At 44.0% G+C, this 139342-nt stretch overlaps 2 protein-coding genes and 1 pseudogene across 2 annotated transcripts; 1 reads left to right on the top strand and 2 right to left on the bottom strand.

Moving 5' to 3' along the window:
- Window positions 1-63028: 63028 nt before the first annotated feature.
- LOC122106831 lies at window positions 63029-63913 on the top strand (annotated as a pseudogene).
- An 894-nt stretch (window positions 63914-64807) lies between these two features.
- Window positions 64808-70178, bottom strand: Spink2 (serine peptidase inhibitor Kazal type 2). The gene is made up of 4 exons (XM_042678367.1): window positions 70025-70178; window positions 67931-67980; window positions 67262-67371; window positions 64808-65084 (listed from the first exon to the last, which is right to left on the bottom strand). Exons 1-3 carry the CDS (start codon window positions 70073-70075, stop codon window positions 67269-67271), a joined length of 204 nt encoding a protein of 67 aa, XP_042534301.1. The 5' UTR covers window positions 70076-70178; the 3' UTR covers window positions 64808-65084; window positions 67262-67268.
- A 30186-nt stretch (window positions 70179-100364) lies between these two features.
- Window positions 100365-137719, bottom strand: Thegl (theg spermatid protein like). The gene is made up of 9 exons (XM_042678366.1): window positions 137077-137719; window positions 129418-129463; window positions 120979-121044; window positions 116374-116502; window positions 113230-113367; window positions 108258-108372; window positions 103750-103881; window positions 102248-102423; window positions 100365-100479 (listed from the first exon to the last, which is right to left on the bottom strand). The coding sequence occupies exons 1-9, from the start codon at window positions 137717-137719 to the stop codon at window positions 100365-100367; spliced, it is 1560 nt and encodes a 519-aa protein (XP_042534300.1).
- Window positions 137720-139342: the final 1623 nt, after the last annotated feature.

The following is a 139342-nucleotide window of genomic DNA, read 5'->3' as shown; positions in this document are numbered from 1 at the left end:
ATTAGCTAGATAGGGCAGTTTCCTAGTCCTCTGCTCATAGTGAGTATGATCTGGAAGGGGGGTCGGGAATGAAAGGGAGGCAGGGTTTGGTGAGATCATTTATGGCAGTATCTGTGTACATTTGTCTTTATGTAGCACCAACTGGTAAGGACCACTCCAACATCATCCACACCTTACAGTGTTTGCTTCACGGGAGAAAGGCAGAAGCCTAATCTCTTGGGAACAGGAGTGGTAAGGGACAGAAAAGTCATAACCACTCAGAGGATTTTTTTGAAGGTAGGCGTGGTGAGCAATAAAACATATACATAAGCTATTGCACCTGATGACAGGGATTCCTTTGGTGTCCACCTAGTCATGGTCTCACTTCCAGCTGTCCCATTGCCACATCTGGATTCATTGACATTAGGATCTATGTCATAGTCTCCCCGCCCCCACCCCCCACGTTGGTACCAGTATACAGATTTGAACTCAGGGCCTTGTGCTCTTGCTCTGCTTTTTCCCTCCAGGTTGAGCCATGCCTCCAGTTCTCACCTTTTGCTGATTAATTAGAAATAAGAGTCTCTCAGATTTATTTACCTGAACTGGCTTTGAACTATGATTCTCAGCCACCTGTGGCTAGGGTTACAGGCATGAGCCACCAGCACCCAGGTCATGTTCACCTTTTGATACATGCCTGGGGAGAGTTGTGATGATGATGATGAAGATGATGCTCTCGTTTGTAGGGGGACTTTGTGGCAAGCTTTGTGCGGAGCACTTCACTCGCGTGTTAAGACTTCATAGCAACACCATAAATTAAATTCCTTTAAAACATTTCAAAGAGAGACCCAGAGGAAGTAGAGATCGAGTGGTAGAAGGCCATCCTTAAGCAAAAGAGCCAAGCAAGAGTGTGAGGTCGTGAGTTCAACACCCAGTGCCAACACACACACACACACACACACACACACACACACACACACACACACACACACACACGAGATAATCAGAAAGAGGAATAACTGTCTGAAGGCCACTGTGAGTAATGAAGGCAGAATTTGAATCCAGAGCTGTTTGAGTTCAGAGTCTTGATTTACCCTTAGGACTAACAAACGACTACTTTAGAAAGTTGCCTTCAGATGATCTCTTTATCCTTGTTTGCCATTTGCCTTCCAGAATGTGATTTCCCTTATCGCAGTGACTGGGTCTCTTTCATCCGCTCTTTGTGACCCCAGCATAGTAGGTGCTCAATAAGAAAAAAAAAAAAGTGCTATTTGTTTAGTTTCTAAATTCCTCTGGAAACCATGCAATCCAGAGAATTTGACAACAATGGAGTCTCCTGGCGGTTCAGGCACATTTGTTTTTGCCCTGGTATAATGTATCAGCTTCAAACTATTTCTCTTTAATCAGGAAGTGAAACTAAAAGTGGGTGGAACAAGAGGATGCATCACTTAAGAACTCTGCAGGTAGGGGTTCTGGTCCTTCAGGGTACAGTGCTGTCACCAAGACCCTGAATGTTTCCCTTTTACTTTGTAGCTTTCACAGGCTGGTGGCCTCCCCTCCCCTCACAGCTCCGTACAATGTGTCCTTAGACAAAAGTAACCAAACACAGGCAAGGAGCGGAATGTGCTTCTGCTTAACGCTCAAGTATCTCTCTTTATGAAAATCTTTCCAGAAGCCACCTGCAGCCTCTCACTTTGTCTCCTCTCTGAGAGCTCGGACAAATAGCCACACACGGGCTAAATCTGTTACTTGCGAAGAGGACAGGGATCAGCTCCATCACTGCTCACCTCCAGGAAACCAACGGAGGGAGTCACATTTTCCAGATAAATGAGGGTTTAGTTAACGTGGAAGATGAAGGAAGTACCAAACAGTTGTCAGTCTAGGAAATTGTTGAAGTGCCAGCTTCAATTACTGTAGCACAGCACTTGGACACTAGTTCAGGCCATGACTGTCTGGATTTCATTTCACCAGTTTCTCCCTCCTTCCCTCCTTCCCCTCCCCTTCCCTTTGTTTCCCCTTACTTTCTTTATCTTCCCCTTCCTTCCTCCATCTGTCCCTCCCTCTTTCCCTCCGAAATCCTTGCTTTGCCTGTAAGCAAAATTAAAACACTGCCACCCACGTTCAAACGAGACTCCACTGCAGCAGATTCTTCTCTGTGGCTTAGAGCTAGATCTGCACACCACCCTGGCTTCTGGAAACTAGTCAATGTGCAAGCCTGGCTTGCGTCTTCTAGATCAGATGGAAGTAGTCATTCTTTTCTTCCTGGTGTTAAAAAGCTTCCATTGAACACCTGCCAATAGGTCATTAGGGTCCTCCTGTTTGCTCTTATAGACTTCTTTTTTTCTTGCTGTGGATATTTGGAACTCTTTTCTTTGTGTTCACAGATTAAGAGAAGTCAGGTGTGGGGTTGTTCGTCTGTAATCCCAGCACTTAGGAGGCTGAGTCAGGAGGATCAAGACATTGAGGCCAGCCTAGCCTACATTGTGACATCCTGTCCAAAAAAAAAAAAAAGAAAAAGAAAAAGAAAAAAGCTAAAGCCAACAAAACAAAACTACATCAAGAGAAGTGAGAGTAAGGACAGGGTAGACTTCATGTTAGGCTCCACACAAGGGAAGGGTGCCTGGGAAATGGTAGACTTACTACCTCTTTGCTGTGAAGTGGTAGAAAGGAGGGAATGTGGAACTGGCCTTTTGGATCATGATATGGGTTCAAGTCCCACCACTTCTGTTTATCAACAATCTTAAATGTAATATTGGTCTCATAGTTTGTTGTAAGGACTAAAGAGAATATATATACATTCTACTGATTATATATTTTTTCTTTTTTCTTCTTTTTCTGAACAAGGTCTTGCTATGTAGCTCAGGCTACCTAAAGATGATCCTGACTCAGCCTCTTGAGTGCTGGGTTTACAGGTGTGTACCTCCATGCCTAATATTTAAAGCACTTACCAATAAACAGTAGCTATTGTTGTTACAACCAAAATCAACCTTAGTCATCTTTTTAGCAGCTGAGGCAGAAACCTTTAGGAACAAACTCCTGCGCAATGCACTTTCAAGATGTCCTTTCCTCGATTTTCAGATAAAATTCCACTGCAGAAGCTGAGACATTCCAGTTCACCATTTTAAACGTCTGAACGTGGCCCTGAGCTAACATAGAAAAGCGTCTTTTCTATCAAAGTAGTTTGCTTCCTTTCTGTTAATCTTGAGAGAATTGTTTTCTGAAGGGTTCCTGCTATGGCCCAGTGGCTTGGCCCTTGTTAATTTTCGTTACATACAGCCATTTTAGTTATATACATCCTTTTCCTGAGCACTTTAATTAAGACATCCTGTTAGAAGCTCCTTGAACTTTAATTACACCCTGTTAATTAAGCCACATCTTTTGCAATTCTGTTAATGTGAGCAGAGGGGCGGGACCTGCTGGCTTAGGGATACAAAAGGGAGCAGCCTGCCTGCTTGTGTGCTTGTGTGCTTGCTTGCCAGATTTTGGGCTGATGGCACACCCTTCTGCAGAAGTAAACTTTGCCTTGCTGCGTTCCTTTTGAGTTGGTGTCTTTATTCCTACACAACACGCCAACATCATAATCTTTTTCTAACAGCTAAATATGCCTCAGCACATGTCTGCTGTCTTTCCTCCTTCAGTCATGACTTTAAACTTGAGCATGTACTCCTTCACTGAGCATGCCCAGGAATGTGCCCTCCCCTAAAGCCTTTTCCTAGATGAATATGCATAGGGTCCCTGAGTAAAATCCCAGTGCCGCCTTTATTTGGGAAGGGGATTGGCTTGGACATAAGTCCTATGCTCCTCTAACCTGCTGCAGATACCAAATCATTCTCTGCTGCCTTATTCCTTGGCCCTGCTTGTCTTGACTTGGTGTTCACCAAGATGTGAAACCATTGTGTTTATGTTCTCTGTGGAGCCCATGCAACAAAATTTAATTACAAAGCCCTCATTCTGCAGTAGACAGGGGCACTGGGGAAGCCACAGGGAAGGCAGTTATGACTGAGTATGGGTGCAGCTATTCTCCTTCTACCCAAAGCGACAGGTCATTCAAGCTCAGAAAGCTAATCTAGAGTAGGGAATGTGTGGAACGGAACAGTGGGGCAGAGGAAGAGAGAAGACATCCCTGAGGGACATAAAAACAAATCTCCATTGAAGGACACAGCCCTCCCAAGGGTCCCAGTGTGACTGGCATTGAAGCAAACAAGGAAGAGACAGGACAGAAGCATCCTCCCAGTGAGCTTGCCCCCAGGTGAGGAACTTGCAGGCAGAGAGGCGGGAGCTGTGAGTCGTTGTGGAGACTTTTACTCACAAGGGCCCTTCCTGACCTAAACTGGATGGGATTGGAAAAATCAAGAGAGAAGGAGATGCCAGAAGGAGGATGCCAGCTGGCTGAGGATGAAGATGTATTCCTTGGTTCCTTCTGGAAGGGAAGTTCTCAGTTCCCTGGTGAGATGGAAGCGGAAGTTCTCACAGAACGGCACTTTGTGTTCTGGGAGATTGTTGTAGACAAAGCACTGACCCCATCAAGCTTCACTCCGGGAGTGGATGCAATCCTATTATTGTCCCCTCTTGTAACTGCTGGTTGTCTTGTAGAGTCCTAAGTCGGTTGAGGGCATGAATTAAAGAATTCATTGCAGAAGGTACTGGGTAAGAGGTGAAGGCTGTTCTACCTGGGCTGGTCCATAGTGAGTTCACTCTTAAAAATAAGGTAATCCGTGGCTGGACACTGGTGGCTCACATCTGTAATCTAATCCACACAGGAGGCTGAGACCAGAGGATCACAGTGGAGGTAGACAAATTAATGAGACATTACAATTAACCAGAAGTGGAGGCCCGGCTCAAGTGGTAGAGGATCAGCCTTGTGCAAAAAGCTAAGCAAGAGCATGAGGCCCTGAAATCAAACCCCAATACTGATACACACACACACACACACACACACACACACACACACACACACACACTTGCTTTCCTTGATCATCTCATCCATGTGTTTTGATTGGAGGAGGGGAATTCTTGGTAAGGCAGCAATCATCCTAGGTAAGGAAGAGAAGAGGGAAGTCCTCTTTCTTTACCAGGAGTGTCTTGCTCCCCTCCTCAGTGCCAAGACCTCCTGGCTGCTGGTAGGAACTGCCTGAGAAGTAGCATGGTGACATTCTCCAGAGGGGTGGGGTTTGTGCCTCATGAGTGATTGTGGAAGGATGCTGCAGGTGGGGACCGCCAAGCTCGACCGCAATCCCCTAACACACCTGCCATTGAAGTTTCTGGGCTGGGTCCTGCGCTGTCAGGAGGAAACAAATAGGGAGTTGGGGAGAAGGAAAGCAAAACCGTGTGGAGAAACGCTTGCTGGGCAGACAACCTGAGCACTCTGCTTCCAATCTGCACCCCTAGTCACTGCTTGACACAGCCTAGCTAGCCATTTCTCGCAGTATCTCAGGGAGCCCAGCAGGAGAGGTGCCACCCTCCTCACAAGGGGTACCCCAGGCTCCGGGTTCATCTGCTTATGACATTTGATGTAGGCAACTGGAATTTCATTTTACTGGTCAACAGAGAGGAAAAAGAAAGGAGGATCAAGTTAACTAAAACAGGAAGTTGAAAGACCAAACCAAACAAACAAACAAAACTGTATATGTAATAGAATGGAGAAAAGAAAAGATTAAATTGATTAAATTAAATTAATTAAAAATTATTGGAGCCAAGCCCCAGTGGCTCATGCCTTTAATCCTAGCTACTCAGGACGATGCAGATCTGAGGATCAAGGATTGAGGTTCAAAGCTACTCTGGCGGCCAGGAAAGTCTGCAAAAATGTTATCTCCAATCAACCCCTAATAAGCCAGACATGGAATTGTGGCTCAACTCTTGAGCAAAAAGGTAGGTACTGGCAAACAGAGACAGCGAGGAGAAAGAAAAAAAAAGTATTTGAGCTAAAATTGTGAAGCAGCTGAAAGGAAAGGGGAATTCCGATTAGAAGACACACATTGCTTTTTTTTCTTTCTCCTTCTCTACACACTAGATAAACTGAGGTGGATGCTCAGTATGTTATGAGAAACTCGTATCTGTTCTCTATGTCTCAGCCCGACTCTATATAAGGAGGAAGTCATACTAGATGATCTCTGAGTCCTTTGTTTTGATTTGCTGTCCTCCATTGGGCAGGTGAATGAGAAGAAGGCCCTAAGCACCATAGTGGAACAACAGCTCCCTCACTCAGAGAGGAGGGAAAGGAGCCTCAATGCACAGGTGCAGCCTCACCACCTACCTACCCTCTTCTTCCAGAGCCCTGGGAAGGAGCCATTCTCCAGCCTTCCAGTTTCCTCCCCATAGCCTAGCCTTCCCCCCGCCCCCCCACTACCCATAGCTACCAGCATCCAGAAACAGAAAGTAACACCCAGCCCGGTGTGTGTGCATGTGTGTGTTGGAATAGTCAACACACTTTCTCCAGCTACATCCTGAAACCTCCTCAATCCTGGATTTGCTCAGTGCCTGGCTTTCTAGGCACTGGAAGATACCCAGGGAGATACCCTGAAAAAGAAAACCCTGGAGGTGAGCAAGAGGTGAAGGAAGAAAGGAAGGAAAAAAAGGGAGAGAGGGAAGGAGTAAGGGAGGGAGGGAGAAAGGGAGGAAGGAAGAAAGAAAGGAAGGGAAGGAAGGGAGACAGGGAGGGAGGAAGGGAGGGAGGGAGAAAGGGACAAAGGAAGAAGGAAAGAGGAAAGGAAGGGAAGGAAGGAAGGAAGGAAGGAAGGAAGGAAGGAAGGAAGGAAGGAAGGAAGGAAGGAAGGAAGGAAGGAAGGAAGGAAGGAAGGAAAGGATTATTCTTGGAAAGTTTCTAAATGTTATGAGACGTGCTATGGTTAGATCGTTAACTATTTCGGGGCAGTTCTGTGTGCATTCAGGTAAAAACCTGCTCCCAATGTCATCTCTGAAGTTTCTGCAACCAAGTCCCGGCAGTGCTATGTGTAAAGATTTCTGGTTTCTTCTAGAATGCGCATGCTTGTGCATTAAGTGTTCACATCTTTGGAGAGTCAGCTCCCGGACTTGTCTTTCCAGTGGGTTCTACAAGGCCTGGTATCCTGGGTTGATTTTGCAAAGCTGACACACCTGGTCCTGTCCTCTGACTCAAGGGTGGGCAGTGCATCCTTTGTGGTTCTGCCAGAAGATGGCCCATCTGTCCCCAAGCTAAATCTTAGGAACAAGTTAGGGTGATATCAGGTACTAAAAAGCTTAAGAGTCAATGAAAATGTGGTTCAATTCTAGGGTGACCCACCTTCCCCATTTTCCCTAGCATACAAATCCTACGTGGCAGAAAGCTCCTCACCCTGGTAAAACTGGGGTGATCGGTCATTGTCTTTTAGCTGTTTCCTTCTTGGTGAATAATGTGGTCACTTAGTCCAACTATTTATGAAATGAGGGCAAGCATGACAACCTTAGTGTTTGAGGAAGAAGGAAGCTATATGCCTCCCAAGATTGTTCAGAAAGAAAGTAGAGGATTAGGTCCCCAAAATCAAGTCTTTCTGTTTCTACGCAAAAATGCAGATGTCTCCTCAATGTATTTTGACTTTCCAAATTCCTTGAGACTTCTGGGACACTCTTCCAAAAGGCCAGCAAGGGACTCTCCCAGACCAACGATTATCTGGTTAAGTATAAATGGCAGAAGGGGCTGCCAATGGCAGAAGTCACTTTTAGCAGCTACCACTTGAGAGTCATAAATAAGGGATTATGAAGCCTTTCCTTTTCAGTATCTTTGTTCCAAATAACTATTTTCCAGTAACTACTGTTTCATGACTGAAAAAAGGAAGAGAAGTCAATGTTTTCTAAGGACTCCTTTGCAAGGCTTCAGGAGCACAAGGGCAGATTTCATAGGCGTCTTCATTCTTCACTATAAAACTGAAGGCTGTCTAGGAGACCAGAAGCAGCAGGCAAGAACTCCACTAACAAAAAAGAGGCCAGGGGATTATTTATTCAAATGTCCTGAGAGAAGGAAGCCTAATCAAAGACAGCATAGAAAACAAGCAGCAGGCAGACAGGGAGAATCGGGAACAAGAGCTTGTCAAAGCAATCCAGGACTTTTTGTTTTTGCACAGAAAGAAAGAACTGGGGAACGAGTCTTTGATAATTAAGCAAAGCTAAGTCAGAGTTGTATGCCAGAGGTTGGGGAGATTATTCAAAATGCAAACACCTTTACCTTTCTGGTTCTCTCACCTCATCACAAATGAAATTAGAATTATTAGAATTAGGGCCAGATTCTGATAGAAAACAGGAGCCTTGAAAGTGGGAAATTTTAATATGTAAGACTCTGGCACCGGTGATCATGAATGTGTGCATATCCACAGCAGTTGATGACACATTCTGCCCCAAATATCCTTGGAAATGGTGGGGGAAAAGGGACTCTCTAGTCTATGTAAATATACTGATTTGCATAAACATTAACGTGATTAGAGTTTCCACCCTGAAAGTCCCCCCTTGACATTTACATTCCAAATGAACTGCTGGAGCAGAAAGCCAAGGGGGCAAGAGTGGTGGGGGGAGGGGGGGAGCAGCGTGGAGGCAACACTGACTGCTTTTAGTGGCTCACAAAATTGTCTATCACACTGGGGAAATCAATCTACCCAGTAGATGTGTCTAGGTTACCAAATTGCCTTTTCTCCTTTGTTTCTTTTCACCCTTTCCCAAAGAAAATACAATTCTGGAGCCATTTATTTAAAAGTCAAGACATTTAATTATCAGAGCAATGCACTTAGCATGTCCATTGATAATGCATAATGAATCATCCCAGAACTTAGTGACTTAGCTTAGAAATTCAGAGAGAGCTCAGTGAGAAGACTTTTGATTGGGGTCCCTCAGGCAGTTGTGGGAAGACAGTGGCTGGAGCCAGAGCAGCAGAAGGACCTGTGCAGCTGTTCTCTTGCTGGACATCTCTGTCTTCATGTAGACTCAGGTCTTTCCATGGGGCTACTCCAGAACAGATAGTTGAGCTTCCTTTTAGTATGGTGACCTCAAGGCAGTTAAGTGTTCCCAGGCAAGTATTGAATTCCCAAGACAGCAGCTACTGTAACTTTTAACCTTAGAAAACATGTAGCATCATTGCAGTCCTCAGTACAGCAATGTGAGATGAGATCTATTGTGGCCATATGCCAGCAAAGCATAAATAACTGATGATCATAACCTTTTAAGGAAATGTTCGTATTTTAAGAAAATAATGTATTAATTGAAATAAATCTCTCAGTGAGAATGAGTATTGAAGAACTGCCCTCAGTCTCTTCTCTGATTCTTTAGTGTGGAGTGATTGCAACATGCTGTTTTAGTTTCCCGGCTACTATGACAAAGCACTCCATGCTGGGTGACGTAAGCAGTTGAAATCTGTCTTACAGTTCTGGAGGCTGGAAGTCAGGTTGAAGGTTTTGGCAAGTTTGTTTCTTTTGGAGGGCCATGAGAGAGAATCTGTTCCATACCTCTCTCTGGCTAACAAGAATTTGCTGCCCTGTTTGCTTGTGGACACATTGTCCAACCTCTGCCTTTGCATGCATGCTCTCTGTACATATGTGTCTGTGTTCAAATTCCCCCTTTTGATTAAGTGGGTGGTGACTCACTTGTTGTAGAAATGGTACTCCCTGATTGCTAAGGTCAGGTCAGAGAAGTTGACACAGCTTCTTGGGAACACAGTACTTGCCTGGGAACTTTATTTTTTATGCCAGTCCTGGAGCTTGAACTCAGGGTCTGGGTGCCATCCCTGAGCTTTCTTTGTTCAAGACTAGTTCACTATCACTTGAGCCACAGTTCCTCTTCCAGCTTTTAGGTGGTTAACTGGAGGTAAGAGTCTCACTCACAGACTTTTTTTTGCTCAGGCTGATTTTGAACCATGATCCTCAGATCTCAGCCTCCTGAGTAGCTGGGAGTACAGGCATGAGCTACTAGCACCTGGCTTTACCTAGTAATATTTGCCTTCCTTGAGGTCACCAAACTGTGAGAAAGCTCCTGAATCTGTACTAGTGTGACCTCATTTTAAGCAATTGTATGAGCAACAATCCTATTTCCAAGTTCTGACATTCTTAGAGTCAGGAGCTTAACATATGAATTTTAGAAGGAAAGTTTAACCCATGTTGCATCTCTACTTTGTGAGGATCTGAGTGGAGGGGCACATTTTCTATTTTCTACATTCTCCTTCCCATGCCTCTCATAGTTTCTCTAGTCTTGTAAATGCCTTCTATAAAGTTTAAATAAAGGCGTTCACTAAGGCCATTAATTCCATTCAAGTACTTAGGATTAAATGTCCTTTTATTTTTAATTATTCAAATATAATTATCAGACATTGGTTACAAATCTTCTATAGTTCTAAGGTCTCTAGTTTAATAGCTTCAAGTTGCACAAGATTTTCTAAGACTATCTGGTAACATGGGACTCGCCTATACAACAAATCTGCAGTTTATTGGCTTTGAGGATCCAGATCACGCTTTCTCTCTCAATAACATGGAGGCATTTAAAAATTTATTTCCTTCTGTGTTTCAAGTAAAAGGAAAGAAGAGAGGTACATCTAGCCGCCTCCTGAGGAGAAGCCACAGCTCTTTGATTTTCTACCTTGGCTCTTAGCTTACACTAGATGTTTTCAAAATACCACCAGATCAGTAAATAGCGAGCAATTCCCATTACATTTTTTTTTTTACTTGTGAGATGTGAGAATTCTTGCCATTTTTAGTAAAGGAAATCAAAGCAAGAAGCACCAAGGTGACCTGTGCACCAAGCACAGAAGCACCAACGTGACACTTCACGACCTAAACCTGCCTTGTACGAGCCCGGGGACAGGCTTTTCTGGCCTGTCATTTAATATTTAATATTTTGGGACTTTTTCTCATTTGATATTTTGAGTCTGTGGTTCATAGCAGGTGATCCACTCTCAGAACAAGATTGTGGATAACTTTTCTCACGTTCTCAGATACCACACTTCTGAGTGCCCTTTTCCCCTACACTTGGAAACATGGGTGGGCAAGGGGTCCTCTCTGGATTGCTTTCTCCGTGGACTTCGGGGGTATGCCTACAATGAGACCTTTACCCCAAATATGTGTCATGTCCACACAGCCCTGGTGAACAGAATAAGCCCACAGAACCTTGGACATCACTACTGTGTTTTGCTTTATTCTTCTCTTTTTCTCTGGGAGACCCTTTCCCATCACCCCATGCACTTGCCTTGTTCACCGCTCCCCCCTCCCCCCCCCCCCACCACTCTCATTCCTCTAGGACTGAGAGGCTCTTGCTGCTGCTACTGGGATTTTTGTTGGGGTGGGGGAGGGGCAGTACTTGGCATGGAACTCAGTGCCTTGTAATTGCTAGTCTGCTGCTCTATCATTTGAACCATATCTCTAGCCCTGTTTTTTGGTGATTTTCTTTGAGATAAGGTCTTACCTCCTGCCCAGACATGCAGGAGGTAAGCTGCAGTCTGCTTACTTTTGTCTTCCTACTGTTGCTTCCCAGGCATGAACAACTCTTTCTGTGGAGATGGAGTCTCATGGACTTTTCCCATTCTCAGCCTATAGCCTAAGATGACAAATGTGCACCACTGCACCCAGCTACGTGTTAACAAGCAGTTTCCTGAATTTTTTTTCTCAAACTGGCCTTGAATCGCAAGCCTCCCTATCTCAGCCTTTCAAGTAACTAGGATTACAGGCATGAGCCACTGTCCTGGGTATATTGCTTTTTTTTTTTCCAGTCATAGGACTTGAACTCTGGGCCTGGGCACTATCTCTGAGCTCTTCAGCTCAAGGCTAGGACTCTATCACTTGAGCCACGGTGCCACTTCCGGTTTTCTGGTGGTTAACTGTGGATAAGAGACTCATGGACTTTCCTGCCTGGGCTGGTTTTGAACCACGATCCTCAGATCTCAGCCTCCTAAGTAGCTAGGATTACAGGCATGAGCCACCAGTGCCTGGCATATGTTGCTTCTTATACCAGCCACACATTTGTCAATTGAAGCTGGATTTCTGCCATGTTCTCTACCTCTGAGCTATAGAAATTTCTGGTTTCCAAACTACTTGGGTCTGAAGTAGGGATGTCAGGTCTGGTCAGCACCATATTGGCCACATGGTGGATGGTAGGGTCTGGCATTTTGTCTTCATGCTGGGTGAAGGTGATGCCCCTGACTCCCAGGTGATGGGCGTGCCTGGATCCCTGGAGGCAGAAATGGGCACTTGGCTGATAGGCTACTGAACCTGTCAGTAGTGCCAGGACTAGCAATGTCCTGTGACCCTGCCCCCTGCCTGGACCCTATTTAGGTCTGGAGGAGCACAGGCACCATTACACAGGCCGCATGTCTCCCTATTCACATCCTGTGTCCTGTCTTCTGGCTTGTCTCTCGTCACCATGGCGTCTCCAATTCAGCTGAATTCGTTTGTTGGTATTGTTTTTGTTCTTTCTTCCCTTTCTAAGCTGTGTGCAGTGTATTTGTGGGCTGCAGGCCTTTGTAACCATCAGCTGCCTGCAAACTGCTAACTGTGTAATAAAGATTCCAAGATTTCATACTTCAAAATGTGGCTTCTTTGATACTTTACCTTACAACAGGCCCAAGTTATTTAACACACACACACACACACACACACACACACACACACACTCATCCTGTGCTTTAATATTTTTATTCCAAACTAGACTCCTTGGGATTTTTTTCCCTTTCCTTTAGAGGTCAAAAGCAGGTGTGGGGAGGAAGGGAGGGGGACCCAGAGTCTCAAGGTTGCCTAAAAGCCAAGAACTTGACTTGTGCAAGAAAAACAGCCATTGAATTCTTTTCTAGATAGAAAGCCTGGTTCTGGCTGCTAATTGCTGGTCCAGTGTGGATGAAGGAGGAGGTAGAAGGCTGTTGAAGACTGCTGGGGATGGCATCTTTAGCCATTTGTGGGAGCGCGCAGAAGCACAGCTCTGCTTTCCTCTGGACACTGGAAGGGCTGAGGCAGGAAACTTGGGCCTGGCTGTGTTCGGTGTGGCCTGCAGCAGGCGCTTCCTGAAACAGAACCACAGGCTGAGGCCTCTGCTTGCTGGAGCTGGAAGGTAGGAGTGGGGGCTGGTGCCAGGCAGCCCTCTGTCAGAGAGAGTGTGCCAGGGCTGCTGGACGGGTGGAAAATTCCTTCCATTTCTTCAGCTGTGTTCAATACCAATTTGGAAGGCCTGGCAGGGGTCAGGGTCCCAGCTTCAGCCCTAACCAGAGCGGTACACGTGACACTCTTCTTGCTTTTTCTCCCCTCCCTTTCAGGAAGATTTAAGCAAGAAAACCAACCAACCAAATCCCTCACTTGCCACTTCGGGGCACCTCCTGCTCTGCCCACAAAGCAATACGGAGTCAAAATGTCTCTCTTCAGCTGGACTTGCTCCTTCTTGGCTCAGAGTCCAGCTGATTCCCACAGAGTACAGACCAGCAGGAGACCAGAGGCTTACAGCACAGAGAAACTCAGCTCTGGCTTCCTTGTGGATTCCAGAACACAAGGGAAACCACAGTACTTCTAGATGAGTGCACGGAGAACAGCAGTGATATTACCCACACTTTCCCCTTGGGTTGAGCTTGGCTGGGCCAGGCTGGCCAGGCCGCCCTTGCCTGTGAGTGGTCTCCCTCAGAAAAAGGGGTGCAGGCAGGAGGGTGGAAGGGAGCCCTCTCCATCATCATTCCACAGGCTCTTTCAGATGCCCTTCGCCTAACAATCATTTTTAGCCCCCAAAGGGGATATCCACACTATCCTACTATGGGCTGCTCGGGGCAGAAACATTGGGATAATTCAAAAGACCCTTTTCTTACATCGCTGCCTTCAGTCTGCTAGATTATTCCATCCACTCCACATTCAAGACATTCAAGATGTACATTACTACCAAGGGTTCAACTAGAGAGGTAGAACTGGTAGGTGATACGTATTAAATGATTTATTATCTGGACACAGTGGCTCAGGTCTAAAGTCCCAACTGTTCAGGACTCAGAAATCTGAAGGATGTTGGTTTGTGGCCCAGCCCAGGCAAAAAGTTAGAAAGACCCCATGTCAACCAAAAAGCTGGATGTGGTCATTCATGATTCCAACCACTCAGGAGGCATAGGCTGGAGAATCATTGAGACTGGCTTAAGATCTCCCCTCTCCCCCACCAATAAAAAGGCTAGGGCAGTGGCTCAAGTGGTAGAACACCTTGCTTAGCAAGTCAGTGTGAAGCCCTGAATTCAAGCCCTAGTTCTACCAAAACTAACAAACAAATACAAAATAATATATTGCTAGGAATCGGCTCATGGAATAGTGCTGGCTGGTTTGGTGAGCTAGCAGTCTGTCTCGGGCGTGGAGAAGTCGGGCTCTGTCCAGACTGACTCTGACCTCCAAGCCACTTCCCTCCCTTGGTCCCGGGCTCTGTCACTGGCCCCTGGATTTTTGCCTTAGCCTCTTCACTGACCCTCACTTCTCTAGTCCAGTCTGTACTACCTGCCCCCAGCTGTTCTCCAGGCAACAGAGCAAGCAAGCTAACAGCAGCGTGTGAACAGGCATTCCATCAGCCAAGGCCCCTGTGGAGGGCAAAATAATGTTCCACCACCCCCCAAAAGTCATCTCTGAATCCTTCACCTTACCCCAGTGACCTGATTTCATCTCAGGAGTCCTTACAGGCAGATCAGAGACAGTGGAGGTGAGGACTTGGCCCTTCACACTGGCTTTGGAAATGTAGGAATTGGGGTCACGAGGCAGCAGCAAGGAGACCCCTCCTGCAATCGCAGGATATCACGTTCCGTTAGCAAGCAGTGAGCAGAAACCAGATCTTTGCAGTTTGTCTAAAGTCCTTTGAGACCAAGTCCCTGCTACTTGGTATTTCCTACTGCTTTGAAAATCTGTTCTCTTCAAATTCCTTTTCAATAATCAAAAATTCAATTTTCATGATACCCTTTCTCTTTAGTTTGTTGTTGTTGTTGATGATGTTTTCTTTTTGCCTGGATAGGAGTTTGAACTCAGTGCCTTAATCCTCTCACTTGACTTGCTTAGTTACAGCTGGCACTCTACCACTTAAGACACACCTCCAGTCCAGCTTTTTCCTGGTGACTAGACACGAAGTTTCAAAGGTTTTTCTGTCCAGGCTGGCTTTGAACCTCAAAGGGCTCAGGAAGCATATGTGGAAAGGAGAAGAAAGGGAAGGAAGGAAGTAGGGAATTGTAAAAGAGGGGAGGAGAGGGGGAAGGAGACCTCTATGGAGGAGGCCATAGGATGTGCTCATGCATGTGAGAAAGGATTTTCCCACTGATGTATTGAAGCCCAAAATCCCTTAAGAACAGCAGCAATTTTTGTCACTCATTTCTGAGCAGTTATTTTTTCCCATATTCCCAAGGGGGGAAAGCCACCAATCACCAGTGAGCTCTAGTTGATGAACTTGCAGATTTGGGCCAGCCGTGTGCTTTCTTTTCTAGGAAACTCGCTAAATGTGACTCCAGTGAAACTCTGGGAAAAGTTGGAAACCCTTGCAGTTTGTCCCAAATCCTTTGAGACAGTGTCATATCGACCCTGTATTTAAAAGTGCCGAGAGACTGTTCCTCTCTCTGCTTTCCACCTCACCAACCAACAATTCTGTTTTAATGCTCTTTCTTTCTTTTTTGGAGGAAATTCTAATAAAGCTACTGAAAAAAGCCAGAGCTATTTTCTATGATAGAAAAATAGATTCTTGACCCAATAGCAAAACAATAATCTATCTCATTTGCAAGGAGGATTTAAGACTGTTTTACAACTACCCTTTGGATGATGGCATCTTGTCACCTGGAATGGGTGTGGCTCTAGGGATGGCAAGGAAATGATGTTACATGCAGAATCAAGGGCACTCCAGGCCAGGGTGGTGCCAGGCAGGATCACTGAGCAGGAGTCTTACTACATAGGACACACACACACACACACACAGAGCTCCAACAGTTTGGAAAAAGCAGACAGTATACTCGTTTATTATCAAATTTCTTCCTGTCCCTCTCCCCCTGAATCTGCTCAGAGTCCAGAAATGTCTAGGCCCAATCAGATGCACTTGTAATCTGAATGACCTTTGAGGTATGATCTGCACAGTTAGGTGGTTCCTGTGTAAATTAAACTTCTTATACAGCAACCAGCCTCAGCTGGGATTAAGGATAAAATCAAAACTAGAAAGTACACCAGGTACAGGTGGCTCAGGCCTGCCATCTGAACTATTCGGGAGGCTGAGCCTGGGAAGCCAGATAGAGCAGGGAAGTCTGTGAGTCTTTCCACAATAAACCACTGAAAAGACAGAAGTAGAGCTGTGGCTCAAGTAGTAGAGCACTAGCCTTGAGCCAAAAAGCTCAGGGCAGCACCCAGGCTGAGTTTAATCCCTATTACCCACCCCCAAACACACACACACACTCGCACAAGCACGCATGTGAATGCACCTATACTCACAATGACTTGCAAAAAAAAAAAAAAAAAGCAATACTAACAGAATTACAACTCAAATTGCTTTTTTGCACAAAGGAACTAAGCTTAGGGCTGCCGCCTTGGCAAAAACCAGCTCTCAAGAAAGCCAACAAAGTAACAAGTAGAAGTCAGAAATGGCCATGGATCTATTCCTGGGAAAGAGAGGCAGAGATGGGGTCTGTGACTACATTTCCCAGGAGCTCTGCAGCTCCCAGAATGGAGAGTTGCCAAAGAGGAATCCTAAATGTTTACACGCCTCGGCACATTCACCATTGCTCCAATGCCGGCAGGATGTCATAGGGGGAAATTCTCCATCATGAAATTTGGTTTCATGCACAAAGTTACTAGAAATGTTCTATAAAATTACTTTCAGGCCATGGTTATGGTGTCCATGAAGCATAAAGGGATTCTCTTGTGTGTAACTCAATCCATCCCTGAGATACCTCTTTGAATATGCAATCCACAAAAATCAGAAATTCCGAACACTTCTGGTCTCAGTCATTTCTAATAAATGAGAGAGGTGACATAGATTGAGATATATTATATTCCATAAACTGCTTTGTTAAATGGCAATTCCTTTGTACAACTACTTGAAGATAATTAAAAATTTTAATTAAAAAAGTACTCCACATGTTCACAGCAAAGTCTCCAAATTTGGGCTAGAGGTTTGGCTCAAGTGGTCAAGTGCCTTCCTAGTAAGTCCAAAGCCCTGAGTTCAAATCCCAGTACAGCCAAAAAAAAAAAAAAAAGTCCAGCTCATTGCTGTTGCAGGAGTGAAGAAACGCTGGATGAAGCTGGTAGCACAGAGATAAGCAGGTCCTTCCAGAAGGTTCAAGTGCTGTCAGGAGGCCAAGGATGTAGCATGAGAAGCAAATGTTCCCAGGCTACTCTGCACTTGGGACAGGAACACTGGGTAGTTCTCTGCCCCATCCTGAAGGGTTCAGCCTCCTGAGTTGCTCTCCACCCCAGTCAGACCCAGCTAGGGTTTCTCCAGTGCCCACCACAGGGTATACTTCAACAGTGCTCCTCTCCCATGAGCAGTGGGCCCTGGTCCAGGACAGTTGTCCTTTGTTCAGTTTCTAGGTTCCTACTTGGGTGCATGGGTGTATTGATTATCTCTCAGTGTATAACAAAGTTACTTTGAAGTGCAGTGGGTTAAAACAATGTGCATTCATTATCGCAGTGTCTGAGGTCAGTGAATAGGGATGTGGTCAGCTGGGAATTCTGTTTCTGGGTCTCTCACAGGGCTACAATCCAGTTTCAAGATTTAGTCTCAGCTCTCTCAGTGGTTGTTAGCTGAGTGTCTCAGTTATGCTAAGATGCCCTGGGTCCCTTGCTCGGTTAATAAAAGCTAAGAAGCCGGGTGCCAGTGACTCATGCCTATAATCCTAACTACTCAGAAGGCTGTGATCTGAGGATCATGGTTTGAAGCCAGCGCAGGCAGGAAAGTCCATGAAACTCTTACCTTCAATTAGCCACCAGAAAACTGGAAGTGGTGGTGTAGCTCAAAATGATAGAGAGCTAGCCTTGAGCACAAAAGCTCAGGGATAGTACCCAGGCCCTGAGTTCAAGCTCCATAACTGACACAAAAATAAAATAAGAATAAATAATAAGTAAAATTAAAGCTAAAAAGACAGAGAATCTGCAAGCAAGAGTAACAGCCTTTTGTGAGCTAATCATGAAAATGACATTCTGTCACCATTGCAATATTCTCTGAGTTACAGACAAGACACCATACCAGCTTATAACTCAAGGAGAATAGATCACACGAGGGTGTCCATACCCAGAAGTAGGACCCCTAGGGACTGTGCCAGCTGCCTGGAACTTTCATTCCTTCTCAAAACTTAGTATCTGCTTTGTTGAACATCATTCTTCTCTCAGTTGTTTTTACTGTTAGTAGAACCAAAGTTCAACTATCTCAGACATTTTTCCTGTACTATTAACAGCTAACTAATTTTCCTGTATCAATAATGCTAATTTCATGCTAGTCTTTCTATAAGCTCTAGATGAGTCTTGAAAAATAACAACTAGTCACACTGGTGCACTCAAGAGGCTGAAGCAGAAGATTAAGAGTTTGAGACCAGAACCACATAGGAAAATCCTATTAAAAAATTAATTCACTCACAACAGGGTTTTTCTTTGTTGTTGTTGTTTATTTTTTTAATTTTTTTTTGGGTCTGGTCGTGGGGCCTGCACTCTGGGCCTGGGTGCTGTCCCTCAGCAATTCAGCTCAAGGCTAGCACTCTACCACTTGAGCTACGGCGCCACTTCCGGCTTTTTTCTTATGTGGTGCTGAGGAATCGAACCCAGGGCCTCATGCATGCAAGGCAAGTGCTCTACCACTGAGCCACCTTCCCAGCCCTGTTGTTGTTGTTTTTAATGTACTATGTGTTTTTTTTTATTCTTTTATATGTTATTCACCCTATGGCATATCCCCCGTTGTCACTGTATTTGAATTTTGGTGCCCTGAATCTTGTATATACATTTATCTAATTTGGGGAGGGGAAGGGGAATAACAAAACGCTGAAACAGGGGACACAAGATGACTCATTCAATAATGATACTCACAAGACACAATGTTGAAAATGAACTTTACAACTTCAGGGGTGGGGAGGAGTGAGGGAGGTGGGGGAAGGAAGGGATAGTGGGAAAGAAAACAAAGGAAGGGGTAACAATGAGTACAAATGTACTCATTACCTTACTCATGTAACTGTAGCCCCTCTGTACAGCATCTTTACAATAAAATTAAATTAAAAAAAATTAATTCACGTAATTATCACAAAACCACTCTGAAGTAGCCATTGTTGTGAACCCATTTTGCAGACAAGGAAACTAAATCACAGAGAAGCAAGAATCCTGCCAAAAGTATTATGACTAGTATATGGTAGCATGGGATTTGGGATCCATGAGTTTGCTTCTAGAATTTCTGCTGTTAACCATTATAGTTTTATATATTGCAAGTATGAGCTGGGATCTAATGTTGTCCCATCTAGCCCAGTGTGACATTCAAACAAACACACTGAACCGAGGCTGGGCATGTTGGTGTATGCTTGTAGTCTTATCCATCTCAGGAGGCTAAGATAGGAGAAGCTACTAGAAGCTGGGAAGGTGGTTCAGTGGTAGAGGACTTGCCTTGCAAGCATAAGGCCCTGGGTTCAATTCCTCAGCACCATATAAGGAGAAAAAGTTGGAAGAAACTGCTGAGACTCCTGTTTCAAACCAAAGCAAAACAAAACAACAATCAAAACAAAACAAAACAAAAACCCACCTAATTTAGCACCAGAAAAAAAATTCCTGTTTGTAATTAGCTTTTTTTTTTTGTCGGTCGTAGGGCTTGAACTCTGGGCCTGGGCGCTGTCCCTCAGCTCTTCAGCTCAAGGCTAGCACTCTACCACTTAAGCCACAGCACACTTCCAGCTTTTTCTGTTTATGTGGTGCTGAGGAATCAAACCCAGAGCCTCATGCATGTGAAGCAAGCACTCTACCACTGAGCCACCTTCCCAACCCCTGTAATTAGATTTTAGAGATTCAATCCATACCCTACAGAACACGTTTTGGATTTCAAAGCCTGATCATTTTTTCTTTTTCTTTTTCCTACTTCTTTCTTTCTTTTTTAGGTTGAGCACATGATATTTCTCCTTATTAGAAATGCTGACAAAAAAAGTACACAAACGGAGTGATTTACATAACAGAAATTTTGTTTAATATCCATGGGAGCTAGAAATCTGATCTGAGCCTACCAGATTTTTTTTTCTTTTTTTTATTGTATTTTACTTTGCTGTACAAAGTGGTTACAGTTACATAGGTAAGGTAATTTACCTTACATCAGTAAGGTAAATAAGTAAGGTACATTTTAGGGGGAACATTGTTACCCACTCCTTTGTTTTTCTTCCAGGACCTCTCTCCCCACTTCTTTCTTAGCTTTCAGCTATATAGATTGACTTTGGGCTTCATTCCTTAGTGTCCTGTTTGGCTCATTGTGTGAATTTTATACACAAAAACTAAAATTGGAATTGACCCAAACATTCAAGAATTTTAGGCTTTTTTCTCCTTATTCTCCAGTCTGGCTTCTTTGTGTGTTTTTGTAACACAAGAAAATCATAGAACCAGAATCCCCATACCCTCTCTCTTTAGATGAGGGGAAGAGAGGCTGAGCAAATAGAGATCCTCTTTGGTTAGCAGTAGGAGGGTTGTGGAAGGGAGAAAGGAGAATTGTCTGGAGACACATAGGTAGTAGCCCTTGTCTCAGTCACATTTCAGAAGATGCCTGATGGTGCTACTCTGGTCTTGTTATTTCAGACAAAGCTGAGGCACTAGTGGGGTAGGACAACTGTCTTCTCTCATCTTGCTCATCTGGAGCAATGAATGAGGGTCAAGCCCAAAAGAAGCAGAGAGAATGAGACGCACCCCACTGCCCACCCACAGCCTCCGGACCCACCTTCCCGCCTCTCATAGAGTATGTTCCCAGAATGACCTGGAAACCAATTTGGGAGAGAATAGGTAGCCACATTTTATCTTTCTCTTAGATCCTATAGTAGCTACCAGGCAAAGCCACGCTTGGGTCTCTCAACCATTCCTGCTGCCAAGGCACTTCCTATTTAATTCTGCCCCAATGCCTGGTGCAGGTGGCTCACGCCTGTAATCCTAGCTACTCAGGAGGCTGAGATCTAAGGATAGCTATTCAGGAGGCTGAGAACTGAGGATTGAGGTTCAAAGCCAGCTCGGGGAAAGAAAGTCCGAGAGACTCTTATCTCCAATGAACCACCAGAAAACCACAAGTGGCTGTTGTGGTTTAAGTGGTAGAAAGCTCGCCTTGAGCTGAAGAGCTGAGGGATAGCTCCCAGGCCTGGAGTTCAAGCCCCATGATTCACACACACACACACACACACACACACACACACACACACACACACACACACACACACTAACAATAATAAATAAACAAATTCTGCCCCAACCACTTCTCTTAAACCAATCCCCCCTTCCTGTCCCAAACACCAGTCTAATCACCCCACTCAAAATGTCTCCATGGTTCCCCTTTCCCTATAAATTCCTCATTAGTCCTCCCAGTGCCCTCTCTGCGGGCATTGTGTGATAATCCCCCATGAGCAAGCACGCTCCACTTTTCTGCTTCCACAACCCCTGCTTCACACAGCTCCAGAAACTGCATCCTGGTGTGATCGCATCCTTCTTCCATTTCCGGCAGTATCCTAACTCGATCATCTCGGAATAGCATTCTCATTACAGTTTGGTGCCTGTACAGCATCCACTTATTAGGGTCTATTCTTTGAGAGAAAAAAATGCCACGTTCCTCAACTTTGAATTGTCCCACATTGCTCAGCAAGGAGCCTTGAACTTGGGCATACCGAACATTCAACAAACAGTAGTTACTTTGAAACCAAGTTTGTAGGGCTAATATCTCTGTTGTCCTAACTTTCCATCTACTTTATCTTTTTAAATATTTTCCCTTATTTTATCGCTATGACACAATCATTGATTTACTGCTTTTTTTCTTTATTAAATTGTGTGTGTGTGTGTGTGTGTGTGTGTGTGTGTGTGTAGTGGTACTGGAGCTTGAACTCAAGGCCCAGGCACTGTCCTATAGCTTTTGTACTCAAGGCTAGAGCTCTATCACTTGAGCCACAATTCTACTCAGTTTTTGGCTGATGAATGGGAGCTAAGTGTCTTACGGACTTTCCTGCCTAGGCTGGTTTGAACAATAATACTGTGTATCTCCTGAGTATCGAGGATTACAGGTGTGAGCCACCAGAGCCTGGATGTTTCATTAAATTTCTATCTCTATATGCAAATGAGGTACTATGTCATGTTTGGTACACATCAATGCATTATATTGTGTAATGTTTAAATCAGGTGGAGCATATTTATTTTCTCAAACAATGATCAATTCTTGGTAATCAAATCTTTCAAAATCTTTTCTTCTAGTTTTGTCTTGATTTGTTTTTGTTTTTAGGATTCTCTAGAACATGATCATTCTGGACAATAGAACCTGGATCCCCTTGATCCTATCTAGCCCTTTCTTAGAACCATTGATAAGCCTCTTCCCACCCTCTTCCCTCATTTCACATCTTTCACTGGAATAGGTGGTGATGGTATGAGACACATTCCTTTGAAGAGAGAAGGCATGAGAAAAGCCTCAGAGAGGCCCTTGACTTGGGCGGTCATGGTCACGTACATTCCACAGCTTGAAGTTCATCAAGCCCAAGAGCATGTAGTCTCTGGGTGTGACCTGGTGAGCCATGCCTCTAACCATCCTGACCTCATGCTTCTCAACCTTGTCACCCACTACCGTCAGGAGTGTGGCACAGGGCATGTCAAACAGGAAAGATCTCAGAACGTCTGCATTCTTTATTAATCACATCGGCATGCAGAAATAGGCTTTCTCAAATTTGGCCAGAGATCTGAACTGGAAAAAATTAAAAAAAAACAAGAAAGACAATGACAACAACTCAAGTTAGAGATCCATTCTGCACCTAGATGAGCCAGACACTCTGCTGAGGGGGTGGGATGGAGGGATAGACAGGTGGTACTAACGTGGCATAGGCACCTCTGGAATACCATTTCAGGAAGGGTAATTACTGCTACTAAGGATGTCCTCTACTGAGCCTGGACTAAGCATCTCAGATGCAACATCTCACTCCTGGCTCCTCCTCCTCCTCCTCTTCCTCCTTTTTCTCCTTCCTTCTTCTTTTTCTTTTCTTCTCCTTTTTCTTTTCTCCTCCTCCTTCTCCTCCCCTTCTTCTTTTTTCTTTCTTCTTTCTCTTTCTTCTTCTTTCTCTTCTTCCTCTTTCTTCTTTCTTCTTCTGTACTGAAGTTTGACCCACACTCCTAGTACCCCCTTTTTTTTTTGGCAGTCATGGGGCTTTAACTCTGGGCCTGGGCACTGTCCCTCAGCTCTTCAGCTCAAGGCATGCGCTCTACCACTTGAGCCACAGACCTACTTCCAGTTTTCTGATGGTTAATTAGAGATAAGTGTCTCACTTTCCTACCCGAGCTGGTTTTGAACCACGATCCTCAAATCTGAGCCTCCTGAGTAGCTAGGGTTACAGGCATGCGCCCCTGGCACCCGGCTTCCCTTCTAACCCTTTTTAACTTTAGTTATCTTTCGGGTAGGCTTCACTTTTCTTGTCCAACCAGCTTGGACTGAAATCTTAATTTAGGGTTCAATCATGTCATTGGAATGAAGATGTGCCCCATCATGTCCCATTGTTTTATTTACATGGGGTCTTTTTTTTTTCTGCCCAGGTTGGCTTTGAACTGTGAGCCTCACAATCTCAACTCCCAAGCAGCTGAGTGTAAGCTACTGCTCCCAGCCCTGCTTCTCACTGCAATCCTCAGTTCCACCTTCTGCTTGTAAACAGGAAGCCAGAGGTTTAAGAAGTACATTCCCCTGGTGGTCCAAGAGTTTACACTAGGGTTGTATGACTCGTCTATCCTTAAGCACTAACTCTGCCTCCTGAACATGCTTCTGGTTTTTACTTTAATTTTGTTTATTCTTTGGGCTTTTCTTGTGGGTGAAGGTGTATCTGCCATCAACAGTTTTTCTCTATTGCCTCTGGAGATTTTACCCTGCAAGGAAGGACCTCTCTCTGCACTTGGTAGACATTCTTTCACCTGCGACATGCACTGACCAGAGGCTGTGTCTGTTTGCTCCTGTATCTTAAAATCATCCCTCCCCATTCCTCAGCCTGATACTCTGACATTGTGCTTTATCCGCTCCTGTTGTGTGAGGCTTTGAAACCTCCTAAACTCTTCTGCTTATCAAGTTGTGCAGGAGTACATAGAACATGGCTTGAATCTAGTGCAGGCTCAAAGTCATACTTGAATGTAGACAACAGGTGCTCAATATGTGAAGGTTTGCAGCTCTTTGCCCTATTCTGCTGCTTGAGGAAACTTCTACTCTGATGGCTTTCCCTAATTCTGCTTTCTGGAATATTCCTTCAAAGAACAGATTCTCTGGCTAACAGGAGCCATTTCTTGTTGGAATCCTTGTGCATTATGGGTAGAATGTATATTAGCATAGATTCTGGTGGAAAAGATATGGTGGTTTCTCAGGATATTAAACACAGAGTTACCATGGGATCAAGCAATCCTGGTTCTGGGTATACTGAAAGCAAGAACTAACAATTTCTTAGAGACACTAGGCAGAATGGTGGTTGCTGAGGAGCAGAGAGGTATGAGGAGTTAATATTTCATGGGAATGGAATTTCAAGTCAGGAAGATGATGAAAGTTCTGGAAGGCTAGGGATGTAGATCAGAGATCAGGGGTAGAAGCACCTGCATAACATTGCACAAGGCCCTGGGTTCAATTCCAATGCCAAAGGAAGAGGAGGAAAAGGAGGAGAAAGAGAAGGAAGAGGAAGCTTCATAGAATCTAGCGATGGTTGTGACTGTGCTTAATGCCACTAAACGTATTTAAATGACTAAAATGGTAACTTTTATGTTACAAATATTTACCATGTTAAAACATATTTAAATTGCCCATTCCATGAGAGAATCATGGTAAATGGCTTGTCCAAGGTCACTCAGCAAAGTGAGTAATATACTTGAGACAAGGTTTGAGGGCTCTTAGACCTCTGGCTGTGCCTGTCTCTCTGAGAGGAGGGTTCAAAGGAGACCCAGAGACACCTCTCAGATTGTCACCCTCTGGTCAGGGGCCACTCCATGGTGGCCTTTGCTCCTTCTTTGAGGCCTGGCTATCTGGCTATCTTCATTCCACCTTCCTTCCTTTTTTCCTCTCTAACCCAATGTTCTTTTGTGTACTTCATTTTGTTTTCTTTCACATTTGGTTTTACTACGCAGCCCAAGCTAGCCTTGGAGCTCAAGGATTCTCCTGCTTCAGCCTCCCGAATGCTGGGATTACAGTTGGTTTATCACTACACCACCCCTGGCTACCAGAATGTTCCGATGGTAAGAGGCCCTGGGGAAGCAAACACTGGTGTAATGAACTCCAGGGGAAAATGCATTCCAACCCATGTGGCTGAGCACCCTTCTGTGTGTTCCAGAGTTAATAACTATTGTTATTAAGAGCTAATAGTTCCAGCTCTTAATGACGACTGGGATTTCACTCCAAGTGGTATTTCCATCGCTATGTAAGCTCCTTAAACAAAATATTACTGTTCACCTGCGTCTCCTAGGAACCCTTCCCCCACCCTGTCCTGTCTGAACAGAGCCTCCATTATTGGAGAGGTATGCCCTGGCAAGCTGAGGGCAGGCACACCCTTGAGAAATGAGTTGTTTCACCAGCTGCAGAAACATCTGCTCCCTGCTCATGCCTCAGTGCTCTAGAGGAGTGACCTCAGAGAGACCCAAGCTCTGCCACTCTTCCTGTGGTCTTCCCTGCCTGATGGACAGAGAGAGGGCTAATGCTGGGTAGGAAAGCAAAGACCGGAGTCTGAAAACCATGCAGGCTGCTGGGATGAACCTTCCATAGCTCCATCAGGCAGTGCGTACAGGGAAATGATTTTGTTTTCCAATTTATTGAGCACTTGTCATGGGGAAGACACTACTAGGAGTTGGAACTATACTAGGGGATAAGAGAAAGAAGTTCTCCAGCTTTCTTGGAGCTTACAATCTAATAAATTAAAAACCTGGTGCTGGTGGCTCACACCTGTAAGGTCTGCACAGGGACACCTCCCTCCCTTTTGGCTAAGTTTCCACCCAGTATCTGTTACCTAGGTAACTGGCAGACCTGGAAGCAGTCACCTTCCCCTCCTGCTAGATCACATCCTGGGCCACCTCTGGTCACATGCCTCCCATCTGACCTTAGGAGGGTCCCAGACCCTGAAGTCACATCCAGATCCAGTATGGCCACACCTTTCCCCCACCTGGCCACACCTCTTCCTGTCCCTGGCCTATATAAGTCCTGGCCCAGAGGTGGGTCGCCCCTGTCTTCCCCTTCCCCACCCCCCCTTTCCTTTTCAGCCATGCTTCTCCACCATGCATGGCGGGGACAGCAGTTCAGTAAATAAACTTCTTTTCCTGCCTGAATAGCGCATGGTATTCTCTTCACCGGCTACCTAATGAAACCTACCTATTTAATATACCTTACAACACCTATAACCCTAGCTACTCAGGAAGTTGAGATCTGAGAATCTCAGTTCAAAGCCAGCCAAGGCAGAAAAGTTTTTAGTAGTCGTGGGGCTTGGACTCTAGCCTAGGTGCTGTCCCTCAGCATTTCAGCTCAAGGCTAGTGCTCTACCACTTGAGCCACAGTGCCACTTCTGGTTTTCTGGTGGTTAACTGGAGATAAGAGTCTCACAAACTTTCCTGCAGGGACTGGCTTTAAACTGAAACCCTCAGATTGGAGCCTCCTGAGTGGCTAGGATTACAGGTGTGAGCCACCGGTGCGCAGCCATAAGACTTTTTCTCCAATTAACCACCAGAAAATGGGAAGTGGTGCTATGGCTCAAAGTGGTAGAGTGCTAGCCTTGAGCAAAAGAGCTCAGAAACAGTGCCCAGGCCCTGAGTTCAAGCCTCACAAAAGAAAGGAAGAGAGAAAGAAAGAAAGAAAGAGAGAGAGGGAGAGAGAGAGGGAAAGAAAGAGAAACAAAGAGAAAGAAAGAGAGGGAAGGAAGAGAGAAAGAGGAAGAAAGAGAGCAAGAAAGAAAAAGAAAAAGGAAGAAAGAAAGAAAGAAGGCTGGGAAGGTAGCTCAGTGGTAGAGCGCTTGCCTTGCATGCCTGAGGCCTTGGGTTCAATTCCTCAGCACCACATAAGCAAAAACAAAAAAGCCGGAAGTGGTGCTGTGGCTCAAGTGGTAGAGTGCTAGCCTTGAGCTGAGGACAGCCCCCAGGCCCAGAGTTCAGGCCCCATGACCAGACCCTGCCCCCCAAAAAAAAGAAAAAGAAAGAAGGAAGGAGAGAAAGAAAGAAAGAAAGAGGGAGGGAAGGAAAGAAGAAAGGAAGGAAGGAAGGAGAGAGAGAGAGAGAATAAGGAACAAACAGAAGGATGCACAACTCACTAAACAAGCGCATTCCAGGCTGAAGTACTGAGGAAGAAACCTTGAGGAGACAGGTAAGGACAGCTAGGAGTGGGAGGCTGCTCCTTCAGGTAAGGTAGTAATTGAAGGCCAGGGCTGACACCTGCAAGGTGATAAGAAGACACATATATGAAAGGTCAAGAGTGCATTTCATGTGCAAAGGCTACAGTGAGATTGCAAGGAATTGACTGTGTGAGCCTCAGGTGTGGCCTGAGCACAGGAAGTGGAGGAGAGAAAGAGAGAGGGGATGGGGCAAACATACAGGAACTTATGAGCCTCAACAGGGGTCAGGCTTTTAGTCTAAGGGTAGGCAGGAAGGAGGAGCAGAAGTGAAAATGACTCTAAGCAGATTTCACTTCTGTAACTGAGACCTCTTTAAGCCTTTTGCAACCACTACTGGGCCTGCTTGCTTGCTTGCTTGCTTGTTTGCTTGCTTGCTTTCCCTTCCTTCCTTCCTTCCTTCCTTCCTTCCTTCCTTCCTTCCTTCCTTCCTTCCTTCCTTCCTTCCTTCTTTCCTTCCTTCCTTCTTTCCTTCCTTCCTTCCTTCCTTCCTTCCTTCCTTCCTTCCTTCCTTCCTTCCTTCCTTCCTTCCTTCTTTCCTTCTCTCCTTCTTTTACTTTGGTCTGAGGCCTGAACTTGAACTCAGTACCTGCTGCTTTGGCTCTTTGGCAAGCACTCTACCAACTGTAAGGTATATTCATAGGTTTCATTAGGTAGCGGATGAGGAGAACACCACACACTATTCAGGCAGGAAAAGAAGTTTATTTACTGAACTGCTGCCCCCGCCATGCATGGTGGAGAAGCATGGCTGAAAAGGAAATGGGGGAAGGGGCAACCTACCTCTGGACCAGGACTTATGTAGGCCAGGGACAGGAAGGTGTGGCCAGGTGGGGAAAGGTGTGGCCACACTGGATCTGGATGTGACCTCAGGGTCTGGGACCCTCCTAAGGTCAGATAGGAGGCATGTGACCAGAGGTGGCCCAGGATGTGATCTAGCAGGAGGGGAAGGTGACTGCTTCCAGGTCTGCCAGTTACCTAGGTAACAGACACTGGGTGGAAACTTAGCCAATAGGGAGGGAGGTATCCCTGTGCAGACCTTACACCAACACCAAGGACCTTGTTTTAAATAATCCTTTTTCTGCCCTCCTGCAACAGGGTAGACATTGGACTGTCAGAGACCTCTGATTTCTTGACTTTCCAGCTCCTCATCTGCTCTCAAGGTTTGGAATGCAACATGAAAAGCCCCCTGTCTGAGGCCTCACAAGGCAGAAGAAAAGCCTGAGTGTGTGTTGCTGATCTCACTGCATCTGTAATAAGCATCAGACCAAGGAGTCTTTAAGTCATAATCCAGATTTCCTGCCTCCTCCAGACAAAGCTAAGCAGCAGCCATTGCACTAGTGAATGGCACATTTATCAGAAATCTACTGAGGTTCATCTTCTTAATTGTACGAAAGCCACAATTAACTGCCATTAAGGTCCATCTATCCACTCTCCACCCACAGACAGAACCCCAACGTACTCCCTGATGATAACCTAGAAAAATAGAAATAGTTTCTTCAGCACCAAGCCAGAGATCTTTTGTGGGATGTGTCTTCTGTTTCCTTTTTCACTGGATTAGGCTTCTGAGCAAGAAAAACAGATTGACATCTGGAAGAGATGAAGGGACAATGTCTGCCTTAGCAGGAAGGGCACGATTCTGGCCCCTTTCCCTTCTCTGGGAAGTATTCTTGAGGAACCTAAGCAACTCCATTTCACTTAAGACCCCCATCTCAGTTCTGCAACGTAACCCTTGACCCACTTCAGCCCCAATGCCTGGAATTACGATATCTGAAATTCCAGAACAGCCCCTCCTAGGGTCTAGTGACCATTATCTAAACCAGACACCCTGTAGTTTAGCACCTGTCCTCTTGAGACTCCCCTGTGGTTCAATCCAACCAGTAAGCAACACCTTGTTTCTGGTCCTTTCCTGCTTTGTAGTACGCCAATCATACAGAGTTGTTTTATGATTTTCCCATGGCTTGTTGTCATTTGTTACAAGAAGTTATGATGTATGCAAAGCTCTGCCGTCCCTAAAAAAATATATAAAAGGTGCTGTAACCCTGGGCTCGGGGCCTCTCAGTGACATGGGCTGCTGCCATGTTAGGGGGAGGGGGGGGCGGGCGGCGGGGGGGGGGGGGGGGGGGGCGGGGGGAGACCAAGCTCGAGCTTGCAATAAAGACTCCTTTGCTTTTACATTGGTGACGGTCTCTGGTGGTCTTTTGGGTAAGGATTTCCGAATTCGGCTTTACATTCTCTTCCTTGGTCACTTAAAGGATTTCTGGCTCCTGCTCCATGTCTTTGCTTTCATGCATATTGATTAAAAAGTTAATACATTATACAAGAAACTAATCCCTCCCAAACCCAACAAACCAATTGCTAAATGGGCAAGGAACTAAAGAGAGACTTCTCAGAAGAAGATATAAAAATGGCAAAGAAATCTGGGAGCCTGTGGCTCATGCCTGTAATCCTAGCTACTCAGGAGGCTGAGATCTGAGGATCATGGTTCAAAGCCAGCCCAGGCAGAAAAGCCCGTGAGTCTCTGATCTCCAATAAACCACTAGAAAACCGGAGGTGGCGCTGTGGCTGAAGAGGTAGAGTGTTCGTCGCCTTGAGCTGAAGAGTGCTGGGACAGTGCTCAAGCCACATGACCGACAAAAAAAAAAAAGCAAAGAAACACGTGAGGAAATGTTCACCATCCCTGATTGTGAAGGAAATGCAAATAAAGACAACCCTGAGATCCCACCTTACCCCAGTCAGAATGGCCCACATCCTAAAGTCAGCCAATGACAAATGCTGGAGGGGATGCGGAGAAAGAGGAACCCTATTACACTGCTGGTGGGAATGTACACTTATACAACCACTTTGGAAAGCAGTCTGGAGGGTCCTCAGAAAGCTAAATATTGACCTCCCTTATGACCCAGTCATACCACTTCTAGGCATCTATGCTGAACAACAGGAACCAGTATACAAGGACACATGCACCTCCGTGTTTTTGCAGCACTGTTCACAATAGCCAGGATATGGAAACAACCCAGATGCCCCACCACAGATGAATGGATAAAAAAAAATTGTGATATTATTATCCAGAATATTATGTAGCCATTAGAAAGGACAAAATAATGGCATTTGCAGGGAAATGGATGGAACTAGAAGAAATCATGTTAAGTGAGTTAAGGAAAGAGCAAAGAGACAAATGGCACATGGTCTTCCTGATTAGTGGATGTTAAATCCAAAACGTAAGGTGATACAACAAAGTTAACAAAGGACCTCCATCATCTGGTTGAATCACTACTAAATAACCCCAGGCTGCTGATCACACATATGGTCTATATGTGCACGCTGAAGGGATACTAGGAGGAGGACATAGAACTAGAGGGAATCAGGGAAAAACATACAACAGTGGGACCCATCAGCTGCAATGGACATTGATCAAAACAAACCAAGCAACTCAATGGCAGCGATGGGAGGGAGGGAATGTGTGGAAGAAATAGCTGTAGTATCAAAGCTCATAGAACTCATAAACTTTATAGACAATTTGCCCCATGAAAGTTAGAATGTGTTTGTGACTTCTAAGCATCACCATCCCACAATACTGTAAAATTTGTGAAATTATGTAATCAATCACAATAAAGAATTTGCAAAAAAAATTAAAAAATAAAAAAAGTTAATATATGTGATGCAAAGATTCCTTTTATGATTCTTTTCAGGCATGGGAGAGTGGAGACAGTGTAAGTTATACAGTCAGAAAGCCTCTGTTTTAAGTCCAAGAATTCTCACTTGCCTGGAACAAATTATTTTACTTGCCCAAACTTTGGTATCTGCTTTGACAACCTACTGGTTGCTCTGAGGATCAAATATGATCATAATGATGATATTTCTGAGAGCTATAAAGAACTCTGAAGTGGTGGCTTGTTTGAAAGGATATTGCGTCAGTTTTTAGGAAGATCTGTGGGGGTCAGTCACAAATTATGGCAGGAGAAGCTAATGGATGTCAGCATTGTCTGCAGCCCACCCTGCCATACCTCTCAGAGCCTTAACAATGTTTCTATAGTCATATGTTTTCATTTGGAAAATGAAGATACTTTAACAATAACTGGTGGAGATCATTGTCTTTCCTTTCTGACTTACCACTGAGTAGTGATGAATTGATGGTAGGCATTTTTTTAATATTAGCAAAAGAAAAGTGAATGGGGACCCATTTGGGTTGGATTAGAGCAAGATGCACATGACCCAGGCCTGTGATCCTACCTAACAACTCAGGAGGCTGAGATCTGAGGATTGCAGTTAGAAGCAGGAATGTCCATCTGATTTTTATTTTCAATTGACCAACAGAAAGGTCAAAGCTGAGCTATGGCTTAAGCAGCAGAATGAGCAAAAAAAAAAAAAAAAAAGCTAAGGTACAGCTCCCAGGGCCTGAGTTAAAGCCCTAGTACCAGTATACACACACACACACACACACACACACACACACAGAGTGAGAGAGAGAGAGAGAGAGAGAGAGAGAGAGAGAGAGAGAGAGAGCGATAACACTGAGCTAAGTGAGAAGTTCCCATACTTCTTCATGCATTGATCCTACACAAAAAGGAGTGCCTGATAGTTCTGTTTACTAAGTAGCTTTGTCCCAATAAAAAAGAATTTAAGTCTTGACTACTTAGTGATGAGTACCACGAAGGGTCTGAGAATTCTGCATATTTGTAAGCGGATGTTAGCCTGCCTCAGACTCATAGATGCTAGCAGAAGATGCAAAACTCCACGGCAGAGATGAAGGAACTTACTACTCATGGCAGAAACAGTCACCATGAACTGATTCTCTGAGACCTGGTTCCTACAGGGCTATGGGAAAAAGGCTAAACAATAGCTGTTCATGCAGTAAGTTGTGTTATGAGCGTGTGACTTCTATTATACTGGACAGGAAGCTGATCTGCTTTCTTCCACAGGGAGTCAATGTCTCTGCCAGCCGAGGCTGTTATCAAACAAGCATCCTGGAAAGATGATCTGGACCATGTGCTTTCCGGACCTCTGCTTATAATGTGTGAAAAATCATGCCAGATCCTCTGGGAATTACTTCCTAACACTAGCCATTATCTTTGCAAAGATAGTTAAAAGAAACTATTTTTATTCACTTCGAAACAAAGGCAATCAATTGGTAATAGGATGTGCTTTTTTATTTTTTTATTTTTTGCTGGTCCTGGGGCTTGATCTCAGGGCCTGGGTGCTATCCCTGAGCTACTTTGTGCTCAAGGCTAGCACTCTACTATTTTGTGCTGTAGCCACAGCACTGTTTCCCACTTTTTCTGAGTAGTTTATTGGAGATAAGAGTCTCCTGGGCTTTTCTGCCCTGGCTGGCTTCGAACCACTATCCTCACATCTCAGCCTCTGAATAGCTAAGATTACAGGCCCAAGCCACTGATACCCAGCTTTGGGACGTATTTTAACTGTTGGATATTGTTTAATCCCTCAGATTTGATACTATCCCCTCCCTTCATTCCCTGTTTTATGTTTTGCTTAAAAAAAAAAAAAGGTACTGAGAACCTAGATTCACAGCAATTGATATCATCAAAAAAGTAGTACAGGGCTGGGCGCTGGTGGCTCACGCCTGTAATCCTAGCTACTCAGGAGGCTGAGATCTGAGGATCGCGGTTCAAAGCCAGCCCGGGCAGGAAAGACCGTGAGACTCCTATCTCCAATAAACCACCAGAAAACTGGAAGTGGCACTGTAGCTCAAGTGGTAGAGCGCTCGCCTTGAGCTGAAGAGCTGAGGGACAGCGCCCAGGCCCAGAGTTCAAGCCACATGACCGACAAAAAAAAAAAAAGTAGTACAGGGGGAAACTGGAGGAAAGAGAAGGGTAGAGTGGCATTGTCCAAAAAAAGCAATGTACTCATTACCTCATTTATGAAATAGTAATCCCTCTGTGCAGCACCATAATAAAATTATATTTTAAAAAAGAAAGTAGTGCAATCTGACATTGAAACTGTGAAGTGCCTCAAGCTAAGATTCGTATGGTATCAGAAAATAAGCATATAACGATGTCTTTCTCAAAAACTCTGAAATGATCTCTGTGTCCCTGAGTTCACGATCACTCCAGGGAACAACTTGGTGCACGGTTTGGGAACCTTCACCCTAAGCTGTGATCCTGAGTGTCTTTATGGGGGTGGAGCTGCCTTTATAATCTCGATTTAATTAGACTTTGTATGTCAGAGAGAAATAATATGCATACTTTTTTTTTTTTTTTTGGTCATGGTGCTTGAACTCTGGGCCTGGGAACTGTCCCTCAGCTCTTCAGCTCAAGGCTAGTGCTCTACCACTTGAGCCACAGCACCACTTCCGGTTTTCTTGTGGTTTATTGGAGATAAGAGTCTCTTGAACTTTCCTGCTCAGGCTGGCTTTGAACTGCGAACTTCAGATCTCAGCCTCCAGAGTAGCTAGGATTACAGGCAGGAGCTGTCTGTGCCTGGCTTTCTGAGTGGTTTTTATTGGGGATAAGAGACTCACTGACTTTCCCGAACCATCTGGCTTTGATCCTTTGATCCTCAGATCTCAGCCTTGGGAGTAGCTAGGATTACGGGCACTTGGTAAATGTTCACCTTTTGAGTGTGAGTCTGTGAACTTCCCTGTCCTTGATGATTTCACTTAGTTTTCTTAGCAATATTTGTGAACAATTCCTTGTTTTCCTCTGATTTGAAATGTCATCTTTGTCACATTTGAAACCTGATTTATGGAATTGAAATATTTTTGTACAACTACTTGATAACAGCAACAATACTAGTAATAAATCACATAGTAAATCAAGAGATCAAGAGACACTTAATAAGTCAAGAGACACTTTTATCATTTCAGTTATGTTTATACACGACCTCAAGAAAAAATTTGTGCATGCATGCATTCATGTGTGTGTGTGTGAGAGAAAGACAGAGAGAGACAGAGACAGAGAGACAGAGAGAGAGGGAGGGAGAGAGAGAGGCAGAGAGAGAGAGAGAGAAGGAGAGAATACTGAGGCTTGAACCCAGGACCTGGTAATGTTCCTTGGCTTTTGTGTGTAAGGCTCACACTCTACCATTTGAGTCATACCTTTACTTCTGGCATTTTGGTGGTTAATTGGAGATAATAGTCTCAGGAACTTTCCTGCCTGGACTGGCTTTGAACCTCTATCTTCAGATCTCAGCCTCTAGAGTAGATAGATTAGATGTGAGAGAGCAGTGTCCCTTTCTTTCAAGAAAAAAAATTGAAGCATAATTGTGAATGAATGAATTTGAAGAAAAGTACTATGTAACTTGAGAGTAGGGATGAGAAAAGGGAATGGAGAACAGAAGGAAGGGGTAACATTGACCAAGAAGCATTGTACTCATAGCCTGACTTATGGAGTTATCATCTTTTTTTTACATGTGCCTTTTTTTCCCTCCAAATTTTTTTTTATTGAGATTAAGTGATTACATAAATTTCACAGTACTGTGCATGGTTGTACTTAGCTAGAATCACAAACACCTTTTAATCTTCACAATGATAAATCATTATTATCTTAATCTACAAAGTTGATACAAACTTTAACGGTAGAACTATTTCTACTAAATCAGATGATATGTACACTTCTTTCCTTTGGCTTAGTGTCAACTGTTCCCTCTTTCTCTGTCATTCCCTCCCTCCCACCCATCACGGCCCTTGAGTTGCTTAGTTCACTTTCGTCAATGTCTAGTGGAATTGTCACCTTTTTATATAACTACATCATCATCATCATCATCATCACCATCATCACCATCATGTATGAAAGCAACTGGCTTCAGAAGTTAACATACTAATTCTTTGTGTTTGTAGCATAAACTTGCTATCAATTACTGTTTCCTTCACAGATATCAAAAAATTAGAATATTCTGTCACTGTTACCTGATTCCATTACACCTGTTCTTGTTGAAATGTTTACAAGCCAACTACAGAAGTAAAATATCAACTTTTCCTCATTAGCTTAGTAAGTCACTTGAATAAATTCCTCTGTCCTAGATGGTCAGGGACAGGAACTGGAAAGACATTAGGTTTCACAGGACATGGACCTGGTCCAGGATAGTGGTTCAGTCGTGGAATCAGAAGGACAAACCTGTTTTTCAAGTTCCATCCAACCTCTCCCTCCTCTTCCCCCAGGTCATGTGGGTGGCTGGCCAGTTTTCCAGTCCTCTAGTTGCCCTATCCCAGGACCAAACCAACTGGAGGCTTACTAATTTGAGTGTCCCGAAAAATTAAACACATTTTTTACAAGTGAACACATATGTCTTTTGAGATAAAGGAGTGGGGGAGGTAGAGGAGGGAAGGGATAGTGGGAGAAAAACAAAGGAAGGAATAAAAATGCCCCACAAGAACTGTACTCATTATCTTACTGATGTAACTGTAACCTCTCTATACCGCATCTTTATAAGAAAATAAAATTTAAAAAAAAATTTAAAGCTGTTTTTCATGGGAAAATGCCAATGTACTGAGAGCCCTATGAAATTAGTTTTATTAGAAGCAAATCTTAGTTTTAAATATAAGTTGTTGCTGAATTCCCATCAGATGGGATAAAGTAAGAAAAAAATGGATTTATATCTACATAATAGAATACTAACAAAAAGAAAACACAACAGCTGGGAATTTCTTTTTGAGACCCTGCCTCAAAAGGAATTCTCAATCCTCTGTCCCAATCTTCCAAATGCTAGGATGACAGGCATGTACCACCATGCCCAGTTGAGGATACTCTTTTTTTTATTAGCTAAATATATTTTTAATTGTTATTATGAAGGTGATGTACAGAGAGGTTACTGTCACATAAGTCAGGTCATGAGTACATTTCTTTTTAGACAATGTCACTGCTTCCTTCGTTCTCTTCCAGATTTTCCCTCCCATCTCCATTCACAAGATGTACAGTTCATTTTCAGTACCTTCTAGTGAGTATCATTGCTACATTTGTTCACCTTTAGTTACTCTATTTCTATGCCTCCCCCTGTCCTCCCAAGACAGATAAACAAACAAGACAAAAAGAAAAGAAAAAAACTCCTACTTTCATTTCCTCCAGTTTATTTTGATACATTAAAATTTTTGTTGTTGTTGTTGGGCTAGGGTACTGTCCCTGACCTTTTTCTCTCAAGGATAACACTCTATCACTTTGAGCCACAGTGCCACTTCTAGTTTGCAGGTAGTTAACTGGTGATAAGAGTCTCACAGAGGGCTGGGAAGGTGGCTCAGTGGTAGAGTGCTTGCCTTGCATGCACGAGGCCCTGGGTTCGATTCCTCAGCACCACATAAGCAGGAAAAAAAAGCCGGAAGTGGCGCTGTGGCTCAAGTGGTAGAGCACTAGCCTTGAGCTGAAGAGCTGAGGGACAGCGCCCAGGCCCAGAGTTCAGGCCTCATGACCAGACCCAAAAAATAAAATAAAATAAAAATAAAATAGTCTCACAGACTTTCCTGCCTGTCCTGGCTTCAAACTACGATTCTCAGATCTCAGCCTCCTTAGTAGCTGTGATGACAGGAGTGAACTACTGGCACTCAATGCCCATAAATATTATTTTATATGATCAGAGACATACAGACATTGTGCCTTTGTGTGAGAATATCTTAATGTATAGATTTTAAACAAACTCTCTGAGATATATTGGAAAAAGAAAAAAGGGCAAGTTACAAAGATAGCACATAAAACAATGGACTATTATTCACCAATGAGAAAACAAACTAGAGCTACTATCATTTGAGTTTTTTCTTTTTCTTCTTGGAAGTTCAGCAAAGATTTCCTCTTACTAAAATAGAGAAACCCAGGGAGAAAGGAGCGCCCTCTGCTATGCAATGGGTGGGAGCGGAGAGGCTCTTAGCACTGCTATATTTCAATATGGAAAAATCTCACGCACATGATGCTGAGTGAAAGAATCCAAACAATCTTACTATATAATTCCATTTACATATGTTTATGCTATGAAAAAAATCTATGCTATGAAAGAAATCAAGATTAAGCCCCACACAGTGGCACATACATGTAATCCCAACCTTCAGGAGGCTAAGGTGGGAGGATCACTTGAATTTGAGAGATGGAGCCCAGACTAGGCAACCCAGTGAGGTTCAATCTCAAAAAAAAAAAAAAGAGGGAAGGAAAGAAGGGAGAGAAGAAGGGAGGGAGGGAGGGAGGGAGGGAGGGAGGGAGGGAGGAAGGAAGGAAGGAAGGAAGGAAGGAAGGAAGGAAGGAAGGAAGGAAGGAAGGAAGGAAGGAAGGAAGAATCAAGATCACCTTATGCTCTGATCTGAATGTGAATGTGTCCTCCAAAGACTGTATGTTTGAAACTTAGTCCCCAGTGTGACAGTGTTCACAGGTGAGACCCTTTAGTGGTTTATGAGGGCTCTGCTTCCAAGAATCCATTCATGCTGTTAGCACAGGACTGCAGGTGTGGTTTCCTGATGAAAGGATTAGTTTGGCTCTCTTCCCTCTTGCACTACACATGTTCTCAGCCTTTCCCCTTCAGCCATAGGATAATGCAGCAAACAGCTTTCGCCAGAGGTAGGCCCTGCTACTATGGGCTTCCCATAATTGCACTTCAAAGTCAGATGGGGCAGAAAACTCTGTGAGACTCTCTTATCGCCAATTAACCACAGAGAATCCAGAAGTGGAGGTGTAGCTCAAGTGGTAGAGTGCCAATTTTGAACACAAAAACTCAGGGACAAAACCCAGACCCTGAGTTCAATTCCTAGGATGGAAAAAAACCCAAGTGTGTGTGTGTGTGTGTGTGTGTGTGTGTGCATGTATACATGCATGTGCACACACATGCGTGCACGTAAGACTTTAAGTTTATACTGGGCTTGCGTCCCAGTACAATCATGTTGTTATAAGTCTAATCTTTTGTTTAGGAATTTTCTACAACACCTAACCAGTTGCTTGAGATATCTTTATTTAAAATTGCTGGACTATAAGATAACCGACTCCCCAGGTGAAGAATGTGCTATGGTTCACATTAGCAACATTTAAAAAAATATCTATTTCCAGGGCTGCGTGTGTGGCTGGATGGTAGAGTACTTTTCTACCACATGTGTGGTAGACAAAGTGGAGATGTGAACTCAAGGAGAGTTTGGTGGCTGCCACTTACCTTGAAGGGATCTCCATATGCTTTTGTGTGACTCTTGATGGGGCAATACCCTAATGAGCTATTTTGATTCAAGAGCAGACTACCCAAGGCTGGGTGATTTATAAAGGATAAGGGTTTATGAAAACTGGTGAAGTCCAAAATTGTGTAGCTAGCTGCAAGGTAAGGACTTATGTTGCCTCCACTCACAGTGGAAAGTGGTTAAAGGGAAGCCAGACCTTAGGAATGGACTTGGTTTATAACAACCAATGTTCTGCATAACGAATCCAAAAACTCAGGGTCCGGAGAAAGCACTAATCCATCATAAGACTCCTACTACCCCACTTCCTGACACCACTACACTGGAGAATTAAGGCTCACTGGGAGTTTTGGTGGGGATGTGCCAGGTTCAAGCCATAGCATGAACACTCACCCAGATAAAGCAAATACACACACACACATACACACACACACACACACACACACACACACACACACACACACAATTTACGTGGGATATGAGGAGAATATGAATAATACTTGATTTCCAAGGCTGACATAACATGACTAGGTCCACGGAAACTTCTTGTCTCTTGGTGGCGGCCCCTAGCCCAGAGTCAAGGTATCAGCAACACCATGCTTCAGAGGGGCCTAGAATGCAATCTATCCTCTGACTCTTCATCTTGGCATGGCTGTCTGGGCATTTCTGGTCTGGTCACCACATCGTTCTACATCTGTCTGTCGTCAGAGCCTGCTCCTCCACGTGCCAGGGTCTTCCCTTCTTTGTCTTTAGGACACATGTGCTTGCATGCAGGACCCACCTGGAGAACGCACACCAACCATCTCCAGATACTTCAGCTCATCCTGTATGCTAAGACTGTTTTTCCTAATAAGGTGATATTCATAGTTTCTGGGATTTGATGTGGGTATCTTTGGCAAGACTGTTTTTGGACCAACACTACTCTTAGGGGTTTTTTGTTGTTGTTGTTGCTTGTTTGCTCTTGTCAGTCATGGGGCTTGAACTCAGGGCCGGGGCACTGTTCCTAAGCGAGGCTAACCCTCTGCCACTTTGAGCCACAGCTCTCCACTTCTGGTTTTCTGGTAGTTAATTGGAAATAAAAGTCTCACGGGCTTTCCTGCGTGGGCTAGCTTTGAACCAGGATCTTCAGATCTCAGGCTCTGAGTAGCTAAGATTACAGGTGTGAGCCACAAGCACCTTGATCTTAAGGTCTTAATAACAGAGTAAAACAAAAAAAATAGGGATGAAGTGCTTCTCTATTTTTTTTTCTCTGAACTTCCATAGACAGGGAGACAGTGCAGACCACTGGCAGCACAGCCCAGAGACATAGCATTGTAATTAAGCTGACTTAATAATCATAGGACTCAAGAGATACTCCCTGTGTAATCCAGAAAGATCTAAGATGAGGAGCATGAACAGTTACACAGAGGGCTGGGATCTTGCATCGGTAATTGGGGACAAGAATCCCTATGACCTGACTTTGTATTCAAGTCTTGCAGTTGCCTTGGAAGAGTTATGAAGAGCCTCCCTGTATCCTCTGGTTGGGGCTGTAAGGCTAACAGTTCAACTATTCAGCCCAGTTCCTAGAGTCTAGGGGTACAGTGTATTCTGCCTCGTGGCAACAAGCTAGCTTCGTGTTTACTAAGGCTTCACAGCCCAACTCCAGGCACCTGATCCTTTTATCTCATTCAGAATTGGGAACACATGCTCTATCACCTGCCTGGCACCATTGCCCACCTGAACCAATGTCAAAGGTATCTCAAATCAACTTCAGCTCTGGTAGCTACAAGATGGAAGTGACCAAAATCCTCCAGCTAACCACAGGCTAGAGGCAGAACATTTGCAGTTCAGGGGGCACAAGCAGCAGACTTCCTGTTCCAAGGTCTTGCCTGCAGGAGAGATGTGGACAGGTGAAGAGAAGCGCTGTTGTGGAGAGGTTACGTATCCTTGGGCAAATATGAATGTCTCTAAGAAGGGTCTAAGCTTTGTTTCCCTCGCTTTGGATAGGGCAGGGGTTAAAAGAAAGTACAAGTACAAAGCCCAGCACTGGTAGCTCACACCTCTAATCCTAGCTATTCAAGAGGCTACTCAGATCCAATTTTAATCTGAGTAGCAGTTTGAAGCCAGCTGAAGCAGAAAATTTCATGAGACTCTTATCTCCAATTAACCAGCCAAAAGCCAGAAATGGACCTGTGGCTCAAGTGGTGGAGCACTTAGCCTTGAGCAAAAAAAAGCCAAACGAGAGCATGAGGCACAGAGTTCAAGCCCCAGTACTGGCTTGTGCATGTGCGTGTGCACGTGCACGCGCAACCCCCCCCATACACAATCACAAGTACTCACACACAGTACAAATTATTTTATTGCCTTTTTATTTCCCAGCTGGCCTTACTAACCTACTGCTTAGTTAAATCCATCTTTACCTTCCCCTAAACTCTTCCAGGAGTCAGAACCTCCTGCCATCCAAATACTCTGCCAAGGATGCTCTTTTCCTCAGCTATGTGACCTGTTGTACCATCAGGAGGGGGAGGAAAAGTATATGTAACCTCAGGAGCTTGGCCTTGAAGGAGAGAAACTCAGGTAGGAGCTAGAACAGGTGGTTTCCTACAGAGGCCTGGCTTTGGGGCTGTGTACTCTTTAAGGGCTGCACCCAAGTGCTCTTTCTTTTTTCTTTCTTTCTTTTTTTTTAACCAACTTGATTGTTTTTCTTGGGCCCTAGCTTCCTGAAGTTTCTGTCAGACCAGTTTATTTAAAAAAAAAAACTTTGAATAAATACCAAGGGAACGTGCAGAAAGTCAATTGTGGTACTTCAAAAAAGTGTTTTTACATAACTTAAATTTTAGTTTCTACTCAGGGTAAAACAAAGTGCTCTTCAGAATAAAAAAAAAAATGTTGGTTTGTGAACAGGAGAAGGTTTTGAGTCCTTGAGTTGGGGTTGACCCTGGGACATTGCATGCATTTGGTCACATCCAGAGCTTTAAAATACCAAGGGGAAAATTACAAGGGTATTGAGACATTTGTTATATACCAGCCATGTTTTAAAAAAATAGGCAAAAATGTTTGCCTTTGGTAAAGATGAGAGAGAGTGATGAAAGAGGTGACACTGACCAAGATGCATTGTACTAGCCCACTCCAAGAGAGCTGAGGATTGAGTTGGAAGCCAGCCTGGGCAGGAAAGTCTGTGAAGTTCTTACCTCCAATGAACTACCCCCCAAAAAAGCCAGAAGTGAAACTGTAGTCCAAGCAGTAGAGTGCTAGCTTTGAGCAAAAGAAGCTCAGGGCATTCAGACCCTGAGTTCAAGTCCCAGGACTGGCACAAAACAAACAAACATGCACTGTGTTCATAACCTGACCTATTGAATTGAAACCCCTTTGTTCAATAAAAATAATAATAAGACCCACTGTACCCATGAACGGATATGTTGAATTCAAACCCCTTTGTACAGCTAAAGATAATAGAAGAAGAAAGAAACAGAAATAAAGGAAGGAAGGAAGGAAAGGGAAAAAGGAAGGAAAGAAGGAAAGAAGGAAGGAAGGAAGGAAGGAAGGGAGGGAGGGAGGGAAGAAGGAAGGAAGAAGGGAGGGAGGGAGGGAGAGAGGGAGGGAAGAAGGAAGGAAGGAAGGAAGGAAGGAAGGAAGGAAGGAAGGAAGGAAGGAAGGAAGGAAGGAAGGAAGGGAGGAAGGAAGGAAGGAAGGGAGGGAGGGAGGGAGGAAGGAAGGGAGGGAGGGAGGGAGGGAGGGAGGAAAGGAGTGCTAGAAACTCACAACTGTAATCCTAGCTACTCAGGAGGCTGAGATCTATGGATCATGATTTGAAGCCAGCATGGTCGAAAACGTGTGACTCTTATCTCCAGTTAACCACCAAAAAGCCTAAAGGGGTACTATGATTCAAGTAAGTGGTAGAACACCAGCCTTGAGCAAAAGAACTAAGCAAGAACATGATACCCTGAGTTCAAGCCCTAGTACCGGCACCAAAAACAAAAGGCACAATAGATGAACTCACTGAAGGACTGACTGACCCTTAGCAGACAGTTTTAAGAACTCAGATCCTTACAGGGCTAGGATTAAGTTAAAATGAGTAAGAGGATATCACAACATTGTAGTAGGACAAATAGTATTTTAATGTGGTATTATAACAACTGAAATTAAATTTAAAAACCTATCATGAACAAATTATCAAAATTCTAAATTAGCACAAAATCTACCTTGCCCATTTTCTTTTCTTTTTTTGTCAGTCATGGGGCTTGAACTCTGGGCCTGAGCACTGTCCCTCAGCTCTTGAGTTCAAGGCTAGTGCTCTACCACTTGAGCTACAGCACCACTTCTGGTTGCCTGGTGGTTTATTGGAGATAAGAGTTTCACGGACTTTCCTGCCCAGGTTGGCTTTGAACTGGGATCCTCAGATCTCAGCCTCCTGAGTAGCTAGGATTACAGGCATGAGCCACCAGCACCTGGTGCCTTGGCCCATTTTCTACAAGAACTTGCAGTTGCTCTGAGGTGAGATGAGCCCCTTTCTCTGAGTAGAGAGAAATGTGGGTACCAATTCCTAAGCTTTCCCTTTGATCACCACCTTGTTATCTATAAACTCTTCCTTCTAGTGCCCTTCAGGTTAAACACTTTAATGACTGTGGTATTAAGACTATGTATGAATATTTATGGCATGTGTGCGTGTGCCCATACTAGGGCTTGAACTCAGGGCCAGAGTGCTCTGCCTTAGCTTTTTTACTCCAGACTCACTCTTTACTACTTGAGCCACAAACCCCACATTTCTAGCTTTTTGTTGGTTAAATGGAGATAAGAATTTTGCAAACTGTCTTGCCCAGGCTGGCTTTGAACTGTGATCCCCAAATCTCAGCCACCTGAGTAGCTAAGATTACAGGCATCAGCCTAGGGATATTAAGACCATGCCAACCAGGCATGGTCTTAATAAGCCCCCCCCCCCCCCCGGTATTGTCTCATTTAATTACAAAGCCTCTAGACAGTTTGTAGTGGCCCTTGCTAGCTGTAGGATGGTGACACTGGTCCCCAGAAATACAGCAGAATTATTCTCATCAAACCTGATCACAGGGCTGTTGTGTGTCGAGGCAGTGAGAAGCCCAAGGGGCAGACAAGAAAATGGGAGATCCATTTATCTGGGCCATAACTGACGTTCCCAAGAATACCACTGACATCCTTGTTTCCAATTTTGTTTCCTTATGCTAAGAATGGGCAGGAAGGATGTCTCCTCCCCTCCCCTGATCCTCCTTTGGAGGACCAGCCAGGCCAGGAATTGTCTCCACAGATTCATTTCTGCCCTGTGCTATGCTTCATGAACTTGATCAACAAGCATTCCCACAGCCCCATCTTCAAGTTGGGTTGGGAAAATGGGAGCTAGCACAGGAGATGAGAAGAGGAAAAGAGAGACTGGGGGTATTTAGTGTCCAAACTACCTTCCCGCTGGGCTTCAGGTTGGCTGCAGATGTCTGCTGACCAGTCTATCTCAATTGCTTTCTCTGAACTTTGGGACCAGCCCTTCCCATCCCTTCAGACCTTCAGGGTGCTAGCTGAGCTCTGGCGGGGGGTGCCACTGAATCCTCATTGGCTTCCCTCAACCCCCATCCCAAAGCAAATGACTTTTGTTTGTTGTTTATGTGGACAGGGCCATCCTGAAAGTCACCATCCTCCTAGGTCAGCTTCCTGAGTGCTGCAGTTGCAGATGTGCGCTACCATGCCCTGCTATCCAGCTTTAAAGATGCTTTCATTAAACCCTTCCCCATTGTTCTCTCTACCTGTGTCATCTATCTGTTGACAGAGCTTTGAGTGAGATGATTTATAAGTTCATATTACCCAGCAAGGGTAGGCACAGTCCAGGCTGCTGACTGTTGGCTTTCCACTCAGAGAATAACACATCTGGCCCTGCTTCTCCTGGCTTTGATGCTGTGCTGTGGGAGGTTTGAATAAACGGTTCTCATTTGTGCCATCTCTGCCTCTTCGTATTTCAAATAGTTATTCAAGAAAGTGTAGTTTGATTTCATCCCAGAAAACATCCAGTCACCTGCTGCTGAGAGATGACCTAATGTCAGCGTAAGCAGAGGCAGCCTGAGCAAACTTCTGCCCTGTTCTAAAACTCTGAAAAGAACAGTCAGTCCCTTCGGCCTCAGGCTCTGTGCCTGAGAGTATCTGTGCTGCTGAGAGTATCAGGTGAAGATGCAAGTCCAGAGGCCTCTGCCAGGCACGCTGTGGTGCATCCCAGCCTGCCACCATGTGTGCCACCATGCCCAGATTCTTTCTAACCAAAACACTCCCAAAGCAGCAGGATGAATTGACTCATTTCCTTGTTCTCTTTCAGGCTGGCATTTTTATGCTAACAAAATGGAAATGCCTTGAAGAATGATGGATAAATTTGGGGGAGGAGGGTCCTGAGCTCAAATTCACCAAGCTCCACATTTGATTTTTTTTAAATCAGCAGCATGAGCTGAGCTACCTGTTAATAATACTATGGCAAAAGAAGTCTTTCCTTCTGCTCCCACTTCTACCATGAATCTCCCATCCACGTTGCTCATGACTGCCTGAAACCTTGATTTGGAATACCCATGGTAGAATAGTAACAGTAACAATATGAGATATGGCACTGGGGTTTGAACTCAAAGCCTACACACTGGCTATCATATAAGCGGGACTTTAGCCCTACTTTCTACTGATTATTTTGGAGATGGAGTCTAGTAAACTTTTTTGTTTATGCCCAAGCTAGTTTCAAACAGGGATGCTCTAGATCCTAGCCTCCTGAGTAGCTAGATTACAAGCATGAGCCACCAGTGCCCAGCTAACTTGCTCAAAATAATTGTAAGTCAGAGGAAGCTCTAGACAACAATTAAGGAAGCCTCACGTACCTTTCCCCTTCCTCAGTGTTAGCATCTTTCATAATTATAGTACAATATGAAAGCAAGACACTGTCATTAGTGTAAGCCAGAGACTTTATTAACCTCATCAGTTATAAATGCAGTCAGGGTGAGTGTGAGTGGATAAGTGTCATGTATCAGTACATGTACCCACCTTCATTATCACTTAATAGAATTCTAACAGAAGAGAGGTAGCATTCTCCCTTGCTTCCTCTGATGACCCATTGGTGGGTAGGTGACCTGACCCAACATTTAGCCCACTGAGACCCAACAGAGATGATGAGTCCATGATTCATGGGAGGTATTTCTGCCCTCTCTCCTCTGTCTTCCCCTCACGCCATTCTCCTTCTGCACTTAAACTGCCATAAGGCAAACACTATAGTGTCTGGTGACTTAGATAGCTTACAGACCATGGAGAGACCCAGTGTAGGATAAACAGGACAGGTGAATGGAGGATGAGACCCAGCCTGCATGCTTGATATGGTTGAGTTGGGATGCAAACACAAGGAAAAGCTTTCATCAACCCCACAGGAAAATCTAGAATTGAAATAGTCCTGCAGAGTTGCTTTTATTGGACTGAGGGGGATGGGGGCAGCAGTACAAGATTGGGCCTTTATGGCCTGCCTTGATAAGTCATTGAATTTCAAGCTATGTATGGAAGAGGTGGTTCTATCATTGGAAGCAATCCTCAAAGAGTGCTGACAGTTGGAAGATGGCCACACTGTCAGCAGCTAATAACAGCCCTTCTTTCAGGAGTGACGTAGGTAGTACCTGGCACTAATTACCAGGTACGTTTCCTGACTGGAAGTGTTACTCATTGAGTGTGGACAGGTGAATCACTGCAGGGAGTGAGGTCTCTCCTTGAAGGTAGAGTCTGCTTTTTACCAAGTGCAGATAGAATTTTCATAGCTTTTGGGCAGAAAGTTTTGAAGAAGGTGCATCCTCATTAATGCTAGTCCATCTTCCAGATAGTGATCACCCTAGTGGATATTTGTATGTACTGTTTTTTTTGGTTGTGGGGCTAGAACTCAGGGCCTAGGTGCTGTCCCTGAGCTCCTTTTGCTCAAGGCTAGTGTTCTATCACTTTGAATCACAACTCCACTTCTGTTTTTCTGGTGGTTCTAAGACTCTCACAGACTTTCCCACCCAGGCTGGCTTTGAACTGCAGCCCTCAGATCTTAGCCTCCTGAGTGGCTAGGATTACAGGCATGAGCCACCAGCGCCCAGCTTGATTGTGGTTTTTGACTGCACTTGCCTATTTTCATGTACTTAGTGGCCATTGTGTATTATTTTTGGAAAAATATCTATTCAAATTGTTGTGTTATTAGCTTGCTCTTTCTTGTTCCAGTACTGGCCAAGCCACATACTCTCGCACTTCTTGGCTCCTGGTATTAGACCCTGTGGAGTCTAATTCCCTCTCACAGGGAATCTGGGCTAACTTCATGACTCACTACCTAATAGGTGGCAGAAATGGCACTGGACTCGTTCTAGACCTAACCTAAAGAAAGCTTCTACTTTGGAACTTGAGGAATAGTTGACGTGGAAGAAAGAGGGCAGACTCTTCTACTAAAGAGACAACATCAGTTGACACATCCATAGAGAGAGGTCCTAGCTCTGCAGTGGTCTCTGCCAGGGCTCCAGACATGAGATGATGCTACCTTGAAGCTTCCAGCCAGGCCACCATCTGATGGCAGACACCAGAGAGGACCCAGCACACTGTTTGGAGTGTGTTGTTCTATAAGTACAGAATAGTCCCACATGAAATTCACAGAGAAAAATGACAGTCTTCCCCAAAAGGTGAACTTTCTACCTTGCATCTCTTATCTGCTTATGACTGTAAAATTATATTTGTTTGCCTTTTTGGTATTTCAAGTATTTGAAGACCAGTTTGTAATGAAGGTTCAGATCAAACCACCACAATGAATCCCCTTAGGGTCAGTGAGTTCAAAGTCTTTACATGAGAGCTTAAGCCCCCAAATTAGGGCAATGAGAGTTCTCTTTCTTCCTTCCATTACTAACTGTAAGGGTCTTGGCCTTCCTCCAATATAGGGAACAATTCAGAAAAATTAACCTTGTTGTAACATATTGTATTAAGGTTCTGCAAGTATAGAGGAGAAGAAAGAAAAGGAAAAATGTAAATATAAAACTTGAAAATATTAAGCTAAAGATATAGGTATGGAATAAAATATAAATGTGGTATAATGGAGTGTAACCTACAGCTAGCTTTTCTACCCTGACCTTCTATCCAGGCATTTGGAATAAGGAGACTTCATCTTGATCACTGCCTAAGGGAAATAATTTCTGCCACAAGGGTTACCTTATGTGGCTGTGAAATCGACAATAGGTTCTTGCAACACAAGCAAAAGTGTAGTATTTTGTCTCCACTGACCCACATATACATGGCTCAGGTGGTAGAGTGCCTACCTAGCAAGGACAAGACCCTGCAAACCCCAGCACTGGCCAGAACAAAACAAAGCAACTGACTTTAAATATGTAAAAAACGGATATAGCCAATTCCCAGTTACTCAATAGCAGTAACAAAGGTATATCGTAAGGCTGCCAAGTTATCTTCAGCCCTTAGATCCTTCCCTTCATTTTCAATTCCATTGTCTTGGTCTTCATAATAACTTTCTACTTCCTGCCCCCATCCCCTCAGATAAGGTCTATAGGAAGAATATTTATGTCTATTCATTCCATCATCTATTTATTCAATGGACACTCAATAAGTGCCTATTGTAAGAGAGAGACTCTTCAGAACACTAGAAACAGGATAAGAAATTAATTCTGTCTGTGTGTGTGTGTGTGTGTGTGTGTGTGTGTGTGAATACTGGAGTTTGAACTCAGGGCTCAGTCACTGTCCCTTAGCTTTTTCACTCAAGACTGACACTCTACTTGAGTCACAGTTCTATTCCTGGCTTTTTGGTAGTTAATTTCAGATAAGAGTCTCACAAACTTTCCAGCCAAGGCTGGCTTCAATCTGGGATCCTCAGATCTCAGCCTCCTGCGTAGCTAGGATTATAGACATGAGCCACCCACACCCGGAGAGAACTCCATTTTTTGCAGCTCTATCATGGCTGCAAAGAGAATGGATGACCCAGCCATCCCAGTTCTGGTCATTTACCCAAATAATTACAAACAAGGCCATAGAAAAGCTACCAGCACAACTATGTTTATCACAGCATTATTCACCATAGCTAAGATATGGAACCAACCCAGATGCCCCTCAGTAGATGAATGGATCAAGAAAATCTGATATGTATATATATATATATATATATATATATATATATATATATACACACACACATATATATATACATATATACATATACATATATATGTATGTATATATCAGATTTTCTTGATCCATATATATATATACATATATGAATTCTATGCTCCCATCAGAAAGAATGACACCACCCCATTTGTTAGGAAATGTAAAGACTTGGAAAAAATCATATTAAGTGAAGTAAGCCACACCCAAAGAAACATAGATCTCATGGTTTCCCTTGTTTGCAATAATTAGTATAGGTCTAGGATAATTTTATCAGATGAGCAGAAAAACTCAAAATCTATGCACATATGGCCATATAAGATGATGCTAAGCGAAATGAACCCCAAGATAGGGACACAAGAGGCCTTTCTTTGTTGTTGTTGTTTTTAATGTACTATGTGATTTTTTTTGTTTCCTTTATATGTTCTTCTCCCTATCGTATATCCCTTGTTGTCACTGTACTTGACTATGGTGCCCTGCATCTTGTATATACATTTATCTAATTTGAGGAGGGGAAGGGGAATAACAAAATGCTGAAACAAGGACACAGGATGACCCATTGCAACAATGACACTCACAAGACACTATGTTGGAAATGAACTTTACAATTTCAGGGTGGGGTGGGGAGAGGAGTTAGGGAAGGGATAGTGGGAGAACAACAAAGGAGGAGATAACAATGATTGACAAAAAATGTACTCATTACCTATTCATGTAAATATAATCTTCTGTACAGCATCTTTACAGTAAAAAAAAATTTTTTTTGGTCAGTTGTGGGGCTTGAGCTCTGAGCCTAGGCACTGTCCCTGAGCTCTTCAGCTCAAGGTGAGCGCTCTACCACTTGAGCCACAGCGCCACTTTTGGTTTTCTCATGGTTAATTGGAGATGAGAGTCTCACAGACTTTCCTGCCCGGGCTGGCTTTGAATTGTGTTCCTCAGATCTCAGCCTCCTGAGTAGCTAGGATTACAGATGTGAGCCACCAGTGCCCAGCTAAAATAAATTTTTTTTAAAAAGACAATGGAGGGCTGGGAAGGTGGCTCAGTGATAGAGTGCTTGCCTTGCATGCATGAAGCCCTGGGTTCTATTTCTCAGCACCACATAAACAGAAAAAGCCGGAAGTGGCCCTGTGGCTCAAATCCTAGACTGCTAACCTTGAGCTGAAGAGCTGACGGACAGCGTTCAGGCCAGAGTTCAGGCCCCACCACTGACATAAAAAAAAAAAAAAAGACAATGGAACATTTTGTAGGCTATAAACTATATTCATATACACTCCATCTGTTGATGTGTTAAATTGTTCACTAAACACTTAATGATACCAAAGAAGATAAAGCTATCTTCACATTCCCCATTGGTTTCACCTGAATATTAGTAGAACTTACTTTCACAACATCAGCAGTATTTTTGGCTTTATTTTTTATTAGCATGCATTAGTACGAAGGGGTTTCACTGTGATTCTCTATATACATATAATATGCTTTTATCATATTTACCCCATTTCTCAGCCCCTCACATAACATCAGCATCACTTAATGATGACTGTGGTCACCATGGGTTAATTCAAACATAAAGCATGGTACAACCTCTCTACCAGAAGTTCCTTATTGATATATGGTTAGAAATGTAGGTGATGATGCCGTTGCCAAATACAAGTTATTAATAATTTAGGGCACTTAAAAAGCAAGTGTACCTCTCAGACAGAGATGATACATATCAGCACAGGCAAATAACGAGTGTGCCTTAATAACCAGAACTTTATAAATACCTGTGTACATAATATTCAACTTGGGTGGGATAGGTGGAGTTGTACTCATACGTGTCTCCCTCTTTCCTGACAGCTTCTCAGAATTTTTTTCACAAGTTGGCCAGACAGTTGGAAGTTCAATGCTTTTGGAAAACGTTCTAAATTTCCTTAGATTAGCTTGCTAAATTATTGAATAAGTCGAGGCAAATAATAATGCTAAATAGTTTAGTACCAAGAAAAGCATTGTGAATACATGGCCACATTTTCCAAAAATAAATGACGTCTAGAAGTTGCCGAACTGAAAGAAAAAAAGAATTCAAAGAGTAGTGTTAAATTTCTACATTTAAAATAGGAACATTAGCATTGTATTTGCTAAAATGTGGTTATCTGTTTCCCTATGTATGAAGTAATGTGAATGCATTTGATAGGGGTGACTGTATCAGAGTGGTCATTTGAAACTTGCTCCACAAAGGCTACATCTAGAGGTCAAGAAATTTAAGATCTAGCTTTGTTTTTCAGTCCAATGTGAAAGCCACAAATGTTGAAATCTATTAATTGTAGAGATGATGGAAAAATGTTGAGAAAGAAAAATGAGAGTGTTGTTTATATGACTTCAAAGGATACTAATGACATCACTTCATTCATCTACTAAAGTAACCTTGGTAATTATATTCTACAGAGTATATATAATTATATATCATAAACAAATTTCTTAGTTGCTTGTTTTATGGAAAGGAAATTCAAGCCTTGGGAGAATTATGAAAACAAACAGGAAAAAATTGCTATATCTTCTAACTCTTATACCTTCGTTGGAAATTGAGATATGTTTTCCTCCTGGTCTATTTGGTTCAGTGAATTGTGAATGTGTCTTTTTCTTTTGATTCTATGATATTTATTGTAGTTGTCATTTAGACAGGGTCTCAGTGGCTTAAAGAAAAAATACTTTGATTCTCAAAATTCCTTCTTTTGCACATTAAGATCTGGCCTTTGAATATCAGAGGCTGAAAAACCACAAAGAAGTTAGGATACTTAGATATTTCTATCAATAGTAAATTTGGAAGAACTTGTGCTCATAAAAAGATGGATTTCCCCTACTCTACAGTGGTAAAGATCATCCAGACAAGGGCGAGACACAAGAACAGTCCTGACAAGTACTTTGTTCCAGACCAAGTCTGGAGGTAGAGTAGAGGGAAAATAACAAACTCCAGCCTGGGCATGGTGCCACATTCCTATAACCCCAGCACTCAGCAGGATCTTGAGTTCAAATTGGTCTGTATTACATAGTGATTTAAGGCCTAAATATCTAGTCTTAACTAACCTTAACTGGAATTAAAGAAGGACCCTATTGCAAACAAACAAACAAATGCATAAATAAACAAGGGCTAGGGATATAGCTTAATGGTACAAGTACTTGTACCATATTCAAGGGCCTGAGTTGTATCCTCAGCATTGTAAAAAGAGAAGAGAAGGGGAGAGGAGAAAAAGGGAGGAAAGGGAAAAGGGGACAGGAAAGGAGAGAGAGGGAAGGGGAACGATGGAGAAGAGAGGAAAGGAGAGGAGAAGAGAGGAGAGGAGAATTAGTTTCTAAATATCAACTTCAGGCCAGGGTCTGGTGGCTCACACCTATAATCCTACCTATTCAAGAGGCTGAGATCTGAAGATTATGGTTCAAAGCCAGCCTGGGCAGGAAAGTCCATGAGACTCTCTTATCTTCAATCGTTTACCAGAAAACCAGAAGTGCCTCAAAGAGCTACTAGCCACTAGGTAGAGCGCTGGGCTTGAGCGAAAATGCTCAGCAACAGTGCCCAGGCCCTCACTTCAAGCCCCACAACTGACTTTTTAAAAAAATTTCTTTACTGAGATTAAGTGATTACATAAATTTCACATTATTGTGGGACAGTAATACTTAGCTAAAGTCACAAACACATTTTAGGAAGTGGCGGTGTGGCTCAAGTGGTAAAGCGCTAGCCGTGAGCTGAAGAGCTGAGGGACAGTGCCCAGGCCCAGAGTTCAGGCCCCATGACCGACAAGCAAACAAACAAACAAATAAATAAAATAGTATTTAAAAAACACATTTTAACCTTCACAAGGTGAATTGTCATTATCATCTATAAAGCCTTATACACTCTATAAACTTTGACAATACAACTATTTCTTCCAAACCAAGTGATACGAGCATTTCTTTCCTTTTACTTAGTGTATGCTGTTCCTTCTTTCCCTCTCATTCCCTTCCTCCCATCACTGCCCTTGAGTTGCTTTGTTCACTTTCATCAATGTCTAGTATAGCTGATGGGCGCCTCGGCTCTACTTTTTCATCTGATTCTGTGCCCTCCTCCTAGCTTCCCTCAGCTGTGCATACCTACTGACTTCTAACACACACACACACACACACACAATCCAGAAGCTGGGCGCCAGTGGTTCACATCTGTAATCCTAGCTACTCAGGAGGCTAAGATCTGAGGACAGCAGTTCAAAGTCAGCCCAGGCAAGAAAGTCAGTGAGACTCTTATCTCCAATAAACCACTCAGAAAACCAGAAGTGGCACTGTGGCTCAAGTGGTAGAATGCTCACCTTGAGCTGAAGAGTGCAGGGACAGCGCCCAGGCCGAGTTCAAGCCCCACGACCAAAACAAAACAAAACAAACAAACAAACAAACAAAAACCCTTCATAATGTCCCTGCATTCAGCATGGAAGGGACATAGTATATAACTGATTAGAGGTGCGTTGAAATCAAGAGCACTGAAGACCCCCCACTTCAGGGTCAGGTGAACAAGCAGCTAAATATTTCTTGTGCCCTGGGAAAAGAGTGAAGGCAACTTCCAGTGGAGGACCCTGAGGTAAGGAAGACAGGATTAGCAAGAAGGGTGATATGGTAGCAGGTAATCCCTTGGAGACTCCAGTGGGCAAGATAAAGGACTACCAAGGACCAGACAGAATCTAACCATCAAGACCTTGTACCAGCTAGCCTTCTCCCTCCTAACACACACCACCACCAGCCCTCAGAAAAGAGATGCCAAACTAGGGGTAAAGGAGACAAACAAGAGTTTGATTGGCTGAGAAGACCCTGTTGGCTAGGATTACTTCTCTGCCATTAGGTAGGCGTGTGTGTGTGTGTGTGTGTGTGTGTGTGTGTGTGTGTGTGTGTGTGTGTGTGTGTGTGTGTGTGAATGATATACTCAGGTTAAAAATCAGGTTACAGAGTTTAGGGAGGTAGCTCAGTGATACAATGTATGTCTAGTATGTGTGTGCAATTCCCAGTGGAACTCTTTCCAAAAAAAAATCCAATTTACAGCCAGGCACCGGTGGCTCACGCCTGTAATCCTAGCTACTCAGGAGGCTGAGATCTGAGGATCATGGTTCAAAGCCAGCCCGGGCAGGAAAGTCTGTGCGACTCTCGTCTCCAATTAACCATGAGAAAACCGAAAGTGGCCCTGTGGTTCAAGTGGTAGAGCACTCACCTTGAGCTGAATAGCTCAGAGACAGCGCCCAGGCTCAGAGCTCAAGCCCCATGACCGACCAAAAAAAAAAAATCATATTTACTTACAATAAAAATTAAATTAAGTGCTGTTTCCTGATCATCAAGAATGTATCTTACAATGTCTCAAAAGAAATGTACTCATCATCTGACCCATGACGCTGTAATTCCTCTGTACATCACCTTCAAATAGCAATTTTTTTAAAAAAAGAATACATCTTAGATTTTGCTCAGGGCACAATAATTCTTTGTTCACATGACAGCCTCTCATTGGACCATCAGCTTCTCATGGGGACCACCATGTCTTTTCATGCCTGATTCCTCAGCACTGACAATGGGCTCTGACATACAGAGAGCCGTGTTAGATGTTCAGTGGACTCAGCCCCTGATGCCTCTCTAGGCAGGACCATCCAGGTCTGCCAAGCACCTCAGGTGTGGGGTGATTATTTATGGTTACAGTCCATCTACCAGATCTTCCGATGTGTTTTGGACAGAAGAGAAGTAATGGGAGTAGTGAGAAGGCAGTCTGTGGAAAAGTCCAGGTTACAAGGTTAGAAGATCACAGAGAATTCTGCTGAAGGCTAAGCAATCAGTATAGGATTGAACCCAAAAGAAATCAGGCATTTTTTTTTCCATGAAGCCTGTGGACATGCCTAGTTTTAGTGAAGGTAGATATGACCTTTGCCTCCAAAATATAAGACCCAACTACAAGCTGTCCATCTGCCCCCACATGCTACTGGGGTCATATTTGATAGTCTGCTGTCCATCCATGCTCTCACGTTTTAATTCCTTGCTAAATGGAAATACATTTGGGGAAAGAAATACTTGGAGTTGCTATTCCCCTTTTATCATCCCTTTGAATGCCAAAAAAAGGAAAAAAAAAAAACTTCAGAAGCTTTTTTTGTGTTTTAAGTAAGAAATACATGGATGGTAGCCAGGCACCAGTGACTTATGCCTGTAATCATAGTTACTGAGAAGGCTGAGATCTGAGGATCTCAGTTCAAAGCCAGCCCAGACAGGAAAACCCATGAGATTCTTATCTATAATTAACCACCAAAAAGCCAGAAGTGGAGCTGTGGCTCAGTGGTAGAGTGCTAAACTTGAGCAAATAGCTCATGGACAGCACCCAGGCCCCGAGTTGAAACCCCAGTACTGAAAAAAGAAGTAGATGGCGGGGGGGAGGGGGGTGGTGACTGGCAAGGTGGCTCAGTGGTAGAGCGCTTGCCTTGCATGCATGAGGCCCTGGGTTCAATTCCTCAGCACCACATAAGCAAAAAAGAAAAAAAACGGAAGTGGCGCTGTGGCTCAAGTGTTAGAGCACTAGCCTTGAGCTGAAGAGCTGCGGGACAGCGCCCAGGCCCAGAGTTCAGGCTCCATGACCAGACCCCCCCCCCCCAAAAAAAAAAAGAAGTAGATGGTACAGGGAGAGAGACTGGTAAGGGGACTTCTGAAGTGAAGAAATAGAGTGGAGGGCCTGGGATGCAGGCTCATGGACTTTACTGTTCTCTCAGGGCCTCCTGTGTCTATACAAGGCAAGATGTGAATCTGGATGTGGGAGGAATTTGAGAAAGATCAGAGGTGCTTTCCCCCCACCCCACCCCATGCCTCCTTCACATTAGTCAGTGGTGCTGTGGGAATTGTCCTGGCCTGCTTGCCAGCAGCCTTCTATCTCCAGGGAAGGAAGAAGAAAGCTGGGATGGACTGCAGCAGAAGCAAACCCTAGGGCATGCACCGGCTTGCCAAATCACGTCCTACTCTTGTGATACAGAGAAACTGTGTAATTAGGAGACCATAATGCATAGAAGTTGGCTTGAAGAATTAGATGCTTAAACTCGATTGCCAGGAGCAATGAGATAAGACAGATTTGCCAGAGCCAACCCGATTGCGTGAAAGCAAGTAACTTGGAGGCTTGAGTTTTCCGATGAGAAGACACTGCTGAACTGTTCATTACTGTGCAGGAACTCTCTCTCTCTGTCTCTGTCTCTGTCTCTCTCTCTCCCCCTCCCTCCTCCTTCCTCCCCAATGGCTCTGCAAAACTGCCACAGGCAGGATCCAAGAGTGTTCTGGAATTTTCTGTAAAGATGCTTGAGCAGCCCATTGTTCTCATTTAATCAGTATCTTATCAAGCAAGGGGAAGAGAATCTCAGGAAAGTCCAAGAGACTCTTATCTCTAATAAACCACAGAAAAATGGAAGTGGCGGTGTGGCTTAAGTAGTAGAGCTCTAGCTTTGAGCTGAAGAGCTCAGGGACAGCGTCCAGGCCCAGAGTTCAAGCCCCACAGCCAAAAAAAAAAAAAGAATAACGGCACAGTTATCCCTTACTTAATGATAAGGATTTGCTCCAAGCAATACATTGCGGTTCAAGCACCATAGTGTGTGCTTATGTCAATCGAAACACCACATCCAACACATAAGGGGCCCCACCCCAGTCTCAAACGGCACGACTGGTGCCCAACCTTATTTTCCCATAAATGATTACCTGTGCCTCATAAAGTTCAAACAGGTGGTCCCTGAACAAGTTTCACTATTGCTTACAATGATAGAAAGGTGTAGAAGGCCATTTGTGGTAATTATATGTTATTGTAATGGTGTTTGTTTGCTCAGCAGCAGTTATAAGAAGGAAGAGTAGAAACGGCTAGCTTTCTCCCTCACCCAGTCCTGGAGGGCAGCTAGATGGTAAGCTATCATGCACCTTCCTGCAGCCAAGGCCAGCTCCTCTCTCAGACCTTCCTCAGAGCACTTCTTGCTGTGTACAAAATACACAGCTTTGTGCATGGTATATTCGTAAGATACACACAATGTACCTGATAACTACAGCTCTGCTGGTCATCAATGTGAACTCTCCTGGGGTCTTTATCAGTTAGGAGCAATTATTCATACCTTTATAGTTGAGTAAACTGAGGCCCAAAGTGGTCCAGCAACTTGTCAAGCTAGTAAGAAGTGTGTTGGAATTTGAAACCAAACTCCCTGGCTCCAGAACGGGTTTTAATCAGTAAATCATCCTTTCTAGTAGTTTTGTTTTGTTTTGTTTTTTGTTGTTTTTTTCTTCTTGTGCCAGTCATGAGGTTTAAACTCAGGGCCTGGGCACTGTCCCTGAGCTTCTTTTGCTCAAGGCTAGCACTCTGCCAGTTGAACCATAGCTCCACTTCCGGCTTTTTTAAAAAAATAAGTTTTTTATTGTGAGAATACTGTACAGAGGAGGGGTTGCAATTACACGAGCAAGGTAATGAGTACATTTCTTATTAAGCATTGTTGCCTCCTCCTTTGTTTTTCACCTACTATCCCTTCCTTTCCATCTCCACAACCACATTTCTCTCCCCCACCCCCTCTACTTCTGACTTTTTTGGTTGTTAACTGTAGCTATGAATCTCAACCAGGCTGGCTTTGAACCTCAGTACTCAGATCTCAAACTCCTGAGTATTTAGGATTACAGGCGTGCGCCTCCAGCACTCTGCATAGTTTTTAATAATTTCCACAATACCTCTCTGACATAGAGGTAGATGCTCAATCAATAAATTAGTCTATTTGTACAATAATTGGATTCCAGGGAATCCATTAGAAGCTCTGATTTAAAATATTCTGTTAAGTCAGGCACCGATGGCTCATATCTATCATCTTAAATTCTCAGCAGGCTGAGATCCCAGGATTGTGATACAAAGCCAGCTTGGGCAGGAAAGTCCCAATTAACCACCCAAAAGTCAGAAGTAGAGCTATGGCTCTAGTGATAGAGCACCAGCTGAGTGTGAAAAAAACTAAGAAATTGTCCAGTTTAAGCCTTAGTACTAGAAAAAAATGTTAATTTAATTAAAATTGAATAAAAACTATATTATTGAGCCCACTCAAAATCTACTGAGTCAGAAACAGCATTTGCCTTAATGGGACCTGAGTGAACCACTAGTTGCAACAAAAGCTGAATTATTAAACTCAAATGTGTGTGTGTATGTGTGTTTGAAGTCAGAGTTTGAGCTCTTGCTCTGCTTTATTGTGCCACACTCCCACAGAAGCTACATCCCTACTTCACAAAGGTCATATAGGCCAACTTGTAGGGAGGAAACAAATTCTAGGTAATTCTTAATTTTGCCATGCCCCCAGCTCCACTTTTTGCTGATTATTTTATAGGTGGATAATCTCTCCAGACTTTTTTGATCTGGCTGGCTCTGTACTTTAGTCCTCCAGATCTCAGCCTCACAGGTAGCTAGGATTTCAGGCATGAGACACCAGCACCTGACTCCTTGTTGTTTTCTTGTTGTGACAGGGTCTATATCACCTAGTCTCAAATTTTGGCCTCGAACTCAAGATTCTCCTGCAGCCATGTTCAAGTGTCAAGCTTTATTGAGGAAGTTTTATCATATTAGTATTAGCCACTATGGTAGCGTTCTTATTGTCAAAGATAGAGATAATTAGAGTCAAAAGTCAAACCATTCAAATGACACATAAAAGTGCCTTACAAAGAGAAAACCAAGACTACTCAGCCTGAAGCGATGCCTGGGGCATTATATTTCAGGATGAAAAACCATGGACTGAAGGATGGGTAGAGACAAATGAAATTTTATCCTAGGTTAAGAGATGGCTCAGGCCACAAGCACTTGGTTCCTAGGGAGCCACTGCCCCCTGGCGTTTGCCCTGTCAATTATTCCAAGAGGGGACCTGTATTAGGCCACCAACCTTGTGTAGATGATTAGTATTGGTGGGTTATTTCTGGCTCTTAGATTTGTTAGATTAATAAAATTTCTCTCATCTCATGACTATTTTTTTGCCAGTCCTGGGGCTTGAACTCAGGGCCTGAACACTGTCCCTGAGCTTCTTTTGCTCAAGGCTAGCATTTTCCCACAGTGCCACAGTGCCACTTCCAGCCTTTTCTGTTTATGTGGTGCTGAGGAATCGAACCCAGGGCTTCATGCATGCTAGGCAAGCACTCTACCGCCAAGCCACATTGCCAGCTCTCATGACTTTTTAAATTACAATCTTTCTTCTTTTCCTTTTACCCCAATTTTTAAAAAGGCATATTATATGATAATTAATAATACATTAGCCTGGGGGGGGGAAATGGAGCACATTTATTAAATATCATTAATGTTATTTCTTCCCCAAACTTGTTTTTACTTGGAAATGGAAAAATGTCACAAGAACCATGTGATCCAAATTTATCATGTCATATAAGCATGATTGTCTTTACAATAAGAAGATCAACTGCTAAAATACTATCAAGCAATTTTGCATTTTTCCCTTAAAAATATACAACATAGCCAGGTACTGATGGCTCATGCCTGTAATCCTAACTACTCAGGGGGCTGAGATCTAAGGATCATGGTTCCAAGCCAGCCCAGGCAGAAAAGGCTGAGAGACTCTTATCTCCAATAAACTATTCAGAAAAAGCCAGAATTTGTGCCAGGGCTCAAGTGGTAGAGCCTTAGTCTTGAGCACAAAAAGGCTCAGGGACAGTGCTTAGACCCTGAGCTCAAGCCTCAGAACTGGCCAACAACTATATGTAGTTGAACTTGTGATTTTCCTGCCTCAGCCTCTTGAGTGCTAGGATTATAGGTGTACATGCCATACCTGGCTGGGGATGCACAGTTTTCCTGATTGTTCATTTGTATATTAAACATTTGTGATGTGGATTGTAGGATGAGCCATGGGAATACAATGGTGATTGAAACAGCCCACAACTTCCAGGACCATTCCTCTATATTCTCCAAAGAGGATAGATAGATAGATAGACAGACAGACATATATGTATATATATATATATATACACACTCACTCACACACACACACACACACACACACACACACATATACATATAATAGAGGGTAGTATTTTAGCCACATGTGGTGATGCATACCTGTAATTCCAGTTTTTAGGAGGGTGAGGCAAGAGGTTCATGAGTTTGAGGCCAGCTGAAAGTATATAGTGAGACCTTGTCAAGAAAAAAAGTGATTTCTTTATAATGATGGATGCTCCCATATAGCAAAATATAGGCTCCTTTCTTTGAGGCTCATGATCTAGGAGACTTCACCTTCAGCATCTGCTGGAGTATGTACCTGGTGACTGATGATTTATATCTAAGCATGCTGCCTGTTTTGTTGCCTGAAGTTCAGACTCCTGTGCAAAATGTCCTTACCTTCCTAAACCTGGCCAGAGTACAGAAGCCAGTAGAACAGAATTGATTTCAGCTCAACCCTCCACAAATGCTGACTGCCACAAGGTGGCCCTACAACAAAAATGGATTCTAACCTTGCAGAATTGATGGTTGATAGCAAGTGTCAGATTCTTGGTCTTCAGAAATGAGAATTTCTCTGTTCTTTGGAGAATACAAAGGAATGGTCTTGGAAGTTCTGCTTGGATATGGGCTATGTTTCTATCACCATTGTATTCCCATGGCTCATCCTATAGTCCATATCACAAATGTTTAATACACAAATGATCAGGAAAACTGTGCATCAGCTAGTTATGGCATACACACCTGTAATCCCAGCACTCAGGAGACTGAGTCAGGAAGATCACAAGTTCAACAATAGTATAAACTAGGGAAAGCCTTATCTCAAACAACAACAAAACATATCTCCTTTAGCAAAGACGTAAACAAAAAGATAGAAATCAGTTATTAAGTAGTTATAGTATTAAGTAGTTGTGAGATTATGAGTATATTGCATCTTAATTTGACCCCTTCCATTTTTCCCCCTATTCTTCTCCAAGTTAGTTTGTTTTTTGTTCAAGACCAGGACTGAAACTTGCTGACACTTGCATTTGTGCATTGGCTGGTGCTCTACTACCTGAGCCATGCCTCTAGTCCCCCAACTCAGTTTTTAAGTTTTCCCCTGGTACTGTCCAAGAACATCAAGGCAGAGCAACAAAGAGAGAAAATAAAATTTAATGGCAAAGCCATTGTTTCCCCTGGTGATATGTGGTATCTTGTGGCATGTTGAGGTATTTTGCATGCTCTCTGAGAAGGCATCGGGTTAGTGGTTTTCTTGTCATTATTTCATGAGCTTCCATGGCTATTTTTCCCATATCTTCATTTGACAAATGTGTACTGCACCAGACCCTGTCCAAGGCCTTGAAGACACCATGATCAGCAGATGGATGGGATCTCTGTACAGGGAACGTTCTTATAGAACTCCCCTGGACTGTTGGACTACAGGCCCCACCATTTACTTAAGGTAAATCCCCCCATGGTTCTTTCATGAGAATACTTCTAAAAGGAAAGATGATAGGTATAAGCCAGGCACTGTGGCTCCCACATGTAATCTAGCTACTCAAGAGGCTATGATCTGAGGATTGAGATTCAAAGACAGCCTGGGATATGAGATTTGTGTCTCCAGTTAACCATCAAAAAGCCAGAAGTAGAGTTGTGACTTAACTGGTAGCGCGACAGCCTTTAGTGATAAAGCTAGCAGACATTGCCCAGGCCCTGAGTACCTGCACCAAAACATTAAAAAATGATGAGTACAAATCTAAGTTGCAGTATATCTGATGACTGGTGATTTATATCTAAACATGCTGCCTGTTTTGTTGCCTGAAGTTCAGACTCCTGTGCAAAATGTCCTTACCTTCCTAAACCTGGCCACAGAGTACAGAAGCCAGTAGAACAGAATTGATTTCAGCTCAACCTTCCACAAATGTTGACTGACACAAGTGTGGCCCCACAACAAAAATGGATTCTAACCTTGCAGAATTGATGGTTGGGTGCTTTTGCTCTTATCAACTAGTAGTGGTGCAGCAAAGAGATGAGTGCTCTTTTCCTGGAGAGCAAGTGAATGTGTATATTACTATCAGGAAGAAAGCTAGCAATCTTCCAGTGTTCTAACTCTGCCCATGATGTACTTCTATAGAATGCTTACACAAATAAAAAGGATGGGTGTGCTGAGATGACACTGCAGCATTATTTAATGAATACAAAATGATCAGCATTAGCATAGGATACTATGCCATTCTTTTAAAAAATTAAGAATTGCCAGGTGCCAGTGGTTCACGCCTGTAATCCTAGCTACTCAGGAGGCTGAGATGTGAGGATCATGGTTCAAAGCCAGCCTGGGCAGAAAAGTCCATGAGACTCTTATCTCCAATAAACCACTAGAAAACCAAAAGTGGTGTTGTGGCTCAAGTGGTAGAGCGCTTGCCTTAAGCTGAAGAGCTCAGAGACAGCACGCAGGTCCAGGGTTCAAGTCCCATGACTGACCAAAAAAAACCAAAAAAAACATAAATAGTAACTTCTTGCTCTATTGCCTCTGAGGATTGAGAATTTGGACATGAAGGCTTCTAGGTTTGGGGTTTTGTTTTGTTTGTACAGGTACTGAAGATTAAACTTACTAACTTGCACTCAGCATTTTTACGCAAGGATGGTGCTCTATGGCTTGAACCTCATCTCCACTTGCAGCTTCTTGCAGGTGAATTAGAAGTGTAAGAGTTTCTTGGACTTTTCTGCTCAGCTGGCTTTGACCAATAATGCTTGGCTTTCTCACAAGTAGCTAGGGTTACAGGCATGAACATCAGTTTTAAAAGTATGCCATAACCTTAGACAAATCTGTTTTTGCCTTTGTGAACCTGTTATGTCTTCTCTCAGAGGAGTTCTTAGAAAAATCCTGGAGCATTATATAATGGTAACCCCTATGTACATTACCTTTCTTATATAGATTTTAAAAGGGATTTTTAAAAATTTATTTATTTTTGTCAGTCGTGGTACTTGAACTCTGGGCCTGGACGCTGTCCCTCAACGCTTCAGCTCAAGGTGAGCACTCTACCACTTGAGCCACACTGCCACTTCTGGTTTTCTGGTGGTTAATTGGAGATAAGAGTCCCATGGACTTTCCTGCCTGGGCTGGCTTTGAACTGCGATCCTCAGATCTCAGCCTCCTGAGGAGCTAGGATTACAGGAATGAGCCATCTGCACCAAGCAAAGGAAAATTTTTTGAAAAGACAAAAAAGCCGGTGGCCAGGTGCCAGTGGCTCATGCCTATAATCCTAGCTACTGAGGAGGCTGAGATCTGAGGATCACAGTTCAAAGCCAGCCCGGGCAGAAAAGTCCATGAGACTCTGATCTCCAACAAACCACTAGAAAACTGGAAGTGGTGCTGTGCTCAAGAGGTAGAGCACTCGCCTTGAGCTGAAGAGCACAGGGACAGCGCCTAGACCCAGAATGCAAGCTCCAAGACTGACAAAAAGAAAAAAGAAAAAAAAGCATGTGCTACAGGCCTATCATACTTGCAGCAGGTAGCGTCGGTCCAGATGAGTTGGCTGTGAAGATCACCAGGCAGAAACACGCCAAGAAGCATCTTGGCTTCTTTCGCAACAATTTTGGAGTCCACGAGCTGTACCAGATTCTGCTGGATGGCACTTTCTGTCAGGCGGCGCTGAGGGGCCGTGTCCAGCTGTGGGAGCAGCTGCCCCACTACCTTATGGGGTAGACGCAGCTGTGTACCACCAGATGTGTGTTGAAGGAGTTAGAAGCATTGGGAAAGGACTTATACGGGGCAAAACTCATTGCACAGAAATGCCAGGTTTGAAATTGTCCCCATTTCAAGAACTCAGTGACTGGATCAGAATGTCTGCTTTCCATGGTGGAGGAAGGGAATCCTCACCATTATTTTGTAGCAACCCAGGATCAGAATTTATCTGTGAAGATAAAGAAGCAGCCTGGAGTGCCTCTCATGTTTATTATTCAGAATATTATAGTCTTGGACAAACCTTCTCCCAAAACAATTGCCTTTGTAAAATCTGTCCAGTCAGGTCAGCTTGTCTCCATGCATGATAAACAAAATATCAAGCTGCTCAAAGAGGAGCAAGGTTTAGTGAAAAATCCTGAACAGAGAAGAAGAAAAAAGCGCAGGAAAATAAGTGGCCCCAATCCTCTTAGCTGTTTGAAGAAAAAGAAAAAGGTCCTAGACTCAAAATCACCTGCTTCTGACAAGAAAAGGAAAAGGAAAATGATCGGCAACAGATCTACCTTAAAAGTACTTTCTGAGAAGCAGAATGCAGAAGGACAATGAGTGGTTTAGATACATTTAAGACATTCAGATGTGAAAATGAATTTACTTTTGGGACTGCAGAGAAGTATTTATGATGAAAGACTATAAAGTTATTTTATAAACAATTATAGTCCATATGCTTTTGGTTAAAATTACTTCTAAAATAAAAATCATTTGCTTTAGATGTGAAAAAAAAATAGTTGCAGCAGGAGGCTGAGATATGAGGATCATAGCTAGAAGCCAGCCCTGGTAGGAAAGTCCTTGAGAGTCTTATCTCCTTTTAACCATCAAAAAACTGGAAGTAGAACTGTGGCTCAAGTAGTAGAGCACCAGCCTTGGGCAAAAATGCTAAGGAACTGTTCCAAGCCCTGCATTCAAACTGCAGTAATGGAGAAAAAGCAAGCAGAAACTAGTGCTGGAGTTGTAGTTCAGTGTAGAGTTCTTATCATAGCACTACTCTAGTTCCTTTCCCTAGTGGCTTATCATTGAGACCTCTGGCAAGTTCAGTTCTTAAGAGTTCCTCTCTAAATTCGTCTTTGGGTCACTTCCTTATTGAAGGCAGCTAGATCACATAAAATTTGCATTACATGAATTCATTTTCTTTCCTCCTGTTGACCTGTACAATGTCCATTTAATTTTGAGGCTCCGTGGAAATTTCTAAAATGGCATGGAGGTCAGTTCTGCTCCCCTATATGGGAATGGCATTTTCAACAGAAAACAACTACAACTGGATTTAATTTTGGTTTGTGTATGCACATGTGTGTATGTGTGTCAGTATTGGGAGCTTGAACTCAGTGCTTGGGCATTGTCCCTTACATTTTTTGTTCAAGGATGGTGTTCTACCACTTGAGCCTCAGTTCCACTTCTGGATCTTAGTAGTTCACTGGAGATGGGAGTCTCATGGACTTTCCTTCCCGAGCTGGCTTCTACCTGCAATCTGCAGATTTCGGCCATCCTAGCTAGGATGATAGGCAGTGCCTGGCTTAATTTGAGTTTTATTCTAAGTAAATAAAGCAATGAGCTAAAGGGCAGAAGCCAAAAAGCAGGATTGGTTTTAATTATCCATCACTACACCTGTCTGTCTTTCATACCTCCTCCCAGAAAAGGTGGGTTAACAATCTTATACAAAGAAATATAGAAAAAAAAAAGAGTTAATGCAGGGAATAGATTTGTGGGGTATGGGAAAAGATGGTCTCTCCACCCTGTCTTCTGAAACTGCCTCAGTCAGCACGGTTCATTGCGGATGATTTTAATATCATGACCATCCTCCCTATGAATTGAACAAGCAGAAAAATGATATTACCTACCAGACAGATACCTTCTCATTATCTGCATTAGATTACTTCCAGGCTACAGTTACTTAATCGTGTATTTAAGAAATATCTAGCCAGGTGCTGGTGGCTCATGCTTATAATCTTAGTTACTCAGGAGGCTGAGGTCTGAGGATTGTGGTTCAAAGCCAGCCCCAGGAAGAAAGTCTGTGAGATTCTTATTTCCAATGAACTATTTAGAAAAAGCCAGAAGTGGTGCTGTGGCTCAAGTGGTAGAGCGCTAACCTTGAGTACAAAGAGGCTTAGGGACAGCGCTCAGGCCCTGAGTTCAAGCCACAAGACTGGCAAAAAAGAAAAGTGAAAAGAAAAAAAGAAGTATCTAAGAACACCACCAATATCTAAGAATATCTAAATATCTGAAGAATATCACTGCCCCATGCATCATGTTTTTCCTAATCCTAAGGAACCAGGCCTAGTCTCCTAAGAAGCTCAAAGAGAAGATTTGAGTGAGAGAATGGACCTTGCAATGCCAAGCAGCATACCTGTTCAGGTATGCTATATGAACAGCACAGTAGACACAGTACTGAGCACCCTATTGTGTGCACTTTAATAAGTGCTGGTTCCTCATTGCTGTTACCATAGAACTATAACTCCACTTCTGGGTTTTGGGTGATTAAAGAAAGAATCTCGGGGCTGGGAAGGTGGCTCAGTGTAGAGTGCTTGCCTTGCAAGAATCTCATGAACTTTCCAGCCCAGGATGGTTTTTGAACCAAGACCCTCAGACCTCAGCCTCCTAAGTAGTTAGGATTACAGGCATGAGCCTGTAATAATGCCCAGTTTCCACATCCTCTTAACTTAAAAGAAAATGAAACAACCCACAGAATTTAACTCTCCAATATTGTTTTTTGTTCGTTGGTTGGTTGGTTGGTTGGTCATGGAGCCTGAGCTCTGGGCCTGGGCACTGTCCCTGAGCTCTTCAGCTCAAGGCTAGCACTCTACCACTTGAGCCACAGCACTACTTCTGCCTTTTTCTGCTAATGTGATGCTGAGGAATCAAACCCAAGGCCTCATGCATGCAAGGCAAGCATTCTACCCTGAGCCACTGTCCCAGCCCCTTCAATATTGTTTTAATTTGTGTGAGTGTACGTGACCTACTGCTGTGGATTGAACCCCGGGCCTCACGCATGCTGCCAAGACAAATGTTCTACCACTGTGCTACACTTCCCTAGCCTCTATTCTCTCTTTCTTCTCCTTCCTTTCCTCTTCCTCTTCTTTCTTTTCTTATCTCCCTAATTCTCTTTCTCTCTTATATTGATATAGTATCTTATTACATTACCCAGACTAGCTCAAACTCAGTGTGTAGCTCAGGCTGGCTTTAAACTAAGATCCTTCTCCCTCAGCCTTCAGAGTGCTATACTGGGATTACATGAATGTGCCACCAGCTCTCAATACACTCTTAACAACTTTTGGCTTTTGGCAGCCCTAGGATTTGAACTCAACTCTTTGTGCTTACTAAGAAGTTTCTCTACCACTTGAACCATTCCTCAACTTTAAATATGTTCTCAATGGAAGAAAATCATGCTTTCATAGATAACAAGTTGCCTTGATTATGTGGTCTACAGTTGGTGAATCACACATTTCACTATCTTGGACCTGGAAAACAGATCTTCTTAAATGTCAGTCTGAAGACTGAGAAAGAACTACTTGTGTGACATGTGAATCTAATATATGAGGAGTCCCCTTTTTGGAAAGTGACTCTTTCCAAGAAAGAAAAGAAGAAAACTGTGGCTCAAGTGACAGAACACTTGGCTAGTGAGCAAGAAGTCTCATGTCCAAATCCCAAGGCCACCAATAATACAAAAAAGTGCAAAGAAACAAAACTTAGTCTGTAGCTTTAAAATAATGTTACACAGCTGGGTGCTGGTGACTCATATCTGTAATCCTAGCTATTCGGGTGGCTAAGATCTGAAGATCTCAGTTAAAAGTCAGCTTGGGCAGACAAATCTAAAAGACTCTAATTTCCAATTAGAAAAGCCATAAGTGGAGGTGTGACTCAAGTGCTAGAGCACCAGCTTTGAACAAAAAAAAAAGTCAAGTGAAAGCATGAGGTCCTGAATTCAAGCCCCATTACTGCCACAGATAAATACCTAGATAGATAGATAAAAAATCATGTTACCAGATTTTCAAGCACAGAGTACATTCATTGGCATAAGTGGCCATGTCACTTCCACAGACTGGGTTAAGGTCCCTGGGGCATCCTGGCAGCCTATACTGAGCACAATTTGGCTAGAAAAGAGAAAAGGATAATGTGATTAAAGGGTGACCTGAAGACTGGCACCAGTGGCTCATGTTGCAATCCTAGCTACTCAGGAGGCTGAGACCTGAGAATGATCATTCAAAGCCAACCTGGGCAGCAAAGTCTATGGGACTCTTTAATTAATCACCAAAAAGCCAAAAGTGAAGCTGTGTCTCAAGTGGTAGAACATTAGCCTTGAGTAAAAAAACTAAGGGACAGTGCCCAGGCCCTGAGATGAAGCCAGTACCAGCACACCCCAAGGGGAAAAAAAGGGTGGGATGGGGAGAAAGAGAGAGAGAGAGACCCTCTTCCCGTCTCTAGTTTGAATTGTAATTTCTGAAGGGTACAATATGTAAAAAGTGCTCAATAAATACTAGTGGATTTCAAAGAAAATCAGAACACTAAAAAAATCTGCTGGGAGTAGAGATGTGAGGTGTGGTTCAAATGATAGAGTTAGGACCTGAGTTCAAGCCCCAGTACACACACACACACACACACACACTCTAAGGTGACAAGTCAGTAGAACAATACAAGTGGTTTCTGACTTACCGTTCTATATACTGGAGAAGGTTGAGAAGGATATACGGGCTGCATAAAAGCTGCATAAAGAAAACAGACATTTCAAAGCATGTATTAAAGTGAATTGTTGTTAAGGTTTTAGAAAATGAGGTATCTAGTCTGTCTATATCTTCTTTCCCTCTGATGCCTAGCATCTTTGAACTTCATTCTATGCCGTCTAAAAAATAAACGTAACAGGAACAGATACCTAAATATGCTCCCAACTGTAGTTTCGGCCCCAGAATGAACTCACTTTATCCACTAGCATACTTTCACTCATGCAAGTTTTCTTTTCCTTCTCACTGAACTGTTTTCTCCAATCCAATTTCCTTGGGAGGGAATCCAAGAACATCTTTAGAGCTCCAGGCAAGGCCTCCACACTCCTCTGCTTATCTTTCTACGAGAATGAAGGAACATTCAGGACAGCAAGAAACTAAACCACAAAGACTACTGCCAGCACATCCAGATTATACCAAAGGCCACCATCCAGCCCCAAGTCATGCCTCAGCGTGTACACCCAGAAGCCCAGGCTGCTGGGCTGTGTGTGTGTGTGTCTGTGTGTCTGTATGTGTTCCGGTCCTGGGGCTTGAATTATTTTTGTGTGTATGCTGGTCCTGGGTGCTGTCCCCAAGTTTTTTTGTTTGTTTATTTTTGCTTAAAGCTAGTTCTGTACCATTTCAACCACAGCTCCACTTCTGGCTGTTTGGTAGTTTATTGGAGATAAGAGTCTCATGGACTTTTCTGCTGCTGCTGACCCTCAAATCTCAGCCTCCTGAGTAGCTAGGATTACAGGTGTGAGCCACTGGTGCCCAACTATGGGCTTTCTTTGTGTGTGTGTGTGTGTGTGTATGTGTGAGTGTGTATGTGTGTGTGTGCGCGTGCGCGTGCGTACGCTGGTACTGTACATAAAAGTCTGATCTTCCAGGTCTCAGCCTCCTAAGTAATTACAATTATAGGTGTAAGCCACCAGCATCTGGGTGTGCTTTCCTTTAATAGCCAATTCTCATTAGGTGGCTCATGCCTATAAACCTAGCTGTCCTGTCAGGCTGAGACCTAAAGGGTCACAGATCAAAGCCAGTCTGAGCAGAAAACTCTTTGAGGCTGTCTCCAATTAACCAGAAGAATGCTGGACCAGAACTGTGACATAGTCATGGACCATCCATAAGCAAGAAAGATGAGCAAGAGTACCACGCTGTGATTTCAAACCTCAATACACACACACACACACACACACACACACACACACACACACACACTAGTTCTCCTCCCCATGACTATTTCCTGAAGCAAGTATACCACCCTCATTTTGCCTGGCACAACTAGTGAACCTTAATTTGTTTTTCATGACTGAGATCACGTGACCAATTTTTCAGTATCATAATTTTTCAGTATCATGAAGACACCCCATTTCTTTTCCCCTGGCACTTCTAACAGGCGCTTGAAAGAACATTTGGTTTACTTTGGGGTTTGGTTGAAGGATTCAGAAGCCAAGTTACAAAGATTAAGTGTGTAATTCTTATGGGTTTCTAGTAAGTCTTTTCCTCTGCAGATCAATAGTAAACGCAAAGCTTAACACTAGGGATTAGAGGTGTGGCTCCAATGATAGAGGTCCCCTACTGCGGGGACGGAGGAGCCAAGTGTCCTAAGTTCAAGCTCCAGTACCAACACAAAACGAAAAACAAAAACTTAACACTAGCTGTTACACTCAAGTGCATTTTAAGGCGGGTGTCAAGGTGGCTGTGAAGTCCTTGCTCACAGGATTCCTAGCTCCCAGTGCTAGCACCTCCTCGGCGCCCTCCGGCCTGGCACCGGATCCCTTGCATTAAGGAAGCCAGAGGAAGCAGCACGATGCCCCCAGAAGGAGCTGGCAGGGAACCCCAAGCAAGATCGCTAGCTCTTTCTCTGCCCTCCCTCCCAGTTCTGGCTGCTGACCCCTCTGGGGGAACCGCCAGTAACGGGCGTTCGGTACAGTCGCCGGAGCTGCCCAGAGCTCGGCTACCCCACGCAGCCGATGTGTGGCGAGTCCCTCAGGGGGCTCCTTGGCGGGGGTGCCCATCTCCAGGCCCACTAACGCGCATTACCGGCCAAATCCCCGGCCAGCATCAACAGCATCAGGCGCAGCACCGCCCCCGCCATCCTGATTGCCCCGCCGCCCCTTGGACCTCTTCCTCGCGCGCGGGGACGCCACAGCTCGGCACCCAGGGGACGGGACGGGCGCGCGGGGGTCGGGACTGCATCGCGCCCAGAGGACCAGACGGGCGAGGTGAGACGCGACGGCACCGCGCCCGGGGTGGGGGGGGGGTGGGGGGACGGGACCAGCGCGCAGGAGAGAGGGGGGAGGGGGATCGGGACCTCCCGGCACCCTGGGGACGGACTGGCGCGCGGGGACGCGAAGGCCCCGAGCGGGGTTCGGGGTGGGGGGAGGAGACAGGACAAGCGCGCGGGGGTCGGGACGGTACCACCACGCCGAGAGGAACGCGCGACGCGGGGGGTGGGCTGGGGTGGGGGAAGGACAGGACGGAAGGATGGCTGGGCCCTGAAGAGAACGAGGGCGGGGGAGGCACAGCTGGCGGGGTATCCCTCCCTCCACTTTCCCACTCCCTGCTCCGCAGCCGCAGGACTGCAGAGAGCGAGGAAGAGGCACCGCTGCCCCGCACGCGAAGACGGTGGCGATCAAGACAAAGCAGGCGGCGGATGGGGACTGGAAACAATTTCTGCCCCAAGGGGCCCAAGGGGATCATCAACAAAGCGACCTAAGGTGCAGTGTCCGTAACTGACTTGCAGACTAGCCACTCAGCGGCGGCCCTGGCTTCCTGCAATCATCTGGCCCCGCCCCCTGTTCCTCCCCGAAGCAGCTCCAGGCTTCCCAGCCCTTCAGGGACCGTGGCCAGGACGCCCTGCGGCGCACTCCAGGGTTTTCCCTGGCAAAACCTGCTTGTTGTCAGCGCAGACCCAGAAAACCACTCGGACACACAGTCTCTTGATTTGTACTTTGGCCTTGAATTTGATCTATGCCCTTCCTGTCATGACAGGCTGGGTCACTTAGTCTACAACAAATGCAGCTGCTCATTTGCCATTCTTCTAGTTGCATGACAATGTGTGGGGATAGATTCACAATTAATAAAACATGTCGAGTAAGCAGCTATACTGAGGAATTAAAGGACATTTCTCTAGTAAGTGTAAAAAGAAATGTTTCACTTTGCTATTTTGTACACAAAACAGTTCACACCTGTAAGGTCTGCCCTAGTCAAGGAGGCCCTGTGCAGACACCTCCCTAACTTTTGGCTAAATTTCCACGCAGTATCTATTACCTGGGTAACTAGCACACGTGGAAGTAGTCACCCCCTCCTCCGGTTTGATCACATCCTGGGCTGCCCACCCATGCCTCCCATTGACCTGGAGAGGGTCCCAGGCCCTGAGGTCAATTCAGATCCAGTGTGGCCACACCTTTCCCCCACCTGGCCACACCTCTTCCCATTCCTGGCCTATGTAAGTCCTGGCCTGGAGTGGATCACCCCTTTTAGGTCATGCCTCTCCACCATGCACAGGAGCAGCAGTTCAGTAAAGAAACTGCTTTTCCTGCCTGAATTGTGCATGGTGTTCTCTTCATCAGCTACATAATGAAATCTACCTATTTCATATGCCTTATAATGTCTGATAATTTTGGTAAGGGGCAAAACTATACCATCTCTAGAGTGTAAAAAAGTCATGTAGACTCAGATTTTAGTTAAGAAAGAATATAAAAATAGGTTGTACAGTTTGTACCAGGCCTAGAGTAGCTTCTTCTCTTCCTCACTTTTTTCCTCTTTCTTTTACTTTCTTCCTTTTTCCTCTCTTTTCACTTCAAAGAGAAGGAATACTTTGCAAATTTAATTGGGGGGGGGGGGCTGGCAGTGCAATGAATGGAGTCACCACCCAGGGGAGTTTTATAATCCCAGCACTAAAAAGGTTGAAGCAGGAAGATCTTGTGTTGGAGGCCAGGCTGGGCTACATAGAAAGACCCTATCTGCCAGGTGCCAGTGGCTTGTACCCATAATCCTAGCTACTCAAGAGGCTGAGATCTGAGGACAGTGGTTCAAAGCTAGCCTGGTCAGGAAACTCCTTGTTATCCTGACATTCTCCTTTCCCGAGATTGGCCTACAAAGGGCCCTTTTGGTTCAGGCAGCTGATGACCAACTCCCTCCCTTTCACCTTGAAGTAACATTCTATTTAGTCAGTCACAGCCATAAATTGTAACCTCAGGGCCCCTTATCTACTATTCTGGCAGCTGCCACAAATCTTAGCTCACTATAATGGAATCTTCTGCTCTTACATACTTCATGAAATCCTGCCCTTAGCACCTCCAGATTATTAAGACCTCCTTAGATAAGCCCTTTTTCTCTTCCTCTGGTGAGAGAATTAGTCTTGTTATCCCTGCTGACAATAAAACCCTATTTCTATAATCCACCTGGTTTCTGGGCTGGTGCTTTCAACTCTTATCTCCAATAAACTGCCAAAAAAGCCGGAAGTGGGGCTATGGTTCAAGTGGTAGAGTGCTAGCCTTGAGCAAAAGAAGCTCAGGGACATTTCCTAGGCCCTGAGTTCAAGCCCCAGTTCCAGCAAAAAGATTAAACCCCCCCCCAAAAAAAACCAACAAACCCTTGTAGCTTAGTATGCTCCTTTCCTAGGCAACACTAGGCCCAACTTTACTTTGAAATGGCACTTCTTTGGGGCAGCTACCACCATATAGGGCAGCAAGATCTCCTTAGGGTGACCTTAGGTCTGAGCAGCTGCAAAACCCCTTATCTGTCACTTGGGCAACAGCTATAAATCCTAGCCCACCATGATGCAGCTCTGGTCCACATGTTCACACAGGGTCTCTGCCTCCTAACTTCATAGGTTATGTAGGTCACCTCAGACAGCAGCCAGCACTTCTCCTCTCTTATAAGAAGGGGTCTGGCCAGTCCCTTTACTGACAAAAACTTTCTTTGTTCTTTGTGCCTGGATGTCTGCATGGTTTTCTGGCAAAGTCTAATTTAGTCTAGCAAACTCTGTCCAAAATAAAAACAAAACATAAAATTACTGAAAGCTCTGGTGGCCAAGTGCCTTTATTCTAACTTACACCTGACTGTATGACATATCTATATCTGATATATATTATATATATATATATATATCTGATTATAGGATATATATGTATATATGTATACTGTATGATAAATATCATATTATATATACATACATATATATATAGTTAGTGTTTGTCCTATCAGGCTGGAACTTGGATAGCAGTTGAAGTTTCTTTTCAGTACTGGGGATCAAAACTAAGGCCATGTGCAGGCTAGGGCTTTTCCTCCAATTTTAATATTATTTATTATCTATTTATCTTTTTTTTCTGGTCCTGAGGATTGAATTCAGGGCCTAGATGCTGTCCCAGGGACTCTTTGTGCTCAAGGCTATCACTTGAGCTGCAGCTCCACTTCAGGCTTTTATTTATTTGTTTGTTTGTTTATTTATTGCCAGTCCTAGGGCTTGAACTCAGGGCCTGGGCACTGTCCTTGAGTTTCTTTTGCTCCAGGCTAGCACTCTACCACTTGAGCCACAGCCACAGCACCCCTTCCGGCTTTTTCTGCTTATGTGGTGCTGAGGAATGAACCCAGGGCCTCATGCATGCAAGGAAAGCACTCTACCACTGAGCCATCTTCCCAGTCCCACTTCAGGCTTTTTAAAAATTTTTTATTTGCCAGTCCAGGGGCTTGAACTCAGGGCCTGGCCACTGTCCCTGAACTTCTTTTTGCTCAAGGCTAGCAGTCTTCCATTTGAGCCACAGCAGCACTTCAGGCTTTTTCTGTGTATGTGGTACTCCATCACAAGCCACATTCCCAGCCAATTTCAGGCTTTTTTTTGATGGTTAATTAGAGATAAATTTCACAGGCATTCCTTCCCTCACTTGGCTTTGAACCGCAATCCACAGATCTTAGCTTCCTGAGTAGCTAGGATAACAGACAGATGTGAGTCACTGGTGCCCTGCTAATTTTTATTTTTATTTTTTAGTTCCAGTCCTGGCGCTTGAACTCAGGGCCTGGGTGCTGTCCAATATTTTCTTTTTCTTTTTTTTTTTTGTCAGTTATGGAGCTTGAACTCTGGGCCTGGGTGCTGTCCCTGAGCTCTTCAGCTCAAGGCTAGTACTCTAACACTTGATCCACAGCATCACTTCCCGTTTTCTGGTGGTTAATTGGACATGAGTCTAACGGACTTTCCTGCTCGAGCTGGCTTCAAACCAGGTTCCTCAGAGCTCAGTCTCTTGAGTAGCTAGGATTATAGGTGTGAGCCACTGGCACCTGGCCAAAGAAAATTATTTTCCCACTCAAAGTTAGCACTCTACCACTTGAGCCACTTGAGCTCTTTGGAGATAAAGGGTCACAGGACCTTTCCTACTGGGGCTAGCCTTGAACCATGATTCTAGATTTCAGCCTCCCTAGTAGCTACAATTACAGGCATGAGGCATGGGTGCTGGGTCTTTTTTTTTTTTTTTTTTAATGCTCATACTGGGGCTTGCATCTAGGGCCTGAGTTTTTTCACTAAAGGTTGGCATTCTCCCACTTGAGCCAGGCTTTTCTTCAGGCTTCTCTGGGGTGGTTAATTGGAGATATTTCATAGGTATTCTTTCCCTGGCCTGGCTTCAAATCACGATCTTCAGATTTCAGCCTCCTGAATAACTAGGATTACAGATGTAATATAGGCCCTAAGTTTGCAACTCCATTTTAGAAAAGTATCCAAGGCAGACTACCTTCTTTACCCCTGTAATCCCAGAGTAATTCCTCCACCAAAATAAGGTTTTGCTAGCTCAGTAAAGCCACATTTAAGGACTAAATTTACTTTTTAATTATCTTTAAATAGTTGTACAAAGGGGTTTCAATTCAGCATGTCAATTCATGTGTACAGTGGGTCTTGTTTTTTGTTTTTGTTTTTTTGATACAAGGTCTCACTGTGATCCTCCGGCCTCAGCCTCCTGAGTGCTGGGGTCACCAGCATGAGTCACTACCCATGATGCTGGGTCTTCTTAATCTTTGTTCTAATCTTTTTTAGAATAGAATGAAACTGTATCTTTATTCTAATTGTTGTAAGACATATTTCCGGATACATTTTCTTCCTGTAGCTCCCAAGATGATTACATTTCCCCCATTGACAATTACAAGGCATTTTCCTGCAGAAGCTTAAAACCAGCTAAGGATAGTGATGGATGGAGACTTCAATGAGTCTGCTTGGGGCTCTGCTGGTTAATGGCTGGTCTCAAGGATTTTTCTGCCCTTGCTGGCTTTGAACCAAGATCCTCAGATCTCAGCCTCCGGAGCAGCTGGAATTGCAGGATGGAGCCAGCACATTCAATACAGCTCTATTCTGCACAAAGCAGGGACTTGGGACAAGCTTTTTCGTTGGTTTATAAAAGAACTTGAGGAAATGTGCTGCCCCAACCCTTTAATGATCTCAGGACAGGCGGATTTGACTCAACTCCCTCCCTCGGCCTCAGCCTCGCAGACCGCCCTGATCCGAGGGGCCCGGGCCCGGCTCGCGGTCTCGAGAGCCTGGGACGGAGCGGTCGGTCCTGGGCTGGCGGCGGCCGCAGCGGGGCGCGAGCCAGGCGCACGGCGCAGCGTCCTGTGGTAGAATGTGCTGCTCCGGCGCGATCTCCACACAACGGCTGACTGAGCCTGGCCAAGGCCCGGGTCCGAGACCCGAGTGGCGCAGGCGGTTGGCAAGCGCAGGTCGGACGCCGGCGGTCTGCGCAGACTGTCTTCTCAGTCCTGAGCCATCGCGGTCCTCGACGGCCCCGGTGCCTAACTTTTCTCCCCTCCAGCTACAAAGAAAAGTAATCAGAGCAGGAGCGGCGGCGCAGGCCCGAGCGCCCCCGGGAGCCGAGGACGGCCGGTGAGGCGCGCGCGGGGCCGGGGGGCCGCGGGCGTGGGGAGGGCCGGGCGGCGGGGAGGGCAGGGCGCGGAAGGACGCGGCGCGAGGCGCCGTCGAGGGCTGATTTGCAGCAGATACAGCGGCTGCGGCGGGGGCTGCCGCGCCCGGGGAGGGGGTTCGGGTTACAGCGCGGCGGGCCGCGGGGCGCCGGTGCGGAGCGGCCCGTCTCTGGGACCCCTCCTCAGCCGAGGCCCGGCCGCCGCCGCCGCCGCCGCCTGTGCGCGAGCCGCACGCCTCTCCCGGCCGCGATCTCGGAGGCCGAGCGCGGAGCTGCTCGAGGTCCCCGTCCTGGGACTGGCTCGTGCACCCGGGGGCCCCGGTCCCGCTGCTGCCCCGCGCCCCCTCCCCCAGCCCGTGCCCCCGGCCGGAAGGAGCCGAGCGGCGCGGCCGGGCGCGTTGAGTCAGCCCCGGGGCGCGGGCGGAGTCGCTCGAGGGCTGGACAGCGATTTGGGCGGCGCGGCCGACGGCGCTGGCCCAGCCTGGGCGCGCGTCCCGCCGGGCTCCGTGGGGGAGCGAAGTTCGCAAACTTCCGGGGTGCGGGGGCGGCCCGCGTGGGGCTCCCCGGGGCCCGACGCCTCGGGCGGGGGGGGGGGGGCGCCGCCGAGCCTCGTCCGGGGTCCGGGATCGGCGATCGGCGGATCTCGGACCCCTGGCCCCTCGGTAACTTTGCGCCTCTTTCTGGACGCGGGCCCGGGGAGGGGGTGGCAGGCCCGGGAAGACCCGGCCAGCCGACCAGAGGTGCCCCCCTCTGCCGGCCGGCGGAGTCGGGGGGCCGGGGAGGAGCGACGCGACGGCGCGGGGCGGCTCCTCGAGCGGTGGCGAGGGCGTGCGGGGAGCGGGCCGGGCGGAGAGGAAGCGAGAGCGCCCGAGCTCCAAAGGCTGCTTTGTGCTGGGTATTTTGAGAAAATGGCCGAATGCCTATTTCAGCCCGGAATGCCGCCGCCGGGGCCGGCGCGGCGGCGGGGCTCGGAGGAATGGCGTGCTGCTCGGGGGCCCTCGGGCTGGGCTCGCCCGGTCTCACCGGGAAAACCTAACCTCGCGCGCAGGGCGGCGGCCCGGGAGGGGTGGGGGCGCCCGGGACGTGGGTGTCCGGGCGGCGGTCGGAGCCCCGGGCCGGGCGGCGGCGGAACGGCGGGCCCCGCGGTCTGATGGCATTTGCTCACGCTGTTGGTGCGCGTTACTTAACGGGCTCGCGTCTGTTTGTGTGGGTGAAAAGCATTGCCTTGCGTGTGCTCGGCTTTTCTGTGTTTGGCACCTTCCCCTACTTTTCTTCTTCTGATTTGCAAGAGGACACCGAGTCTGATAGGCAGCGCCTCTTCGCCCGCGAAGTAACTTCGTTAAGACAAAACACCCAACTTGTTTTCAAGAAGGTGATCTCGTAATGGCTTCCTCTAGCCAAGTAGGCCAAGTGGAACACGATGCCGAAAGTTGCAGATTGCCCTGTTGGGCTTCAGTACGATGCAATTGCGGTGTTAGGAAAAAAAAATACACTCATTTGTGACGTTTCCAATTATGGGATTTTAAAAATTCGTGCCTTTTAAATTTGGGGTGTCATCAAAAATGGAGAGGTGAAATGCTTCTCTCAGTCGTTTTGTTCTTTTGGTGGTAGTTGACATGGTTGAGTTCTTAATTCAACTAAATTAACCAGTTCTTACATAATTCCTTCTAGACTGCTTGCTTTACCTACTAGAGGTAAAGAATTGTTCGTGGTTCCTGTCACTATTGAAGGGCAAAAATGGGAAGACTGTTTACTACTTTAGTATTACATTAAAATTTTCTTTTTGGTTAGCATAAAAATGAAAATTGGCCTCCACATCCTTAAAATATTTTGATTACTTTCAAAACAACGGTAGACCAACTTGATAATTGAAGAGGTCAAACAAGTGATGAAATTTTTTTTTGTAGATGAGTATTTGTTTTGTGAGATATTTCAGTAAAGGGAACTGAGAATTAACATACATCTCTCTCTCTTTATTAATCATGTATGTGTCAAATGCTGGAGTGTGAACTCAGGGCCTGGACACTGTTCCTCAGCTGTTTTTTGCTCAAGGATGGCACACTTATTACCTGAGTGCCATTCTGGCTTTTTGTTACTTAAAGATGCAAATCTCTTATCTTTCTTGCCTCTGCTCTGCTAGGCTCCAATCAAGATCCTGAGATCTCAGCCTTCTGAATAGGCAGGATTTAACCTTGCCTGGTTTATATAGTAGTTTTTTTTTGGGGGGGGGGGGGCCTATCCTGGGGCTTTAACTAAAGGATTGGGCATTGTTCCTAGCTCAAGGCTAGTGTTCTGCTTCCTCCTTTTTGGTAGTTTAGTGGAAATGAGAGTCTCACAGACTTTACTGCTCAGAATGGCTTTGAACTGTCATCTTTATATCTCAGCCTCCTGAGTTAGCATTACAGGTATGAGTCACAAACACCCAGCTTATATATTGCTTTAAAATTATTATTATATTATTGTTGTTGTTATTATTATTATTGCCAGTCCTGGGGCTTGAACTCAGGGCCTGGGCACTGTTCCTATGCTTTTTTTGTAGCACTCTACCACTTAAGCCATAGTACCACTTCCAGCTTTTTCTGTGGATGTGGGGCAGTGAGGAATCAGACCCATGGTTTCATGCATGCTAGGCAAATGCTCTACAACTAGGCCACATTCCCAGCCTTATATTGCTTTTTAAGACATAGTCTTGCTATAGTCCAGGCTATCCTGGATATTGATGCTTAACCTTGAGTACTGACATTAGAGACCCTACACCATACCATACCATGAATGTAACCAAAGTTTGTTGTTCATAGTTAATGATTCTCATTGAGTTTTAGAGATTAGGTTCAAAAATAGTTGTTTTTGGTCATGAGAAGCCTGAATGATGCTTTGGTTTTCCTCTTAGAGTTGGTTTTAACAGGTGCTCTTTTGTTTGTTCCTTATTCAGAACTCAATTATGACTACCCAAGTGATGGGCCAGTCTTCTGGAGGAGGAAATCTGTTCACCTGCAGTGGCAACATGAGCATGGCCTTAACTAATGACATGTATGACTTCCCATTTCTCTTCATTTGCCCTTTTGGATCTCCCTTGCCCCATTGGCAATGGAGCAGGGCCTTGTGTGTGAAAGGTAGGTTTTCTGCGGCTTACACATTTAGATTTGGAGAGGAAGAAGTGTATTTTGATGACTACTGAACTATTTTTATATGGAAGAATACACCCATTTTTCCACTAAGGCTAAAATACTATCAATAATAAATTGAACCTTTGATTTAGAAACCTTGATTTTAGGAGGAAAGAAAGGAAAAGGGAGGGTGTGCTTGCTATCTATTAATTAACTAATTAATTTGCTTGAACTCTAGGCTTGAACACAGTCCCTTACTCCCTTTGCTCAAGGCTAGCACTCTACCATTTGAGCCACAGTGCAACTTCCACCTTTTTCTGTGATTAAAATTGGAGATAAGACTCTGGGCTTGGAAGGTAGCTCAGAGGTAGAGTGCTTGCCTCACATGCAAGAGGCCCTGGGTTTGATTCCTCAACAACACATCAGCAGAAAAAGTGAGAGGTAGTGCTGTGGCTCAAGTGGTAGAGTGCTAGCATTGAGCTGAAGAGCTCAGGGACAGCCCCCAGACACAGATGGCTGGAGAGGAATCCTCGGGAGACTCTTTCTTACCTAAGTCAGCTTGTGCTCTTCTAAACTAACATCATAAATGGGGAGACTTAACCTAAGGTTCTGAAAGCTGCAAAGTTCAAAATTTGGATGTACTTCTGCTGAAAGTTCACTTCCTAGTAGTTGTCATCTTGCTGTGTTATGGGATCTCTTTGTGTGTGTGTGTGTGTGTGTGGAGAGAGAGAGAGAGAGAGAGAGAGAAGCATAAAGATTTCTTCACCGAGATCTCTCTTCACTTTCTTCAAAAGTGCACTTCCTCCATTAAGGGGAGGCTCACCCTCATAACCTTTTGTAGAAGTAATCACCTCTCCAAGACTGAAGATTCTAGATCCTACACATCTCCCTGGGGATTAGGGATTCAAGCTTTCTGTCAGACACAGTGGCCCCTATGCTTGATGCCTAGGTGAGGAAAACTTAAGGCTAAACTCAGTTGGTAGTAAGTTCAACACTTTCTATGGCCTCACCCTGTGGCAAACACATGTCCAGGCATGCCAGCTGTGTTTCCTACAATTGAATGCTTGTCTTGAGGTATTCTGAGACCTAGGCCTTTTATGGCTTGGCCTTGGAACTTACAAGTCACTGCAATCTACTCTATGGTCTGATAACATTTAAGTCTTGCCAAACTCAAGGGGGCAAGAACACAAACTCTACCTCTGGAGAAGTCTGGAAGAACGTAGAGACCTGGAAACAATTAGTGCCACATCCAATGATGTGTGTATTTTGGTATGCCCGACGCTGGCTACAAATAATCTTTGTGTTATATATTTCAAATATAAAATAAAAGTTTTGGGCCTGGCAAGTTGGCTCAGTGTTGAGCGCTTTCCTTGCATGCATGAGGCCCTGGGTTCGATTCCTCAGCACCACATAAGCAAAAAGAAAAAAGCCGAAACTGGCGCTGTGGCTCAAGTGGTAGAGCACTAGCCTTGAACTGAAGAGCTGAGGGACAGTGCCCAGGCCCAGAGTTCAGGCCCCACGACCGGACCCCCCCCCCCCAAAAAAAAAACAGAAAAGGCCAGGAGTGGTATTGTGGCTCAAGTGGAAAATTACTAGCTTTTTTTTTTGGTCCGGTCATAGGGCCTGAACTCTGGGCCTGCGTGCTGTCCCTCAGTTCTTCGGCTCAAGGCTAGCACTCTTACCACTTGAGCCACAGTGCCACTTCCAGCTTTTTTTTGTTTCTGCTTATGTGGTGCTGAGGAATCGAACCCAGGGCCTCATGCATGCAAGGCAAGCGCTCTACCACTGAGACACCTTCCCAGCCCAGATTACTAGCTCTGAGCAAAGGATTCTCAGGGGTAATACCCAGGTGTTGAATTCAAGCCCCAAGACTGGCCATGAAAACCAACAGAGCCCTAAAGAATCTCAAGAACTTTTCCTGCTTAGGTTGGCTTTGAACTGTGAACCTTGATTCTCAGTTTCCTGGGTAGCTAGGATTTACAGCCGTTAGCCAATGGCTCCAGGCTTGACTAGGGTTTTATAACAGACATATTCAGTGCCCAAAGCGCATCCAGTTACAAATATATAGTTGTACGGCTTTTGGGGCTTCAACTGACCTCCAAAAAATACATGAAAGGAAGAAAAAATGAAATCTCAACGTCCAGAATCATCAAAGGACAGAAAGGGAGGAGAAGAGGAAAGTAAAGCACTAAAGTCAGTGCTTCCCTCTTTTTTTTTGTCTTGGGGCAACAGCCTGGATGCTTTCCCTTAGCTCAAGGCAAGTGTTTACCACTTGGGTCACACTGCCACTTCTGGTTTTCTGGTAGTTTATTGGAGATAAGATTCTCATAGACTTTCCTGCCAGGGCTGGCATTGAACCATGATTCTCAGATCTCAGCCTACTGAGTAGCTACGATTTCAGGCATGAGCCACTGGCACCTGGCCGTCTTTTCTATTTACAGCACAGTATAGAAATTCCATGGACGTACACTAAAATAAGTATATTACAGGTATCCCATAGTATAGGTATTGTATTTTATGAAATACATTACATGTAATAAGTATATATATATTATATCATAAATTATACATGTACTTTTAACAGTGACAAGGTTTGATCTCAGAGCTAGAGCTAAGAGGAACAAATCTTTGCCACGGGCACTGGCATTTGAGCCCTCTGCTTCCTGCTGTGAGCGCCTCTCCTGTCACATACTCTGTGGCCTTGCACACAAACACCAGAAACAGTGAGCCTAAATGACACTTTCCTTGCCTTAAGTTATGTATGGCAGCTCGGCAGAGCCTCCACAGAGCCCACACAAACACACATCTAAGTATTCTCTCCTGCTCGTCAGGAATGCTTTACATACTTTGACTGAAAGAAAATAAGAACTTCTGAACTTCCAGTCCTTAGAACATGGTAAACACACAAAGATTTCTTTGGCAATTCTTCCTAGAAGCCCCATGTGCTTCCTCCCACTGCCATCTCCTCGACAGCTCCTCATGTACCTCATCCCTTTCAGTCCAAGGTGCTGAGCCAAACTTTGCACCATGGTGCAGAAGACAGCCTAACTCACCCGGGACAGGATCTGAAGCACTTGAGGATGGAAGTGGACTTGAGAACAAGACCTCCAGAGTCTGGATCTACCCTCTGCCCAGAGACAGACCACCCTTCAGTTAATATGAACCCTTCTGACAGCCATAGACTACCTCATAACCTATAAGCCTTATAAATGGACATTTCCTTAGATGTAGCTATTCTCACTGACACACAGGGCAGCAACAGAAAACTACCAGCGAGCACATGGCTCAGCCCCAGCCACCTGTGACACCATCTTTTCCTTTAGCCCCACTCATAGCAGCATAAAGGTGCTGCATAGGTAGAAAGTCATGGTACTTACAGATGGTAAGAATGTGTGCAAAATTCAGTTGCTTCAAATGTACAGAGTCAATGTACAAGTCACAGCTTATTCCTTGGATATTTGATTTGCATTTGGCCTTAGAGTGAAGCAAAATACCAACAAAAGAAGTTCTGTGATCTGAAGGGAGATCCCAAAGGGTAGAGAGAGAGTATTGCCTTTATCAATGGAGCACAAAGGGCAAGGAGCAGAAGGCCTGCTGTCCTGATCCATAGGGACGACCCAACCGACATCCAGGTGGCCACCTCACTCAAAATATCATTTGCCATGTATCTTCGGCACTCCACTCCTGTGGGCCCCCAGGTAGAAAACATCCAGGGAATCTGGTGGCTTTATGGAGGGAGGACTATTTGAGCAGACTCTTTTGTGTTCTACATCCGTGATACCCGGTCACCCTGTGTCCACATGTAGGGAATGATGGCAGTCCACAAAAAAATCATCTACATCTCTAATTTACTCAATGGAGGAGTGTAATGTGTGCAAACTCTTGTAGCTTATGGACACCAGCCAGTATACCCACATCATGCATTACAGACCTTAAAGAAAATCTGTTGGGGCTCTGTATTTTGTCATTGCGGATCAAGCTGAGTGAAGACACTCTGAGTTGAGGAACATTGGCAAATTTCCACCCCTGCCCAGTGTCTCTTCAGTGGAGGGCAGAGGCCCTAGAAAATCATCCTTTGCCTTTGAGACAGAACATGGCCACCTTCACATACCCTCCTGGCTTGACAACATCAACAAATGCACCACCATTGCAGGGCCCCAAATGCTGGTGTAGTAGAACCTTTAAGACCAGCTATTGGGGTAATGTATCGGGCAATCCAGAGGATCATCCCCACAGACCCTCCGAGGTTGCTGATGGAGATCAAGTCACCCTGGAGGATCATCTACATAGACCCTCCATGGATTTTGGTGAAGCTCAAATCCCAAGTGCCTGTGGAGTGGATGGAGCATCCCGTATAAGATCCCTTGGGTCTGCTCTATCGTCCACCTAGAAGGAACATACACATAGACTTTCCATGGTATCTGATATAGATCAAGTCACTCTGGAGGAAGATAGAAGCAGACCCTTGGTTGTTTCTGATGAAGATCAAATCCTGGCTGCCCATGGAGTAGACCGAGTACCTCAAAGAAGATCCCTTTGGGCTGCTCTATCAGTCACCCCAGAGGAGCATCCCCACCGTCCCTCCATGGTTTGTTATGAAGGTCAAGTCACTCCAGAGGATCATTCATACAGTTATTCTGAGTTTGAAAATTTAGATGGCTTTTTTCCTAAGTTGCATCTAGGCCCTGAATGGGGAGCCCAAAGGGCAGAGAACATTGTCTTTCTCAGTGGAGAACAATGGGCAAGGGCCAGAAGGCGAGCCTGCCACCAGCCAGCCACGTACAGCAGCAACTCCAACTAATGTCCACGAAGCTAACCAGTACAGAGTATCTTCTGCTACCAACACAAGTACTCAGGTACTGTGGGCCGCAGGAAGAGGGAAACATCCCATGGGTACATATACCCTCTACCCTTAGTGAGACTGGCAAATTTCCAGTCATGCCAAGTGTTTCTACAGTGGAGGATAAAAGCTGTAGAAAATCTGTTACTTTAGCCAAGGAAGATGGGCACCTTTGCACACTCTCCTGTCTTGACAACACTGACCAATATGCAACCACCCTGTGTTCCCTAACTGTAGAAGGTGGAGCCCCCACTAGACCATTTATTGGGGCTCCTATTTCAGCTAAACACATTGATCATTTGCAGGGAATCTTTGAACAATCCAGTGAGGCTCGGTTAAAGACAACAAACAAATTTCTTTACACTATTTACACCATAAGGGGGCCTGTGACTACCTTGTCAAGTCTAGATACCTAGAACCAAGAGCAGCCTTGACCACCAAGCCTCCAATGGGCAGCCCTGACCTCTATTAGTTGGTTTGCAAACCTTCAAATCTCAGACCTCCAAAGGGGAAGGCTTTTCCTTTTCTTCCCTTCCTCCTCTGCAGGCCTCTCCACTCTCCATAGGCCTGCCCTGCTCTGCTCCAGGAGCCACCTCTCTGCAGGCCTCTTTACAGGGAGGTCCTAAATGGCCCTTCAAGGAGGCCCCAAATGACTTCCTCGAGAATCCCCAAAGGACCTCTCAAGGTGGTCTCAAATGACCCCTCAAGGAGGCCCCAAATGGCTTCTCAAAGTCCCAAATGACCTCTCGAGGCTTGCCCTGCTCTCCTCCACTCTATCCCTCTCTCCACTCCATGTCTCCCCTCTCCAGTGCTCTCCCCTTCCCCTCTACTCTCCTCAGGTGTCTTCAGGACTCCAAGTCTTTCCCCTCCTCTCCTCAGGACTCCTGTGCTTGCCCCTGTTCTCCCCTCAGGACTCTCCTCCAGACTCCCCTTCTGACTCGCCTTAGGACTCCTCAGGACTCCAGGTCTTTTCCCCTATTCTCCTCCTCTGTACTCCCCTCAGGGCTCGTCTTTCCCTTACTTTCCTAGCCTCTGGACTCCCCCCTCTCCTCCAGAACACGCAGCCTATGTATAAGCTGCCCCCCCCCCTTCCCGGGTGTCATGCCCCCCCAGCTGCATGCCCTCTGGAGCTGTGACATCAGCCTCTTGATGCCCCGTCCCCTCTGGTGGCCTGGTCTGTGAGCAGTGAGGCTTGCCTCTTGATGCCCTGCCCCCTTCATCGGGCCGGTGGACAGCGCCTCAATGTTATGTGGGCCCTGCTGGTTATTACACGTACTCAATAGCCAATCCCCCTCTCCCCTCTGAACCCAAGTCCCAGTATGGACAGAGTATCCTGTATAAAATCTACTAAGGCTCCTATTTTTGATGCACAGGATCATTACCTAGGCAGACTCTCCAGGCTTTCTGGTCAATATTCAACCCTCACTGGCCAACTAATTCCCTGTGGACCCCCCTGCCCATTCCCTGTGCAGAACCCCACCTACCCTGGGCAGTTAGTTACTGGATGGTCTGCAGCCTCCATCTATCCCAAAGCTACTGAGACAATTCTAAGTGTCCCCCAGTGGGGAAGTGTTGGAATTTTAAAGAAATAAGGAGATGATGGAGCACCTCCCTCCAGAGCAATTCATATAACGGCATGGCTCCAGGTTAGACTCTGAGAATTAGTCAACAGTGAAGGAGAATGAGTCACATAGTGCCCATGGGCACACAGAAGTGGTCATTTGATGGACACTGGTAGCTCACACCTCTAAATCTAGCTGAGAGGTGAGGATCTTGTCTTAAAGTCATTCCAGGCAGAAAACAGATTCTTATATCAGTGGACCAGCAGAAAGCAAATGGAACTGTAGCTCAAGTGGTAGACTTCTAGCCTTGTGGAAAAAGTAAGGGACAGTGCCCAGTCAAAGGAATTTGGGAGAAAAGTGTTAATTTATTCTAAAATTGTTTTTATTTAATACAAGCACAGGACAGCTCAAACTCCTACCTTTCCTCTTCCTTTTTAAAGGGCAGTTTTAGGTCCTCAGAAACATTAAGTAGAAAGTATGTACATTGTCCATGTTCCTGTCTATTGGCCCAACTATGCATTAAACATATCTCACAATGGCACATGGTAATCATTGATTACCTTTATCCTTATCACTCCATCCATTGTTTAAATTTGTTTACCCTTGACATTGTATGGACATGCATGCAACATGATCATATCACACACTGTAGTTTTAGTGGTCTTGAACTGTTCTTAGTCCATCATCTTTCCTTCCCTCAAGCTGTGGCAACCACAAATGTTTTTTCTGACTCCACTGTTTGTCCTTCTCCAGAATGTTGCATAATTGGAATTATACAAAACATGCTGTGAAGATTGCAGTCAATAAAATTACACTGTCTAAATGTGCTGTATTGTATCTAGCCATTTGCCTATTGAATGCAATCATTATTGTTTCTCAGTTTGACTGCTGTAAGAATCCATGTGTAAGTTTTTATGAAGATGTAACTTTGCAATTCCTTAAGGCAAATACAAGGCACCCAATGGCTGGATTCATGAGGAGAATATCCTTAGTTTTGTAAGAAACTGTCCACAGTCTCCCAAAGTGCGTAGAACACTTCCGTTTCCGGCCTGCAAGGAAGAATTCCTAGTCCTCCACATCTTTGTCAGCATTTGTTGTCATTGTTCTGGATTTTGACCATGCTTACTGGTATTGGTTGCAATTCCTTCTACATTCAGTGTTACCACCAGAATGTCCATTAGAAGAAAGGACCATGCACAGATTGTAGAAAGATTCAATTGGAGGGAAGACTGGTGTTGCCTTACTAGTAATGTTTCAGCTTCAACCCAGTCAGGCAAGTCTGTTGCTACCTACCCACCACCCCATGCTTATAAGTTCTTACCCTTAGAAATTGCAGATGGGTTAGGAAGATGATGACTGGGTGGTGTTTTATCAGAGAGCCATGAAAGCAGAAAGCACTAAAGAAATGTTGAATGGTGATTATAGCAATGATGACATCACTGGGTGACATCTTGTTGGGAAGTAAGCCAATGGTCTAGATACAAATGTGTCTGCATGTGGAGATAATTCACTTTTGTTTCTATGGAAAGGTATATAGAAGAAACACAAGGACAAATAGAAGTATCATCTTACTCAAGAATTTCAAACCCAATGGGTGCAATCAAACAATTCTAAATATACTTTAAATCTTATTGATGACCTACTTTGCTGCAAAAATGTTATTTGGAAAGCTTTTAACTTTACCCTTACCTATACAGGCCTAGCTAAATGGGTTCATTTTGAACTGGAAGGGCAAATCAAAAAGGGAAAAATTATGATTTTTGCAAGATTTTAGACCTTCGTCCCTAAACAGCTGGGTTTCATAGGTTAGGACCAGCCACTGGCCCCCAAAATATCAAATAAAAAATGAGAGTAGCCAGATGCCATTTGTTCATGCCTATAATTCTAGTTATTCAAGAAGCTGGGATACAGAGAATAATGGTTTATAATTTCAAAGCCAGCTCTTGCTGAAGAGTCTAAGAGACTTCATCTTTAAAACAATCAACAAAAGAGTGGACTGGGATCATGACTCAAGGGGTAGAGAAACCAGCAAAGCAATCTCAAGTCTTTGAATTCAAATCTTAGTACTACCAGGGCAGGAGTGGGAGGGAGGGAAGTACGGGGAGAGGGAAAATGGAGCAGGAAAGTTGAAGATAGGTAGGTAGGTAGATAGAATTCAGCTGTAAAGAACAAGATTGTATCATTTTCAATAATTGAACATCACTATGTGAAGTTGAAATAAGGCTACTAAGTCTAAATGGTGCCATTTTTAGATAGATAGACAGATAAGTAGATAGTTTAGTAGCCACACAACCACAGGTTGTCCAGATGAATTTTTTTGGGGGAGTGGGGCCTGAACTCTGGGCCTGGGCGCTGTCCCTCAGCTCTCCAGCTTAAGGCTAGCACTCTATCACTTGAGCCACAGCGCCACTTCTGGCTTTTTTCTTTTTGCTTATGTGGTGCTGAGGAATCGAACCCAGGGCCTCAGTCATGCAAGGCAAGCGCTCTACCACTGAGCCACCTTCCCAGCCCCTCCAGGTGAATTTTGTCTCAGGATTGGTGAGGTGGGATCTTGTTGCAGTAAGAGTCATTGGCTTCTGGTAAGAGACCTGATCTGTTCACTCATTTCTTTTCCTTCTCTTTCCTTCTTTCCTTCTTTTATTCCCTCCCTCCTTCCTTCCTTCTCTCCTTCCTTCCTTCCTTCTTCCCTCCCTCCTTCCTACTTTCCTTCCCATTTTTTTCTTATGCTCCCATGGCTTGAACTCAGGGCTAGGGTGCTATCCTTGAGCTGCTTCTCCTCAAGGTTAGTGCTCTGCCACTTGAGTCACAGTGCAACTTACAGCCTTTTCTAAGTATTTTATTGGAGATCAGTGTCTCATACTTTTATGCCTGGGTGGCTTCGAACTGTGATCCTTAGATCTCAACTTTCTCAGTAGCTAGTATTTCAGATGTGAGCCACCAGTGCCCAGTGCTAGTGACTTTTTAATTGGAAACAAAACACAACAAAACAAGAACCAACTTTTTACCTTGTAAAAGTGAAATCTTGTCCATGTTTACAGTCTGACAATGTCCTCTTTCTAAAAGTGACCAGTCTTCTGGTATTCTTGACCTTACTGAGTGTTAGTGACTGTCATTTAAAAAAAAATTCAGTTTCATTAAGTTCTCATAAGAGATTCTGAATTGTTTTAAGGAAACAACCTCCTTGGATGATGTACCATGGACGTGGGAATGCCTCTAGTAGATTGCTTATCAAAGCTAAATCCAGGCTTTATTTTGTTCATATAATATGTAAAAGATATATCACATATAATGACCAGATCAAATCTCATACAGACTTGCATACCAACAATAAGATTTCTCTCCAGACTGAGTTTCGTAAATAGTCTTTGATTTTCCAAGGCAAATTTAAATCACAACTTCTACACAGTACTTACTATACCATAAGGACCTTGTTTGGGTTGGTGTTCATTTACCTGTATACAGGAGAATATTTTAATAGTTAGAAGAGGACACAAGCCTTCTGTTTCCATGCTTCTGGCAGCTTGCCAACTCTTCCATCTAAAGGGATCACAAACTGTAGACACCATGAGATAGACAGAGATCTTTTTGAATTAGTAGAGTTTTATTGTGTGTGTGTGTGGTTTTTTTTTTTTTCCTCTGTCAGTCATGGGGCTTCATCTCTCGGCCTGGGTGCTGTCCTTGAGCTCTTCAGCTGAAGGTGAGCACTCTGTCATTTGAGCCACAGCATCATTTCCAGTTTCCTGGTGGATAATTGGATTAAGATTCTTGTAGATTTTCCTGCCTGTGCTGGCTTTGAACTGCGATCCTCAGATCTGAAACAGCCCTAGATGGGGATGCTGTAACAAATACGCCATCATCTGTATGCCTCAAACAACAAATGTTTATTTGTCCTACTCTGGATATTGGCCAATCCAAGATGGAGATGCCACTCAGATCCTGTGACTGGTGAAGGACCATTTCTTCCTCTGCCCATGGCTGTCTTCTCCTTGAATCCTCATAGGCAGACCAGACAAAAACAGTAAGTTCTCCTATGCATTTTCCTTATAGGCCCCAGTCTCATTCCTGAGAGTCCCACAGGCAAGCTTAGACTCCACTTCCCAGGAGTAAACCATTAGTGATTAGGCTCCAACATTCAGCCTCAAACACATATTATCCTACTTACTGTAGCATTTCTACTATCATTTCAATCAATGAGATAAAGTTAACAAATAGTTTATAACTAAGCTTCCAAACATTCCATTTTTCCACTTCCCAGTGTTCCTAAGTGCTAGCTGGAGATGAAGTTCCTGTGACCTTCATACTTTCCACATCCACATCCTAACATCTGTAACCTGCATCCAAGTTATGTTGGACCACTTCCCACTTTGCAGTGTCTCTACTAGTCCCACTCAGTATTCCTTCAGCTCCTTTCATTTGTTCACAAATTCACCTCATCAAGCAATTGTTCTTCTCTCTTCTGTTTCCTACCTAGGATTAACACACACACACACACACACACACACACACACATATTAATAAAGTAGTTGAACCTTGCCTAAGTTGATATTTTGTACTAGGGTTTTTTCTTACATATTTAGTAACAAATCTAATCTTGCTTTATATGATAAGTATTATTTAGTAAGATATATAACTAATAGAGGAGGAAAATTGAACACAAGGGCTCTATATAATTTACTTGAAGATTAAAAAATGCATATATGGTTATGTCCAAATAAAAAACCTTGCACAACTAATTGATGTTAATAAAAATGTGGTAAAAATAACAGTGGACTGAACCTAGGCTAGATGTTGGCCCCTGGTGGTCCAGCTTGAAGGCTATTGCTCTTTTGAATCCAGTTAATCAGCACAGTTTGCTAATAACAGAACTTAAGAGTGTCCCCTCAATTTAGTCATTCTTTTGAATTTCTTCTATTCAGGCCGTTTATAGTTTGCCATTTTTCAAATTGTAATAAAGTTTTCACTAATACTAATGTCACACTTCTAGTTGATTTTGGATAAATATAATTTTAAATATAAAAAATAAATAGAAATAAAAATAAAACATCAAACATAAATAAAAGAAAAATAGATAAATAAAAATGTAACTCATTAATAAACATGAATAATATAAATGTTTTAATAATACCATAAATAGAAAAATAAAAAATTAAAATAAAATTTAATTATGTTACACAAAAAGTAAAGATGTAGCCGGGCGCTGGTGGCTCACGCCTGTAATCCTAGCTACTCAGGAGGCTGAGATCTGAGGATCACGGTTCAAAGCCAGCCCGGGCAGGAGAGACCGTGAGACTCCTATCTCCAATAAACCACCAGAAAACCGGAAGTGGCGCTGTAGCTCAAGTGGTAGAGCGCTCGCCTTGAGCTGAAGAGCTGAGGTACAGCGCCCAGGCCCAGAGTTCAAGCCCCACGGCCGACAAAAAAAAATAAAAAAAAAAATAAATAAATAAAATAAAATATTTAAAAAAAAACAAAAAGTAAAGATGTAAATATTTCAAAATAAAGGGAAAAATTAAAAATTTAAATATAAATATATTGATACAGAACTTATAATGAAATAAAGAAAAATGCAATGAGATAAGTAAATAGTAAACAAATGCTAACATGAATCATAAAAGTATACACAACTGTAACTAAACAAAAATATACATAAAGCAAAATATAATTTTAAATATGAATATTTTAATACAAATAAAGTATAAACAAAAATATACATAAAGCAAAATATAATTTTAAATATGAATCTTTTAATATAAGTAAAATATAAACTAATCAAGAAGATAATAAAAATAATAGAGAATAATTTTAATCATAAATATTAATATAAGCATAAACACAAATAAAAATAAACAATTTTAAATATAAATTTTTTTTGAGGGGGTCCGGTAGTGGGCCTAAACTCTGGGCCTGGGCATTGTCCCTCAGCTCTTCAGCTCAAGGCTAGTGTTCTACCACTTGAGCCACGACGTCACTTCCAGCTTTTTTTTTTTTTTTTTGTCGGTCGTGGGGCTTGAACTCTGGGCCTGGGCGCTGTCCCTCAGCTCTTCAGCTCAAGGCGAGCGCTCTACCACTTGAGCTACAGCGCCACTTCCGGTTTTCTGGTGGTTTATTGGAGATAGGAGTCTCACGGTCTCTCCTGCCCGGGCTGGCTTTGAACCGCTATCCTCAGATCTCAGCCTCCTGAGTAGCTAGGATTACAGGCGTGAGCCACCAGCGCCCGGTTTACTTCCAGCCTTTTTTTTGTTTATGTGGTGCTGAGAAATCGAACCCAGGGCCTCAAGCATGCAAGGCAAGCGCTCTACCACTGAGCCAACTTCCCAGCCCCTAAATATAAATTTTTTAATATTAAATACAAAAACTAAAGAAAAATGAATAAAATAAATAAATACAAATTAAATTAAATTTACATATCAATGTAATTTGCTAATAGAATAGGAACACAAAAGTAAAACATACTGAGTAAATTATGTTATACATAAATTAAATGATCTCAGCTTAAAATACACAAAATGGAAATTTATCTTGGACTTTTTCATCACTAACAATTCCAGAAACATAAAACTGACTATACTTTCCTATGCAGGAACATTGCTGTGACACTGGCTCCTATTCCCAGGTTAGGGTTCATGGTGTGGTCTTCAACAATCTGTCAAGAATGACAGAAATAGTCCTGATCAGTGAGTAGTGTGAATGTAGTCATTTGACAAAATTTCCTGACAATAGAAATAATCTTTATTTTTCAAATTGTCAGGAAAATTTTCCAATAAAATGTTGAGAGTCTAGTAAGACTGTCAACACTTGAATGGTGTTCTTGTCTGTGAAAACACAATCAATGTTGTATAGCTAAATCATCGTTTTGAAAAGTTGAAAAGGATGCTCCATGGTAGTAATTCTCCATTATCTTCTAGAGGAATTGATATGTGTCTCTTCCAGTCCTTGATTTATGTGTAGTCCATGGAAACAGGATGGATTCGCTCTTGGTGTCTTCCGGATGGTTCTTTGTGGTGGTGGAGCATCTTCTATTGGGTATTGATTATATACCCTATCAATTTTTGGTTTCTTTTCTCCTTCACTTTCTACCTATGTCTTATCTATCCTGCTTCTAATTAGAATCCTTTTGTTTTTGTCTTTGTTGGCAGAAAAACCTTTATCTCTGTTGACAATGGTGCTTTTGTCCTCTGTCTATTTATTTGGTCATCTCACAGGTGAATAGTATGCAAACTGTTTCTCTGTTGAATTTATTGTCCAGGTACATTCCATTCCCAAGTAGGTGTATCATCTTGTCAGTTTTTTCTTGCTGTGACTCCCATATGTACAAGAAGTATTTCCTTACAATATTACACATTCATGTGGTTTCTGAGGAGGCTTTGGGCATGGAGATGCAGTTTAGTTGTTGTGATTTTTCAATAGGTTTAGTTATTTCCATAGTTTCTTCACCTGGCCATCATGGTGATTAAGACCAGTGCCCCTAATTTGAAGATCACACTTCACTGTTTAGCTTCTTCTGGATGGTGCATAAGAGGCAAAAGTTGAACCCCGCCAACATGCATGGTTTGGTTATTGGTCTCTTTAGGATATTTGGTTTTCATATTATCCTTGGTAGTCAAAAGTCCTTTGGTGTTGGTACTATATTTATTTTCACCCTTGAAAATGGTTGAGGTAAATTCCTTAGGGCTATGAGAAAAGAGGCGAGTGGATTTATCCATTACTTTTATGGGGCTGCTAGTTTGAGACATGATCTTGGTTTTTCTCAGTGGCCTTGCCCACTGTTGAATGGATGCCAGCAGCCTGGATGTCTGTAGCAGTGGCTGCAGTGGACTGTGGGCTCTCAGTTTTTTTTGAGTGCTCTTGCTGTGCAAAGTGGTCCTGTGTTTCTTTAAGTCTTCCACTCCCCAAGTAGCTTGGGCAGCCTCAGTTCTAAAGGTTTCTCCCTTTGTTGTTTGGAGGGTTGGGGTTCTGTGCTGAATTTTGATGGAGGAAGCAGCTTTGTCCGGTTTCAGCTTCTTGGCTGCATCCCTATCAGCCAGGTGTTCAGTGGCTTGGTGCTCAGCTCTGTTCAGGGTCAGGTCAGTGGTTATCTTAGAGGCTTTTTGGGACGACCTGTCTAAGTTACCATTACCCGCTGACGGAGTAGATTTTAGGGTAGTGTTTCCACCACCTCTGCCTTCAACTCTTATAGAGCTGATGGGTGATTCTGTCCATAGAGTGTTTAATGGTCTAAAACCTTGTCCCTTCTGGGTATATGTAGTGGTAGTAGTAGGCCTTTGGGACATCTTCTGCTGCTTTTCCTGGTGCCCTTTCTCAGTATGTGAGTGGGCCGGGAGCAGTGCCTTTTCCTTGGCTGTGGCCTTACGCCTGGTAGCAGGAGGCCTGGGATCTCTGCGGGGGCTCAGGTCAGATTGTATTCTCTTGGTGACCTCGAAAGACACCTTGCTCTTGCTAGCTTCAGTCTCTGGCTGCGAGTATTTCCTGGCAGCCAGGTTCACAATGTCTCTAGCTACAGTTAAAGGGGAAGCAGTTGTGGGTAATTTGGCTTTCTTTTAGTGAGCTCCATCCTCAAAGTTGTGAGAGGGCACAATTGTCAGCAGCCTGTGAGCCCCAGGTGATGGATGGAGCTTCCCAGTGGTTCCCCGGTCACAAGTACTGCTCACTGGGGTGGAGTTGTGCAGCATGGACTGCTGCTTCTTTGGAGAGAGTGTGACCACCAATTGAGAGGTAGGGGGCTCACCAAGTTGTTGAAGGAGCATTTTGGTGGACGATCATCCTCCTGGGCTGCTGGAGCAGGAGCCCCAGGTGATAGATGGAGCTTCCCAGTGTTCCTTGGTCATAAGTAATGCTCACTGGGGTGGGGGTGTGCAGCATGGACTGCTGCTTCTGGGGTGGGGGCGGTGTGACCTTCACTTGAGAGGCGGCGCTTGCCAAGTTGTTGAAAGAGGGCGTTGGTGGATGATCATCCTTCTGGGCCGCTGGAGCAGGAGCCCAGTTAGACTTTTTACTGTGTGGCCCTTAGTCTTTATGGGGCCTTGGGAGGTTGGGGTGAAACCTGGGAGAGTCTGCGAGGCTGATCCTCCAGCGTGCCCAAAACACGAGCCTCCTTAGATGGTTCCCTGGGGGCTCCACTCTCTGGCATTTGGGGTCCCGCGATGGTGGGGTACTTCTCTGGGTTTTCAAGCCAGGAGGGTATGTGAAGGCCGCCGTCTTCTGTGGCAAAGACCAGGGATGATTTTCTGCGTCCTCTATTTTCCACTGAGGAGACTCTGCGCAGGGCTGGAAAACTGCCGGAATCACTCAGTTGAGATGGTCTTCGCCCAGCCTCATCGGCAGTAACAAAATAGGGAGCCCTGGTGGAAGATTTTCGCCGGGGTCCCTAGTAGACAACGTGGGCATGCTGGCGGGTGTCTATCTGCCATGAGCGTCTCCGCACAGTGCGGTCCTCAGTTTTGTAAATAGGAGCCCCTGAAGATGTTTTCTGGGGGACTCCATCATCCCCTGTGTGAGGACACAAAGAGATGGGATATCGCCCAATGTGAAATAGCCACGAGGGCCTATTGAGATACTTCTTATTTCTGAAGGCCACCAGATCCCAGGGGATGTTTTCTGGATGGGGCCCCACAGTACTGGAGTGCTGGCGGTATGTGGCAAATGATGGTCTGCGTGGGGTTGCCTCCTGGATGTCAGGTGGAGAACCGGATGGTTGGCTGGTGGTGGTTTGACCTTCTGGTCCTTGCCCATTGTGCTCCACTGAGAGAGGCAATGCTGTCTGCCCTCTGGGATCTCCTTCAGGTCACAGGCCTCCTTCTTTACTCTTTCACTCAACACTCCAAAAGTAAATACACAAGTTATGAGCTGTGGCATGTGCATTGGCTCTGCTCTTAGATCTGAGGCAATTCAATGTTGCAAACAGTCTGACCATCTGTGTGCATTGTGACTCTGTAGCTACACAGCACCTCTGTGATGCTCTGTAGGACAGATGGTGTCACAGGTGGCTGGGGCTGAGCCATGTGCTCGCTGGTAGTTTTCCGTTGCTGCCCTGTGTGTCTGTGAGAATAGCTACATCTAAGGAAATGTCCATTTATAAGGCTTATAGGTTATGAGGTGGTCTATGGCTGTCAGAAGGGTTCATATTAACTGAAGGGTGGTCTGTCTCTGGGCAGAGGGTAGATCCAGACTCTAGAGGTCTTATTCCCAAGTCCACTTCCATCCTCAAGTGCTTCTTCTGCACCACGGTACAAAGTTCGGCTCAGCACCTTGGACTGAAAGGGATGAGGCACATGAGGAGCTTTTGAGGAGATGGCAGTGGGAGGAAGCACATGGGGCTTCTAGGAAGAATTGCCAAAGAAATCTTTATGTGTTTACCATGTTCTAAGGACTGGAAGTTCAAAAGTTCTTATTTTCTTTCAGTCAAGTATGTAAAGCATTCCTGAGGAGCAGGAGAGAATACTTAGATGTGTGTTTGTGTGGGCTCTGTGGAGGCTCTGCCGAGCTGCCATACATAACTTAAGGCAAGGAAAGTGTCATTTAGGCTCACTGTTTCTGGTGTTTGTGTGCAAGGCCACAGAGTATGTGACAGGAGAGCCCCTCACAGCATGGTAGCAGAGGGCTAAAATGCCAGTGCCTGTGGCAAAGATTTGTTCCTCTTAGCTCTAGCTCTGAGATCAAACCTTGTCACTGTTAAAAGTACATGTATAATTTATGATATAATATATATACTTATATGTATTTCATAAAATACAATACCTATACTATGGAATACCTGTAATATACTTATTTTAGTGTACTTCCATGGAATTTCTGTTCTGTGCTATAAATAGAAAAGGGGGCAGCACTGACTTTAGTGCTTTACTTTCCTCTCCTCCTCTCTCTCTACTTGGTCCTTGGGTCATTCTAGACTTTTGATATTTCATTTTTTTCTTTCTTTCATGAATTTTTTTTGGAGCTCAGTTGAAACCCCAAAAGGTGTACACCCTTATGCTTATAATTCGATGAGCTTCAAGCCTTGAATATGTCTATTATAAAACCATAATCAAGCCAAGAACCAGTGATTCATGCCTGTAATCCTAGCTACTCATTAGATTGAGATCTAAGGATCGAGGTTAGAAGCCAACTGGAGCAGAAAAGTCCATGAGACTTTTTTGCCAGTCCTGGAACTTGAACTCAGGACATGGACACTGTCCCTGAGCTTCTTTTGCTCTATCACTTGAACCACAGCACTACTTCTGGCTTTTTCAGTTTATGTGGTTCTGAGGAATTGAGTCCAGGGCTTCATGCCTGTATGCTAGGCAAGCATTCTATCACTAAGCCACATTCCCAGCTTGGTGAGACTCTCATCTATAGTGAATTATATTATTGGTCATTCATGGGGGTCTGATGTCTGGGCCTAGGCACTGTCCCTCAGGTCTTCAGCTCAAGGCTAGAGCTCACCATGTGAGACACAGAGCCACTCTCGGTTTTTCTGCTTATGTGTTGCTGAGGAATTGAACCCAGGGCCTCATGCATGCAAGGCAAGCACTCTACCACTGAGCCATCTTCCCAACTCCCTACAATAAATTATTTTTAAGTGGCACTGTGGCTCAATTTGACAAGCACCAGCCTTCCGCATGACGAGGCTTAGGCCCTGAATTCAAGAACCAAGACTGGCCCCACAAGAAAAACAAGCCTGATTATAAAAACAAAAAAAAAATCAACAATCAGACTAACACCCATAATTAGTATCTCTAAATGTATCCCTCTGCTTGACTGTCCTAGGTAATCTATCCTTAATATCCATTTTGTATCTCCTGTTTTAACTTCCTTTTTTAGATATGTGTGTGTGTGTGTGTGTGTGTGTGTGTGTGTGTGTGTATGAGCGAGCTTATGCACATGTGTACATACCCATGCCTTCCTGGTCTTCTCCAACCACCCTTTGATGCATACCACCGTAGGGCTCACCCAGGAGTTTGAGAAGAACCAGCCTTTATCTCAAAGGCAGGCACACACAAGGTTATCCACAGCTAAGTCAAAGCCATCTTCTCCTCTTCCTATTCCTTCACCTTCCCTCTCTTCCCTCCACCTATTCCCCTTCCTCTGATTGCCCTCCATCTCCTTCTCCCTTTCTTCCTCCTCCTTCCCTGCCCCTGCTTTTCCCTCTACCTTCTCTCCCTGTTTTTCTCTACACTCATCCCTCCCCCTCCTCCTCTGCCATACCCTTTTTTCCTCTTCTCTCATCCCTTCTGGCTTTCCCCTTCTCCTCTTCTTCTTCCTCCTCTTTCCATCCCTCTTCCTCCAAGATGATTACCCATTTTCATTTAATAGCAGTAACTCTCCCCTCCCCCACACATCTGTGGTTTCATCAAAGTTTGTTGCCTGAAGTCAACTGTGATCTGAAAATATCCCACTTGGACAGTTCCAGAGTTAAACAGTTTGATCTTTCAAATTGCTTGCTATTCCAAGTAGCATAGGGAAATCTCACTCTCTCCTGTTCCTCTTGCCTGGAGTACAGATGATCCCTTTGTCCAATGAATCCACACAGATGAAACCCACCCGTTAGTCTCTCAGTAGCCACCTTCTAATTAGGTGATAGCACTTCTCCTGTATTCTAGTGTTCATTTGTGTGTAAGTAACCTTTTACTTGATAATGGTACCAAATACGCCAAAGACAAGACAGAAACTGCTTCCAAATGAGTCACACTCCCAGCTTTTTTTCCTTTAGTTCTTTTTTAGGTGGGAATCTCAAGTTTTTGCATAGGACCAGTCTCAAAGTGTAGTTCTCTCAATCTGCCTCCTCAGGAATTGGGATTACAAGGCTGAACCACTGAGACCATCCCTAAATATTGTTTAATTCAAATGCATACTTTATTAGATGCAGTTTCTCACATAGACTTTACAGCAGTGTGTCAAGAACCCACTTTATACATAGACAGTGAGGCATAGGGAAGGGAGTGAAGAAAAAATGTAAGATCATACACCTGTGCAATGACCCCTGGGAAATACAGACTCAAGTTTATCTAAAGGAAGGCCTTCAAAATAGAACTCATTTGCAAGATACGCGTTCGAACAAGTTCATTTCATGCATATCTAATATGCTCTATAAAGTTAGTTTAATTGACAAAATACTGGTGCCTGGAGAGAACAGAATAAGTCAAACCCAGGGAACATTGTTCGATAGAGCTCATGTTTTTGTATTTTGTTTGTTAATTTTATTTGGTTGTGGGGGTTGAACTCTGAGCCTGGGTGGTATCCCTCAAGTCCTCAGCTAAAGGCTAGTGCTCTAGCACTTGAGCCACAGCGCCACTTCTGGCTTTTTCTGCTTATGTGGTGCTGAGGAATCGAACCAGGGCCTCATGCATGCAAGGCAAACACTCTACCACTGAGCCACCTTCCCAGCCCAATAGAGCTCAAGTTTGCCATTAAAAGCAATGTGTGCTGGGTGCTGCTTGCTTACACATGTAATTCTAGCTACTCAGGAGGCTGAGATCTGACAAGATCAAAAGCAACCTGGGTAGGAAAGTCTGAGACTCTCATCTCCAGTTAATCACAGGAAAAGCAGAAAGTGGTGCTGTAGCAAAGTGGTAGGGGGCTAGCCTTGAGCACAGACATTTGGGACAGTGTCCAAGTCTCCTGAGTTCAAGGACCAGGACTGGTGTAAAAATGAAAGTAATATCTGTGGAGATGGGAGAGAAAAACTGGGAGAGAGCAATGAAAGAGTTGACATTGTTTAAAAAAAAAAAAAGCATACTTTTTTTTTTTGGGGGGGGGTCCGGTTGTGGGGCCTGACCTCTGGGCCTGGGCGCTGTCCCTCAGCTCTTCAGCTCAAGGCTAGCACTCTATCACTTGAGCCACAGCGCCACTTCCAGTTTTTTTTTTTTTTTTTTCCTTTTGCTTATGTGGTGCTGAGGAATCAAACCCAGGGCCTCAGGCATGCAAGGCAAGCGCTCTACCACTGAGCCACCTTCCCAGCCCAAGAAGCATACTCTTTACCTGACTGATGTAACTGTAACCTCTCCATATATAACCTTCATGATTATGATAAAACCTTTTAAAAGAAATGTCTTTGGTCTCTGTCTACCTTTTTTACCCCTTAAACTTTTTTCAGTTTCTTTTTTGAGATGGAATGTCACTGTCAATGTCACTGTTTTGCCATGACAAATCTCAAACATTTAGACTCTGGCAATCCTCCCACCTCAGCCTTCCCTAGAATGTTGGTCTACAGGTGTGCACCACCATGCTGAACAAGGTGGCTTTTCTTGTCATTCCTGTCACTGAAGTCTGCACGTGAGGGATGGAAACAAGATTGGGAGAGATGTCCTCTTGTTTTGGTCCGTCATGAGGCCTGATCTCTGCACCTGGGTGCTGTCCCTCAGTTCTTCAGCTCAAGGCTAGCTTCTACCATTTGAGCCATAGCTCTGCTTCTGGATTTTTCTGCTTATATGGTGCTGAGGAATTGAACCCAGGGCCTCATGCATGCAAGGCAAGCACTCTATACCACTGAGCCACCTTCCCAGACCCCAAATATCCTCTTCTTGTGGTAACCCTAAACTGCGTATGAAAACATTCCAGTTTCTCCAGAAAGCCCGGCCCAGTTCATTGTAGTTGCAGGTAGCACAGGGAGGTTGGGAAGTGGCACAAGCAGTGATCCCAGTAGCCGTGGCTGCTAGAGAAGGAAGAGCTGGAGGCAGGCACAGGGCCTGGAATCCAGAGTGCAGGAGAGGAAGACTGAGGGCCTAAGGAGAAGGACAGCAGCCACAACCACGGGCATCTGGGGAGCTACAGGGAGACGGAAGGCTGCGGAGGAGGCTCTGCTTCTCTTTATTATGTGCTGGGATCCCGAAACCTGCCAGTGCCACACTTCCAGGTGGCAGCAGCACTTGCTACTTGGTGTTCACAAGGGTCTTCTCTAGAGCACCATATTTAAGGGGTTGGGAAAGGCAGGAAACTATGTCATCTAATACTCGTTCTATATACTCGACTAGTGTGTGGCAGAGATTCTTGTCTGCACTTAGTGTACAACAGGTTCTGCCAACTGTTGGACTCTCTCAGAACAATGTGCTGTCAGAGCAGCTGGCTTGACTTTAAAGGCATTGGGGTCGTAATATGTCACATTCATAGGAGTCCTGAAATAGAAGAAGAAAACAACCTGAAGTGAAATGAACTGAAGAGACAACCAGTGCTCTCCCCAAGTGGTAAATACTGGGACATTAGCCATTAGATAGTTATCACTTTCATGACACAGAAGAGGAATGGAAGACGCAGAGAAGTTAAACAAGTGAGCCAGAGGCTAAGTGTTGCAGCATGTCTGGAAGTTCCACACTTGGGAGGATGAGGTGGGAGGATTCCAGATGCAAGGCCAGCCCCAATGACATTACAGAGCAAAATCCTCTTTCAAAAAGCCAAGGGCTGCAGCTCAAGCACAAGTCCCATAAATTATCAGCATGCTAAAAAAAAAAAAAAATCTGTGACCAAACCCACACATGCCTGTATTTCAAGTCAGGGCTTCAAATGTGCTGAACAGATGCTCTACCATGTAAGCATAGTCCCAATCCATTTTGCTTATTTTTCAAACTGGTCTTACTTTCTATTCCAGGCTACCCAAGTAGCTAGGGTAACAAGTGTGCACCACTATACCCAGCTGTTTATAGGTTGATATGGCACCTTACAAACTTTTCCCCAGACTAGTATCAAACACTGATTTTTTTTAAAGATATGTCTCCTGAGGAGTCAGGATTACAGGCGTGAACCTCTGCACCATGCTCCAAATATCATTGTGATGAACAAGTTCATGTTCATATCTCATGATCCTTTTTTAGACTGGCAGTAGGGATTTTGGGCCAGACTCTCACTATTGGTCAAGCTGGCCTCAAACCAGAGACTCCCTCTTAAAACAGCCTGTATACTGCTCTGGATTATAGGCACATACTTCCACGTCAGGCTGTCTGCTGAGCCTTTAGTGTTAGACTTCTTCTAACATCTACTTTTTATCTTTTTTGGTCATGGAGTTTGAACTCTGGGCCTAGGTCCTGTCCCTTCACTTCTTCAGCTCAAAGCGAGCACTCTACCAATTGAGCCACCTTGACACTTCCGGTCTTCTGGTGATTTATTGGAGATATGAGTCTCACAGACTATCCTGACCTGGCTGGCTTTGAACTGCGATCCCCAGATCTCAACCTCCTAAGTAGCTAGGATTACACACATGAGCCACTGATGTCTGGCTTATCATCTACTTTTTGTTGTTGTTGGTCATAGGGCTTGATCTCAAGACCTAGGTACTCTCTCTGAGCTCTTCTGCTCAAGTGGTCTACCACTGAGCAACAGCACCACTTTCCTGCCCAGGCTCGCTCTGAACCTCCATGCTCAGATATCAGCCTCCTTAGTAGCTAGGATTACAGGTGTGAGCCACCAGCACCCAGCTCATCTCTACCATCTATGATTAGGACTATCATATATTTCTCACTGTAAACAGTGGCAGGTTTCTACTGGGTTTGGTGTTGTTTAGGTTTTTCTTTTATAGCTTTTTTTATTTGTCCTTTGGTTAACTGGCCTGAATTGAGGGCCTGGGAACAGTCCTTGAGCCACCTTGTGCTCAAGGCATCTGCTCTACCACTTGAGCCACAGCATCACTTTTGGTTTCTGAGTGCTGAATTGAAGATAAAGAGTCCCATGGGACTTTTCTGTCCAGGCTGGCTTTGAACCACAATCCTCAGATCTCAGCCTCCTGAGTAGGTAGGATTACAGGCATGAGCCACTGGCAACCCGCTTTACTGCTGTTTTTGTATTGTGATTGCATTTGTTGTCTTTCTGCAGTTCTTTTCCCTGGCCTGATCAGGTGAACCTTCCCACTCCTCGCAAACCTTGCTGTCCCACACTGGCCTTAAACCAACATACCTTGCATTTGGATTCGCAAGCTCCAGAATTCTAGGAGATACTTTTGAATGGGTAGCAGCATAAGACACTGGCCATTTGGCATCCCGGGCAGGGAGATAGTCTGGATGAACGGGCTTCGACTTAGCTAGATCTGTTATTCGAGGGCTAGGTACAGCTAACATGGCGGCAGAGGCTATCTGCAGAAACAAGGAGACACCAGGTTACACCGCAGATGTCACCATGCCGCCTTACCTGGGCATCTCCCACCCCTGCAGCCGCCCCCATTCCTCTCCTGTATGACTGCAACTCCCTCCTAACTGCCCCCCCCCCCATCCCTGCAGTCCAGCCTAGCCTTCCTGTGTCTGTCAGGAGAGAGGGTGCAGTGAGTGAGGGTGTCCATGAGGCAGAGCACATCGGAGAGATCCGCCTACATCACCCCACTTCATTCTCCTAACAGCCCTTGATCCCAGTCCACCCCAAAGCCCCAGCCACTGCCCTTCCCCTGGCTCTCCACTGGACCCATGGCTAACACACCAGGCAGGCTCTCCCTCCCTGGGCCCAGAAGGCCTGTAGTGGGATCTTGGCTGCTATTGTTCTTCTCTGATCTCGTCTTCCTCCCCTCCCTCCTCTAGCTCCATCTACCTCATGACATTTCCACTTTCTACTTCTGCTGAAAATCCTGTCTTGGCTTGACTGCCTCTTCTTCTTTCACATCCCAAATTCAAACATCACAATCTCAAAGAGATCCTTCTGACCAGCTAAAAATAAATAGGTCAGGCTTTCTGATGTGCCTTTGTAACAGTACTCATTATTGGGTTGTGTGTGTGTGTGTGTGTGTGTGTGTGTATGTGTGTTTGTGTTTTTTGCCAGTCCTGGGGCTTGAGCTCTGGGGCTTGGGCACTGTCCCAGAGCCTCTTTGTGCTCAAGGCTAGTGCCTTACCACTTGAGCTACTGGCTTTTTCTGATTGGTTTACTGGAGACTTTCCTGCCTGGGCTGGCTTTGAACTGTGACCGTCAGATCTCAGCTTCCTGAGTACCTAGGATTACAGGCGTGAGCCTCCTTCACCTTGGCTTGTGGGGCTTCTGTCATCATTGTTTTTTGTTTTTTGTACTATGTAGCCCAGCGTGACCTTAATTCATGATCCCCTCCTCCTAAGTGCTGAGATTACAGGCAAACAGCGTGGAGCTCTGCTTTGTTCCCTGGGAACATGGGCCAGCTCACAGACGCAGTCAGACACCTGTTCTGTGACCTTGGCCACGTAGTGCCTCAGGAGGCTCTCCACATAGGGCTAGAAGGAGTAAGGTGGGGACTTGAACCCAGCTCCAACTGGCTTCCAAACCCATGCTCCTTGCCCACCACTCGGGTGCCTCTCTCCATGTCACACAGCAAGGTCTTCCTTCCTACTGCAGGCCCCCTTTCAAGATTCCCTTCCCAGTGATTTTGGGCTGGGCCTTGCAGAGGTAAAATTGCACCCCGGGAACAGGGAGAAGAGAGCAGGGGATGGCGAGGCGGCCATGCTTACAGGACGGATGGGCTTTTCACTTCTCTCTCTCTCGTAGCAGAGCCCCTCTAACTTGATCCTTGGGTGGGCAAGGTCTATAATCCTTGGAGTTGCAATAGCACTCAAGGCAGATGCTGGAATTCTGTTCTCAAGCTAGGGTAGAAAGAGAAAAAATTATACCAGAAACAATCAAATGATAAACATTATTGGAAATGGCAATCTAACTCAAAATCATAGAGGGCTAGCCTTGAACAGGTCAGAGACAGCACCAAACCCTGAGTTGGAGCCTAAAACTGAGAAAGAAAAAAGAACCAAAGGAAAGAAAAGAATGAGAAATAAGCTAGGCACCCGTGGCTCACACCTCTCATCCTAGCTACTCAGGAGGCTGAAATCTGAGGATTGGGGTTCAGAGCCAGGCTGGGCAGGAAAGTCCACGAGACTTTTATCTCCAGTTAATCACCAGAAAACCAGAAGTGGTGCTGTGGCTCAAGGTGGAGCACTACCCTTGAGCGGAAAAAGCTCAGGGACAGCACCCAGGCCTGAGTTCAAGCCCCATGACTGATAAAAGGAAGTAAAAAACAAACATCATTAACTTCAAATTACAAAGCATAGCCTGTTCTCTGGACCATATTTCTCACAACCAAACAGGAAGAAGGAGAACCAGGCAGAACCCCTGACCCTACTGGTAGAATTGATTTCCATCATTCTCACATACCAAAACTGTATTGTATGAATTCTAAGCCAGAATTTCAGGTCTAACTGTTAAAGTACAGATGTGGAGGAAACAGCCAGCAATGTTATATACTGACTTGAGAAATAAATGGCCATGTGGATTTGTGGGCTGATACAGTCATTCAAGAGGGCAGTGAGAAAACATAAAACTTCCATTTGAAAAGAGTGTCAGAAGAACAGATTTTCAATTATGACATTGAATTGAAATCTTGATTTTATGTTTATTCTTAGAACATTACAAACCTCAGGCATTCTGTATTTATAAGTTTAAAGTTAAATTTTAAGGCAATGATTTAATAGCTCAGAAAGTTTTGTTTTCCAGTGTAGATGATTGAAATAAAATCAGACGAGCCAAGAGTTGCTTGCTCATGCCTGTAATTCTAGCTACTCAGAAGGCTGAGATCTGAGGACCATGGTCCGAAACTGTCTACAACTAAGCAGCCAAACACCAGACTGGAAACATGACTCAAGTGATAGAGGCTCCAACATAGCAAGCAAGCATGACACCCTGAGTTCAAGCCATAATACCAGCACACACCAAAAAATTCAAATGTAGGGGCTGGGAATGTGGCTCAGTGGTAGAGCGCTTGCCTTGCATGCATGAGGCCCTGGGTTCGATTCCTCAGCACTCCATAAGCAAAAAGAAAAAAGCTGGAAATGGCGCTGTGGCTCAAGTGGTAGAGCGCTAGCCTTGAGCTGAAGAGCTGAAGGACAGTGCCCAGGCCCAGAGTTCAGGCCCCATGACCGGACCCACCCAAAAAAGTTCAAATGTAGCATATTTATAAGAATAATTTATATTATATAATAATTTTGCTAACTACTATCTAGTAACTTATAGTTTACTACTAACTATTAAAAACTGTTAGCATTACAAATATAAGAAGAAGCCAAGTGTTGGTGGCTCATGTATATAATCCCAGCTACTGAGGATGCATAGATAGATCATAGTTCAAAACCAACATGAACAGACAAATCTGGAAGGCTGTTGTTTGTTTTGTTTTGTTTTGTGCAGGTCCAGAGACTTAAACTCAAGACCTAGGTGTTGTCCCTGATCTTCTTTCACTCAAGACTAGTGCTCAACTACTTCACCACTTTGCCACTTCCAGATTTTTCTGAGTAGTTTATTGAAGATAAGAGTCTCCTGGGGCCTAGGAATGTGGCTTAATGGTAGAGTGCTTGCCTAGCATGCATGAAGCCCTGGGTTCGATTCCTCACTGCATGAAGCCCTGGGTTCGATTCCTCACTGCCACATACAAAGCTTGAAGTGGCACCATGGCTCAAGTGGTAGAGTGCTAGCCTGGAGCAAAAGAAGCTCAGGGACAATGCCCAGACTTTGAGTTCAAGGCCCAAGACTGCCAAAAAAGGAAGAAAGAACAAAAAAGTCTCATGGGCTTTCCTGCCTGGGCTGGCTTTAAACTGTGATTCTCAGCCTCCCGAGTAGCTGGGATGACAGGTATGAGCCATGAGCACCTGGCCTGGGAGATTCCTATCTTCAATTAACCAGCAAAAAGCCAGAAGTGGAGATATTACTCATGATACAGAGCACCAGGTTGAACAAAATTTCTAAATGAGAGCACAAAGTATTGAGTCATAGCCCTGGTCCCCGCACAAACATAAAGCAAAGATGATAAATCTAAAAAGCAAACTAACCCTTAAAGCCCACAAAAGTTTGACTTTAAATTTCAAATATATAACACAAAGATTACTTGTAGCCAGGGTTGGGAATACCAAAATACACACATCATTGGATGTGGCACTAATTTTTTTCAGGTCTCTACGTTCTTCCATACTTCTCCAGAGGTAGAGTTTGTGTTCTCGCCTCCTTGAGTTTGGCAAGACTTAAATGTTATCAGACCATAGAGTAGATTGCAGTGACTTGTAAGTTCCAAGGCCAAGCCATAAAAGGCCTAGGTCTCAGAATACCTCAAGACAAGCATTCCATTGTAGGAAACACAGCTGGCATGCCTGGACATGTGTTTGCCACAGGGTGAGGCCATAGAAAGTGTTGAACTTACTACCAACTGAGTTTAGCCTTAAGTCTTCCTCACCTAAGCATCAAGCATAGGGGCCACTGTGTCTGACAGAAAGCTTGAATCCCTAATCCCCAGGGAGATGTGTAGGATCTAGAATCTTCAGTCTTGGAGAGGTGATTACTTCTACAAAAGGTTATAAGGGTGAGCCTCCCCTTAATGGAGGAAGTGTACTTTTGAAGAAAGTGAAGAGAGATCTTGGGGAAGAAATTGTTATGTTTCTCTCTCTCTCTCTTTTTCTTTCTCTCTCTCTCTCTCTCTCTCCACACACACACACACACACACACACAAAGAGATCCCGTAACACAGCAAGATGACAACTACACAGAAGTGAACTTTCCTCAGAAGTCCATCTTAATTTTGAACTTTGCAGCTTCCAGAACGTTTAGTTAAGCCTCCCCGTTAATGGTGGTAGTTTAGAAGAGCACAAGCTGACTTAGGGAAGAAAGAGTCTCCGGAGGATTCTTTCCAGCCATCCATATAAATATGGATTTCCCAGCTGAAACCCAGACTTGACAGCAGAGACAAGCCAACCCTTTCTTCCAGTCAGACTTTTTGACCCATGAACTCATTGTACATCACAGTGATTTGGGGGATGGTTTAGCATGAAGCAACGGGAACCAGATGGCAACAAGTTCTCTATATTGGCTTGAATGTTTGTTAAAATTTTTTTACTGAGCTGATTCAATTTATAAGCCTAAATGAGCTCACTTTTAGTGGTTTAAAAGTAAGGAAATAAACCAACTACTGGCAGTCTGTGGTTTTTGGTAGCAAGACAGAAAGCAAGGCTCTGGGTGATGAGCCGTCTCAGTGACATAAATAAGAAGTTCATGGAGGGCCAGGTGTATGGCACACCTGTGGTCCCAGCTGTGCTGGAGGGAGGAAGGAAGTAGCCTAATTAGCTAGAGATCCCATGTGAAAGCAAAAAACAAAACAAACCTTAAGGAACTAAAACACAAAAAAGGCAATCAGGCTAGAGGTATGGCTCAAGTGGTGGAATTGTGTTTAGTGAGCACAAGCCCCAGTTTAATCCCTTGTGCCAAGAAGAAAAGAAAGATACAGTGGAATTGGCTGCTTGCTTCTAAGTACACTGCAGAACTTGAGAAATGATCAGCCCAGGCCTTTAAATGGCCATGTTAAGGGCCAGGTAGGAGGCTGGGAAAATTCTGTGATTTCCCTAATAAACCTTTATCTTCTACTTACCTTCTATTTTCAGAGGCTTCAAATTCTGGAAGGCAAAACTGAATTCCGTGAGTGGGTGAATTACAATGAAAATTGAATTCTCAAACTTATCCCAACCTTTATGTCACAGTTGAGGCAATGATTGGAAAGGAATGGGGAGCTTGAAAACGGGCATGCAGATCTATGAGCAGACTTCAGTAAAGAAGTCTTTAAACCCTTAACTACAGCTGAACTTTCCTTATGACTGGAATCAGTGCTTCCACCCCTCTGAGGAGGTTAACCTGTCTGCACTCAGATTCCTTCTGGACAGTGCTGCCTTATATCCCTGTTTGCTCTCACTGTAACCAGATCCCGGCTGCCATCGTATCCCGCCATGGTTTTACCAGCTGCCACACTTGCCCCACAGTTGATCCTCTTTCAGTCCCTGTTTAGCATCTCTCCTCACCCTGGCCAAGCCATGAAGCATGAAAAGAGGAGAGTGAGAAAATTTCCTTGGGTGAGAGAGGAAAGCACACACCTAGAAATCTGCAAGTGTCCTGTGATAAAGTAAACCAGACAGTGAATCTCTCACGCGAGCCCACTTACACCTTTGGGAGGAATGTAGTTTGGATCTATAGCTTTTGCCATGGAGAGTTGAAGAATCCGGGCAGAAGGATCAGTGAAGCGAACACACTCTCTTGGGAAGTAATCACTGTTGGGCCTATATGCAAACAGAAATGTGAAATAGTGTCATTCCTATCAAGTATCTGTCCTTTTTCCATCTTAGGAACATTGTTGCCAACAATCGTTAGCTCTCTTTAGAACAGATTAGTGTTTGTCAAAATTTAGTTACACTTTTTATTTGTTCATACCAGATATGTAAATATGTTTCTATATGTGAAACCAATTATCATGATGCCATGTAATCTTAAAACATTTTTTAATTGTTATTACAGTGTACAGTGTACAGAAGGGTTACAAAAAATTTTTAATTGTTATTACAAATGCAATGTACAGAAGGGTTACAGTTATATAAATAGGTAAAGAGTACATTTCTTATTGGACAATGTCACCCCTTCCCTTGCTCCCAGGTTTTCCCTCTCATCCCTACCTACCTGTTGTATAGGTCATTTTCAACATGTGAGTACCACTGTTGGATCTGCTCACCCTTTGTCCCTCCATCTGTACTCCTTTAACCTCCCAAAGCCAGATAAATGAACAAACAAGACAAGAAACAACAACAACAAAAACCCTCTTGTTTCCATTTCCTGAAGTTAACTCATAACTATTTTATCCGACTAGAGGCACATTGCCATGTGCCTTTGTGTTCTTCTGCCAAGACTATTCTCCTTTGGTCTCAGTGTGTTAATGTCTAGGGTTTTGTATAACTTATTATGTTCTGGTATATTTTAGAGTTAACTTCTGCATATCCTTCTTTTTAATGCCAGTACTGGGCTTAAACTCAAGGCCTCTTACCTCTCACTTAACTTTTCCTTCTAAAGCCTACAATTTTACCACTTTGAGCTGTACCTCCACTTCTAGTGTTATCTGGTTCACTTGGAAAATAGCTCCCTATTGGATTTGTCTGTCTAAGCTGGCTTCAGAGTTCCTCAGATCTCAGCCTCCAGAGAAGCTTGGAACACAAGGGTGAGCCATTAATTCCTGGCTCTATGCCAAGTTTACATTTAACCCTGACTCAATTAAAAAAGAACCAGAATTGATTTCATGATGGATCATGGATGAGCTGGGACCTTCTGTTTGAAAACACATCAAAGTCTCTGACTAGATCCCAGAGAGAAAAATCCCATTCTTCACTGAGGTCCTTTCTGTGAGGGTCATTCTCTCTCTGTCCCATGCAGTGCAATTTCAGGTATATTGGTCATAGCTCCCTGCCACGGACCAATGGTTACAGGCTGTACTCCATATCTTTCTTTCCCTGACCAAAAACCCACCCATTAATCAAGAAATCTACAGATCTAATATGAAAGAAACTTTTCTCAAATGTATAAATACCCTGGAGAGGTAGGCTATAATATAGTTTTATCAGTACTATGGAGATTGTACACTATTAAAACTATTAACAAGATATGCTCAGTTATACTGCTGAGATATAATTAACATATATAACATACAATATATAACATAATTAACACACTATAATTTATCTTTTCTATTTTTTTTTACTGAGTGTACAACTAAATAGTTTCTAGAATAGCTGTAAATGAGTGCAGCCATCACCATGAATTTAAGAAAGTCCTAATCAACATGAAGGGAAAGGCCACAGCTATTTGTGGTAACTTCCATTATTCACCTCCATCTCCGCCTCTGAGAACCAGTAATCTTCTCTCAGTCTCTATGTACTTCTGGGAATTGTATTTTATTTATATTTCTTTTTTTTCTGGTCAGTCATGAGGCTTGAACTTTGGGCCGGGGCACAGTCCCTTGAGCTCTTTTGCTGAAGGCTAGCATGCTACCACTTGAGCTACAGCACCACTTATGGTTTTCTAGTGATTAATTGGAGATGAGTCTCACAGACTTTCCTACCCAGGCTGGCTCTGAACCCTGATCCTAAATCTCAGCCTCCCCAGTACAGGCAGTACAGGATTACAGGCATAAGCCACCAGAACCCAGCTTGTATTCACTTTCTGTGTGTGGGGCTTGAACTTGAGGCTTGGGCACTGTCCCTTATCTTTCTCTGCTTAAGACTGATGCTCTCCCACTTGAGCGACAGCTGTACTCTTTGATGCTTAACTGGAGACAATAATTTTCTTTCAGTGCATTGTGTCATCTCAACACGGCCTCTCACCACTGTGGTTTCTGGTATGAAGTCACTCATTGGTATTAATGCAGGTGATTTTATGCACTGAGTCTGTGGTCTCTTAGGATTTTACTGTATGTATTGTTGTCACTACTGGAGGTTGACCTCAGGGCCTCAGTCTCATTTGGCTTTTTCACTCAAGGCTAGTGCTCTATTACTTGAGCCACATCTCTACTTCTGGCTTTTTTGCTATATAACTGGAGTGACTCGGATTTGTCTGGCTGGTTGGCTTTGAATCTCAGTCCTCAGATCTCAGCCTCCTGTGGAGCTAGGATTACAGGCGTGAGCCACCCAGCACCAGGCCTCTTGGAGTTTTCACAAAAGCCTCTATCTTGGACTCTTTGAGAGTTTACTTAGGAGGTATCAAGTTATGGATCTCTTTTGAATTCCTTCACCTCAGAGCTTTCCTTTTCTTTTGTTGCTTTTTCTTTTTGTTTAATTTTATTGTGGAGGTGATGTACAGAGGGGGTATCAATAATGTGTCAGCGAGTATAGTTCTTCTTCTGTTTTTTTTTGGGTCCGGTCATGGGGCCTGAACTCTGGGCCTGGGCACTGTCCCTCAGCTCTTCAGCTCAAGGCTAGCGCTCTACCACTTGAGCCACAGCGCCACTTCCAGCTTTTTTCTTTTTGCTTATGTGGTGCTGAGGGCCTCAGGCATGCAAGGCAAGCACACTACCACTGAGCCATCTTCCCAGCCCGAGTACAGTTCTTCTTAAACTTATTACTCCCCCCCTCATTTTTCTCCTACATTCTCTCCCCCCCACTACGTTGTACAGTTTGTTTCCTACATATTGACATATTGTCTTGTGCGTATTGCTGTTGCACTACTGTAGGTTTATTATTGTTGTTGTTTTTTCCTGTTCTTGAATCTTAAACTCAGGGTCTGGGGATTGTCCGTGAGATTTTGTGCTCAAGGCTATTGCTCTACTACTTTGAGCCACAGCTCCATTTCTGGCTTTTTTAGTTTTTGTAGTTAATTGGAGATAAGTATCTCATAGATTTCCCTGCCCAGACTGGCTTTGCACCATGATCCTCAGATGTCAGCCTCCTGCGTAGCTAGGATGACAGGTTGTGAGGCACTATATCTGGCTTGCTGAGTTTTGTGAAGATACACTACTTTTCATAGGACTTGATATGTCTGGCACCACATTTCTTCAACTATTCACTCTGCCTATATTACTTTTTTTTTCCCTTTCCTTTCTTTTTTTTTTTTTGGTGGTCATGGGGTTTGAACTCTGGGCCTGCACAGTGTCTCTCAGCTCTTTAGCTCAAGGCTAGCACTCTACCACCTGAGCCACAGCGCCATTTCTCACTCTTTTTGAATGAAATTTCCACCATGAGTTCATTGATACTACTGATAGTATCACACATTTCTCTGAAACTCCATTCATTTCACATTATTATTTTTCCTTTCTAATTCTTTAGATTTGATGATCTCAAATGACCTATCTTCAAGTCTTCTGCCTGCTCCTGTGTGCAGGTGAACCTTCTAGTGCGTAAGCCCCCTGGTCACAATGACCACGCTCTAGGTGTGTATTTACTGGAGAGCTCATATGTCCTCACAAGCACCTGTTGAGTCTTCAATTTACAGAAGAGCAAAAAAGAGGCTGATTTGTAGGACTCTGGTGGCTCACATCTGTAATACCAGCTAGGCAAGAGGCTGGGAATCAAGGTTCTAAATCAGCTTAGACAGATGGGAGACTTTTATCTCCAATTAACCAGCAAAAAACCTGGAAGTGAAGTTGTGACTCAAGTGATAGAATTCCAGCCTTGGGCAAAAAGCAAAGCAAGAGTGCAAGGCCCTGAGTTCAAACCCTCATTAACACACATATACGAAACTATACTCCCCAAAAGAGAAGTCTGTGAGAAACTATAAAATAAGCACTCAGAGCACTCAGCTGAAGAAAAACTGTACTTAATATATAAATGGCTGAAGAGGTTTTCTGAAGTATTATGTGATAGTTGCTATCATAACAAGTATCTTAAACCAGTGAACAAAAAGTTAGACGATGGGGATGGTGCAAGAATCTGGGTTCAATCCCTAGCACCAGAATGAACAAATGAAAATCATATGACCTGTAATCCAAGCTCAGGAGGGTGAGATCTAAGGATCACAGTTCAAAGCCAGCCAAGGCAAGAAAGTCTGTGAGACTCTTACATCCGTGAGACTCTTATCTTCAATTAATCACAGAAAAATCCAGAAGTAGTGCTGTGGTTCAAGCAGTAGAGTGCTTGCCTTGTTCAAATGGAGCTTAGGAACAGCGCCCAGGCCCAGAGTTCATGACCCAGGACTGGCAAAAAAATAAATAAAATAAAATAAAATCCTGTATTCAAATTAAAAGACAAAAGCACCTGACCTGTAAAGTCATAGAGTCATACAAGCACATCAAATTTAGAAAATGCAGACTTATGGTGTTCATTTGCAGATCCTCCTTGTTTTAGTGGTGCTGGAGAATTAAACTCATGGCCTGATGAATGCTCGGCAAGTGCTGCACCACAGGGAGCTGTCCTTGTAATTATGCTAACAAGGACACGTGAACTTGTCACGAGACTTTATCTTCAGCACATTTGAGGCCCAATGTAGTAACTGATGATCTTCTGAGTACCTACAGTGGTTGGAAACATGTGACCTTTTTACCTAATGTTTTAGGGATATGAGTAGACTTTCAGCTTATGAATTTGCACATACTGCTGTTGCAAGGAGAACAACTTTGTGACACTTAAAAAATTAGGATTTGCGGAGAATCTCAGATACTTTACCTATATAGCGGATACTGTTTTTTGAATTTATTGGGCTGTGCCAGTTTCTGGATCCTTTTGGAGGGTTTGGTAAACAATGCAGCATGGGGAACTTTCCAAATCACGGACTCTCTCCCACAGCCGTAGCAATACTGAGCCCTGCAAGTGGTAGAAAAGAAAAGAAGTGAGTGAAACAAGCATTCATTCAAATAATTAATATTGTTACTGGTGCTGTCTTGCAGTGTTAGCCATTGAACCCAGGACCTTGTGCATATTTGGCAAGCTCTCTACCACTCAGCTACAACCCCAAACCCTTGGCTTTCTGAGATAGGATTTTTCTATGTAGCTCAGGCTGGCTCCCCTGGCTGGTCCTCCTGTTTCAGCCTCCCAATTTCTGGGACTACATGTGTGTTACACCAGACTTTACTACACAAGAGGTTTCTAGTAGCATTATCCACTGCCAGGTGCAGAAACAATTCAATGTCCAATGATGAGGGGTTTAAAAAATGTTGCAGAACTATACAGTATATACTGAGCCATGAAAAGGAATGAAATTCTGATACATGCTACAACATAGAAAAATCCTGTACAAGTAAAAGAAGCCAATCATAAAGCACAACCTATTGTATGATTCTATCTCTATGACATGCCCACAATAGGCAAATTCAGAAACGGGAAGTACATTAGTGACTGTGTAGGTACTGGAAAGGTCGACTAAGAGGAACATGAACTAGCTGCTAATAGGTTCAGTGTTTCTTTTGGGGGAGACAAAATAGTTTGAAATTAGATTTTGTAATGCTTGTACCAAGATCTGTGAATGTATTACTAAACAGTGAACTATACATTTTAGATGAGTGAGTTGTATGAACAGAGTTAATCTCAATAGCCTGTGTTTTTAAAAAAAAAAAAAAAGAAAGCAAGTTGGGTGGCTCATGCCTGTAAGTCAAGCTAATCAGAAGGCTGAGATATGAGGATCCATAGCTCAAACTCAGCCTCAATAAGAAAGTCTGTGAGACTCTATCTCCACTAAAATACCCAAAACGGTGGAAGTAGAGATGTGGCTCAAGTGTTAGAGTACTAACCTTGAGCATAAATGCTTAAGGACAATGCTTTAGCCTGGAGTTCAAGCCCAGGACCACCACACACACACACACACACTATCTATCTATCTATATACATATATGTGTGTATATATACTGTAATATATAAAACAAAAAATGGAAGGCAAGCTTTGAAAGATTTAAGTGATTAGAAATAGTGTAATTATGTCCTAAAACAAATTAAAAATAAGAATAGAAAACATCCAGGAACCTAACATCTAGTTAGGTAAAATTCACAATGTTTAGTACTCAAATGTACCAGCTAGACCAGGCACTTATGGTTCAAGCCTGTGATTCTAGCTACTGAGGAGGCTGAGAATTGCATGTTAAAGCCAGCCTAGGCAGAAAAGTCCATGTGAAATTCATCTCCAGTTAACCACTCAAACACCAGAAGTGGCACTGTGGTTCAAGTTGTAAAGTACTTGCCTTGAGAACAAAGAGGCTCCAGGACAGCACCCAAGCCCGAGCACAAGCCCCACAACCAAAAAAAGAAAAAAGAAAAGGTTACCAGCTGGATGTAGAGTTGTAGCTCAAGTAGTAATATGTTAGCTTTGAGCACAAAGAGACTCAGAGACAGCTCTCAATCCCTGAGTTCAAGTCCCAGAACTGACAAAAAAAATTACCAGTATCAGAAGGATTATTCATTAGAAACAGACCTAGAAATAATATTATAGATAAAAAATGTGAAAAAAGGGGCTTGAGAAGGTGGCTCAGTGGTAGAGCGCTTGCCTTGCAGGCATGAGGCCCTGGGTTCCATTCCTCAGCATCATGTAAACAAAAAAAGCTGGAAGTGGCGCTGTGGCTCAAGTGGTAGAGCACTTGCCTTGAGCTAAAGAGCTGAGGGACAGCGCTGAGACCCAGAGTTCAAGCCCCATGACTGACAAAAAAAAAAAGTGAAAACAGCAATCATGCTGGGCTCTGGTGGTTCACACCTACAATCCTAACTACTCAGGAAACTGAGATCTGAGGATTAAAGTTCAAAGATGGATAGAAAAGTCCCTAAGACTCTTATCTTTAAGCACCAAAGAGCCACAAGTGGAGCTATGGCTCAAGTGGTAGAGCCTTAAGCGAAAAAGCTAAGGGATAGTGCCTACGTTCTGAGTTCAAGTCCTAGTACCAGAACAAAAGAAAAAGCAGCAATCACAACTATATTCCACATGTTCAGGAAGGTAGAGAAAACATTAAGGGTGTTAAGTAGAAAAAGACATGAAAATATCCCAATTGAGCTGGGCACCTGTGGCTCATGCCTAAATCCTAGCTACTCAGGAGGCTGGGATCTGAGGATCACAGTTTGAAACCAGCCTAGGCTGACAAGTCCATGAGAATCTTATCTTCAATAAACTACACTATTGAGAAAAATCTGTAAGTGGAGCTGTGGCTCAAGTGGTAGAATACTGGCCTTGAGCAAAAGAAACTTAGGGACAGCCCCAGGTCCTGAGAATACACACACCACACACCACACACCACACACACACACACACACACACACACACACACACACACACACACACACACACTCAGTCCTGGGGAATGGCAATAACCTCAAGACCTTTATAGGTGCTCATGCTTGGTGCTCTACCACTTGAGCCATTCCTCTATCAATCAGTTGAACTTCTAGAAATGCAATGTATGAGATGAAAAAGATACATGGTTGAGATGAGTGTTATTTCAGGGTACTGGGTATTAGTAGAGTGTTTGCCTAGTGTACATGAAGATCTGGGTTCAATCACCAGCACTAGAAAAACAAATGCAAGATAAATAATATATCTTACATTGCAGAAGAAGAGAGAGAAACAGGATAGAAGAAAAAGAAAAAAAAAACCTCAGGTTCTCTTTACAACATCTTTGTTTTTTTAATCCTCATTGGCAAAGCCTAAGAAATATACAATCCTACAAGGTTAAATTTTAGATATTGCTCTGGATAAACTGGAAATATATATAGATCTTCTAATCCTTAATATATTTTGTCTGCAGATGGAAGGATCTGTGGTTCTCAGAAAAAAGCCCTGGGTTCTGTGTTCATTTTACCTAAGGCGTTTTGGCAAGATGACAGGTAGGCACTAACCTGTTGGGTACATAACGGAGGGAAGCTTTCCTGGGCTGAGCAAGATTCTCAAGTCTCTCTGTTAGCTGAGCCTTCAAAGCATGCTTAGAAATAGGACGGATGGGATCTTGATTTCCCCAAAGCACACATCTTTTAAAAGACATAGAAATAAAATAGTAAAAAGAAAATCCACTGCAAATGAGTATCTTAGAAATGGCTCTTGATGATTTTATAATTTCCAGGCACCAGAAAGAGACAAACTAAGATAGAAATAAGACTTTTATCGATCTTGAAAAGTGGGGACCATTTAGGCATGATGGCTCATGCCTATATTTCTAATGTAGGGGCAAAATCAGGAGGATATTACAATTTAAGCCAGTCCCTGAAAAAAGTTTGAGAGACCCCCATCTCAATCCATAGCCTGGGCATGGTAGTGCACACTTGCCATCCCATGAATACAAGAATCACAGCACAGACTAGACCGGTCATAAATGCAAGAGCCTTATTTGAAAACTCAAACAGAAAGGACTAATGCATGACTCAAGTGGTAAAGCATTTACCTAGCAAGCACAAAGTCTTGAGTACTAGGGAAAAGAAAGTGGTAACAAAAAGGAACCTATTGTAGGGGTAAGATTATTACTGTTGTTTGGAATAACAGTAATTTAGTCAGGTTACATAAAACAGGCCTATTACCAACCTCTACTCTTCTCCCATTTTTGGATGAAACCCATTCTAGGCAGTCAGAAAATAAAACAGCAGTGTGTGTGTCTGTGTGTGTGCCCGCGCATGCTCTGCAGCTTGAATTCAGGGCCTGGGCACTGGTGCTCAAGGACTTGAGCTCCACTTTTTGCTTCTTGGTAGTTAATTACAGCTAAGAATTTCATGGACTTCCTGCTCTGAGGGCTTTGAACCCTTTTCCTTAGATCTAAGCCTCCAGATTAGCTAGAACTCACTGGTGTGAGCCACCAGTGCCTGGCAAAAAGTAGTAATGGAATAATGTTAACAGCTACCATTGTGGAATATTTTGTGCTAAGAGCATTGTAGGCATCAGCCCAGTTATTCACAAGCTCTGGGAAATAGGTGTGATTGCTGGGCATGGGGGAAGAAAAAAGGCAAACCAGTGTAGGATTCTTCTGCAGGGACTTCCTGGAAGAAAGCAAATGGTTCAGGCCAGAGGAATGAAGGCTAGTCCATGGTTGGGGGCATTATGAGAAACGGAACATTCATCTTAAGCCAGGCACAGGTGGAAGAAATGAGAGGAATGCTGGAAGGTAACACTGCTAGAATGGGCAAGGAAGGCCCAGAATGCCCAGCAAGGAGCCTCCGTCTGCTGAGGTGGCACGTGATTAGTCTGGCCAACTCAATGACTTTGCCCTTTTAAAAGGAGCCCAGCTGTTTTTGTTTTTCAAGTTTGTAATATCACTAGTTCCACTGGGCACTGGTAGCTCATGCCTATAATCCTAGCTAGTCAGGAGGCTGAGATCTTAGGATGATGGTTCAAAGTCAGCTTGATCTCAAATAAATCTGAGAGTATCTCACCTGCAACAAATCAGCAAGAAGCTGAGTCAGAGTGACATAGTAGTTATAAATAGGTTTTGTGGGTAATGGGTGCAGACTCAAATCCCAGTTTTAGTACCTACAAGCTGGTCCACTAGGGTAAATTACTTAACTGTTATATCTTCTAAATTAATTCATTCCTTCGATTCTTCTATTGGTTTCAAATAGGGGAAAGAAAGGATTGTCCTAAGGTTTTTTTATAGCTACAGTGGTATCATTATGCATGTCTGCCAATGTGGTCCTCTCCTCACTCTATATGTGTAGTTCCTGTCCATGAAGGAAAAGAGAATTCAGTGTGCATTATATTCTTAATGTTTAAAATCAGCCTTTGGCTAAATGCATTAATTCAAATATAAAAGTCATGTTTTAATCTTCCAACATAAGCAAATGAAAACAGTAACCTTTAAAAAAAATCCAGTTTTTAGATAAAACTAATGTTGTGTGATAGGTTAAATTTTTTCTAAGTATATTGGGTTCTTACATAGCAACAACAAGCCATTGATGTTTGAAATATGTGCAAGATGTACATAGAACTAAAAATCCCCGCTGAAAGGAATCAAAGTACAACCATATAAAAATACAGACAACTGCAAAACGCAAAACTATAAAACATCTTATAGAAGAAAACTATTTTTAAAATACAGCCGGCTGTGGTGGTGCACACTGGTAATCAACAAGGAGAATAATGCAGGAGGATCATGAGTTCGAGATCAGCTTGGGCTACACCTTTTGCCTGGCGCTGGTAGCTTATGCCTGTAATCCTTAGCTTCTCAGGAGGCTGAGATCTGAGGATCATGGTTCAAAGCCAGCCCAGGCAGGAAAGTATGTGAGACTCCAATTATCCACTAGATAACTGGAAGTGGTGCTGTGGCTCAAGTGGTAGAGCACTCGTCTTGAAGAGCTGAGATGCAGTGCCTAGGCCCAGAGTTCAAGCCCCACAACCAAAACAAACAAAAAAATTGACAATTGGTATATAGAGTCAATACCAACAGCATAGACCATACAAAGAAAAAAAAAATAAAACAGCAAAGAGGATGAAAAGACAAGTCTCAAACTGAAAACAATATGTACAAAACATATATCCTATTAAAAACAAAATAAAATGTAACCAGCAGGCACTGGTGATTCACACCTGTAATCCTGGTTTCTCAGGAGACTGAGATCTGAGGATTGTGATTCAAAGCCAGCCTAAGCCAGAAAGTCCAGAGACTCTTAGCTCCAATTAATCACTAAAAAGCTGGCAGTGGAGCTATGGCTCAAATGGTAGAGCTCTAGCCTTGAGAAAAAACGGTCAGAGACAGTGCTTAGGCCCTGCGTTCAAGGCCTAGAACTGGCACACACACACACACACACACACACACACACACACACACACACCACAGTATCCAAAATATATAAAGAAATTCAAACAACACTCAAATTTTAATGATAAAAAAAACAAATCACTCCAATAAAAATGGGCAAAAGAGCTGGAAACCTTTCCAAAGAAAACAGAAATAAGAACAAAATATATTTAATGTGATATCTTGAAGTTATTGCAGATTAAAACAATGAGATGCCACCACACATCTGTAAGAATGGGTAACATCCGCTGACAAACAAAAGGCAAGGATGTGGAGCAACTGGAACTCCCACTCTGCTAGTAAGAATGGAGGATAATTCAACACTTCCTTCCTAAATATGCTCTTAACATAGGACCCAGCAACTGTACTCACATCCTAGATATTTACTCAAATGAGGTTGAAAACGTGTCTACACAAATATACATGAATGTTTATAACAGCTTTATTCACAATTGCCAAATATTAGGAACAACCAAGCTGCCCTTCAAGAGGTGAATGGATAAACTGGTTCATCCATACAGTGGATCAGTGGAATACACACTAAAAAGGAAAAGGCAGTTGTTTTGTGAAAACATGGAGAAAACTTAAATGCCCATTACTAATTAAACAAGCCACTCTGAAACCATACTGTATGATTCAGACTATGTAACATTCTAGAAAAGGCAAAACTGTGCAGACTGGAAATAGGTTGATGGGTACCAAGGCTGGAGGAAAGAAAGATAACCAATAGATGACACACAGGAGTTTTAGGGCAGGGAAGGTATTCTGTATAATACCATAAAAGTGAATCCATGAGGCAGGGTGCCAGTGGCTTATGCCTGTAATCCTATTCACAAGGCTGAGATCTGAGGATCATGATTTGAAGCCAGCCTCAGGCAGGAAAGTCCATGAGGCTAGCAAAAGCAAGCAATGTGGCTGAAGTGGTAAAGTACCAGGCCTTAAGCTAAAAGGCTAAGGAACAGCATCCAGGCCTTGAGTTCAGGCTCCGGTATGGCATGCATGCATGCATGCACGCACGCACGCGCACACACACACACAAAGTGAATCCATTATATTATGTACTTGTGAAAACCCAGCAAACTATACAACACAAAAAGTGAACCTTAATACCAACTAAGGGCTTTTGAGGGCTTTTGTTAATAACTTCAATATTTGGTTCTTCAACTACAACCTCTGAACCAGACTATTGCAATGTACTCAGAACTAGGGAAAGAATGGTAACCATGGGAACTACATTTTCTGCTCTTAAATATTCAGATAAGACTGTGTGTCCTATGGGCAGGCATGGAAGAATGGAGGCCCAAAGAACAGATAAGCTGTAGGCAAAGCTCAGGTCAACAGGAGCGGGTGTTACAGGATCTGTAGCAAGCATGGAATCACACACTGAGGCAGTTATTCTGAGCTTTTCTGCTAATTAGAAGCATCTGGGAAGTTTTGGATGCTTCCAAAGCTGTACCCAGACCAATTATATCAGGGTTTCCGGGGATGGGATCCAGGCTTCATTAGTTAGCATCACTCCCCAGATGATGCTAATAATGCTGAATGAGGACTAGCCTGCCACAGGCTGAGCCAGCCAAGGTGGCAATATTGACTAAGTAGATCCACACTAGTAGAGCTGGATGGATACACTTGGGATTCAGGGCTAATAGGCAGGTAGGAATAATACTTATCTACTTGATGTAACAAGTACAATCATAACAAACAAGACCATATAAAATCATCTTACCGATCTGGAATTCCCCATTGTCTTTTAGGCCTAGAAAGAGCTTGGATTCTTTTTCTAGAAAAAGAACTAAAAAAAAAAATCAGCTGGTTAATTTAAAAGAGTGATTAAGAAATATGATTACATTAGATAACTCTTGCTCAAAGTATACTACAGGAAAAGGACAGTAGTGAATCTGAGGTAATCTACGGAGGGCCAGGCTAGAGGTGTGGCTCAAGTGGTAAAGCACTTGCCTAGCAAGCATGAGGTCCTAAATTTGCACTCAAATACTGCAAAAAAGTAATAATTAATTGCTTAATTCGAATTCTGAAAGGTTCAAAGTGCCCCAAAATAATGTGGACCAAAGAGTTTCAGTTCTAAAATGATTGATATAATATTTAATGAAAGGAACACTAATACACAATAGGGCATATAGCCTGTTGTTTGGTTTTGAAAGTTTCTTTTTCTTTTTTCTTTTGTTTCTCTGCAGTACTGAGGACTGAAGTAAGGCCTCATGTTTGCTAGGCAAGCACTTTGCCCTTTAAGCCACATCTCTAAAAAATGAACTGTGGTATGAAATTACTTTGTAGATGACTTTTGGCACTGGATTGTGAAGAGCTTATACACTTTCACACAACGTCTGGCTTTGATGAAGATCTGAAAAGATGACATATCCTTTAGCACTGATATACACTTCAGTTTTCTCATGTTCTGCTCTGCTCTCTTGAACATTTCCTAGTCAATTTTTTCCTCTTTTCTTTTACCTGTGCTGGTCCTGGGGCTTGAACTCAGGGCCAGGGCTCTGTCTTGAGCCCACTTGAGCCACCACTCTACTTCAGGATTTTTTTGTGTGATTAATTGGAGATAAGAATCTCACTTTCCTGCCCAGGTTGGCTTTGAACTGCAATTCCCAGATCTCAGCCTCCCAAGTAGCTGGGATTACAGGCCTAAGCACGGGTGCCCAGCTTTCAGACAGGAGTTTGCGCTCTCCATGCACCCACTTCCCAGCTGCCTTGTGGTAGTTTGGAGCCATGAACATAGTCATGTCCAACTTCAGCAGGGGTACTGGGGATCACCTGAGCAATGTGCTTAAGAGTTAGTGTTTCCCTTTCACCTTTCTCTTTCCCCGTTGCACTCACTGACCATGAATTAAAGTGCTACTTGAAAACCACATAGTTTAAATAGCAGAGCTTCAAGGTAGAGGAAGACCAACTAGTTCACACCAAACTATAACATGAGGGAGAAATCAACTTTCATTATATTAAATCATTAGGAGCTTTGTATCTTATTTGTTACTGCAGCATTGTCTATTTAATTCAGGTGAACACACCTCCTAGGTGATTCTAGCTTCTATTGTAATTAATTATGTACTTGGAGTTTGAGGAGCCTAATAATCATCAGGTTGGATCTTTTTTGTTTGGTTCTTCCTACCACATCTTAGAGCCAACTGAAAAACGGACACGGACAAATAGAATAAATATATTATCTCGCTATGGATAAAACTATATTGCAGTAATATGCATCCTGAATTGAAATTGTGCCCAGAATTGCAGGAGCCACCAGTCTCCCTTAGGGGCTAAGCCTCCTGTGTGTCAGAAAGATTACTATAGATAGGCAGATCCCAAAGACAGAGGACTCTGAAGGTCCAGTTCTGCCACATGTCCGTCAAATAGCTGTCCTGAGAAGCTTACTTGGGGTGAGGGAGTGGAGCAAGAGGCCCAGTGACGTAGTCAGTGCAAATCTTTAGTGGACAGGTGATGGAAAAAGCATTCTCCACACACCTGCCTGAGCTCCTTCACAGGCTTTAAACTCTTCATAGAAATAGCCTTAGCCCTCCTGCAGCACTTGCAGCCCCCGGTGTGAAGAGATGCTCTCTTAATGAAATGACACAGGCACCAGGGAGCACCTCTAAGAAAGTGGGAGGAGTCAAGAGGGTCTTAATAGTCAGCAACTCCCAGGGTTTCACTTTCACAAAATGGAGCCATTTGCTCAGAAGAGCAAGCTAAAAATCCATCAGAATTGATTTCTAATGGTGTTGAATTAACAGTGTCACCCCCAGCTTTCAGTACTGACTTACTTCACATTTTATGGCCTTGTCTTAGTGGTGCCACCATACCACCAGCTGCTACCTCCTTTACTGAGGACTGTAAAAGGAGAGCACCTCAAGACTGAGATATGGCAGGCACTTTGATCTGACACCAGATCACTGGCATGAACCTTGTCCAGGAAGATCACCACAGCACAGTACTTCCGTTTCTGACCCTGGATTCCAGCTCAAGGTCAGTTTCTCCTGACACACAGCTACTTCCAATTGACCCTCAAAACACCTGCCTGCCAACTGAGTGCGTAGTGGCACACAGATGAAATCTCAGCCATTTGGGAGGCAGAGGTGGGATGACTCCAGTTGGAGGCCAACCCAAGCAAAGTTAGTGGTGTTTTACTTAAAACTCGAACTAAAACCAAAAGGATTAGGGCTGTGACTCAGTGGTAGAACACTGGCAAGTACAAGTACTGAGGGAGAAAAAAAGAACGACCTACCATCCTACTTGCATTTGACAACTCAGTGCTAACAGACCTGTGCCCCTAATTATAAACGTCTTTATCTGGTCTTTTCTCTGTGTCTCTATCAGTTGTGTCTATTTGTGCCTCTATTTTAGCCATTTAAATCCTGTCTCCTTCTTTAATCTTTCTGAGTGAGTCTGTAGCACATATGATTTAATGTAAGTATGATATAATGCAAGTATGACAATGTGTGATAATCATCTGGTAAAAGCCATAGCAGATGCCATAAATAATTCTAATTAAAATGACTTAAAACATTTTAAAGCAAACTTTGTATATGAGATGTTATTTCAGAAATCTCAAACCATAAAGAATGCATAGAAAATAGACCATCTAAAACCCTGTTCATATATTAATAGAGTTGGCAGTTGTATACAAAATTAAAGTAGATCATTGTGTGTTATCTTAAAAAGTTAAATTAAAAAGCTATTTAATTTCTAATTCCAGATGCAAAGAAAAGAAAGTCAACTATGTTGGACTCTGACTGTGTTAGACACAGGGCCTTGTGCGTGTGTGTGTGTGTGTGTGTGTGTGTGTGTGTGTGTGTGTGTGTGTGTGTGTGAAGTAAAATGTGTAATCTGAGCCTGGCATCAGTGGCTCATGCCTGTAATCCTAGCTACTCAGGAGGCTGAGATCTGAGGATCACACTTCAAAGGCAACCTGGGCAGGAAAGGCCGTAAACTCTTATCTCCAATTATCCACTAGAAAACCAGAAGTGGCACTATAGCTGAGTGGTAGAGCACTTACCTTGAGCTGAAGAGCTCAAGGACAGTACCCAGACCCAGAGTTCAAGCCCCAAGACTGACCAAAAAAAAAAAAAAAGTGTGATCTGAGAGTGAATATTAGTAATTAACACTAGAACTGAAGAACCCCTGATTGCCAAGAGCCACAAATACCAAATAAAACCAGGAGTACTTGGTGAATTAAAGCCGATCAAATTGACATAGCTTGTAAATGTATTGGTATTCAATGAATCCCAACATTTTGGAAAGACACAATCATGTCTGTGTTCATAGCATAGCTTGCTCACAACCTAACCAGGAGAATCTTCGGCTGTGAAAAGTTTGGCATCAGCTTTGCAACTGGTATTGAGCAACCGTGGAGTCACGCCCAGGCATCGTGTGCACACAGTGAAGACACTGTCCGTTGCTAGACAGAACACCTCCATCCTTCTTCCCCACAAGAGCAGCCTTGCCATGTGGGTAACTCCTGCTGCCTGGGCCACTCTCCAGGGAGGTGACTTGAAAGTGACTCGGAGGTGGAGAAAGCTATGCTTTCAGATAGGACCTCATGTTATGTATTAATCATTTATGATAACTTAGCTTTAGATTGCACCAAGATTCCCCTTACTACTGTCTTTTTACCAGAAAGATAATGGGGTTTCCTAGCTGTGGTATTTTATGCAAGACTACCAACCATGTAATCAGTACTACTGCAATTTGTAAACTGGGATGTTATTTCCATTGGAATTAATTTCTCTAATATTTGCTAATTTTTTACCAATACCTCACATTTCCAACCTACATGTCTTAATTCATTTCTTTCCACTTTTGGTAGTACTGGGATTTGAATCAGGGCTTTATGCCTGCAAGGCACTCTACCATTAAGCCATGCGCCCCCTCCCCACCAGCTTTATCTTGATCAGAACATGGGTTTCCTTTTTGTTTCAGGAATTGTGTTAACTAAACATCCTGTTATGTTCCTGTGCAGAAACAAAAGAATGTAAAAGGTTTTAATTGTTTTTTTTTTTTTTTTTTTTTTTGACGGTCCTGGGGCTTGAACTCTGGACCTGAGCGCTGTCCCTCAGCTCTTTAGCTCAAGCCAAGTACTCTAGCACTTGAGCTACAGAGCCACTTCCAGTTTTCTGGTGGTTTATTGGAGTTAAGAGTTTCACGGACTTTCTTGCCCAGGCTGGCTTTGAACCGAGATCCTCAGATCTCAGCCTCTTGAGTAGCTAGGATTACAGGTGTGAGCCACCATGCCTGGCAAAGGTTTTAATTCTTTTTTTGGGTGGGGGGGAATCCGGTTGTGGGGCCTGAACTCTGGGCCTGGGTGCTGTCCCTCAGCTCAAGGCTAGCGCTCTACCACTTGAGCCACAGTGCCACTTCCGGTTTTTTTCTTTTTGCTTATGTGGTGCTGAGGAATCGAACCCAGGGCCTCAGGTATGCAAGGCAAGCGCTCTACCACTGAGCCACCTTCCCAGCCCAAGGTTTTAATTCTTGAAGGCAAAAAAGAATATAGCATTGCTGTATCCTTTCTTCATTGTTAAGTAGTCTCTTAGCCAATAGCTAAGAGAGTTTTTTAAATTCATATTTCAGATGCAGAGCAATAAGTCTGTTTGTAGAGCAATGTTTATGGAGATGATATCCAGCCTCTGCAGAGGGTCCATCCATCAAGCCTCTCAGTCCAAATGCTCTTTTACATTCTACAATCTGGCTTTCTGTTCATAACTAATCAAACATAGCACATTTATATAAGAAACTAGGGAGTACAGAGGCAAATGATGGAATTAGCACAAATCCTTTACAATCAATAAAAACAATAACAATAACAAAAACATTTGTAACCATTCTCTTTACAATGATTTCTTTTTTTTTCCGGCCATGGGGCTTGAACTCGGTCTGGGAGCTATCCCTGATTGTGCCATGGCGCCACTTCTAGCTTTTTCTGTTTATGTGGTACTGAGGAATCAAACCCAGCACTCTACCACACTCAGCCACATTTCCAGCCCTACAATGATTTCTTAAGTGAAAGAATTTTGTATGCCTGGTGCTGGTGGCTCATACCTGAAATCCTAGCTATTCAAGAGACTGAAAACTGAGGGTCATGGTTCAAAGCTGGCTAGGTAGGAAAGTCCATGAGACTCTTATCTCTAATTAATCACCAAAAAGCTGGAAAGGGAGGTGAGGTTCAAGTGGTAGAGTGCCATCCTTGAGCAAAAAAGCTAAGGGACAGTGCCCAGGTTCTGAGTTCAGGCAGTACAGGCACAAAAACAAAAACAAAAAATCTCCAACAACTTAAGTAAGTACAAACTATTTTCACTGCCACTGGAAAGTTTACTCACTTTGCAGATATTACTAATTTGAAGTCATGTGGACTAGTGAATGAATACCTGTAATATCCAGTAAATGTTATTCCTGACGTCTCCCCTCAGCCACCCCTGAGACCACCTTGGGCAAACAACATACTGCTCTGCATTCCATCTCCTCTTGGTAATTGCTAACTGACACATATGCCCTATCCTACTTTGCAGATTTCTTGTAAGAAAGTACTTAGAAAATGGAAAAGCATTACACAAAAATATGTAATAATGTCTACCACTGGTAACAGCTTTAAAAAAAAAGAACTACAAGACATAGGAAATAGAAAATACAAAATAAATGAAAACAATAAATTTAACTGTAGTGGTTAAACAATAATAAAAATACAGTGATTTCAACCCACTTCTTTTTTAAATTTTTCTTGCCAGTCCTGGGTCTTGAACTCAGTACCTGAGCACTGTCCCTGGCCTCTCTGTGCTCAAGGCTAGCACTCTGCCACTTGACCCACAGCACCACTTCTGGCTTTTTCTGTTTATGTGGTACTGAGGAATCGAACCCAGGTCTTCATGTATGCTAGGCAAGCACTCTACCATTAAACCACATTCCCAGCCTCTCAAACTACTTTTTTTTTTGTGTGGGTCCGGTCATGGGGCCTGAACTCTGTGCCTGGGCACTGTCCCTCAGCTCTTCAGCTCAAGGCTAGTGCTCTACCACTTGAGCCACAGCATCACTTCCGGCTTTTTTCTTTTTTTTTTTTTTTTGTGCTTATAAACTGATATATTGAATCAAAACCTCTGTACAACTACTTAAGATAATAACAACAACAACAATAATAATAAAGAAATGGCTTTCTTGGAAGTGGCGCTGTGGCTCAAGTGGTAGAACGCTTGCCTTGAGCTGAAGAGCTGAGGGACAGTGCCCAGGCAGGCCCAGAGTTCAAGCCCCATGACCGACCAAAAAAAAAAAGAAAGAAAGAAATGGCTTTCTCAAACCACTGCCAACCTGTGCCCAAGATCATTGACACATCTCCTGAAGACTGTGTTTAACATGGAATCATTGTCCCTTGCAGGGTGTCCTTGAACTACTTAACTTAGTTTCTCTCCTTAACCTGGAGTTGTTATACTCTAGATTATAGTACTGAATTATTCTGAATCTCAACTACTCACCTGCCTATTGATTTTAATGACGTCCCATCATTCAGGGCAAAATACATTTAGCCATAACATCCACAGCCTTTGACATAGAGCGAAATATACCTTCCCATCTACCCTGTCCTCAGGGTGCTATATTCCATGGCCACATTGGGCTTGCTATTTATCAAACCACAGTTTACATCTTTGTGCTTCTTTAGCTGTTTCCTTATGCTTTCCCACTACTTTACAATACTCTTCTCCTGTTGGTCCTATTTACCTACTCATCAGCTATATTCATCCTTCAAAATCCATTTCACACATATTTAATTCAGTACGTTATGTGAGGCCTGCCTTATTACAACTTCAGTGCCCCTGAGAAGTTTGTTTCCTCTTATCTGAGAATTTTACAGCATCTTGGTTATTTAATTCTTCACTTGTTCATTCAATTATACCTTTTAGATAAAGGTCATATATCAGGAACAGCACTAGAATCTTTTTTTCTTTTTGCTTATGTGATGCTGAGGAATCGAACCCAGGGCCTCAGGCATGCAAGGCAAGCGCTCTACCACTGAGCCACCTTCCCAGCCCCTCAAACTACTTCTTAAAAGAGTAAATTCTTTCCTTCTTCCTTTCTTTCCTTTCCTTTCTTTTCTTCTTTCTTTCTTTCCTTTCTTTTCTCCTTTCTTTCCTTTCTTTTTCTTTCTTTCCTTCCTTCCTTTCTTTTCACCTTTCTTTCCTTTCTTTTTCTTTCTTTCCTTCCTTCCTTCCTTCCTTCCTTCGTTCCTTCCTTCCTTCCTCCCTCCCTCTCTCCCTCCCTCCCTTTCTCTCTCTCATTCTCTTCTTTCTTTTGTTTGTTTCTTTCTCTATATATTTCTTTCTTTCCTTCATCTTTTTTATTTTTATTTTGGCCAAAACTAGACTTGATCTTAATGGATTTTTTTTTCTGCTGATAGCTGGAATTCTACCACTTGAGCCACTTCTGGCTTTTTGCTGGTTAAGTGAAGAGACTTATGGAGCTTTCTGTCCTGGTTGGTTTCTAAAGTAGATCCTCAGGTCTCAGTCTTCTGAGTAGCTAAAATGACAAGTGTGACCCACTAGTGCTCAGCTTAGACATAACTTTCTTGATTTAATTGACTGCTGTACTTAAACTAGAGGCCAGGAGAGGATTGACATCTACTAACCTAAGACCTCCCAAAAGCGATGACATGAGATTGTCTTAAATTCTTGGAAGGCTCATCTTTTCTATTAAATAAATATACTACAGTGTCTAGCAAGCCAGTGAAAATCTGAGTGGCTGTCCTTCACCACAGGGAACTCCTTACTTCATTGTCCCATAGGAACTGTGATTCAAAAAGGGCCTATGGCAAAGGAAAACAGAGGGATCTCCATGGCGGAGACTCCAGGATAGATCTCCTTTCTGCTTGCAGGATTCAGCCCCAACCAGCTTGGCTGACCACCAAGTTCCTTATGTGAAATAGTACTAGATGGGGCTGGGAAGATGGCTCAGTGGTAGAGTGCTTGCCTTGCATGCCTGAGGCCCTGGGTTCGATTCCTCAGCACCACATAAGCAAAAAGAAAAAAGCCGGAAGTGGTGCTGTGGCTCAAGTGGTAGAGCGCTAGCCTTGAGCTGAAGAGCTGAGGGACAGCGCCCAGACCCAGAGTTCAGGCCCCACGACTGGACCCCCACCCCCCAAAAAAAAAGAAAATAGTACTAGAGCTACTCTTACCATTTCTTTACAAAGTCACAGGAAGTAGGTCGTGCTGAAAGAAAAGGAAAGCAACAATTAGATTTGACAGGAATGAAAATAACATTGCAAATCAAAGAGTGAGGAAAAGGAACTTCAGGGAAATGAAAAAGCCAAGTGAGAGAATGAGACCCTGAGTTCCAAGCCCCAGTGCACACACACAGAAGCATTGCTGAAGCAACTGATAAGTTGTTGTTGTTGTTGGTGGTGGTGGTGGTGGTGGTGGTGGTGGTGGTGTGTGTGTGTGTGTGTGCACGCGCACACGCGCGCCACTCCTGGGGCGTGAGCTCAGAGCTTGAGTGCTGTCCCTGAGCTTCTTTTGTTCAAGGCCATCACTCTACTATTTGAGCCACAGCTTCACTTCCAAATTTTGGTAGTTTTTGGTGAAGATAAGAGTCTCACATACTTTCCTGCCCTGGCTGACTTCAAACCACAGTCCTCATAACTCGGCCCCCTCAGTAGCTGGGATTACAGGTGTGAGCCACCAGCACCCAATACCATAAGTCTTTTAAAGAAATATTTCTTCTCTTCTTTTTTTTAGGTCCAAGACTGGGACTTGAACTTTCGTTCATTGGTTAGTGCTCTACCAACTGAGCCATGCCTCCAACACCTAAGGAAGCATTTCTTTCTTTTTTTATTTTGCCAGTCTTGAGGCTTGAACTCAGGGCCTGGGCTCTGTCCCTGAGCCTCCCTGTGCTCAAGGGTAGCACTCTACGACTTGAGCCACAGTGTCACTTCCAGCTTTTTCTGAGTGGTTTATTGGAAATAAGAGTCTAATGGACTTTCTTGCCTGGGCTGGCTTTGAACTGGGATCCTCAGATCTCAGCCTCCTGAGTAGCTAGGAATACAGACATGAGCCACTAACACTTCACTCTAAAGAAGCATTTCTAAGAGTTCTAAGTAAGACAGTAGATCTTAGAAAAGTATAAGCCAAAATGTGAACATATAGCCTTATAGTTTGTTTGTTTGTTTGTTTGTTTTGGTATGTGTATGTCCTGGGCGCTGTCCCTCAGCAATTTAGCTCAAGGCTAGTGCTCTACCACTTGAGCCACAGCACCACTTCTGGCTTTTTCTGCTTATGTGGTGCTGAGGAACCCAGGGCCTCATGCATGCAAGGCAAGCACTCTACCACTGAGCCACCTTCCCAGCCCTCTCGCCATGTAGTTTAATGGTTTGTATTTATACATTTAATTTGAGGTTGCTTCTATAAACAGACACATAAACACACTATGGGGGAACGGAGGTTTGGAGGAAAAAAACTGGGAGAAAATGAGGCAGGAAGTGACACTGTTCAAAAAGAAATGTACTCAATACCATACTTAGGTAACTGTAACCCCTCTGTACATCACCTTTACAGTAAAAAACTTTAAAAACACACCATAATAGGGTCTCAACATTATAGCCAGTTTTGCTCTGGAAGGTAAATTGCCTTCAAGATACTTTAGTAAGACCTCCGTTACTTTTCAAGGCTCATGTAATCCCATAAGCCACCTTAGTGTGACTACATAAGCCAACATCACCATCTTTTTTTTTGTTTTTGGGCTTGAACTCAGAGCCTAGGCTCTGAGCTCTATTGCTCAAGGCTAGCATTCTCTTACTTTGAGCTACAGCTCTATTTCCGGTGTTCTGGTGGTTAATTGGAGAGAAGTCTCATGGTCTTTCCTGCTGGCTTTGAACTATGATCCCAAGATCTCAGCCTCCTGAGTAGCTAGGATTACAGACATCTTTGATGTGGCTGTTCTCTCTTGCTGGCTCTCTTTGCAGACCCAGGCCCCTCCCCACTGCTCCTGGCCACACAGTGTCAGCTCAGAGTTATCTGGCTGGGGAGGAAGCCAAAGGGTAAGGGTGGCAGCTTCCTGCAGGTGAGAGGGCAGAGGCACTCAGTTCATCACACCTGACACTTCCCTTCAAAGTAGTGCTCCGAAACACTACACTGTCTGGCTGACAGCTGCAGGGATTAGTTAGCTGTGCCTCCTCTGACACTCCAAAGTTTGCATTTAGGTTACTATTGTCATCCCACTAACTTCAAATCTGTTCTTCATACTCATTCCCACCTGATTTCACCTGTGGAAATGGCTCTGGCAAGTGGGCAGTCGCTGAGAACATTGGATTTATATCTTGTGCCCTACAACAAACAAAACTCCAGTTCAAAGACAGACTGGGCTACAAACTGATGATGGGTAGCAGCTAGCCAGGATCGATGGGGAAATGCAAAAGGAACCTAAAGTGGAGGATGGGATTACAAGGTTTCTAAAGGAAGATATTGTAATTAAGCCTCCACACTTACAGGCTCAGTACACTGCACCGAGAAATGGGAATTTCTCACTGGCAATCTCAGTACATGCTCCAGCCTCAAAGGCAAATGATTTTTTTTCAACCCAACTTTCACTCTATTCAAAGTATATTCGGAGCAGGTTCTCAAACTATTTTTACTGCCGTAAATTCACCGAAAGCAGGAGAAAGGTTGACATTTTCTATTTGTCTTTGCTCCACACCATTCTCTCCATAGTCACGTCGCAATCCCTTTGGTTGAAAAGACAGGCGTGGAGGAGAACATTATTATGACAAGGACTCAAACTTCCAGTAAAGGGACAGCAGACCCCTGCAGGACAGGCCACCCCCAATGAGGACAATTACCTCTTAATGATGAGGTGGCATCCTGGAGCACAAGAAAGCACCTCATGGGAACCAAGTTGCTCCCCAAGATGACAGTGAGATCTTCTCCGAAACCCAAGAGAACCAGGTAATGGCCAGCCAGGCCACACCTCTGACTGGGACCCCTAAACTATGCATGCCTTGTCTCCTGGTCCTAATTCTTCCTCTACTTTCAACCTAATGTTCATCTCTGTATACAAAAGATGGCTGAAGATGAACTGAAATGCTGTCTTCTTAAGGTGTCATGTCAATTAAAAGTTTCCACTTCGTGCCATAAATCTTCCCTAGTAGACTTCATTATCACTTTCGTTATGTTTCACACCTTCCCTGAATTCTTCTCTCACAGGATACAAGGTCTGAGACAAATAGCTGTGCTGACTTTGAGAAAACAGCCAAGACCCTGTTCTCAATGAACAAATAGGTATTTTTTATTGATATTATAAATGGAATGTATAGAGGGGCTACAGTTACATTAAGTCAGACAATGAACACATATCTTTTTGGACAATGTCATCTTTTCCCTTGCTCTCCAACAAATAAGTTGCCCTCCAACTTATGAGGCAAAAGCTTAGAAAAATGGTATCTAAACCATAGATGTTGATATGACCACCAAGGGGAAAGATAGTATAAAGACACAAAGGGTCAGAATGGAGCCCTAAGAATTGTGGCTCATACCTGTAACCACAGCTATTCAGTAGGCTGAGATCTGAAGGATTGGAGTTTGAAACCAGACAAAATGTCTGAAAGACTCCATTTCTAACCAGCAAAATGCCCGGCTAGAGGTTTGGTGCAAATGGTACAGAACCATTCGAGCAAGTACAAGGCTGAGTTTAAACCCCAGTATTGATCCTTCCCCACCAAAAAAATACCAAGAGAACTCAGTAAGTGGCCCTAAGAAGGAACAACCTCTCAGGGATGTGATGAACCAAGAGACTGTGATGTAGCAGAGGCCACCTGTGGTGTTTTTTTGTTTTTGTTTTTTTTTGGTCGGTCGTAGGGCTTGAACTCTGGGCTTGAGGGCTGTCCCTGTGCTCTTCAGCTCAAGGCTAGCGCTCTACCGCTTGAGCTATAGTGCCACTTCCTGCCACCTGTGTTTGAGAAGGGACAGCCCAGTCAGTTGTAGTTGTGTCAAATGCTGCCAAGAGGTAATATAAGGAAACATACTACCATATATCATCTGTTCTAAGTGCCTTATAAGCCTTAACTCTGAGCAAATAATCATTATGTTCAATGCACATTATGTAAAAAATGAACTATGTAACTTGAGGGTAGGGATGGGAAAGGGAAAATGAAGGAGAATGAAGGGAAGGCACTGACCAAGTATTATGGTACTCATCATCTCACTTCTGGAATTGTAACCCCTTTATGCAACAACTTAATAATTGTTTAAAATTCTGGATTTGCTAATGGCTTGGAGGAAGATTTTTTTTAAAAAGCTGTCTACTGGACATTATGTAAATGAACTAAGCAACTCACAGACAGCAATGGGAGGGAGGGAATGAGAGGGAAAGAGGGAACAGCTTACACTAAGCAAAAGGAAAGAAATGTACATATCACCTGATGTGGAAGAAATAGTTGTATTGTCAAAGCTCATAGAACTCAAAAACTTTATAGACCATGATAATGACAATTTGCCGTGTGAAGGTTAAAATGTGTTTGTGACTTTAACTAAGTATCACTATTCCACAATACTGTGAAATATGTGAAATTTATGTAATCACTTAATCTCAATAAAAAACTATTTGAAAAAGTTGTCAAGGTTTTTTCCACTTTATCTTATGTGCCTCGTAAACATTCAAGTAGGGAGGCTAAAGAGGTCATTGGTTAGAAAACAGGAGAATTGGGCTGGAGTGGAGACAAGAGATAACTGGGCATGTTACCAGCATGAAGGCCAATAGAATTGATGATCTCACCTAGTGAATGAGGAAAGTTCTAGAAGACACTGAGAGGACTGAGCCATCAGTCAGTACAACCTAAACTCTCAGAAGTGGAGGAAACTGAGTCAGGAACAATCCATGTGGTAGGATGTAGAGGTAGTAGTATTCCAGAAAATAAATAACGAAAGATTTCTAAGATAGATAAATGTCAAATTTGAACCATGAGGATGAATTTGCCTTTGAATTTTGACAGGCAGAGGTCATTATGACCTCAATAAAAGCAACTTCAGCTAAGTGGAGGGATGGCAGCATAATCTAAGTGGTTCTTGAGATGAGTGAAAAAAGATAATACCTATTTTGAGGGTTTTTTCCCTTAAAATATAGAGAAACTGAGTGCAACATGGATGGATTCATAGAGTTAAAAGAAAGCTGGTGTTTGAGTGTTTGGTGGTTTTTAGACAGGAGTTATTGTATCTGTATGCCAATGGGAATGACCCAGTAAAAAGAATATGACACAGGAAAAAGAGGAACTAATTTAGGAACAAAGAACTTAGAGAAGTTAGATGAGATGGCATCTAGTATAGATTCAGGGAATAGCCTTTAACAGAAGTGGGAACAGTTCATCGACTAATAACAGGAGAAAAAGCAGACTATATATAGGTACAGATTCAATGTGAAGAGACAGGAAATATCCTGTGATTTCTTTTATTCTCAATTTTTGTTTTTGGTGAGGTTGTTTACCCTTCTCTTGTCCTTATATGTTTTCATAATGCCAGCAAGAATTAACCAGACATCGTGGTACATACTTGTAACCCCAGCACTCAGGAGATTGAGGCAGAAAGATAGCAAGTTTGAAAAGATAAGGTAAGGGCAGAAAGTCCTAAAGTAAATGCTATATAATGAGAGATTAGCAGAATTAAAGGGTTGGCACTTTTTGCGGGGGGTGAGTAGGGCAGTCCTGGGGCTTGAACTCAGGGCCTGGGTGCTGTCCTAAAGCTTTTGTGCTCATGGCTAGCACTCTACTACTTGAGCCATGGTTCAAGTTAATTGGTAGTTAATTGGAGATAGTCTCATGAGCTTTTTGGCTCTGGCTGGCTTTAAACTGCAATCCTCAGATCTCAGTCTCTTGAGTAGGATTTCAGGCATGAGCACCTGGCTTAGAGCTCCTTTGAAGATAAAATTTTGTTGTAAGAAGATATATACAACTCATAGGAGGGGACAGGAGGGACAAACTTGGAGGGGGCAAGAGAAGGAGTGACATTGTCCAAAAAGAAATGTACTTGTTACCTGACATGTAACTGTACACCCTCGGGACATCACCTTTATAATAATTTTAAAAGAGTTTAAAACAAAAAAGAAGATACAGAGGAATGAATTGAAAAGATAAGATTATGGTTAAGCATACTTGAGACCGAATCTGGAAATGGCATAGCATTTCCAGGAAGCATAACAAGAACAAGTTTGGTATGTGCCTTAGATAGGAATGAAAGACAAGATCATTCCAAGTGAGGATGTTAGAGAACTGAGAAGCCAATTGGATGACCCAGGGGGTCCTGAAGTCTCCATGCACAAGGACAGGATGGAAATTAACTAGAGTAGCTTCAGGAAATAGAGACCGAGTATAAACAGTTCATCTGACAAGTTCTATAGTAACAGAAAAAATGGTGATGGTAGGGAAGGGATGGGGTTCTGAAGAAAGCATGGAGTCAAGGGCTACTTCAAGATGATAGATTTTAGAATATGTGCGTATGCCAAGGAACTAATATTGGAAAGGAAAAAAAAACTAAATGGGTATAGGACAAAGTTCTGTAAGATGAGTAAAACCTAAAGCACAAGTGGAGGATTTGGGTTCTTACAAAGAAGCGCAATTCCTCCCTCAAATGGGAGGGAGAAAAAAAAAAAACAGAATCCAGCCAGGCACTGCTGGCTCATGCCTATAATCCTAGGAACTCAAGAGGCATATCTCCAATTAACCATAGAAAACCGGAAGTGGTACTATGGCTCAAAGTAGTATAGCACTAGCCTTAAGCAAAAGAGCTAAGAGACAGGTGCCAAGCCCTGAATTCAACCCCTGCTACCAACATTTTAAAAAAAAATTATGAGTACAGATGGGAATAAAACAAATAGACCTGGGATAAGAAAATTCATGATTGACTGATTTTACTTTCTTGATAAAGAATGAAGTCAAATCTTCAAGGAGGTGGGGTCAAAGATGTGGAGGTTACTGATTAGGTAAATAAAGTGAGTTTGATGGGAAGAACCAATGACCAACTTAAGAACTGTGGTAATGAAATCAGTCAATACGGTTGTGCAATTTTATATAGCAAGAGTCACTGCTTAGGTTTAGCAAGAGAGTAGATGGATTGCTGGGTTTAACCAGGGTTGGAGTTTTCTTGGAAGTATGGTGGATAGCCAAAGAGGTATGAAGTAGAAGACATTGAAGGGCACAACTGCACTAATAAACCATAGGACTGAGACTAGATCAGAAGGAATCAGTGAAAGTGTGTGCTAAAGAGTGGTCAGGTCCAGTGTGGACAAAAGGAGGTCAGTGGTGAGAAGGCTTGAGTAAGTGGATGTGGTCAGATGGACAGTGTTTATACCTAAGTCCCATTCAGTCCTATTATCTTTTGAACTTAGGACTAAGATAGTGAGGACTTCAGTGCACTTTTTGACTACTTGTTCCATGACTGTTTCCCTCTCTGGGACCATGTGCTAAAACAGTAACAAAAATATTCTCCAAGTGTCTGTTTTCAGTTGAAAAGGAAGAGAAATGATGTAATACAAAACATTAAGCGCAATAACAGGGATTGATTAAAATGTAACCCATATGCAGTGGCCTGCTGTACAGAGAAATTAGGAAGGCCTTCAAAGATCATCAAGGACGGTCGAGGGGCCAATAGAGGGTCAATGGAGGACGTAGGGAGGTAGTTTCTGTTACAGTCAGGATGTTAATCTCCTATGATGAGTCCCTAGAAGGGCAAAAATAGGTGACTGCAAAGCAGCAGGTAGTTAGAACTAGAATTAAGGGATCTGAAAGGAATTTCAAGCAAGGTGTAGATGGATGGGGGTTCTGGGTTTCTGAGGTGGGGATATCACCTACCGCTTTGAGAAGCCTCAGGAAGCCGTGGAGGGCATCTAGTGATGAGGGAAGGGGACAGTATCACTGTAGCCGTAGGAAGCAAGTCCACCTTTTCAGTCTTGTGGAGCTTGAGGGGCTCCAGGGACAGGGTAGGCTCCTGAGCCTTGCGGGTCGTGTGGACCACACTTGTCCCCTGGAGCTTGTGGGGTGTACTAGGCTCGTACGTCTTAGGGGGTGAGGAGGTTCTGTGTGGCTCGAAGTGTATGGAAGGTTTAAGGGCCTCCATGTGCGTGGAGGGCTTGTAGGCCTTGAAGTATGCAGGGGGTTTATGGGCTTGGAAGTGCGAGGAGGGTTCAAAGACTCTGTGGAGCCTGAAGGAGTCACTGGATTTGGTTGACTCGTCAAAGTTGGCGCATTTGTCTCCCAGGTCTTGCTGGCCGGCCCTCTTAACCACCTCCAAATCGTCGTCGTCGTCCTCCTCCTCTTCCTCCTCCGCTTCCTGGTACTCCTCCGTCTCGTATTCGTCTGCCTCATCAGTCTCCTCTGGGTGTGCGTTCAGGAGCCTGAGCACTAGGGGATTCTGACAGATGTCCGAGTAAGCAGATAGATCTGTCGTTTCCTGTTCTGTTATCTCAGACTCTGCGCAAGAACCCGAAAATTCCAGGTCCTCCATCTTTCTAAGAAGTACCCACCACGTGCAGATCTCGCCTAGGCGGCGCTCTGCACAGGCGCAGATGGCTATATGAGCCGTAGCCGAAGGTGGGGCGGCCTGCGCCCTGCCACGCCCCGTCCCTGCCCTGCTAGCCCCGCCCCTACCACCACGCCCCGCCCCTCCCAGCAGAGTAGTCCTCACTGATTCGCCCAGCCCTGGAAGAGCAGTCCAGCCCCAAATTTCCCCCTGCTCCACGTCCGGTTGCCATGGGGATGTGCAGCCCCCCTCCCCCCCAGCAGCGCTCAGAGGGGCGGAGCCCGGGCGGGTTGGTTGTGTGTTGTGACTCAGTTTCCAGTCAAGGGAGAAGAGTTTCACATCCTCTAGGTCCAGCAGGCCTTGATGCATTTCAGCTTCCAGTGTAGTTACCACGACACTCAGAAGAGCCAGATCTTTGTTAGGTCTCAGAGGATCCCAGGCACAGACTCAAAACTAAGGCTGGGAGCAGAGGCAGAGACTGGCAATATTTTGAGACTCCCCCTCAACTCATTAAGGCCATCAGCTTCTAGTAAATGCACAGCATTTGTAATGGGGGTTAGAAGGGTAGAGTGACATCAGTATGACATTTGGTACAAGTTTAACATTGAAGCAGCATATCGGTGCTAGCCACAAAGCCACTTCTGGCTTTTTCCGTGATTTATTAGAGATAAGAAGGATCTCACAGGATTTCCTGCCCTTGGAGCTGTGATTCAAGTGGTAGAGCACTAGCCTCAAGCAAAACAAAACTCAGGGTCAATGCCTAGGCTGAGTTCAAGTCCCAGGATCCCCCACTCCCTTAAAAAAAAAAAAAAAGCCAAGCAAGAACATGAGGTCTTGAGTTCAAACCCTCGTACTGGCCAAAAGCAGTGTTGGGGAGCATCCTTTGGGACACGGGGGGGAGGGGTGTAATAAAGCATCCTCTAACTCAATCTATAAACAATCAGCAAAGAGTTATGCCAATCTACCTTCAAGAGGTAGGATAGTCTCTGAGCAGTAAAACTAGCCAACCACTAAATGAAAAGTCTGTCAACCTATCAGAAAGGGGCATTCTCCTAACAATGGATATGCAAGAGGCGAGTCATAGAGGCTGTGCCCAAAGACTGCAGGGGGTGGGGCTTGGGACAGGTATAGGTTGGCCATAGATGTGACAGCCCGTGGAATCAGTCTCCAGCAGCACCTCCTTCACCTCCACAAATAACCAGGGAGGGAGAGAGTCTAAGACAGCTGGCTGCAACTGTTATACTCAGGTCTTCAGGTCTTCTTGGTATGAAAGCGTGACCTGTAGTCATCATTTCAACATGACCCAGCCTCCCAGGGAGTCTTTTCATGGGGAGATATTAGTAATGATCACACAGAATGAGCACACAGAATGACCAGTTCACACCACAGCTATATATTGGCACCAGTATATAGCTATAGATTGACTTCATTTTGATTCTCTTTTTCTATCACCCTCTCACATTCCATATAATCGGTAACTAGTTAATTCTCCAAATACATGAACAGGGAAGAATAGAGATATCATTCATTCTTCATCCTAAAAGCTTCTATTGAAGGGTTAAAGTTTTGAGGCAGTGACCACTTGTTGTTTGTTTAAACTAAACAAAA

This window comes from Dipodomys spectabilis, unplaced genomic scaffold (assembly GCF_019054845.1).
Source record: "Dipodomys spectabilis isolate Male_0828 unplaced genomic scaffold, ASM1905484v1 ptg000043l, whole genome shotgun sequence".
Taxonomy (NCBI): domain Eukaryota; kingdom Metazoa; phylum Chordata; class Mammalia; order Rodentia; family Heteromyidae; genus Dipodomys; species Dipodomys spectabilis.
This window is presented reverse-complemented; position numbering and strand designations above follow the sequence as displayed.

Bases quoted from the DNA above. Each gene is read 5' to 3' on its own strand.
- Spink2 (XM_042678367.1), bottom strand. From the start codon at position 70,075: ATGGCGGGGGCGGTGCTGCGCCTGATGCTGTTGATGCTGGCCGGGGAT. The intron at 67,981-70,024 runs GCCGGTAATGCG...TTCTTTATGCAG, and splicing joins TGATGCTGGCCGGGGATTTG to CTTTTATGCAGCCCGTATAT. The intron at 67,372-67,930 runs GTAAGTCAGAAA...TCTCTTTTCTAG, and splicing joins CTTCTCCAGTATATAGAACG to CCAAATTGTGCTCAGTATAG.
- Thegl (XM_042678366.1), bottom strand. From the start codon at position 137,719: ATGGAGGACCTGGAATTTTCGGGTTCTTGCGCAGAGTCTGAGATAACA. The intron at 129,464-137,076 runs CTCAAAGCGGTA...ATTGTTGCTTTC, and splicing joins TCCACGGCTTCCTGAGGCTT to CTTTTCTTTCAGCACGACCT. The intron at 113,368-116,373 runs GTTAGTGCCTAC...TACCACTTGCAG, and splicing joins CTCCGTTATGTACCCAACAG to GGCTCAGTATTGCTACGGCT.